Source organism: Struthio camelus, chromosome Z, assembly GCF_040807025.1.
Source record: "Struthio camelus isolate bStrCam1 chromosome Z, bStrCam1.hap1, whole genome shotgun sequence".
In the NCBI taxonomy this organism is placed as follows: Eukaryota; Metazoa; Chordata; class Aves; order Struthioniformes; family Struthionidae; genus Struthio; species Struthio camelus.
Genome location: NC_090982.1, coordinates 64,261,731 through 64,405,909, shown reverse-complemented (window position 1 = coordinate 64,405,909; position 144,179 = coordinate 64,261,731). Strand labels below are relative to the sequence as shown.

The window sequence follows — 144,179 nt, the reverse complement described above, 5'->3', positions numbered from 1 at the left end:
GTAATTGTCGCTTCTTAATAACCTGGAAAATGACTCAGTAGATAAAAGGTGACAGTCACCAAGGAGCGCCTTGTAAAAACCTGCCTTGTCTATCATTGGTTGAAAGCCCTTTCAAATTCATGTCAGGGTGGTAATTGCAGTGCTGCTGCAGCTGTGATGGTCTGAGGACATAGATGAAGAAAAGTCTGTGGGAAGAGAGAGAGTATCTCTTAACAAACCAACTAGAACAGCTGGAAAAAGTAGATCAAGCTTTCAAGACATATCTTTTTCTTCAGGTCAGAAATACTAGCAACAAAATTAACAGCTAAATACAAATCAAATCAAAGGAAATTGATACCTATGGAGTAGCAAGGAATAAGATTCTCATTGGTTTTTTTCTTACATTTAATGGAGGTAAAAAGAAGTAGCTCCAACACTAGGAGCATCTTCCTGACTTCTTCCTCCTGTCTGTCATACAAACCTCTTCCGTAGGATCTATCTCTTCGAATTCAGCAGATGGGCACTGTACAGTCTCTAAAGCTGCACTGGTATCTGGACATGCCCTGGCTGCATCTCCTCACCCTCCAGCAGAAGAACATTTTTTATTAGTATTGGCATTCCAATTAGTTTTATGTAACCTTTTCTTGAGCCTTGCTGCTAACTTGCAAGGCATTTTTAATACCCGCACAATAGGGAGTTTGCACCACAAGGGATCACTTGAAAAATCACAAGCAATGCCCAAATGGGAAATGCACATTTAAGGGTATTGCATGCATTGAAGTTTTGGCAGTTGACTTGAAAAGAGAACAGAAAGAACATTAAGCACGAAATAGTAAAAAGAGTGCTCAGTTTGAAGGAAGGTTGATGGTCATGTCAAGTATTATGAAAGGAGAAACAGACTTCTTTGTACTTCCTTTTCATTCTGTCCCTTCATAGACTTTGCTGCTTTGCCTTTTATATTTATGTCAACAGTCTGTTGCTTGTTTTAATAGTCTGTTTATTTTTGTGACCTATAGGCTCATACAATAGAAAAAACCCTTCAGATCTTCTTGAAGAACTGTAAGCTGGGGAAGCCGAGGGGTTTACCATGCCAGGGTGGAGGCAGCCTGGGGGCTGAGCCATCACAGTTGTTGGACCTTTTGGAACTGACTTTTACAGGAGGGACGATGAATGTGGAACTATTTTCAGAACAAAATACAAAACTCATCTTCAGCTTAGCTTTTCATGAGCTCAGAACCAAGCAACACAGCTACCTCCTCACAAATAGAGGCTACACAGCAACTAAAAATGTACTAATTGAACTCTGCAACCTAACCAAACTATTTTTCAAGAAGTTGTGAAGGCGACCAGGAGGGAAGACAGACAGACAATATTAAGGTGATAGGGTGAGATGCAGACCTTGACAGACTAAATAGATGGTCCAGACCTAAGAAAAGCTTATGAAGAAATCCCATCTGCACACTGCATATGGAAATACCCAGGTTGCACACCTCCATGCTCCATGACAAAATAGTAGGTTCAATGGCTTTTTGGGTGGTCCTGGCATACTCTTTCCCCTCAGTTTTCTGTGCCAGCTCACCTGCTGGTCGAGGTCTCTACAGTGGGGACAAAGTGGTTCATTTGTCTTGGATCCATTAGCTCTTCATATTCATTATTTTCAGAAATACAGAAAGAGTCAGAGATCCTTTCTGAAAATCTCCAAAACTTTCCTGAGCATTCAGAGTCATTTCAGTCAATGATGAGAACTCCTTGGCCTAAGGACAAGGGTGTTTGCTCAGATACACAAGATTCTACCAGCCCCACAGAAATGAATGTAGCCAGTGCTGGAGTGCTTTAGCAGTGCTTTAGCAAAAGAAAGTCTCAGTGAAAAGATATCTTTAATCTCAGCATATATCCACCAGGTTCTTTGTTTCTGTTTCTGCTGCTGATGTGAAGATGGTAAGCACATAACAAGCAAGCACAATTGCCTTTTCAAATTCTCATGTTGTGAGGACATAAAAATCCTTCCTGGATTGTAAAACTAATTTGGAAATTGCTGTTGTTGGTAGGTAAGAGAAAAGGTGGCATGAGTTCCGATTACCTTGCAAAGGAGCCTATGAAATATGTAGGTTTAAAATTAAGACTTTTAGTTTCAAAGAGAGACTTTTTAAAGGAATGATGACATAGTTTAGTTGTTAAGAGAAATTAAAATTTGACATTTCATGACTGATACTCAAGTCTGTCTTTGGTCCCCAAATCTAATATGTACACCATACGGTTGCAGCAAATACCTTGGAACAATATTTATTGGAAGTGAAATCTCATTGAAATGACAGGCATACCTGGCCAATGAGTCCTGTGAGCAGAGTTACAGACTTCTTCCCTTTCAAGGGATTTGTGGAGACTGTGCCAGTGCTTTGGTGAGAGCTTCTGGTGGACTTTGGGCCAGGTATTCAACAAGTGCAAAGTACCGTAACTTTTTGCCAGTGTGAGAGGTACTTGCAGCATGGCTGGCAACAGCATGTCCATAAAAAAATGCTTTTCACTTCACTAAAAACAGCAGAGAAAAAAGATGCTACTCTGTATTAAGTAGTGAGCGCTGGAAAGCACAGCATTCTGGGGGAATAATTTGACGATGTGAAATTTCACAACAGGCACATATCTAATTTAAAAGTGATCATCCACTGAAATGAAACAAAGTCAATTTGACATTTACCACCTGTCCACTAAAATTGACTGTTACTGAGGAAAGTTTATTTTCACAAAGTTAACCATCAACTGATTCCTATATCTAACAGCAGTACTGTACAGATAACAATGTACTTTTGTTATATTTTTCACTTGTGAATTAAGTAGATACAAGAACTATGTGTTTTGAATGAAAGTTACAGCAGAGCAAAGTGGATGACTTTTTTTTTTTTAAAGAAAAGTTATTCTATAGCTAAATGTCATTTTTAATTGAATATTATTTTCTCCTTTTAAAAAATATGTCTGGCTAAAATTCAACATGAAATTATGACAATCTGTATGAAAGCTGAAATATATTGTGACTTAATAAAATGCTTTATACCGAGGAAAAAAAGATAAGATTCAAGCAGTGCATATTTACTGCCAGTATTTTAAAGAAAGTCAGAAAATCAAAAAGAGAAAAGGTCACTGGACTTTGAACTAGAGTTTGGTGAAGTGATAATCCAACTTTGGACAGCTTCAGCCTCCTCAGCAAGTACAGAAAGACCATTTTCTTCACTTTATCTTATTCAGTTCAGGTCAATAAGGTATTTTCTCAAAGTTGAGAAACCTGGGATGTTAAAAGGAAATTATGCTTTCCCAGAAACCAAATGTTAGGGTCAGGAATCTATTAGTTTTATAATCTGAACAAACATGGGACTTAAGTCTACAAACATCCACATTAAGAAAGTAGGGCTTTCAGTAAGAAGTTAAAAATCTAAATAGGAGTTAAAGACTGCATATTTAATTGATTTAGTTTTATCATGCTTCCTTTATTTATAGAATTGTTGTGCGTCAAATGCAGAAATTAAATAGGCTTCACCATGAAAACACAATTTGCAAAGAAAAGTTGAACAGCTCAAATAATGTATCATGAACAGAAATTCTTCAGAGCAGTCAGAAGAGAGTGGAAGGGCCACAGTTCTGAAATGCTAAATGGTAGTTTAACATCTTTGTTCCTAACAGAGAGCTATTTCTAGGAAGAACAGGGTTAAGTACACTGAGATACCATGTGGAAGGGCAGGCATACTAGGTGAAAGGTAAAGGGGAGGATAAAAGGCCAACATCCCTACTTCCCAATTATAACCATTTGAGATGGCATATGGGAACCTGTGCTCTGCAGCAAGGCCTTGGCTGCATGGCTGTGCCGAGACATCCCCCCACCGGCCCCCAAATACTTAGCTAACATTAAAGACACCACCTTTCTTGTTAGTAATCCAGCTGAGAGACAATGAGTTTTCCTTTGCCTTCTCCCTAGACCAAGTCTAATATTACTTTGTAGCAAAAAGCTGCGTGATAGTGTACTGTAATTTTGATGCAGTGAAATCAGCCACAGGAAAGGAGGTTTTAAGAAATATCTTGTGGGTCTTCCTGCCCCACTTACAGGTTATAATTCAGAACCTTTAGAGACATTCAAGAACCAGGTCAGTGGTGATCTAGACTGCCTTCCATCATTTTTCTCTTAGGCTTGGACTCCATTCTTCCATCTCTCAGATGAGATATCAGTTTGACTTGCCTCAGGTACTTTGTTTACGGCTTTACTTATCTTTCAGGGTTATCAGGAAGCTCCAGCTTGGGTGAAATGCCAATACCTAAAATTAGAGCTGAGCAGGTTGCCACACATGCGCTTAGAACTAATTAACACTCTTCTGGATGCCACAAGGTCCTTGTGGTGCTGGAGACTGCCAAGGAGAAGGTGTCTTTTCCCTTGTACTCACTCACTTGTACTACTGGATTTCACTTGTGTGCTCTTGTGTGGAGCTGCCACAGCTTGAACTAAAGCGCAAAGTCCAGTCCAAGCAGAAGGTCTTCCAGTCTCAGGTTCACTTCAGTCATGAGTATACTTGACTTTTTACAGCAGATATCAAATTGCATCTTCCATGACCCAGGCTGCAAGCCTGAGTATTTTAAGCTCATCGCCCTTAATTAGCTAATTATATAATCATCTCACCCATCAGAGGGGGAAAGATAGATGGAATGAACTTAACTGATGCCCATTTGGCAATAGTTACTATTTTTAATGTATAAAATATTCAAATGACATTATGATGAATGCAGGCAAGTGGCTAATGAATACTCCATATTTTATAACTTTAAATAATACATATAGTATAACACTGCTTCCATGTATAAAAATAACCATTACGACTATTATTATTATGAATACGTGTTATCTGGCATGAAACTATTTAAATGCTGCACTTATTTCCACTTTTATCTCAATATTTTTAAAGGCGTGCTTGTATTTTGTGGATTTTTTTAAACTACCAGACTTATTTACTATTATGAGGATGTAGCAACATCTGACTTTCAAAACTGAAAGTCTAAACTGTATGAATGCTTCCCAAGACTCCAGTGTCAACATACCATAGAAAAACAAAGCTAAGAGCAAACACACGTATGGCTTGCATAAGGAAATTCCAGTTTTGTTCGCTTTAATAGAATAGAAAGTCTAATCAAATAGATTTTTAAAGACTGAAACAGATCACATATGTACAATTTCTGTTCCTTGTGAAGCTGAATATGTTTTCATAGCTACATTCAGATGACAAGGGGCTTAGATTTTCCACTAATAAGCAAATGACCATCTCTTGAAGAAGAAAAAAGTTTTGTGCGATGAATAGCTCATGTGCATATCTTATCTGCTTTGAATTCATTCAGTGTGGTGTCTTCAAAGCAGATTTAAAGCTGAGGAAATGTTAAGCTGACCTAGTTGTATAAGCCAGAAGTAATTAATTTTGATCAGCATAGCTTTAGCAAAGTAGAGATGTTAAATGAAATAGAATGAAGAGGCTCAAAGTATTTTGAAAGTGAACTGAGTCACCCTGATAGAAGCAGAGTATTTTCAACACTGTTGAAACAGAGTTGGTTGAACACCCCTGTGTTTTGAATGTGGGTGGAGCTATCCTCAATCTGTATCAAGCTGTAATCCATTAAGATGATCTTTCATTCATAATCATCAACAAAAGCAATGTAGCTATCGATCAGAAATCCCCAGCAGAAGAGGGGAAAAGCTGAACAAAACCAGACCTATTAATTTTCCTTAAAACTGAGCAAGGAACAATGGTAACCCACTCAGAATGGCTCTGGGAGGATGACGCATACAACAAAAATTCCAATTTTTGTCCAAATAAACAGTGTTCACAGGGCATAAAGTATTAAGTTATATTAAGCAGTGACTTAATACAAATAAAACTGATCTGTGGAGCGTTATGTAGACATCATACTACAATTAGCCAACATTATTTTCCATTGTAAGTGTTCATAAGAATATTCTTACCGCAGTGGCTGGGGGTCAGGTACCAAGAGTTATACAAGTGTGTCCAAGTCAAGGAAATCCTAAGTTATTCTCGGTGCTGCCCATCCCCATCTAACTCAATTACACCAGGTCTTTGGCTCCATAGCAATGAGGTCACGTACATAATGATCACCACCAGCCTTCATTTGCTTAGAAAAGGCTGCTTCCTACATTTCTGCTGACAGTAGCACAGGGTAAGCACATCAGGGCAGTTTGGACTCTGCAAACTTCCTATTAGCCACGCTTTTCTTACAGGCACATGAGAAGACAATAGAGACTGTTTAGGAAAGAAGAACAGATTCTTTCCAGACAATTTTTCTCACACATCCTCCATCCCTTCTCTGTTTCATCAGGTTGTAGAGACACATTTGACACCCTCTTCTTTTGTTTGCTTTGCCCGAGTAGACAGTGCTGCATGTCATACGGCCCTCTGACCAACCCTTGTCTACAAGGATGTCCAGGCTCTATCAGCTCTGCAGTCTCGACTATATTTAAGTCCAGGACATTATTTCTGTGGCAATGCTGGATTTGAACCAGATGTCTGCTGCCAAGATTAGAAACAAAGGAGTCTTATCTTCCCTCTCTTGCTCTTCTCTCCTTGAGCTTGTCTCAGTGTTGCTACCTTTCAATTTCCCATGCCACTGAATACGTTCTTTAATTTCTGCAGTGGCTCTCCTTTTTCCCCCCCCCTTTTCTATACATTTGAAGCATCATCTCCACCTGCAGAATTCTCTGTCTCTTCATGTCCTATTTCCCTTCATGGTTAGTAGAGTCTTTTATCTGTACAAAGCACCACAAACACTCAAACTGCCATATAAATTACATGGTGTGCCAACAAAAATAAAAGAAAATACTGCAGCCCAAATATCCACTGCTGAGCTGCCAGGGCTCTCCTTGTTCATTTATAGCTGTTTTACACACTGATTCTCATTTACACCCAATAAATGAGACCTGTTGACACTGCTGAAATGGTGTAATGTGTGCTTAGACATAAACCTGAGCCGGGCTATAATTCTGCAGTGTGATGCTCTACTCTGTTCAGAGTCCTATTCACTTCAGGGCATTTGGGATAAGCAAAAAGGTCATCCACAGAAATGGCTGTGCCACAACAGGCCCTTGCTATCACAGCTGCTGTTACACTCACTGCATGGTTGGGCCTATTCTAGGCCAGTAGCTATTCCACCATGCATAAGAGAGCCATAACCTCTCCTCCCCTTTTTGGTAAGGGCAGAATTGTATTTTAGCTACCACAAAGCAGCATACAGCAATAACAAGCAGCAGCTCCTCAAAATACATGCGTCTTTTTTGTTTTCTGTCTTTGAGCTTGCTACCATAATCATTGCTGACCCTGTCTCCCCATCTCTACTCTTAAAATTTCCTTAGACAAAAGCAGTCATGCTTCCATCCTCCCAGCATCCTGCAGCAGCACATTCCAGCACCATAGCAACACAGGGCACTTATATAACAAGTTAAAACACTCAAGCAGACAGACCTAACAAACCCCCCAAACCTGACAAACAGAACCCCAAGGAAACAGCACATGCTTCTGATCAATACAAATATACTTGTAAATTGAAAGGTATACAGACAACTCACAAAAGCAAAAATGCTATACAAAAATGGTAAAATGTACTTCCCAGTTTATTGCTATTGAAAATCATCCTAGATTAACAACCCATCTCACACGGCAGAGATAGCAAAGCAAAGATCTTTGCCATGGGGTTGCTTCAGAGGCCAGTTTTGTAAGCTTCAGAAAAGGATTAAACATTTGTAGGGGAAATAAGGGCCTCCACAGCTAAGATACCAAGGAATTGAGATTAACGATCCCCTAGACCTACGAATCCCATGGGGTCCAGGAATGGAAGATTTCTCTAAGCCTTGGTTTGGCCTTTTTCATGCGACATGCAATGCCATTCCTTATCCTTTCCTAACTCAAGCTCCTCTTCCAGACCTATCTTCTATGCAGCCACTTATTATTTACCTGACCTAGAGACTCATTTAATTGGTTCCATAATAAAACAAACCAATCATTTATTGAAGTGTGTGTTGCATTTTAAACACACGGAGAATTGCCACAGTTTTGCCATCATGTGCAAAATCCTTATTTTACAAGCACTGCTTTGTCTTCCCCCCCCCCCTCCTTTGTGCTGTCCACAAATATCTTGCTGTTCCTTTTCATGGCCATTCAGAGTATTTAGATTTACAGGATGTGCATCATATATTTTTATCTTTTGAGACATCTAGAGAGCTCCTGTGTCCCCATGATTACTAATAACTAAAGGTCATATAGCCCATCTTCCTGCAAATGAATCTCTTCCACACCTACTGTTGTCTTGTCCATTTCAGAACACATGGTGAATCCTAAAAATAACCAGACATAAATGTCACCAGAACAGAGGCTTTTACCACAACTGTATGGAACCTATCTATCAGGGCAGTAAACCTCGCTGTTAGTTTTTTACTGCAACTTTACCCCGCATTTTATTGTGTTATTCCCTTCATTATTCCAAGATTGCTAAAAAACAAAAACAAAACAACAAAACAACAACAACAAAATCTATGCTACATGATTCTTATGGCAATTGCATAGTATTGAGTATATAGCTTCATAAGAATGGCTGATCTCAACTAATTACTGAGATTTTCCCTGCAGAAGTTGTTCCTTCTGTTCTAAGGCAAAAACTGCAGTTGCAACTATACCAGAATTGGCTGGACCTGGGTTACTCCTTGAACTCTCAGCTGGTAATTATCACCTCTCAGCTGACGCACTTATCATAAGCACTTCTTCTCCGTTCCAGTCCAAAGTCAAAGAGATTAGCTTACCCATAACTGGGAGGCGGTGTGAATTAACCTGACTGCCTTTACACTAAAAGGGATTAGGTGCTCTCACGAGATCAGCTGTGGAGACTAGGCAGCTTAAGAAGATGGTCTCTCCCCTTCTGCTCTCTGCCTCTTAGCTGTTAGTTGCCACATCTTAGCTTGAGTCTCAGTGCGATTTGCATATACTCCATCTGCTGTCTAGACAGCACCCAGGAACTCACACTTGCCCAGCAGGGTGGTCTCTCTCCTAGCCCTTGGCTCCAAGAAAGTCTCAGTGATCTGAAGGGGTGAATGTCAGAGGAGCTTCAAAGCTGTGCATGGCTGATGAGTTAGAAATCCAGGTTGCATGCAAGCTGTGCTTAACTAACAAGGTGAATAAACTTGATAGGGAATATTGTCGCTTATGCATACTGGGCTCTTTTAATCTTTCTTTGTGAAAGCTCTGGAAAAAGAGAAAAAAAATCACTGAAGTTTATAATTTCAGTATTTATCAAGCAAAGATTTCCAGAGGGTTCACGACAGCTCACCAGTACTAGAGTAGAAATATTTCAGCACTCAGACTAAATAGTTACATGCGACTAAATAGTTACATGCAAACAGCACTGTGGTGAAAAGTGCCACCACTTATATACATACTTCAGTCAAGGGGGAAACCTGCTATCTATGAGCCTGTCTACATTGCACAATGGAAAATGGTGCAGGATTCTCAAATTAACATCAAACAAGATAACTAAGAGCAAAAGCAGTAGAATCACTTCAACGTGTTAGGCCATGCACAGAAAATATAGCTATTTCCAGCAGTGCTTTTAGAAACTGAACCAGTATCTTTTCCTGGTACTGAACTACCATGTACATTTAGAAGCTCAGTCTGGGCTCACTGAGTGACTGGTTGCACAGCTTCCATTGTGCTGGGCAGACATGCCTCAAACATCTCCTGCAGTAACTGCTGGTAAGTGTTCACTTTTTAGTGAAGATTGGTGCACCATTTTGCATCCAAGCAGAAGAGAGCTTACCTCAATAGCAGATACATGAACAAAAATGACATCAAACTGTGTGTCAGATCCCATGAGATTGTCAACACAGTGTAGCATCCATCATTATCACATCTCTGTTCCCCATGATGTCACCAGCACTCTTCCAGTGATACCACACCTTGGCTGAATGCTATACCTGCTGGGTAAGTGACAAAACTTCCATTCATTTCAATGGATTCAAAATTAGATCTGTGCTGAGCACTAATCCAAATTCACAAGCCCTTAAGTTCTACCTGCCACTGTTAAAATAAAGGGCTCTCCTGGAGTCAGAAGTAGGAGAACTACTGCTCTTACCCTGAGTGGGTCTGCTTGCCCTTGGCTTTCTAGGGGAGCAGGGGAAAGGACCAGCCACATAATTACTTAAGAGAGTTCAGCTGTGCTGCAGAGGTTAATTATCCGTCTGAGATAACAGGTTTAGCTAGGTTCTGAGAGCTACCTCACCGATACCAGGGTTACTCAATGCAGTTCCAGTATTCACTCTAGTGAGAAAGCAGTAAGTGTCACAGTAATGTCAGCCATCTACATGTGAATAATGCAGAGATTTTAGTCGCAGCAAACATACCCTCAACTTCCTGAGCTAAGACATTTTATAACAGCTGTTTAAAAATAATTTTAAAAAGTGATGGTTTATTCTCTGTTATCTATAGAGATGTTAGTTCTTGCTAAGGGTTCCTGGACCTTGCTAGAGAGACCCAGGGCCTGCTGCCCAGTACTAGACAGAATGAGTCACCTAGGAAGGACAAATCTCCGAGTCTGCTTCTGCCTTGGTGACTGAGGAAGGGGAGGGACATCAGTTTATCGCTGTGGGGCACTTAGCAGGACTTAGCCTTATCGCCTTTCAGGTGGAATAGCCTGGCAACATCAGGTACTAAGGAAAGGATTGTTTCTCCTCAAAGAAAAATCGTTGCCTGATTCCTCATGAGTAAGTACCATCTGCCCTTTCCCCCTCTGATGCCGCAGCTCCATGTTGTGTCAAGCAGAGTAACGTGCCTTTTTACAGTGAGAGCATCAATATCATTTGAAAAGTCTGCAATGGCCTTTTAAGCTCAACACCAGACTGATAAACTATATTACAGATTAAAAACATGCACAGCCTTCACCGTATATCAACAGGTGAAAGATTTTACTGTTTCCAGACCTTCCTCATGATGGAGAGTAATTATTATGATTACATGGCAAAGATACAGCAGCACAGAGAGATACTGTATCTGTGAGTCATTCACAGCAGTAGAGTTAGCAGAGGCACAGCCTGAATAAAAGGATTAGCAAGGCAAGACAGACAGACACATGCCTTGGGAGTGTATACTTGTGTGTGTGCTCATTAGGTGTCAAAATAGATAATTAAGGATTACACTGGATTAAGAAGATCAAGAAGGACTTGGGGCACATGCGCAAGCCAGCTGCATTGGTAAATTGATCACAGCACCTACAGGGTACTTTTGTGTCCTCAACCACTCCCCCCCCCCATTTCCCTAGTGTTTAGTAACACTGAAAAGTCACAATGCTAAAAATAGAAACTTGGGCAAAAGAATTTGTCTAAGTAGGTTTCTAAATATTACAGAAGTATTTCAAGACTATTACAATGTATTAATACAGAACCAGATACGACAGTGCTATGCATTTCCTCTCTTCCACTTCCTAAATAGCCAGCATGATAAAACTTTCTTTCCTTTTTTTCTTCCATCCTATAACACATTTTTCTATTAATAATTTTATGCCTGGGGGGGGTGGGTGGGAATCAATATCACTGTGGGGTCACATATCCCTTATGACAACTGCAGACTGCGATCACTAACCGTGCAAAGCAAATTCTTGAGAAAGGGAAAGGAATATGCATCAGAACGCTCATTTTTTGGACACATACACCAAACGGCATCCACTACAGGACATCACTCAAAAATCTTTGTTCTGTTTCATTTCCACTGTTCTTTGCGTATGCCTGCCCATTGCATAGATTGTGTATGGGAATGGAATAATAGTTCCCCTCAGGTTTTTCTCCATTCTGTTTTATAAAAGTCTCCTTTATGATAAACACTATTGTGCCACCCTTATTGTATTTTCCTCTTATAATTAGGGTGATAGAACTAAGCCTGTCTCTATAAGGATATTAACATTATGCAACAAAATAACTGTTGTACAGTGGTCAGTCAAAAATATTTGAAAAGTAACATTGATTTCAGTCAAATTAAAATATAACTTTTCCAGAGTGGCTAAACAGAAACAAAAAAAAAAATCTAATCTTGAATATTTTTGTTTGATCAGCCTAAAATATGCTATCCAGCTTGAAAACAGTCTGTTTCATTTTGACTTTTTTGACTTATTTTGTGTTAACTGATACAACTTTATGAACAGAAATGCCATTCAGAAGAGTTGAAATCGTTGTCAAAAAATGTTATGGAAAAACACCAGCATTTTAAAATAAATATTTTACTTAAATAGCAACTACCTTAATCTATTCAGTTTCTTTTTTAAATGTTTTGTAAATAATTTGCATCTCCAAAATTTCAGTGTATTTCTAATTACTGTGTTCAGCTCTAGTTCAGTGAGCTTGTGACGGAAGCAGCAACATTCATAGACGCTGCCTGTGGGGAGAAAGAACAGGGAGTTTGAATAAGATTAAGAGAGATCTGGATCCAGTAATCCTCTGAAGTGAATTTCCAAACATGACTCTATGTGCTCTCTCCTACCAGTTTTAAGAATGCAAGATGGTGTTACTTGGTGTATATATTGTGTGCTCTCAAATAAACGCCCAAAAAGCTTTCACATCACCATCATTCATTCTTTATGTGCTCTGTCTTTGACTGAGGAGTGTGCGGTGTCAGTACCAGTTGGGAGTGCATGGCTGTTGGTGCCTCTAGCACAAAACAATCAACTCATTAACTTTTCATGCTCGTAGAAAGCTGCTCTACGCCCGCATATTTTCCTTAACATGAGCAAATCTAGCATTTCTGATTCTAATCAGAAACATAACAAGAAGAGACAAGTTTTTTCCTCCTGAAGCAGGAGGCAAGCAAATACAGCCTCTCAAGACTCTGTGGAGATGTGCAAAAAAGTTATTACTCCTCCATCAGCCCATCTTATGCCTGATATGTTGTAGTTCATAGAGCTGAACCTATGAGATTAATTGTTTGTATTCTCTTCCATTTATACAGATAAAAACTGGGAAGGACTCCACTGAAGAAATGTAGTTACAATGGTGTAATTGAGAGAATTATGCCCTTGACCTCCAGGTTGATCCATATTTCCCAGTGTGAAAAACTGGTGGACTGAAGTATTATACCATACATTTACCACTGTTTCTAATTTGCTCCCATCATACCACTGAAAAAGGCAAAGCTGGTCAACTGAAAGCTTTCACACTGCTAGTGCAAGGCTACATCCACAAATGCAAATGTTACATACTTCCTTTTCCTCGTGGGAAATGTGGAGCAGTATCCCAGCAAAGGCAAAACTGAATGCAAACCTGCCCAACAGCAGAAAAAGGTTTCATCGTTTGCCCGTGGCAGAGATTATGTGCTGATAGTCTGCAATATGGGGGAGGAACCCGCTACATACCCCATCACGACAGCTTAACGTGGTTGTGGCAGATGAGGGAGGGAGGCAGAGCCCTTGAAAGCAGCCTTTTTAAAATGTCACTGAGTAGGTTTCAACTGAAGTGCACAAAAATAATTTAATTCCACTCCTACTCTAAGAGGATAGCATATATTGTTCTTTCTCTTCATCTATTTCCCCTGAAAGCTTTCTGCACCCAATTGTATTAATGAATGTTGAACTGATGATGACGCATATTAGATCAATATGGATGCATGTAGAATTAGGTCATTCTAATGGAGAGCAGCCCCAGCCATTCAAAAAGCACTCTGCCAAATGAGAGGCAGTGAGCCGAGCACTTGTCCCTTGCTTTCATTTTTCTTACACGATATGCATGAGGATGAAATCCAACATGCTAACAATGCATTTTGCAGAGCCAGAAACTTGCTCTGAATGTGAGTTTAAAATATGGGGACCTTGTGCACTGAAGTGCAAGTACTTGGTGCCTATCTGCAATAATCAGCATACCTCTAACAGCTACATAAGCCATTCTGCCCAAGCAAGGAAGAGGGACAGTTTGGGAAAATGAGACAAAGATATGGTCATACCCTCTCTGTTAAAAAAAAAAAAAAATCTTCAACACTGGCAGAAGGGAAAGAGTGAAGCCAAAGCGGTCTGTCCACATACAGGTTTACTGTTACATCCAGTCCACTGCCCATCAGAGAGGTGGACAGGACAAGCTAGAAATCGCAGAGTAGTTTCATGGTATCTCCTAGACCCTCAGAGAAAATTCTTCTGTTTCTTACTGCCATGAGGCTGTGCCCAGGTGCTGCTAACGGTCTAGGAATTTATTGCATCATGAATCCAGGACAGTATACTACTAGGGTATTTGCATAAGTGTCAACCTATCTGTTCAGGATAATCAGTTTTGTAAGCAGTATATGTTGGGCAGCAATAGAGATTGTTCAGATGAATGGGTACAAAAATTGGATCTCAAAGCTGAATATTCTTGCACTGTTTCACCAACGTTTTTGTTTTCTATTAAGTCATACAGCTCATGCTTTTCTCTAAATGAAGTACAGAGGATTAGCTATTGAAGAAAGAGATACTCTAGACAGCCATCTTGAAGATGTTGAAGACTAGGTCTGAGGTGAACCTAGTTACCCAATGGTATTTCTATGTCAGTAAACCAACCTCCCAGGCAGCAGGCCAAGTTTTGATATTAAAGACTATGAACTTCATTTCTGCAAGTTGGAAAAGGCATGTTCCTGGACTTTGCCTCCAAGTGACACCAAAAACCCCGGTAGGAGCAAGAAGAAATCTTGTGCTGAGGTTATGATAAACTTTATTAACAATAAAATACAATACAATACAATACAAAGTCTGCAGCCCTGTTACCAAGCAACACCACAAATGCATCAGGTATTATGGCATGCAAAGCTACTGTTACGTTGGCACAGCTACCTCCTCATATCCTCGCATCCAGTAACATTACTGAGGAAAAGTAGGTAAATTAGAGCAGTACAGACACCCACGAGCAAAGGGATCTTAGCGGCCTGTGGAAATAATGCATTTCTATTGCCCTGAACGTGGTCCCATCAGAAACTGCACAGATGATGAGTGGCAAATGTGCGAGTGTTTGGGACCTCCACCACGTCTAAGTTGTCAGCAGCACAGAACAAACATGAAGTTGATATGAACTACAGGGCTACCAGGAATTCACCACCTATTCAGGCCCTGAAGTATGGTCTTATGAAACTAAATAACCAAATTTGAAAGTCATGCTTACTCTGCTGAAGTGTCAATTGCCATGATAATATTTAAACTACTGTATGATCTATTATTTAAAGCAAAGACAATTTTCTTGATGCTAAGAATGAGAATATGAACTGGATCTTGGTGTACGATGAGTAGATGCTCTCAGCAGAGGCATGCAAGCCATCAGGACACACACCAAACATTCCTGCCTGTCTGGAGTGAAAGACACAGCCCATGGCTGTATTAAGTGGTTAGTACAAAACTGAAATTTGGTTCTAAAAAAGCCTGTGCTAAGGAAGAATGAGGAGGCTGGGATTTTTCATTTAAAAATAGATCTTTTCCCCATTTGTAGGTTGGTCTCATTTTGCAGCAGCTATATTCTGCACCAACATGTGGTTGACCAAAGATTAAGTCTCAAATTCCCAGACACTGGGTTAGAAGAGGCCAAGAATGTCACAGAAGTGACAAGCTTAGTGTCAGGAGATGGGGATTTGGTTGCCATACTTTTCAGCACCTCTTGTTACTCGAGTCTTCCAACAACCTTGACACTCATAACAGAAGTGGCCAATTCCCACCTCTCTCTTTCCTAGTAATCAGCTCTCAGTAGGCAGCATAGCTAAAAAGAGCCAGGTAGTTTTTTTTCAAATGGCTGTGGCTCACACCCTCCCACTGGCAATGTTAATCTCACCCTTTGCTTTTTATAAAGTGGTCAGGACTTCATCAGAGTGCACAGACTTAGAAGCAGCAGAGTATCAAAATAAATGCTACAATTATCAGCCAGAATTCAAATATGTGCCAGGAAGTTAGCTTTATGAAATGAACACTTATTTTTAAATTCTCTCCCAGTATATTTGTCTGAACTCCTTTTGACTGCAGAGAAAATGATACGTAAGTTTTTGAGGCCAGAATCTTGCCTGAGGTTAGCAAATACAACCTAGGTGCATAGAAATATAAGAAAGATCAAAAGGATACAGCTACACCACGGTGTGAAGGGCATTTCTAGGACACCCTGCAGCCCACATACCCTGTCTGGACATCTGATCAGAATCACAGCCTAGAGTATGGCAACATACTGGTCTCACATGGATGTGGCACAGCCGATGCCTGAGCTCACCTTAGTACATTGTAATTACACTGGCAGGTGCTTATGCAAAGTTCCTGTTGCCTGCAAGATATCAAAGTGTATAAGATACGTGTGGACCTGGGAATCATGCTGTTCTCCTGGGTGTTCCCGGTAGCATTCCATAATGGCAGGGAAGGCATAGCCCTCTGGAATTGTTTGAAGCCTCTACTCCACTTCTTTGAAATTCCATTAAAACAAGAGTCTATTTCTTCCGTTCCGTCTTATTCCATCCACATGCTTCATCCTTGGAGAGCTTAAAGAATTTAAACTTCAAGTTTTTGCTGTTCATTATGGAGCCAGGAAACTCCGAACTCACACATTTTTATCTGCCACTGCGGCAGGATGGAATGTTATCTGAGTTCAGTTCAGGGGTTTCTGATTTTGTTCGTTATGTTCAGAAGCAAAGGGCTGAGATATGTACTGGCCAAGCGCCTACTTCAAACCACTTCAGCTGCAAACCAATTTCAATTCTGGAAAAGGAATGCAGGATAGTTTTCAAGTATTTTTTTACTGGATTGATGTACTCTACAGTGACTGGGTAACCGAAAGCCAGCTTCAAATCTCATGGGAACTGACAGAAGCATGAGCCCAGAGCATTTCGGCTTTGCCAGATTTTCATACCTTTTCCTTTTACCATCCAAATATGACAGCAGAAAATTACATTTAATTTCACTCATATCTCTGAATGGGAATTTCTTTTTTTCAAAAGAAATGCTTGTCTATCACCTCAATAAGTGAACTCCAGTGCCTTGGAAAGTCAAACCTGCAGAAGCTGTAGTAATCTGCACTCACCTCTGAGACCAGTGAATTTTTCCCAGATCCTTGTACAGACATAAGTACTGATGTATCAGGCTTTTGCTATTGATACGCCTCTATACAGCAGCCACTGCAGCCTTTACCATTTATCCTAGTGCTAAGCTCCAGATCTCACCTCTGTGCTCAGCAGCACACTGGGCTGTTGGTTTCCAACAAGGATCTGTGTATTGCAGCTAAGAATTCAGACTACTGTCAGCGTTGAACTTGCACAGGCTATCATATGCCAGCATTTGGGATGCTCTGACTTTTACTGAAGACTACAGAAAGCAAAGGGCAGTAAAGCAGCTCTGATATTTCCCTCTAACAAGTTGTAGCATTGCACTGGCTAGATTTGAACCTCCACCTTTGTCAGCAGAAGTTAAATTTCCAAGGTGCTACAGCTGCTCCCTTAAGGCCTGCTCTAAAGACCAGTGCAGGTAGTGGGAAACTTCTCATTAATCTTAGCATTAACTTCCTCCAAATCTAAGGAATCACTTTCTTTAACTACAGCATAGTCTATCACTGTTCTTGTATTGACTATGCACCAATTGCCATAAAAGTGACCATTACACCTCAGTGTATCTCCACTATATGTTATATTCCATCTGTGAATTGTCTGTGAACAAACTTATATTTCCCTAAATTCATTCTTTTGTTCAGAATTCTTCACTGATTGTTCCCATGGCCATTACCTTAGTGTACAGACATTTGTATGTTGCGTGTACATTTGTGTGATAGTTGCCATTAAAGTCTCAGGCTGTTTTGATTTCACATGTAGGTCATGCTCATTGGTGGGATAATAATAATAATAACAACAATAATAATATCGATAATGATGATGATGATGATGCAGCATTAGGATTTCAGTGCAAATTCTCATGATTATGAATCTGAAATTTACTCTCTCTGAATGTTCTCAACAATCACTTAAATTTTACTGCTTTCATGAATATTCCTCTGAATAAATTTGCTTGTTAGAACATTAATGGAAAGTGAATAGAAAAGGAATATAAACTAATTTGAAGCACACATTAACCATTTGAAAGATTATCTATGAACATGTTTTTGCTGTATTTATTGGCCTATGTGTATATTCAAACGTGTATTTGATCCAAACTTCCATCTAACTTCTTCAGCGAATATGGTAGTTTTTTACTTTTTTAATGAGTTACTAATATAAATCTCTAGCTGCAAATATGAAGGAAATATAAAAATGATGACACATTTATTTTATATCATGTGTGACTTCTTGTTCTAACAACATTTATTTTTTTCCCATTCCAAGGTCACAACTGACTTCTGAGCATATGGAGAAGCAGAGGTATCAGAAGTATTTCAGGGTGTATAAAAGAAAGGGAAAAAAATTATGCAGTCCTGCATGGTTTAATAAGGTTGATGTGAACACGAATATCCACTGGCTTAATAGCTTTAACTAAAAGCTGAGCATCATAGTTCCTTTTGTATCCTGTGCTGACTTGCCCTTTTGCATAGTTTTACTGAAGTTGCATTAAGTTTTCTATTTCAGCACATTCCCACTGAGTATTAAAAAAGTGTAGAGGTGCCACGTGAAGATATCTGATATATAGCTAGAGCTAGGCAAAACGTTTTTGGCCCAATGGTTTTGATGAATAACACTGATTCAATGATGTTCATTCTTCTGAGCTGTTTAAGAAAAAAATATTTTAACTGGAAAAAAAAAGTTAACATTTTAGTTTGGAAATATTTTGATTTTTAATTCAAAGCAGTATATCATTTGGGACTCAATTTCAGTTTTATGAAAGAATAAGGCAGGAAACAAACAACCTTTCCCAAAACCCCAAACTTGTTTTCGATCAAAAATTATTATTTTTCAAAATTTTTATTTGGCTGAACATTTCATTTCAAGTTGATAAAAAAATGAATTCTCATTTTCTCCTTGTAGAATCCCCAGTGAACTCCCAAAATCAATTATTTGCTCTGCTCTGGATACAATAGTCATGAGGATTGCAGTGAGGAGTATTTCTTTGGCAAAAGCACCAGCTGTAATATTTGTGTGAGGGTCAAACTCCTACATTATTTTCAGATAGATGAATGGTATGCTTTCAAGTGACTACTCTTCCAAGCACTCTCTCTGTTTGCTTGTGCTTATTATGCATTAGTAGTTATGCTTTCATATTGAAAATTTGCAAAGATAAAACTCATACTCATGGAACTGTGCAAGAACGATGCTCATATGAGGCCAAAAAGAATTTGGATAGCAGGTTTTGAATCTACAGCAATGCAAATATGAAGACCCCCGTGGCTTAATGGGGATGACCGAACCTTTCTCTTTTATTTTGCTATTTTGAATTCTAGATGCAGCTCTGCACAACATAAAGGGTAAATGCAAGAATCTACAAATAAAATTTGTGGGAACGATAATTATAGTATCAGTTGAAATAAAAATCATAGACATCTGAGTGCCTGAAGCAAGATATGTAACATTTCAGTCACACAAAATCCTTGCTCCCCTGTCAGATGGTAGCGAGAGATATGAGCACTTTCCTCCTCTGAGAATCAGGATAAATCCCTGTACAATTATACCTATCAATCATGCCATGGGCCTACACAAGGCCCTTCCATTTTTCTGGGGCAGTGCAGGGAGTTCATGAATAGTCAAGGGAGAAATACCACCTATATATGCCAGCCACAAAGTCAGCATTTGTGAGAAGTGAGTCACTTTGTGAGAAGTGAGAAGAGGTGAACATTTGTAAGAGGTGAGAAGGGTCTGGACAATTTCCAAAGTCATATTTTCATGAAAGAGTGTTGCTGATAATGCTTTGAGTGTTGCTCCCTTCGTAGGGCAATCCTGAATATACTGTTCTTTGTCTAGCTAGAGAACATTGCAGAACTGGATGAGATATTAAGGCCAGAAGGAAAAAGAGAAGTTCGGATGGATGTTCAGCTATTCAGTGCAATTGATGGCAAAAATCCAGTCCTGCTGAATTCAAAGCCAAATGACTTTCCCAGTCAGATAGAAAAGAAAGCACTGCACACAGCCATGGACTGTAACACAATATTCTGAGCAAAACTGTCTTTGTGTCCCCAAAATACACTACTCTTTCGCCAAGCACAGGACAATCAGTTAATCATTTTTAATGAAACTGTAGAAATTCATTCTCACTGCATAGTAAGTGTTTTGCACCCATACCGAGTAAATAATGTGCAGCCAATCAAGTGCCATGCCTCCCCAGGACCTCCCTGAATCATCTCTCAAAGGTCTAACAGAGTGCAGAAGCTACTTAAAGAATACTTATTTTCTCTGCTAAGCTCAGGGGAAGAAAGATTAGATTTATTGTTTCTGGTGATGGGGTTGACTTTGTCTATAAACCTACAAAGATGCCAGTTTTACCCATGAATTGTGTTTGACTCATTGTTTGAAGCTACCAAAATGTTTTTGATTCCCTTAAGCCCAGGCAATACCTGCCAGGCACTGCCAAGAAAATAACTGCTCCTTTTTTATTTTTTCCTCTTCTTCAAAGGTACGTGAATTCTAGCCAACTGTTTTTTAAAAAAAGTTCATGAAAGTAAACAGAATAAAATGTACAAACAACATGAATCCCACTTTGTAAAGAGGTGTAGTTACAAAACCTGAGAAAGGTAGTTCAAAGGTATATATGGCTACTGCCCCTTGGGAAGCAATACTGTCTTCAGCACAGTGGATCACAGAACCACAGAATGGTTGAGATTGGAAGGGACCTCTAGAGATCATCCAGTCCGACCTCCCTGCTCCAGCAGGGTCATCTAGAGCACATTGCCCAGGACCCTGTCTAGAAGGCTTCTGAATATCTCCAGCGAAGGAGACTCCACAACCCCTCTGGACAACCTGTTCCAGTGCTCTCTCACCCTCACCGTAAAGAAGTTTTTCCTCATGTTCAGGTGGCACTTCCTGTGTTTCAGTGTGTGCTCGTTGCCTCTCATCCTATTACTGGGCACCACGGAGAAGAGTCTGGCCCCATCCTCTTGACACCCTCCCTTCAGATACTTACCCACATTGATCAGATCTCCCCTCAGGCTTCTCTTCTCCAGGCTGAACAGGCCCAGCTCCCTCAGCCTTTTCTCACAGGAGAGATGTTCCAGTCTCTTAATCGTCTTAGTGGCCCTTCATTGGACTCGCTCCAGGAGCTCCTTGTCTCTCTTGTATTGCGGAGCCCAGAACTGGGCACACTACTCCAGGAAAGGCCTCACCAGGGCTGAGTAGAGGGGGAAGACAGATCACCTCCCTCGACCTGCTGGCAACACTCTTCCTAATGCAGCCCGGGATACCACTGGCCTTCTTGGCCACAAGGGCACACTGCTGGCTCATGGTCAACTTGTTGTCCACCAGGACTCCCACGTCCTTCTCTGCAGAGCTGCTCTCCAGCTGATGGGTCCCCAGCCTGTAGTGGTGCATGGGGTTATTCCTCCCCAGGTGCAGGACCCTGCTCTTGCCTTTGTTGTACTTCAGGAGGTTCCTCTCTCCCCATATCTCCAGCCTCTCCAGGTCCTTCTGAATGGCAGCACAGCCCTCTGGGGTATCAGCCGCTCCTCCCAGTTTTGTATCATCAGCAAACTTGCTGAGGAGGCACTCTGTCCCTTCATCCAGGTCACTGATGAACAAGTTAAACAATACTGGACCCAGTACTGACCCCTGAGGGACACCACTAGCTACAGGCCTCCAACTAGACTCTGTGCCACTGATCACAACCCTCTGAGCTCTGCCATCCAGCCGCTTCTCAATCCACCTCACCGTCCACTCACCCAGCCCACACTTCCTGAGCTTGCCTATAAGGACGCTATCAGAGACAGTGTCAAAAGCCTTGCTGAAGTCCAGGTAGACAACATCCACTGTTCTCCCCTCATCTACCCAGCCAGTCATTGCATCATAGGAGGCTATCAGGTTGGCTATCATGTCTTCCCTTTGGTGAATCCGTGCTGACTACTCCTGATCCCCTTCTTGTCCTGCACATGCTTAGAGATGACATCCAGGATGAGCTGCTCCATCACCTTTCCAGGGATTGAGGTGAGGCTGACTGGCCTGTAGATCCCTGGCTCCTCCATCTCGCTGTTTTTGAAGACTGGAATGGCATTGGCTTTCTTCCAGTCCTCGGGCACCTCCCCTGATGGCCATGACCTTTCAAAGATGATTGAGAGTGACCTAGCAGTGGTGTCTGCCAGCTCCCTCAGCACTCGTGAGTGCCTCCCATCAGGGCCCATGGACTTCTGGGTGTCAAATTTGCCTAAATGATCTCTAATCCACTACAAGGTCTGAGCTCTGGCATCTTTTGTCCACCTGACAAGTGCACGGCTCTGCCACCAGGATAATTCACTGAAAGGGCACCTGCATCTTTGCATCTTTCTGTGTCTTCAGTGGGATATACAATGTTTCACAGAAGAATCTTAAAATTCTCTGGGGTTCATGTCTCTAATGAAAAAAAATCATCTTTATAGCTATTGCTTCATAATTCCGTATATTTAGTGTACATAAAATGAGGAGGATATCAAGTCCTACATGAAATGTTAACAACCTAAGACTGAAGTGACAAACACCGTTTAAGTGGTGGTGTACATGTTTGCTATGCTCTCCCCAGTATGAGGAAAGTTCATAGCTAGGTGGTATCTCTGTGCTAGCAAAGCAGCAGCATCATGGAAATAGTTCAAAGACAAGCACTCATAGTAATTATCAGAGGGTTAAAAAGGATGATGTTTGAGGTGAACTGAAAATAACTGGATGCGGGTATGTCAGGCAAATGATAGTAAAGTGCCTCAGAGACAATAGGCCAGAGTAGCCCTTGCTTCACTGTGGGAAAGGGTGAAGCATGTGCTCCCCCAAGCCTCTCCCCCAGCTCCACTGCCCAGTGACTTGGGCTCTTTCCCAAGTTCTTCTCCCAGGGCACTGGAAGATTAAACTAGGAACTGTCCTTGCACAAACATTGTTGAAGCAGGGTGATACCAACAGTCTCTTCAAATGGTGACTAGGGAAAGGATCTTCGCTCTTTTGGCTTCCATGCACAGGCTTGTGCAGAGGAGTAAGTGTCCAATGCCAGCCTACATGTACTGGCCAGAAAGACCTCACATAGCAATACATAATTACAATCCTTTTTTTGATAAAGGAACTTGAGTCACTGAATGTTTCTTCTTCCCATTCTCTTCCTACTTTTTTGTTTGCTTTTCTTTTTGTGAATTAATGCTAGATTTATTGCCTTAGGTGAGATTTTCAAAGCACTCATGGCTGGCCTAATCCTGCTCCTGTTGAACCACTGGGAGTTTTGCCAGTGCTTTTAATGAGAACAGAGTTAGGCCAGCTTTGAAGCCCCTGCTTTGTGTGTACTCATGTGAAGGTGGGGAACAGGGTGCAGATAAAATGAGAACCAGTCTAAACCTGGATCCAGCAAAGCAAAATAATGCAAACAATACCTTTCTTGTGGTTCCAAGGAATCTCTTCAGCCATTTTTTGTTCCATTCCCCAAAAGCCTGATTTTGTAATCAGCACCCTGTTCTATGGGGATGCTCCATTCTGTGGGGCTATTGCTTGCTTTAACGCTGATTTTATTTACCTTTTGAGGATAGCTGCTTTTCATTTAGGAGAAATATGCAGAGACTATTTTTTATGCAAGTGTGCTAATGAACATTTTGCTGGTAATCCAGCACTAATCAGGAATTTTAAGACCAGAAGGGACTGTCATAGTCATACAGTTATATGACTTCAGCACGATGCAGTTTGTAGCCTGTAAGCCAGTACTTTCTATATTCACCCACAACTTCTTTGAGTTGTGATAACATACAGAATGTGTGCATGTGTGTGTGTGTGTGTGTGTGTGTTCAACGCTATGCCTATGTATTAGGGAAATACACATGTAATCTACATGGGCTGAGTGTGCCACAGAGAGAAAGCATTACCCAGACTAAAGCAGGCAAATGGTTGGGAAAGACAAACTAAAACAAAATAGAGTTTTTCTGTTGCTGTTATTCCTCAATTGCAGTAATATTTTCTTGTTGCCTTAAGCATACAAAATGTATTGATTTCAATTGACATTACCTATTGAGATTGCTAGATTAAGCAAAGATTATACTCATTAGCACAAAATGCTTTCATAAGTTCAATTTCCTCATCTGTATCCAAGACCAACACTAAGACCAGCATTTCTCCAGAACAGATTACTACATTGTCCTGATGTAAGCATTGCCAAGAAAGACGATAAACAGGCTTCAACTTGCTTAAAACACTCTTGCCAGTGTTAGTATTTCAAGTAAGAGAGCAGTGACAGATTTTACAGATTATACTGTTTTTCGTAAGATATCAAAGGCAGTTAGTTGATTATAAGATCTTATTGTTTTAAAAGCCCGTAAGTCTTAGAGAATCTTTGCTAAAAAACAGCAGAAAACCTACGGTGCTGGAATAAGAAACCTCTGAGTTCTGATCTTGGTCCTACTGTCAGATGCTCTGTGGCCTGCTCAGAGTAGCCAAGTCTCATTATATTTCAGCTAACTTCCTAAAGCCTTTGCTGCTAGAGTCAAATGACTGTATAAGAAATACAGCTTTTAGGCTAACAAAATAAAAAGCATTGCCCTTACAGTTGTGGAGGATATCTTCAAAACAAACTCTCAAGGCTCAATATTGTATAAGGAGTTATAAACTCCCTATTTTTTTCAAATCGCAGTAAGGGTGTACAGTACGGCTAGAGTATCATTTGCATGTATTTAGGCAAATCACAATTCATACTCAGTTTCTTGCACTTATAGACAAGTATTCACCTTGTAGAAGTTATTAAACAATAAAAACCAATCGCTGCCTCAGAGAATCCTTAAGTGCAAAGCACTGAGGTGTAAGAAGGGATGTATCACTCTCTGTTTGATCAGTTTATATCTTCTTATACTACTACTCATTTTTTTCTGGGCCAAAGGAGTTGGGTACAATGGTACTGTCGGATATTGGGCTGTGTGAACCTTCACCTAGCCCAGCTAGTTCATCTGTGCAACTAAATGCAAGAGGTCCAGGGAAAAATGACCAAGAGGAGTCAAAAAAAGAGGGTCAGAGATTGTGTAAAATAATGTAAAGAATGTGCTATGCTAGAGAGGCTTTTTACAGACTGAAATTCAGGGTAACTGCAGCATTCCCTGACATCTAAAAAGGAGGTATGAAAGGACATTAGAGGGTGCAAAGCCTGAGGGAGCCTGTGTTGGAGGACTGTTTAGTCTGGTGCAATGTCTATATTGCCTCTTTTGGGAATGGTTTCAAAGTGACCTGTCCCGAGAACCAAGACTAGCTTCACCTTGGAGAGCACTAGTTGGAGTGGCTCACACAGAGCAAAGCAACCAAGTAAATAATCAATCTGTGTGAGCAATCAAAAGTCCAACACTCTTGCCTGCTTTCTGGACCCCTTTAGCAGTGTACATGTAGTTAATGTGGCTATTATAAGTTTCGGGAAGAACACTTAAATAGGAATTACATTGTGCTCTGGTACTGTATAGAATTACTTAGCGTTATGCAAAATTAGGGAAAAAAACAGTTTCTAAAAATGTTTCTCAGAATTATTCTTAAAAAACGTTTGATTGTCAGGACCATTCTCAACTCTAATTTGCAGATATCTTCCCTAGCTTCATTCAAGAGGCTAGAAGGCTGTCTCTTCTCATTTGGAATGCGTTTCCTACTCTATTTTAGATCATGTTTTCATTTCGGCTTTAAACGTAATATTTGGCTGTATTCCTTTAAAGGTTTTTTATGTACTGTTACTGCAAGGGCTTTGAATGAGCCTCTGAAAACCACTGAACAACAAAGTTGTTGTTGCCATTGCTGCTTGATCTTTCTGGGAGGCCGGTCCCACACAAACCTCCTTCTCTCTCCAGAATACTGCATATTGTAAATACAACAACAACTTTCAGTTTAGTCAGAGGAGAAAAACGCAGTAGCTTTCTCTTCTTTCAGATTGTGAATTCATTTTTTGTTTTGTGAATACCAATTTCAATAGCTCCACAGCCACTTATATTAGCCGAAAGGCCTCAGATATAAAAAACAGCATGAGTGATGTGGCGAGATTGTATTTCAAATTCGCCATTCTGGGACTGAACAGAGCAGTATATTCAGACATGTTCCTAGATTTTCCTTTCTTTTTACACTTTTAGAGGTCTTCATGTGCTGTAATCACAAGTATTTACTTGAGAAATTACGTGCAAAGGTGATTCTTATCATGTAGACAGAAGATCTATGCTTTCAATCTGTGTGAGTCGGTGAACTCTGACACTTCATATTGTGATAGCTCTAGGCCTATTCATGTGAATGAAGAAAAAGACAGGGAAAGGAAAATTAAAAGAGGAAAGAACAATATTATTCATATTCTATCTGCTATCCAGATCTATATGGAAAATTATTCTCCCATTCCGTAAGAGTTGTTGAGACTTTGCAACTTTTTCCCATGCTGAATTGGGAAGAGGAGTTGAAAGGTAGAAAAAAGGTCATAAATCGATACATTGGAGGAAAGAAAAATGGACCAGATGAACTGAAGCATTTTATTTAGGCATATTAGAAATCCTTCATCTTGCTGCAGCCTTTTTAATTTGATTTTTTATTATTATAAATTAGTTACATTTTTAAATAAAAACATAAAATGAAGGCACGAGTTGAAACTTGTATATGTTTGAAATGTCCAAGAGTGGTGTTAACAACTTCCAGTAATTTTCTTCAGCATAGTTTTTGAATCAGAAGCCTTGCTGAAATGGGTCCTTTCTCAATGACAGCTTCATTTTGACTGGTTGAGATGAAAAATATTAACTAGAAAGTTCTTAAACAGCTCTACCTATATCCTCTCCTTTCTCTCCACTTTTCTGCCATTTGCCATCCCTGGTCATCTTGGCTGAAGAAAAGGTGTTTCATTTTGAAATTGTTTTAAGCCTTAGGGCAGTGCTGCTCCTTTGCATATTATTCTGATTGCCCACTGTTGCATAGCCATTCCTCTGCTTTAGGCTCAGGTAACACTTCAGGTGCAGAAAAGGCACATGAGCACAATGCTGAAACAAGGCCTGCAGGCAAACATGGATGGACCCAGCAAGGAGAAAGGTGTAGGAACATTCATTTGATTTCACTGTTGGTTATTTTGACAGTACATCCATGCTGTAGCTAGGGGAATGGAAAATACAGGGGAAGACTAAAGCAGGATCAAGGAAGGGTGGCAAGGAGTCTCAGACAGTGAACGAAAATGCAGAAAGCTCGATTAGACGTTTCAAACAGTTTGCAGAAGAGAGCCAAGAATGAGTTCAGATCTGGAACCAGAAAAAGGCAAAGAATTCTAATCGTATATCATCTTCCAATCTAATTTTACTGCACATTTCTGCTCAGCTAACTCCTGCCGTCTTTCCTAAGATGTTTCAGGACAAAAGATGGATAACAGAGCTATTAGTGCTGTTATTTCAGTTTTTCTTGCTCCAACTCAATTACACAATCAAGCACCTTTTCAATACATTTAAGTTATCTGTACAAACCAGAAAGGGCTGCAGACCTTAGACCAGAACTGCCCCATCAACTTCACCAAGCTACATCAGTGAAAATATCTTGTTCTTACACCAGCGTAAAAGCTTGGATTCTGAAGGAGGCAGAAAAACATCTATTCAGATTCTATGTTGTGGGTGCAATGGGTAGCTGTCTATGAAGAGGGAAGGAAGGAAGGAGGGAAAGAAGGCAGGAGGAAGAAAGAAAAGAGGCCAGTCTGAAAGAGGTAAAGAAAACTACAGAGTTCTCTCCTTTGCGTAACGTTTTCTTGCTTTAGGCTGTACATTAGGGTTTCCTGATGTCCTTCCACTCTCCAGTCAGGTGGAGAACTGTCTGATGAACTATGCCATTGTCAGGAAAACCCCCAAACCAAAATATTTCGCAGAAAAAGATACATAGCATTTTCAAAGAATTCAGATTTTCAAACAATTTTCTTCCAGCTCATTCAGTCAGCTTCTGAAGACCTACGTCTCTGTGTTGACAGCAGCATCATGCCCATTCTGCCAGGTATCTGCCGGGTACACATCCATTACCCAGCATGTGCCTGGGAATGGAAGCTCCAGAGCAGCTGGGCAGCCCTGCCATGGGGCTGCCTTGGGAACTTCAGGACTTAAGAGTCTCTGACTCAGAGCTGAGAACTCAGGAAACCAGGGTTTCTAGGGTCAGCAGCTGTAGGGCATTTACCATTATTGGAAAAACTCTTTCCAATAAAAATGGAAAAAGCCAAATGGCTTTTAAAACAAATAAGGAAAGGAATCAGAACACTTGATTTAAAATGTACTTTTCACCTCCTCGAAAATGGCCTTTAGTGATAACACTTTCAGTATTATTTCCTTCTTGAATGAGGGACAGTCTTTCCTAATGTAGGAAAGTTTCTACTCTAAGCCTGTTGCCTTTCTTACACTGGAATTTTCAGGTGGATTTCTAAACCTGTTAGGTCTGTCTGCTACTGTGGTTCTGGGTTTAGTTATTTTCTGAAGGCTGAGTACTGATTATCAACCCTGATCAAATCCCTATAACATAAAGATGCTTGTGTCATCTGATTTTGCCACATGTTTTAGTTTAGAGTCAGAGGTATATTTACTGTTACAGAGGATATGCACAACTTTGTTCTACTTACTGGGAAGCAGAATCTTTTAGAACAAATCTTTTAGAACAAATGAAACCATGGCTTTAATGAGTACATCTCCATACAGTTAGGCAATATGAAAGTATGGCTGCTAACAAATCCCAAAATGAAACAGTTTCCCTTTCTCACAAGAAAATACCTATCCCCAATCAGGGCAAAGAATGAAATTGTGGGGGGAAAAATTGAATGGAAAATTTCAAAGCAAAAGGAAATTCCAATTTAGACAGGAATTTTTTTTTGTTCGTTTGATAAATTGGAATTTCCCAACAGAAACAGATTTCACAGAAGCAAAAAAAAAAAAAAAAACTTCCCCAAAACAGATCAGCTCTTGTTTCCCTGTCTGGTCTTCATAGCAGAATATGATGGGTTTGAGTGCTGAAGCCCAGATGCCTGCTATCACATGCATTAATAATGTGGCATGTAGCACGTAGCATATAATCCCTCCTAGAGATTGACTGATCACCAATTTAATGATTACTTAGGTGCCCCTTAAGTCTAATGGTTAGGAGCAATCTTGTAATTTCCCAGCTATATTTATTCATGGCCACACTTGTGGTTGTGCTGACATAATCTACTATTATCTGTAGCTCTTCTTCTTCCCTGGTATTTACAGAAAACCATACAGAAAATAAATTTCCTAAAAGAAACCATATTCCTTCATAGTCTGCATTTTACTATATGAAGCAAGCTAGGCTGTTCTAGCGTCTTGTAGCCTCCTCTAATCTTCCCTCTCCTCTCCGTTCCTCCCTCATTATAATTTGAATTAATCTTTCTCAAACATAACACACCACGTTTGTATGTAATTGTTGCACAGAGAACACGAGTTCTTGCTACACTATCTGTTGCAGTTCTCTATCTCCCTTGGAGGTACTTCTCCTAATACACTCCAGTATCATGTTTGCCTTTTTTTTTTGACTGCATCATATTGGCAGCTTATAGCTCGTCTTTAATCAGCTTCACACCAGGCTCTTATTCCTCTCCAGCATTTCCAGTTGATGTTTTTGTTATGAGTCACCATAGGGTCAAATTCTAGGACCTCTTCATAATCCAAGTACCAAGAATATTCATTGGGCAAAAAAAAATGTTTTTTTCTCCTAAAAATGTGGAGTAGTTGCATTCCAGTGTTCATGACAGCATAAGATGCAAGGAAGTTTTAGCTTGGACTGATTTACAATGTCCTCAGTCCTACTCTTTGGCTTCGCCATGCATAGAAAACACTTAACATCTGTGCCCAGAAAAACTCTATTACATATCACATCATTGGTATTACTAATTACATATCATTCATTTGGTTCTTTGCACATCTGAGTCAGCACCAAAAATAGAAATGATGTGCTGAAAAACATCTATTTTAAAGTAACAATGAATTTAAGGAATTTCAGAAGTCCATTATAAAGTTGAGCTCTCTAAATGTAAAAACTTTTAAGAAATTACCAGAAATAATATTCACTGCTATTTTTTGCCCTTATTCTGTTTCTTTCATCCTATCTTATCCTTTCTGATGATTGACAGGAGACATGCTAACGACTGCATAGAAATGCCTTTGCCATAAGAGTTTTGCAAAATCCTTTACTCTAATGCATAGAAAATATCATTTATTACTTCCTCAACATCAAGGAACATCCTCTTAGAAAAATCTGCATTTGTATTTTTCATGCCATAGCACTGAAAGGTCTCTTTGCCAAAGGAGAGTGATCAGAGTATTTCGCTAGTTTTCACAATTGCCCAGAGTAAAAAATCTTACTTTAAACTAACAATCCCACATCAGTGAAAATGGCAGTATCTCATGTTATGTATATAAGAACATTTCAAACATAGGTGTTTATTTTTGTAAATATAAACAGAAGTTTGCATATTGTAGCTTTTTGCTTGAAAAAGTTTTCACCTTGAAAATGAAAACTGCTCTTATTTTAAGTATATATTTGGTGTCGTCTGTTGTAGGGTCATGTATCCCTATATATTTGCTTCCCAAAATCCATCTGTACTCATCAGCATCCATCTCTCCATCAATTACAAACTAAAGATAATGATTCTTAAGCAGTAAAATACTATCAGTTCTAAAAACATGCTCACATGCAAGTTAGAAGGGCACCTAAATCTTATTACTGGATGACATTTTTGCTGTGATCAATCTAGAGAGTTACAATGTTTTTAGAATTTCTTTCCAAGGGACAGCATGCTGTGTTTGCCAGCCTCAACTGTTCAAAAAAAAAAAATGCAGTTCACAAAAAAATCATGAGGTTGGCTAAAAAATAATGAGATTCTAAATAAAAATACATGCTGGGGCCTGTTTATTTACCGAAGGATGTTTGAACTGTTCCTTTTTCATGTGTTGCTCAAGAGGACAATTTTGTGCAGTTATTTATTTTATGCAGGTTTTTTTTTTAGTGAAAGCTGAGATTCTGATATGTTCCTTAGTTCCTTCAGAGAGACTTTAAACTGTGACAGCTGTCAAAATGGTGTGTAATTCTCACTGACTTGGGAATATTTTATCCAGTTTTGAGGGAATTCTGTCATTTAGAGTAGAATTTTGAAAATACAGTAACAACTCTCGTTGTTTCTTTAGGTGCCAGAATTAGAAGGACAGGTAAACAAACATACCCACTAAGTAGCACATTGACATTTTTGTGGAATGTAAGGCTGCTAGAGACATATATATAGTGGTTTATACAATATACAATGCTTGTCTTCTTAATAAAGGTATGGTTATAGCATATAGGGGTAACTAGCTCAGCGCTAGCATAGATAGCCTCAGCTACTGACACAGAAGAATTACTTAGGGAGATTAAAAAGCAAACTCTTCAAGAAAGCGGAGCAGTTAAGTCTCAGATAAACAGAGTGCTCTAACATGATCCAAAGGTATGAGTCTTGCTGATAGACAAGCTAATCAACACAACTGTTACCAAGAGCAGTGAAGGAAAGCAAAAGAAATATGTTGAAGTTTGGCTTCTCCAAGACAGTCAGGAGTCAGGTAGCTGTTTGTCAAGAATCCCTTGCATTATTTGTAGCAGTTAACAAGTTTGCTGGTTTCTCCTTGAGATGCAGGCCTCTTCATATCTGGACATGCCTTTGTCACAGGTAGACACAGGATCCTAAATGCTGGCACATAAGCTTGCAAGAGGCTCCCAGACAGCAGGACAAAGTGCAGGGACATGCCAGGAACTCATACTTGGTGGCGGAAGCTTATGCTAACCCTGATTGTAACAGTAGAGTATAAGCCATGTTAGCCCATTAAATTTAAGCAGTTATTTAAAGTATTAATTGGTGTATGGTCTTTAAATGGTTTGTATCTTTGCTATCTGAGAAATTCCTCCTAGCTCAGTTGAATTCATGTTGATTAATGTCTGCTTGTCTGACAGTTTTGTTTAGTTTCAGTCTTCCTTCCCTCCCTCTCTTTGTACTGTAATTTAACAATTTTGAAATGAAAAGCAATTCTAAACCAAAACCCACTTTTTTTTTAAGTTCCTTCTGACAACCTGGGATGTTTCGGCCAATTTTTGAGCTGGGAGATTTTGTTAAAATACAGTTCCTCTACAGTCACTTTCAGTTTGAACGAATAGGTATTTTGACGTGAGGGAATCAGGAATTTCCCAACTGGCAACTTTCTGTGAAATTTGCATTTTTATATTTAAAGCTACTGGACTGCAATGTTGCTGTAAGTGTAGATAAACTGTAATAATTTTGAGCAATTATGACCAATGATGACTAATCAGTGATGGGAGGGCTTTAGAACTGGGCCCCTTGTGAGACTCAAGAAAGAGAATGTTTTGTATTTTGTTATATTGGACAGTGATACCATAAAACGCACACAATCTCTGGGCATGTTTTAGCAATACAAGACAATAAAGAGGGAGGCATAGTTCAGCTTTTTTCTTCTATGACAGCATGTTTCTAATTTTAAGATGCGTTTCAAGTGATTCAGAGGCAACACCAAGAAATGAGAGCAACTGTCTTCCTGATATTTATCACTCATTCTGAAATTGTTAGATAAACTACATTCAACTAGATCTACTCTACTGCTTAGAACAGAGGCATATAGTTTTAAAAATATTGTGATAAGAACTACTTAAGAACATCTAGCAAAATTAGTCTGCTCCAACCACAAGCTACTGTATATTACTGATAGTTTAGGATATTCATATCAGACTGGGTAGTGGTGCTGTGCCAATATAATAATTGTGTCAGTTGCATACACAAACACACATATATTTTGTGTATGTGTATTGCCCACGGACAGCTGGTTATGCTAGTCTCACATGCAAAAAGATTAAAAATAAAAAAGATTCACTGCCTGTGTGTCTCTGAATCCTGCCCTAGGGACAGAACAAGGAGGGGTGCATAGGCAAGCCTTTTTCAACTCCTTCTCCCAAGCTCATTGACACTAATCAAGGAAGGGCACCAAGGAGATAGATGATAAAAGCTGTGCCCAGGCTCTTTCAAGCTGATTTGGTTCAAAAACCGCTTCAAAGCATGTGGTCAGGTGCACACCTCTTGGCTTTACATGTATGGAGCTCTGTTTACAAAGACTCTCCTCCTCACCTTCTCAAAACACTGTATATTTGGCCGGTGTAGACTGGCATGCTGTATCCTGGCTGCATGGCTTTTCACATTTGAATCTTTCACAGAAAAGATTCAATTATACCATAGCTTTTTCTGAGTACCAACTTTAGAATATTCTAACCAGCATTACATACAGCATCCAAAATATTGAGCCAGCTAATCAGAGTAAATCATCTAAAACTCTGAGCACTAGTCTTTTAAAAGGGAATTCCCATCTATTACAGCTGAGCTACTGAAAGGTACGTGTTGCTCTATTCAATGAACTTCCAGTTGTCTAAAGGCTTCTCCAAATTCATATCTATCTTCTGCATCTGGAACAAAAAGCCAAGGATCAATCTGAACATGTTAGACAGCCTTCAGTACATGTGGGACAGAATAAATCATCTATTACAGCTTCATTCTGTTTCCTGCATGTTGCACACACTCTGGATTTCCATAGTGTCTGAAAGACCTAGAGGCTTGAGGGTGGCTACTATTTCAAGTTTAGCTGGAGCCTGATATAGCTCTGCAGTTAAATTCTAAGCATTTTTGCCAGGCTATGGGAGGAGTGGGGCTGAGAGTATTGACAGAGATGAGAAAGGATAAACTGTGGTATATGTACAGACTTCTGTTTATATGAAAGGTCTTAAGGATCTCATATTTCACCTAGCTTATATTAGTTCATTTCTAGGGCATGGATAGTAAAAGGTAAGGCCTGGGCCAGAGAACATGGGATCAAGCTCCATCTTCAGTCATTGGGACTTTCGCTTGAGCAAGAACTGCACGGCTTGGTACTCAACAACAACAGATAAATCTGTGAGACTTTGATCCATTTTCTGCATATATAGACTTTAAATAGGATTACACACACAGAGTGTTAACCGTTGCTTTGGCCCTGCTAACAGCTGATACCACTCAGCCCTTCCTCTCTATAGCACTCTTCTCTTGGACATTTCCTTTGAGTGCATGGTGTCTATTGCAATTGCCAAATATGGTTTAACTGTGTCTAACTCTGGTGTTGGTTGGTGACAATAATATTCGGGATATAAATAACCTAATTCTGGCTTAACCTTGGGCCACCAGACAGCATGACAAATATGCAGAGGACAAAATATGCGCTTAGGGAACTATAACTTATGGCTGTGGCAGTTGACAGGCATTCCTGTTCAGATGGCTCCTCAAGATTCATGCATAGTTAATTGGTTGTCCCCTATAATCTGGCTAGCAGGGACTAGGCAATTTTAGGACGACTGATGTTTCTCAGGACAGTTTTGCTCTGGTTTTCTCATCAGTAGTTGCCTTTTTATTGTGTAGTACTTACAAATGTCACTATCAACAGCCCTTTAAAATTCACTTATGATTTGTAACAGAACAGAGGTGCTTTGCATAGGATTAATGAACTGATAATTGTTACTCAATCTCATTAATAATGATCTCAAAAGTAACCCTTATGTCACAGGTTGCTTCCAGAAGAAAAGAGAAATGATAGTTTGCTTCTTAGTTAGGAAGCTAGTTAGAAATAGCTAGAAGAGTTAGCTAGCTAGTTAAAATAGGAAACTACTCGACTCAATAAATATGCACAATATCATCTCAGCAGAAATATCAAAAGCACCTAAATATCAATGAAAGAACCTAAAGTGTCAGAACAGGATTTTAGAAAATAGATCACTTCTTTTACTTTACCCGTTTTAGGCCTGCTAATAGCTAGCTAAGCTCTCACTACATCTGCAGCTCATAAAACGTATCAAGGAGGAATATCCTGTGATTTCTGGAGAGCATAAATTTTTAGCAGTAGGAAAAGCACCAGCTGAGATGCATTGCATCGATACGCCTAACATATGCAAACCAAACATTACAAATCACACTAAATACAAATGGTGCTTAAGAAATGACACACACAAAGACTCTTCGCAAGTACTCCTCTAACACAGGAACCCCTAACTGACTTGCACAAAACACACACACTGAATGATTAATAAGAAAAACTCATCCGTCAATGGATTTATTTGCAAACATCATGCTTCATTGTCTCTGTCTTACAAATCTAAACATTACTTCATCCCACTAATATCATTATAAGGTTGCACTGTATTGACCAAGGTTAAATATAATTTTTTATTTCAATCTATAAACTGAAGCCAATCAACATGACTTGATATCACTAGTCAAAATTCTCAATAGGATTGAATAATAGAGAAGAGGTAAATCAAAGCTAACCACTTTAGCTCCAGCCAGTCTGTCTCCACTGAAAGCATCCATTCAGCCGGGAAGCACATCAAAATTTATAGCATAGACATTTACTGTGAAAGGCTTTAACACTATGAGGAATCCTACACTTGTGCCATGAAAGCCAATAATATGACGCAGAGCCTATATTTGCCATGTCCTACAGGAGCGCTCAGCGGCTGAGAGCAACAGTGAACAAAAGCATTTATGAGTCTGTGAATCTTGTTCCATCGAGGTATACTAACACTGGATGTGTTGTCCCTGAAACTGAAAGCAATAAAAGATTAGAAATGGTTACAGCTCCCATCTTTTTCTTCTCCTTCCAACTGAGAGTCCAGAATCACAGAAGAATGATGCGATTCCCTGTCAAAAGACTGGGCAATATCTGTATTGCTTATACTCTGTGTGAGAAAGCCTGAACGGTAGTAGAAGATTCCTCTTTCCTTCACGAATAGATCAAGGTACTGTTTGACAAACAGGAAGGATAGGCTGATATTGAATGGCTCTTGATTTAATTGTTGGCCTATGATTTCTTTTACTTTGAAAAAGGAAGAATTTCTTTTTAATCTTTGATCTTCAGTCTGTGGTTCTAATGTTCTTTGCAGCCAGACCATCACAGCTGTGATCTACTTTTTATATAACAGTGAAATGCATGGCTTCCTGCAGAACATTACTTGCTTAATAACTGCAACCTAGAAACCAACAAAGATCTGGGATGCACGCCCTTACACATCGTTGAGTAAAACTTGTACCAGATGTGTCAAGTCAGAAGTCTAATTAACCGGAGGGATGTTCAAATGATAGGTACTTTCCCAGATCCTCAGTGGAAAAACAAACAGGAAAACAACCTTGTGTTAATGTGGCAGGAACCTTCATGCATTTAAGAGTAATCATTTCACTGTGTTCATCGCACTGTGTTATGATACAGATTGTATACTTGAAAACACAGAAGTATGGCAGTTTTCAAAGTTTTCTGCTGTCCTAGGGAAAATAGGCTAGTGTAATTAATTGAGTTGCCGCTTAGGGGGGACTAACAGCTATAACAACGTTTACCTAGCATTTCACTTGTTTTCTTATTTAAAGGCTCACTATTTGCATCTGTGAAAGTCTTCTGTTTTTTGTTTCGTATTGATTCGGCAGTGATATTTCCCACTTTCCTCTTCCACACTTCCCCTCCAGAACAGTTCAGTTATTCAACCTCCCCTTACTTTTTGCTAAATTTGCTTAAACACATCTAGGAAAGGAAGCTGTCAAGCTCAGGGTAAGAAGTTTCAGTCTGATAAACCATCACAGCACCCTTTCAAAAGTAATTTTTTTCCCGATCTACATTTACCCTGAATGATTCACCTTTTCCCCATTTTGGTGCCTTTGTCTTTTATTTTGTTTGCTAATTGTTTGCCAATGGTTACGCATTCACATTCAGGAAGAAGGTTTTTAATCTGACACAACTAATGCATGTTAAGTAAAAAACAGTGGAAACAAAATACCATAAGGCAAGCTATGTGCAGTCAAGCATGGCCTGTAGTCTAGTGCTAACCTTGCCAAGTCTATCTTGTGATAAAACTCCACTTTATTTCTAAAGCAAGTGAGTGGAGGAGTGTTGGCTGTTCTGTTGTAAAAAAGGTAGAGCTGATGAAAATAAGAATTTCCTTTCCATGATATATTCCAAAATGTGCATCCCAAAACATCTTCAGAAAATGTCAAAGCTTCTTGGAAAGGGGAAACGCCAGTGATTTTCATTTTGAAATCATGACAGCATTTCATTTCAGATATTTGAGATCAAACTTTTACCAAGAGCACAAGCAACCACAGCTCTTATGTGTCACTCAGCAAATCTGAAAACCCCTGGACTGCTCATCTCTAGGGCAGAGGACAGGATGGGCTCTTCCAGGGGTGCCAGCCTGAGGCTGCATTGCAGGGGGGTGGCCAAGCATACAAGTGAGCAAACCGGCAAACTTCTGATAGAAATCTGTCTGGTAGGTAAGTTTTGCAGCCCTCCTAGTAAGAAAACTCCCCCATCTGACTCCTCAGAAGATTCCCAGATCTGCACTTTCCTGTGAGTTGATTTCATACTGTTGATTTCAAGTTTTCCAACAGAAAAAAGAACAGTTTGGAAATTTCTGAAAAGTTCTAGTAAAAATGGTAACATAAGGCCAGGCATTATTCGGATTTATTTTTGTTACTCCACATCCCTTGCTTTTCTTTTGTGTGATTTCATTTTCCTTGCGGACAACCTATTAGATCCTGTTACCCCTCATTTCCCTTAGCTAGCAGCTGCTATTGATCTTGAGTTCTGAATTAGGTCCTTCATATCTCATTCCTTTGCTCGATCTTTACTGGCTAATGCTTTTTGCCTCTCTAACTTTCCAAACTAATTCAGCTGTTTCTTCAAAATACATAGCTTCCCTTAATGCTGTGAAGAAGCTTTTGATATTCGCTAGGAAAGAAGCATTCACTTCACAGTGGTACGTTAGAGCAGCTAGTTTTGTAACCATCTTGTTCAAGCTATGCTAAAAATATTCAGACACCTAACTGGGGAAGATGTTCTTAGCTAACTACTGTGCACTGTGCTATAAGGGGACCATGCTCTGAACTGACTAGTATTACTAAAAGGCTAAGACCTCCTTGGAGTCCTTATAAACCATTTCTGGTTATCAACAGGTTGTCAGTGACTGATGATGGTGTGTATTGGCTTTCTATGCTAATACAGCTTTTCTAGTAATTCTCACCTTACATTAGAAATCTCACATTTGAGTCAAATTTTCTATCATGTCTCCCAAAGCATCTCATACTGAATACATGTGAAACACCAAGCACATATTGCACATATTGCTGTCAAATAGGCAGTTTTTCATGTGTTGAATATTGTGAGCTGAAATTTTTACCTCAAGCTTGTTGAAACTCTTTCCTACTCTGAAATATACTTAATTTCACATGTGTGTACCTCCTATCATTTGCCTCTGAAAGGCTGTAAGATGTGATCAAACACATGCTTCCTCAGAGGGTGCTTCTCTTATCCCACTTCTGATTTCTAAAAATATTAACTGGAGATACTTTCAAGACTACATACTGTTCTGCAGGTAGTGCTTTCATTCAAGAAATGTGTCAACCTTCACTCTCTGTGAAGGAAGATGGCTGGCTATATGTATCCATAGCATGTATGCATCACAGCTCAAGCACCTGCAACTCTGATACTTATGGGTTTTGGATAATCCCTTAATGAATTTGATTCCATAGGGTAAATCTGAGCTACACATAGTCTAACTTCCATATGCTGTCCAACAATATCACTTAAAGAGAAACTCTGCTCACGTGTCTCAAATCAACATTTGAGAAGCAGCTCCACAGGAATTCACATCACAAGAATAATTTGGTGTCACCTTGAGAGCTGTCAAGCACAAAGGATGACCAAAATAGATACAGCTCTCTTCCAGAACATTATGGTTACCATATGTGATATAAGAAGTATATTATAATATTCCATGACAATGCCTAGTGTAGCACAAACAACAGGAACCTTTCCCATCGATATATTTTTACAACCCATGAACTAATTTCTCAGCTGTGTTTGCAACCCTTCACGTTCTCATTCTATGAATATAGAGATATTAATTAAAAGTGAATCTATCGATCATTTGCTGAAAGTATTTGTTGGTGGTGTTGTTTTTAATGCTGTCATCTCATGATAGGATTTCAAATATGGTGTAGGGTCCATGAGTTAACTACATGTGACAAGGTCTATTGCAAGGGCATGACTAGGGGAAAAGGTCTTAGGGCTACTGGCAGAAGAGCCGAAGGTCAATTGGGAAAGGTCGTAGTCAGCTGGGGTTCATTAGCCTCCTAGGAACCAGCCTGGAGCAGCAAGAAAGGAGAGAAAGGGGAAGGCAGTTTCTGGTAAGAGAAGATCCAGTAATGCATTTTTTGGAGCACAACAAAATTCAAAAAACAGGGTTTGATCTTATGCTGTAATAATGGGGTAACTATAGGTTTTTCTTTTATCCTTCTTCTAGAACCAACATATCCTTAAGATTGTTTTCATCTTAATGGGGCTTCCTGAGAACTCGGCGGTGAGGAACACAGACCACTGAATTTTCTGTATAGACAGGCAAATATAAATGCTGTTAAAGTTTTTGTATCGTTACTCTGGAATGTTGTTACTTTTTCCCGATTGGAGGGAAGACAATATAGCGATGTTCACAATGAGACAGATAGGAGATGTAGCATATAGTATTCATACCTTCAAGTGTATTTTGTTATAAGGGGGATTCTGTGGGTCTTTCAAGACTCAGGCACTTTATTTACCCCAGAGAGTGAAGGCTGCTAGTGGGCTGTAACTGGATTTGGTGGACAGGATGACTTTTGGGAATGATTTCTTAAGGGGAGTGTGGAAGAAGACGTTTCCTAAAAACAGGAGAAGAGTGAGCCTGCATTCTCCCTGAACTATGGATAAAATAAGTAAAGATCAGAGATCTTAACTTCCTGAAGGGATTTGACTAATTAGCTGCAACTTGCTCTTAGCCAGCATGTAGCACTGGTCTGTGGCAAGTCGTGTCATGCTATCATTGCAAGCAGTAACCTGATAAAATCCTTAGCATGATGGTCCTATTATATCTATGGGCTTAGCAGCCTGCTTGAGCAAGCTTTGTACCTGCCTGGAGGAGAGGCATGCCATGCTTGTCATTCAACTGTATCATGACACAAAGTAATTTATATGGGAATGCTAACTTTGATAAATGCCACGGGCTGGCACCTACCTGGAGCATGGTCTAACTCCTGTCTGAGGTGTGTTGTAAAAACTGGAGGGAGGAGGGAAATGAGTTGTGCCCATGAAAGTCTGGCTCTTGCTTTGATATGGGACTAAAGCAGCACTGAGGGGTGTGGCCTGAACTGGAAATTGTTCTCAAGTATGTGAATACAGATGCAGTTATTGACAAATATCTATAACTATTCCTGTAAAATGTATTATAATATTGCCAGGGCTATGACCTTACTGCAGTTCTGTCCAGAATGATCATAGCAGAGCTAGTGTGTAACCTCCTCATGAAAGATAAAAAATCTGATATACGTGGCCTCTATATACCTCCACAAATACAGGTCCTTCTTACCCACTCCCTACCTAGGTGGGATTTCAGGCTTTATAGTTACTGTGGCTAAACAAAGACCCCATCAAAAATTTCAACAGCCTCCTGGAGTCCTCAGCAAGTGCTTCTGCAGAAACATGAAACAAGATCAGAGCCTACTCCACAGAGCAAACTGGGGGAGCTAGGTAAAAGTTGAAAAATAAGAACCAAAACTTTGTATTATCTTGCTGGATGACTAGGAAGGACCATGAATTGTTTGAGGCCCTGCTGCAAGGCCTCAGCCAATGGCTCAGACGATACAGATGTCTGCCTGTGTATTGCAATCCTAGACAGAAGGGCAGCAGAGAAAGGCGCTGTTATTTTTGTGAAACCAAAAGTAAAAAACAAATCTCACCCAGGTGAGAAATCTGATCCCTGCATCTGACTTTAGAGACATGCGGTGTTCCTTATTTAAAGATTGGATTGTTTTGGGAACTACTTACTCCTCTTACAGGACAGACTAAGATAAATCCTAGAGGAAGCTTTCAAAGAACAAGGACAGCTGAGGGAAGAGAGTCAAGCGATACTCTTACTAGTGTGGAATAAGAGCAAAGGTAGGCAGGGGAAGAAGGATGATTCAGAGGGCAGGTGCTGGGCTCCACGGTGAACGCCTGGGCAAGCAGCAAGAAGCGTGGAAAGAAGGATGGAGCTGGAGGCTGGGGTTAGCAGTGTTTGGGCAGCAGTCATCTTGCCCTATGTCACAGCTACCAAAGGAAGAAAAAGGCAGCAGCATCTGTCAACCATTAACTGCTGTATTTGTGATTATACTACCTGATCAACGACCCATTTGATTGCAGCTGGATTGGGAAACCAGTTGCCGTTGCTGTCAGTGAAGATAAGCAGCAGTGTTAGACTGGAGATGTGCGGCTGACTGCTAGCGAGGTGTGTGCTGAGGCCAGTGGGCAACTGCTGGCTGTTGATAGGGAACCCACAAGATGAGAAATGTCACTGCTCAGATGCCATCATGGCTGGCACACGAGGAGTTCCCTTCTGGGCTGCAGAGCAATGCGAACCACGACCACAGCGGTGTCAGCACCGAGGGAAGAGGGTGCTGCTTCAGACCCTGTGCAGTAAGGTGTCAAACAGCAAATGGAAGCTTAGCAGAAGTGATTAAATCCAGAACTGCATTAACTTTGGGGGATATACTTGAGGCCAGTTCTAGTTGGGAGCTCTCTGCAGAAATTTTCATCCTATACGTCAAAGTACCTGATAAAGGAACTTGGTGTAAATCATACACTTACGAGCTGTAGAGTAGGGAGTGACTGCCTGAAATAATTCAATGGAAGCTGACTACTAGCTCTGTAAGTCACAGCTCAAACTGTTTGCTGAACTACACTGTCTCCCTAAAGAATGGCACATTTTACCTCTTGTAAGTCACGTGCGATTAGCATTATCAGCTCAATAGTACTGAGGAAACTTCCTGATAAAGGGAGGAGCTGAACTGAACATAATCATTAACCTGAGCATGGAAGAGTTTCTAATCAATATGTTCAGGACAAAAGCCCTTACTCTGTGCAATGTCAAAATGGTTTTGACACTAGATGAGCCTTCCAGTGGATGTTTTGCCGCTCTGCTTTGCAAGTACTGCTGGAAACACTGCCAGATTTAAAAGCATCACCCCACAGCAGGCTTCTGTTCAATTGCATGGATCTGTCACTTCGGTTACTGAAGTAACTTAACTGATAGCCATACTGGGTTAGCACTCGTCCATGCGTGGGATGACAAGGAGTAATGATGTGCTTTTTGCCAGTGTTTGTCACAAGTGTCTGCTGATAGCAAAGAAATAGCAATAAACCTTTCCCGTTGAGGTTTTCTTCTTGTGAAGGGAAGGTTAGTTCATAACTTACTTGAAAGTTCAGGATTAGGGCATGGTTTTTACTTTCTGAATTGTGTCCTAAGCTATGTACTGGAGTCAACATTATGCAATACAGAATAGGCTGAGGAACTTAAATCACTCTCCAAAGCAAGAAACCTTCTTGTGCTTGCAATTAACTGCTGGCACGATCCTTTCCTTTTGTCATCTAAGTCCCTTACCGTGGACTGCATAAAATGAAGGCATCAGAAAAAAAAAAATCAGTCTTCTTGCATTAACACAAGATGACTGAGGAAGAGATAAATTTTTAGGAATGTTAATAATTTATGTATGACATGAGGTGAGGAAGAATACTTTATATTCCATCCGTTTCTGCCTGAATAATTCTCACATTGTCATCCTGTTCCCAGCTAAAACAAATGTTAAGCATTTCTAAAGGCCAATAACCCTCATTACACTGTTCAGAGCATTTCCAAAATCCAGTTTCCACTTACGTTAAGTAGTTGGATGTTGTACTTCTTTCCCCCTAAAAATCCCAATGAGTTTTACTGAGAGAACACCCCAAATCCTGCTTAACTACTGCTATTACAATGAAAATAAAACTAAGGAATACATGTTGATGATGAATTACATTAATAAATCACCAAGATGTCATAGGGATGTGACTGGCTGATGTGATGTATCATTCATGCTGCTTTTGTAATTCTGAGTTAAGAACTACACTGAGCAGACAAGCAATGGTGAGAAGCTGACAGTATTGGGTTACTAGAGATCTATTAACTTTTTCAACATAAATCAAAATGACTGAAAGATCTGGAAGTAGGACTAGAAAGTGCTATGTTGGCTTAGAAACATAATAAACATTTTATTTTGGTGCTGGTCTCATTTTATAATTGAAGATCAGTTTGAAAAGTCAGAGAGGGTGAAAGACAAAGCATTTGAGGGTCTATCATAGTTCTAAGTATACTTTCTATTAACAGCTTTGGGAAGTTTCTTCAAGAAAAGCTGAGTGAATGGTATTTGCCAAAAACATCATTTAAGTGACAGATGGCAAGCAGAGCAGGTGAAAGCAATATGAAAAAGAAACTTCAAATATGAAAAAGAAACTTCAAACTAGGTCTTCTTGTGGTTAGTATCTTTGGATTTTGAAAACTTAGGACCCTGTTCTCTTTCAGGTAATGATCACCTTTAGGTCTTGGTTCGAGGGGAAGATCTGAAGGAGTTTCAAAGTACTTTAGAGCAGTAATATGTGTGTACCTCACACTAATATAAATGGCAGCAAGTTATGTAAAGGTCTGCAGCCCGGGGTTTCTGTCACAAAGTACAGCTAGATTCATCCATTTAGCCAGGTAGGTTATGTAGATTCAATGCCCAAAGAGTTGTTCATTGAAACTGAATTTGATGTAATTGTTCTTTAATTATATATGGACAGGCATGAGGAGCAGGCTAATTTTGGACATTACCTCAGAACTGATTAAACCAGGGACTCAAGCCATTCACTGTTACTCATTCAATTGGTAAAGTTAAATACGATGCAAAGTGTTCTGGATGGTATCTGGTTGTACTCTCTCCAACATCAATGGGACACTTGCCAATGACGTTAGCCAGTGGGGTCTGGACCCTGAACCTCCATTCTCCAGCTCCAGTTTCTTTATTTGCATCTGTGAGCTCTACCTACAAATTAACAAGTCATGTTCTTCGTGACTATTTTTTTTTCCCAAGCAACAGAGCTTATATTACTTTCTACACATCATTCCCATTAATTTCAGAAGTAAGAGAGAGAAACGCATGATGCCTTGCAGATAAGGGGAGTTCTCTTGCCTTTATAAACTGGGTTTCACCTGTTTATACCTTTATAAACAGGTTTTACTGGAATGACCCAGAACTGGTGAGGGATAACTAGATGTTAGTTGCAGAACAGCTAAACCATTCTGGAAGCAATTGCTTTTGATAGCTGGTGCTACACAGTTCAATTCACTGTTACAAAAATCGTTGTGGGGGGAAGCCCAGCGCTTGATATTGTTGAAGCAACTCCTCTTCCTCTGCATCAATTTGTTATTGTGTTAGAGATACTGGTAATAGTTTTGTGATGGATGACCTTGTAGAAGTTTAGACAGATTGACTTACAATAGTTACCAAACTAATATAGAAATCAATTGATGAGATGAAGTGAAAGAGGTTCTGCTTTTGTAGCTTGTTTATAATTTACTGATGCAAAAACTTCCAAGTTGCCTGATCCAGAAAAAAGGAGAAATGTTAAACAGGAAGCCATACTATGCCTTCTGGCTTTTACGGTATGGAAGAGAAAATGATTACCAGTAAAGTGGCTATTAGAGAAGATGGGGAATTTTCTAACTGAACATTTCTCTGTCAAAACATGCTAATTCAATGAAAGCCAAAAGCTTCATTTGGAGTTCATTGTTTTTGGAGTTTTCTACTATAATAACTGGATTTCTCATTAAGCATCTTATTTTCTATTTAAAAAAAATCCAGGTTGTAATGAAGCATTTTGATAACACTGAAATTAACATAGTAATTAAAAAACCCTTTGGAGTTTAATAATTCACTCCACAAGAAATCGTACATTTTTTTCTGTTGTATTTCATGCTATAGTCTCATTCCCACCCCTCTTGATTAGCCGTGCTTCTGGCCTCTGGCCATCATATTTGCATTGGGAATGTTTCCAAACTCAATTGGAGAGTTAAGTTGTAAAAAGCCATCTTCTAGTTGGTTGGTTAGTACATCTTGTTTTGTCATATGTTTCTTTAGTGGAGAAAACCCCATAAACTTAAAGTTGCTCTGTTGTGAAAAAGAACAGGCATTAGTCCACTTAGCTTTCAAATTTTAATTCTAGATTAATTCTACTTTTTAGTGCCAGCAAAGCATAGGCATTTTTCAAATCAACTTTTAAAATATAAGCAGCCTTTTTGTAAGTAGTATTTATAGCATCTATTTAAACCTATTGAATCCCTATTGTCCCACCTGACAAGCCTGATGGATTCACACATGCTACGTGTCCTGAAAGCTGAACATATTTTGTGGCAGTCTTCTGCTACAGACTGAAAATGGGACTCCTGGTGATGGGATCAAGGCCAAAGAAAAAAATCTGAACAGAGAATTATCTACTTAAGAAACAGTAGCAAATCTGAGGCAGAAATATTGGCAGCAACAGATTACATTGTACAATATCCTCTAGTGGGAGTCGAGATTCAGTGAAGTTACATTTCTCCTGAAACATAATGCAGGCCCCACGTTCTTTCAAAGTACAATAAGGTGCTTGAAACAATTCAGATTATAGCGAATGCCTGCTTCTAATAAAAAATCCCTCTCCTGTGCACAAAGCCTGAGTAAACAGGCACAGAATTTACATCTTTCTGTACCCTAAAACCTGTCCGGCATTGTAACCTATACACTGGGACAGGTGTCCAGATCATCCTCAGAGATCCAGTGGCTTCATTCTGGCTTACCTATGCCCTGCATAGGTATCCCTGTATCATCACCAGGACCTTATATAGCAGAATCTATAATCATGTTCAGAAAACAAAATAGGTCACTCAATGTTTCTGACTTAAAACAACTGATTTTAAAAAAGAAACAGCTTTTGTCACTAGTTTAGGATGAACAAGTACCCTCTCATCAGAAAGACAGAGCCTGTCTATTTATACCACCTATAATGTATTAAAAATCAGCTTATCATTCAGCTTATTATTGTATCTGCAGTTTAAACTTTTTTCCATTTCCAATACCATAAACTGACTTACAAGGCTGAAGTGCCTGTGAGATTGCACCTAGAAAATAAGCAATAGCAGTCCTGTTCCACTATTGCAAGATCTGCATAGATTTAGGTGAGGATGCTTGATAGGAATTGGATTAGTTCTTTTTCACTAAAATACTTTTAAAGCTGGACATAGGGCAGTGAAAGTAACACTCTTTGGGAGTGTTACTCTTTGGGAAAAGCTGAAGTCTGCTGTAGGCATTTTCTCACCCGCATAGTTCCACCCAGCACCTGATTCCAAATGGTGTTTACTAAAATGCAGAACAATGCATGCTGTGAATAGAAAAAGTTTCATAGTAGTGGTGTTTGCATGTATTCTAGGAAGGGACAGACTATTTAAAGAAGTTACAATGCCATGAAGAGATGGTGAGTGGTATATAATCTGTGCATGCTTTTGGTTCATGTGGGCAAATATCAAGTCCTTGTAAGTATTTCAGATGACAGAATTTTAATTTATTTATAAACTCCACATACTCTGGAATTTTATTAGTCTGCATTCCACTCCCAGGACCAAGTTCCAAAGAGCTGCAGGAGTACAGAAAAATATAAAGGGGACTGCTGTTTTGGGACTGAATACAGGGCCTATAAAGTCATGCCACTGAACGAGGTGTGATACCCTTGTAAAGAAAAAACAGTATTAGGTACAGGAGTGCACTGTTTGCTTTATAACTGGAGGCATGATGCAGCAATATGTACACGAACGAGAGAAAGGTAAAGGATTAGACAAGTTTGCAGTTGCTTTTAGTAGAGAGTAAGGCCAATACCAGTAGGAACCTAAACATTTTGGCTCAGTTTCCTCTCTCATCTCAGTCGTGAAATCCCTCTAACGCTTCAAGAACCAACCTGAGTACAAAGTTTTTGTACTTTTAAGTCAATGTGGAAATATAACAAAAGAGAATGATGTATAGTCTAAATTTCAGCCCCACATTTCCATGCCCGAGTTTCTCTTAGCATCAACTGTAAAACTCCCATATCTGCATTTGCCTCTCAGTTTATAGCCCAAAGATCAGAATGGTAGAAATCCTTACTCAGCAAAAGAAAAATAACCTCTTTAAGCTGCTCATTTTGCTCAGCTCAAACTTTCAGGCATCAACATTATTTTCTTTTTCATATTTGAAGAGTTGTGACAGGGATGTTATATCTGCTGTTTCAAAGAATAGCCTATAGATCCATATATTCCATATCTACTTTCCGTCAGGAGGTATGTCATGTTTATCTCAGAATGCCATTCTTCTATACCTTGCTACAAGTGCTTCACTGTGAAACTGTCCTGATGCCATTTATAGCTACCTGTGAGTCAAAGAACTTGAATTCAAGAAATCTGGATGGTAACAGTTTAGCTAGGACACCTGTCACTTCAAGATCTGTCTGTAAGGAACCTGACACTCAGCAGGACATGGGAAGGCTATGCACACTGAAATGCCACTGAGACTCCAGTGTTCCTGTAGCTGCGATACTGGAGCAACGCCATGGGAAAGGAGAGCGGCAACCTTTGCTCTCTAAGAACACGTCTGTCCACAGAGTGCTGCCTGATTTATGTCTACCGCATATCTTAAATATCTAGTCGATCTGATCTGATTTTAGCATTTGACATTTTGGCATCTGATTTTGGCATTTAGTGACTTCAAGATCAATTTACCTTGGTTTGCTGTCCCTTCTGAATAGCTGTCAGTTCTTGGATACAGTTACATCTTTTGCAGAAACTCTGCAAGAGGATACTTGTATTCTATAAATGAAAGGTAGACTAAAATACTAAAATGAGTTTTATCTTGGAAATTATATGCCCGGCACAGAATTCAGACCTGCTGCATAATTCCACATTACAATAAGAACATGTCTTGCATTTACTTAGTTGCAAATATAAAACAATTATCAATTCATCAATCACCTATGACTGGCAAGGCAGAGTAAAAGAGAACTAAACTAGGATCTGTGCTGCAGAAAGAGAAAACAGCATCTCCACATCAAGAAATGACTTCTTTGGCAAGGGAGTGATACTAATCAGAGACAGGGACCATTTACTTTCCAACGGCATTTGCCCTTCTGAGCAATTTCTGAATAAAAAACAGATAGGACTTGAATTTTAATTAATTGCATTGTTGCCTTTCCATCACTCAAAGAACAGTGTAAGATCAGAACAATATAATCACTGAAAATGAGCTTGCAAAGGGATCTTGAGAGATTGTCTTGTTCAATACTTTGCTTTAAAGCAGGAGAAATATGCCTTCATTGTTCATGCCAGAGGTTTGTCTTGCACGTTCAGTAAAACATGTGTTGGAAAGACCTTAGGGAGAATGGCAGAAAAGGAATGTTATTATCAGATGCGAAGAACTGAGTTACACGATGCACTCTGCCGCAAATCCCAATCTTTGGAGGTGACTATGTAGTAAAACAGGAGGTTCACCTCTTAACACTGACTGTTCTGCAGTACTTTTTTGGTCCCTGTCTTTCACACTTAAAATTATTTATTACTAAAGATAAGGCCCAGTTTCTCCACTTCTTTGCATGTTTTTGAGCAAGGATTTTGTGATGGCTACAAAATGCACTGTGCATCAATGCATCATATGGATGGCCACAAAACTTGAATGACAGGATAAACAATCTTTGAGGATTTAAGTTCAAAGGGGAAGAAGCCTAAGTCAGTTTTGTCCTTCCTGTCCTGCTCCCCACAAACAGATTCAAGACATGTTCATCTCATTCCTTTCATTCAGAAACACCTGTTTTAGCTGTTGCTACATCCAGCTTGATAGTAGTACGCTTGGTTGGTTGGCCTGTTACCTCTAAGAAACTTTGATCAGAGTCTACAATTTTGGTCCTTCTCCTTTGGCCCAGAAGTAGATTTTCACTAAAAAAAAAAAAGAATGCTCCAAGCCTTTTGAAACTCAGCTCTGTGAAGTTAGCCACACAAACACACAAATCTAAAGCTGGTAAAAATGACTGCACTGCATTTAATCAGAACACTAATACTAATCTGAGTTGTGCTCCTACATAGTCCTATTTCTTCATGGGTGATTTTATATGTTCTTAATTATTTGTATATCTGAACACTAGCCCCAACAAACTAATGTGTTTATGGCCCATTAGCCAAAATGCAATACTATCATACTTGGATAGCTCACCTCTTACTACAAATTCTACCTCTAATTAGAAAACCAAGTGTGTCATTACAAGTTCCTCAATGTCATGTGACTGGACTGGCAGAAAACTTGCTAAGCTGTTTTTTCAAAAATACAATACTTTCCATGAACTTTATTTCACCTGTGTTAATATTACTGGTATCAAACAGCTGATAAATGAACTGCCAAGGCACAATTAATTGAGTACCTAAAAAGGACCAAAAACATTAAAGCAGGGCTAACAATAAATATCTGTAAAGACTAAAAATGATACATTCTGTGCCTTCCATTGAGAAATTGAATCAAATTCAGAAAGAAGGCATGGAAATAGATGTGCTTGGGCAGAGGAAAGGTTGTGACATTTTGCATTGAAATATAAACACTAAGTAAAATCAGTCAGGCAAAAGCGTCAATGACACTATTTGAAGAACTGCTGCTACTGCTGATAAGTAAGAGTGAAACCTCACTGCTTCTCTCCTATTCGGTGAAGCAGTAATAAAACTTACAGCTGTGATATTTGATGCATGTCCAGTTAACACATTTGTAGTTGCATGTCTACATATAGTAGCCTGTTAGCAGTTTGACACTATATCAAATCACTATGAGTCTCAGTGAAGCTGTTTATTTTCAGTCTGATATGACTGAACACTCTGTGTAGAAGTCAATGGAGCCAGTTTAGACTTGCTGAGGATCTGGCCCAAAATTCTTAGTCTTAGCTATTCTGATGAGAAATCTATTTTCAGCAGTATGTAGACTGAAAAAAAACTTGCATCACATAGTAACTATATTTAATCAGAAACACAAATAAGGTAACTTCCCAGCCAAACAAAGATGCATCATTAATGACAGATACAAAGATAAAGATAACTCAGAATGTTTTTAAATAAGCCAGTCTCCTAATATAGACTCAGCGTATTTTCCTCCTGCAAAGCTTTTTGCAGAGGTAACTCACTGGTTATTGACAGCCCATTTTGATATTAATTGAAAAAAAATGTCTCGGTTTCTGCAATGCAAAGGTTCAGCAAAGGGTACCAAATCTGTGGTAAACAGGGTAATAAGAACAAACCCTGAAGATGAAAAAACTCTTTACAGAAAGGTGTAGGTGTAACTCTGTTTACCTCAGCAGCCCTATGTTGCTGTCGGTAGACAGTCAAACCCAGAGACCACCTTTTTAAAGGGATCTGTAGCTGTTTTTCCCTTGAACATATGCAATTCACACCACATGTGTCCATCTGTAGGATAATGCCCAAAGTTAATCTGCTCTTGATGTACAAATGCTAGGTCTAGCATTTGCATGCACCAGTCATATGCAGGGACCCATTTGCACTTACATATGTAGAAGATGACATTTTGAAAAACTGGCTCCTAGAAGCATTCCTTCTGTGAATGTTATGCAGCCATCTGTACAAAAGTAGCAACCAAATACTTTGCCATCAGCAGTGTGCTAGCCTTTCAGATGTGACTGGTAGGAAGGGTTTTTTCCCTTTGTCCAAACTTAATTCAACAGAAAACGGGGTTTTCAACTAATAAAATTTTTCAACATAATGTTAGAAATGTTAGTTTTCAGTAGAATCCTTCCTTTTCTCACCTCTGCCAAATTTGATTGATCTGATAGATGCCATGCATGTTCATGCCCTGTGACTTCAGTTTTCTCTGCGGTACTGTGATCAGGGATTCTTGTGACACATCCTAACAGCTCAGCAAGACAAGTGTGATCTCAGGAGTGACTATAGCTTACAAAAAGAAGCATTACCTCAGATAGCACAACAGCATTTTGGGTGAAAAAAAATCAGGGTTCTCTTTCTTCCCCCACTTCCAAAAGCACAAAAGAAATCCGATGAGGAGAAAGAATTTTATTTTGAATTCATTTTCAGCAACTCTGAAAATCCAAACCTGTCACATGAAAGTGCATCATTCTTCCCGGTAGGAACTGTTCCAGAAGAAAGAAGGTTTTTTTCGGAGAAAATTACTGTGACAGATTGTCAAAGGGATTTCTTTACATTAAGATCAATGTAAAGTCAGCTGCTTAAACCAGGTACAAATTGGTCAGCGCTCAGCTCTCAATGAAATATGTTGTGACTTGATCAATGGTGTGGATGGACAAAGTTTGCAATGAGAGAGGCATGAAGGGCAGGACCTTGGATGATGAGAACCACATGTGGAATCCACAGGTCATGCACCATGCAAAATGCTCAATATGTTAAACCTATCAGAGCCCACACTGTTCAGACTCTGCAGTAAGCCTAGTTACAAATATTAAACATGCATGGTGCATGTTAGATTATATCTGACTCAAATAACGCAGACAGGGGTGATGGCCAATGAGAGAAGCCATCACAGAGTCATGAAAACAACAGTGCGGCAATTTTCCAAAATATGCTAAAATAGCACACATGGCAGGACAGGTGTCCTCTACCTCCACAAACTGTGCCAGAGAAGTTAATTAGAAAGGTGGAACAGTGACTTCTATTTGTCATATTAATCTTTGTAAATATTCATTCCATTTTGTCCTTCCTCAGTATTTTATGAGAGTAAGGTCATGTGTGTACACACATACACAAAACAGCAAAAAATAGGATTCTTTCAAAGAAGCACAATCACTTTTATATTCTTTCAATCTTCTGCTGGCTATACTCTAGGACTGAGTAAAAAACAATTAAACTGTTACATAAAGAGAGCTTGAGTCACAGAGAACAAAAAAATAGAATGAAAAGGCCTTCTTCACTTTAGCTATGTGTTTGGGATAAATTTTGTTCTCAGTTACATAATTACTGGTATCTGTTGAATCAAAGGGAGTTTCACCCATGAAGCTGAAAAAAAAAATACTCCTCCTAAGGAAATATTGCTGCAAACCAACACCTTTATAGGGAAGAAATGTTGCGTTAGACTTTACAGCCAAGATGCCTGACAAAATCTATGTTCCCTTTAAGAGGAGATATTTAACGTTTGACATTTTTTCTTCCCTCTTTCCTTCACATCTTGCCTTTACAAGAATACTGAATGCAGGAGAAAAGCAACACAGGGTTGCACTACACTGCCGTAGTGCTTTTTTCTCCCATCCCACTTTCACAGCATTTTATGCACACGTTTTGATACGCTGAATTATTGCAACACAGGATGCAAGACAATGACAAAACACGATCTAGAAGCCAGTGGACTTGGAATTTTGTTTTGTATATGTTTGAAAAGTGCATTTTAGCTCCCAGTCCTCAACTAACAGCTGAAACCCATCAGCTGTGCTCTGTTGTTGCTACCAGAAACCTTTCTGAGTCAGGTTTTAGAGAAAGACGACATCAGGTAGGTGACAGCTTTTATGAAGTATATATTTTAAACCACTTCCCCCTCTCTAGGCTGTCACCCATTTCCATAGAAACAGAGGGGGAAACGGACCATTAGCATCCAGGATTCAATTTAAGCTACAATCGGTTAATTCCTGTCACTGAAAAAGACCTCAAATTAGTGAAAATGGCAGCTTTAAAATGACCCTTTAAAAAATCTTTTAATGTATTTTTCTGTACTAGCTAAGCTCGGTCTCGGTGGAACAAAGTCACAAATGCCACTTAGAGCCAGCAGGGAAGCAGAAGGTGAGGATAAGAACTCTAGGTCGTATGCAACAGCTGGAAGTAAAAAGCAAAACAAAAGGCAGCTGAAACTTCAGGTTTCTAAAGCCCCAAAATTAAAAATGTCAGTTTAAAACAGCACAGACTTGCTTTAATATAGTGACTTTTTAGTATCTTTATTTGAAAACCAAATTCTAAAATCCCTTTAACAACTGCAACTATACTCTTCAAGAGTTAACTTTCTTTGGATAGGTGCACTTACAGGAGAGAAGCAAGCATCTAGGTCACAGAGATATTTGGTTAATAATCATATACATATTGTGATACGTTGTTTTATCAATGCAGTCTACCCACAAAGATGTAACAGATGCAATTCCAAAGTATCCTTTGCTATGTAACTGTAGAATGATGAGCTACAAGAATGCTAGACTCAAGGTCTCCTGAGACTACGGATTAGCAGCACAGTACGGACATGAACCTTACATTTCTTTTATTGTGGTGTAGCTCCATTGCCATTAATGATATTACTCCTGCTTTCTAAGCATGAGAAGCTTCCTTTGTGGGAAATCAAGGCAATCAAAACCAGTTTTGTAGTGGTTGCTTTCAAGCCTAAGCGCGCATGTGTTGTGCCCTATTTGCACATTATATCAACCACAGCATTCTATTGCCTTTTTTGCCCTACGTCTTTTGTAGGCAGTTTATAGTCTACATATTCTTTATGGAGTGTGTGCCTACTGTGCAAGGCTTTAAAACCACCAACTAGAAATCCATGCTGCAAAATCATACTTAGAGACAGAGCAGTAACATTTCTGTATAGCATTTTGGATGCCTAGGGCTCAGTGGTTTCTCCTTTCTTTGGATGAGTTTGATTCCCTCCACACATGGTTAAAGGATGAAAATCACGTACTTAGTGCGGTTTTTTTTCAGGAATTCTGCCTGATTTCTACAGTCCATTGATATAAAGGTCAAATTCCATCATCTTCTGCCAGAGAATTCTCTGAATTTTGTTACTTTTTTTTTCCAAGACACACAGTAACCCAGAACGCTTGCCTTAAAAATTGTTTCAACTTTGGGGACGTTTCTTAATTTATTTGCTTCCAAACTAAGCATTACCTTTGTATAGTATTTGTCGATTTCTGTACTTAGCTCCTTTATTTCGCGTTTAGTCTTCAACATTGGGCTGAGTCCTTTTTTTCAGTCTCCAAAGCGCTCAGAAGCGAAAAAGAACATCGTGTTCCTGCAGACTGCCCAGGACACATGCTTCACAGCTGTGCCAAGTTTGCAGCTGACCAATTGGCCTACATCGCAAGAAGACTCATTTTCAAAATTTACAATCGTTTTTTTTAATGTGTGCCAGATAGGCCGACTCACTGTGAGGCTTCTTTGATTTTTATTGACGTTTAGAGCCTTACCCAGTTCCCAGTGAAGTCAATGGACGCCTTTCCAATCCATGTAGCGGGACTTGGATGAATCTGCAAGTGGGCAGATCTTTTTCCTGTCACCTATTTTACCCACTGAGACATTCAAAAGATCACCAGTCCTTCGTTTTGTGATGTTGGATAATGGCATTAGTCCTGGAATTTACAGGATGTGAGGTTACCAAATTAGAAGATGCAGCTAACTTAAACTAACAAATTCCACACATTATGCCTCTCTTGGAAATGGCAATGCTAATGCTAACTATGTTATTCTGTTTGATTTGCTCCAGAAATAATGTGTGCCTTTTAAGATTCTTAAGTCCTGCTCCCTGAACATGGTTGGTTTGTCTGGATGAAGGGAATACATGAACAAGCAAAATTCAGGTATCTGGTCTAAAATACTAAGATGTGATTTCATTAGTAGAATTTTTGTAACAGTGGAAGCAGGCTTAATTCAACCATAAAATGTTTTAATTAGAGTTTAATGTCTGAAACTATTTCAGACTGAGCATTTCAGTGTACAGAGCATATTAACAGACTTCTGAAACTCAGTATTTGCAAAGATGAAATCATAAGCTGGAAGAGTCCAAACCCAGATGACATTTGAATCTGTAGCCAACAACAGCATCCACTCTGCAAAGTAAAACCAACAGGGGAGCAGCAGTGTTAGTATACGTACTTTAAGCACAAGAAACCTGTATACTGTGGATGCCCTGAAGCCACTTTTCAGGCAAATACAAAAAAAGTAAAAATAATCATAAACAAGGAACTGAGAAGTTCAGGGCTTTCCATTCCAATCGATCACTGAAATATCAGTAGGAAATGAAAGGAAACAAAATGGGATAATGCCTCTCCCCATTTGCTAGGGAAATTCTTTTAGCAAGCTGAAATACCCTCTTACTGGTACAGTATACATAAAGAGGAAGGAGGTAGCAAGATATCTTACTCACTGAAAGGACTGGACTTTTTGCTGCCCTACTTTCTTCTCCCCATCTAGGTCACATCTTCCTTTATCCTTGAGCCATTACAAGGAAACATGCCGAAGAGACAGAAACTACAAAGATCAATTCTTAGAAGACAAGAAAGGAGTATCTGACCCGTAGAAGAGTCAGCACACACCACTCCGCCTCCTACACTTCTGGTGAAAGATCACCAACTTCTAATGATTCCAAAAGAGTTGAAATTGTCACTCTAGGGAATTTCTGGTGTCTGAATTCAGGGTTGCTCTGGGAGCACTGGACCTAAAAACAAGCAAGTATGGAAGAAGTGATGTTAGACTGCAGGAAGAAAGGAAGAATAGATCTTTCCTAAAAAACAAGCAAGGATAGGATAAAAATCTATGACATTGCTATCACTTATATGTGATAGTTTTCTTTCTAAAATGTCTTTCACTCTCAGTTGTTAGTATTGCTAGTATTAGCGTTAATATTGTTAGTATTGTTAGTATTTCTCTCTCCCAAAGAGAAAAAAAAAAAAAGGCCAGTCACAGAAGGCCAACAGGATTGTCCTATCTCAAATAAAATTAAAAGAGAAGGCCAAAACCAGGAAAAGCAATAGACCAAAAATGCCTGGATAAGTTTATTCCACAAGAGATTATACTTTTCCATTTACCAGCTACACCTATGAAAAGGGAGGCTGCATAAAATATCCTCAGAACAATGCACTGGTGAGGCCAGTGCATTGATTTGCCCCTACAGTCACCAGGACTGCAGTTAACAGTCACACTGCTGATCTTTAAATGGAAACATGAATTGAACGGCAAGGCAAATGGAAATGGCCTTAGAATGTGACAACATAACTGAGGTCACAGTGACACTTGTTTTGATCATAAAATCCCCTCTTTAGGAATATTTATGAAAAAATGAGCCAAGTTCTCCTTTTAGCTTATTTGTAGCAATGGTGTTTTCATTCCCATAACAGAAGCAGATAAATGCTCAACTAATAAATGAATAGTTATGTTTTCTGAAATACTATCAGGTTCCATACGGTCTAATAATTTGTTTGAAAAGTTGCTGATAAAGGTCCTGGACATAGAAGAAGAACATGTAACTACTTCCTTGCTCAGTTACTTTTACTTTCAACAGTGCCTCAGATAATATTCATACATTGCCCACTGAAGAATTCTAGCTCACTTTGAAGAGGTAAGCATACCCACTGCCAAGATGTTCTCATAAAAGATTAAAGCTCCCTTTCGTATCAACAACGAATTAGTCATTCCTTTTCACACTGTTGCACTCTGGAATCAGAAAAATATAAATTATTAAATATACTACATTTACAAAAGCAACTATTTTAGTTAATTGCTAATTTGAGTGTGGCTTAAAAATAAATGAGAAAATGTACTGTAAATGTTAGCACTCAAATACATAAAGTGGATTCTATCAGGAACAATATTAGTACTTAACGGTATTGGGAGAATAACTCATGATAGGAATAAGTCTTACTACAAAAAGAGTTGCTGCAAACTTCATTTTCTTACATAGTAGTATAAAAATGGATCAAGATATTTAAGATACTGTTTCTGCATTACAGATGGCTTTATAACTAAGATTGTATTTTCTTTCCTCCTGTAGTGGAAGGTATTTTTACTGGCAGGCACAAGAGTATGGTTATATGCATTTGTGACTATTAAGAAATCTGTGTGGTAACCCAATGACAAAATTCAGTGAAATCTTATCTATTGACAAGATGAATAATTATGACATGAATATTTAACGCTTTAACTTCATAACATTCCAGAAAGGGAATCCTTTAAACAGATCTGTCTGCGTTACACCCTTTTACCAGCAATGAACCGAGATACATATATAACCCAGTGGCATAAATAAATGCATGCTGGTTCACTTCAGGTGAGGATTGACAAGCAGGCTTCAGTAGGGCTCAGCACAAAGACATGGGACTGTGATTTGGTTCCTTTGTGGGACAGAATATTACAATAGTTTTCTATAGAATAAAATGTCCTTTCATACAGGAAGGGTAGGTCCTGATATTATAAGGAATGTTTAATGGAACGTATTCTACCTAGAGTTAGGATCAAAAGCAGCAGACACATTTAAAACAAACATCAGTCAGCAACTTTGTGGCACGACATAGAGGACTGTGCCTGCCTCTTAAAGCAGTTAGTTCTATGAATTAAAAATTTTATTCAAACACTAAAGCCACCACACAGAATGTTCTTTTTTTTTCTTATTCATGAATCAAACTCCCACTAGACTGAGTTGATGATCCATCACAGTGCCACATCAGGGTCTTGTCCAGCTCTTCTGTAGATAAGAAGGCTCTAGCACACAGGCAGTGGCCAGATGAGGTGGGCAGAACCGAATGCAAGCACAGTCCTTTATACTTTCCACTCAGACTAACAATGTAAACAAAGGCTGGCGTGCAGCCAGGATTGTTGGACTGGCAAAGATGTAGATCCACCACACCTGACCTATGTTCCACGGGTACATATGGGAAAAAAAGAAGTTGTAAGCTAATTCTGCTGTTATCATGGGTCAGGTGCAGGATGAAGTTCATAAGCAAAGTGCGAGCACACCTACCACAGACTGGCCATGTAGCCTCCTAGCAAGTCTCTTAGCTTCGCTCTGCTCTCCCCCAGCAGATCTGTGTGTGTTTTTTGATGAGAAGTCACTGCCACTAGCCAGTCTAACGGCAGGGCAAGCGCCAAGACTCATGCTCCTCATCCGGGAAGTCCACAGTTTGATCCCAAACCTGACTCTTAGTAAACACCTCTTACTAACAACCCTGAGGACTACACTTCCCTACTCTACCAAACTGCATCAGTGAATCAAAGTCAAGTTGCAAGTAAATCCCAATAATGCCTACCAGAAAGCATTAAGTCTCCAAAAGAAATAGCACTGCAATAGTTTCCATGACTGAGTGTGAGCAGCGTAGAAGCAGTATGGGGCACAGAGGAGGAACCACATTATGCACATTGAAATCATGACTAAGTATGAAAATCAATGGAATCACTCCTGTACAAACCAGAGCAGAATCTGGTCCAAGCCCTCTGCGTACCTTTCACCATGCTGCTCTGCAGAGCGGGCCTGTTTTTGCAATGCCTGCTCCCAGCTCCCAGAGCTGGAGCTGGGATCCCAGCGTCATATCTCTCCATAGGGCAAATGCCAACAAAAAACGAGAGCAGTGGATCATGCCTGTTGCTCCAGCACTGACAACAACCCTGCAGCCAAACAACTGAACACATCTGCTTTTCTCCTGAAAATGGTTATAGAAGAGATTTTGTCTCTGTCTTCTATAATTACACTGGCCCCATCATCCAGCATAGGCATGCTGCCATACATAAGCAGTCAAGGAGGTCTCATTTGACTGAAACAGCCAGGGAAACAGACTGAAAACCCTACTGTTTTCATGGAGGGAGAGAGGGCTGATGGAGGACTCTTCAAGAAATACTGAGGCTTCAGGGCAAATACTGGCATGGGAAATAAAGTCTTTATTTCAGAATGTCTCCAAAAACGAACTCCCTGCTTGCCAAGGCTCACTAAGATTCCATAAAGTGCTGATACTATATGAAATACAGCACTGTGCAGGAAATAAACTCACCAGGCTTACTGGAATTATATAGTTCCCATTTTAGCCGTTACATTACCATATGGGGCCCAGATACACAGATCAGGCATCCATCCAGCTTGTTCCTGTTCCCACTATAAGTGGCGGAAGAAAATCAAGTCTTAAAGACTGGGTTATATGACCACAGTCATGACAGAGAAATGTTATGCTTTATTAAAAGATCCAGAATATACTATACCCTCCAGCACACAATAAGGTAGGATTTCCAGCCCACAGTACAAAATATCTGCAGACTATAGGCTCCTTGACTTTTCTTTTAAACAAGTGTTTTTTTCAATTCACTCTTCCACAGCCCAAGAATTGAAACGCTGTTCTAAATAACCTCTGCGCTGTTTTGTAGATCAACGGCAATCGAATTAAATCTCAGTTAAAGACAAAGAGGGAATGTCCAGTGTTTAAAAGTGGGCTATCTGGGTTGCGAATTAAACAGGCCCTGTCTTCTCCCAGCTCTCCTGAGTGCAGTACCCTGGTGCAGCATGTACAACACAACACGCGTCGCTCACCCAGACCTCTCTCTGCCTGCTTCTTCTGAAAGCAGAATCACTCTCTAAGGACAGCTGCTTACAACTTCTTTCAAACGCGAGTGTACCACACATACTCCTATAACTCAATTTCCATGTGGTTTATATTAGCCATATTTTCGCTCTTCAGCTTCTACTTTGCTGTTATTACAGGCAACTGAGAGCCAGCTGTAACTAGATTGAGGCACATAATGCAGGTAAGGCATATCATAGGCTCACCCAAATTAGAGCTTCTCTGGGTGATACTGAAGTCCTGAATACTTAAATTACTGTGGGATCTAAAGGTCTCTGCACTGAACAATGTATAGACACTGAAGAGAAGCCACCCTTGCAGGGATACTGGCCCTCCCTGGACCACCATTTTCTGCCTTCTGGCCTTCCAGAGAAAAAGGATCATGATCCTCACGTGCTGCATGACAATCTGAGAAGGGAGATTTGCTTCCCGCAGTCCAGCCCTTTGGCAGTTTTGAGTTCAGGAACATACAATAGCAGCAACAGCTTCAGACCGTGTCACACTGCTTTAACAGCACGTCCTCTCATGAGCTCCTGAGAAAAGGTTTGCTGTACTAGCAATTCTTCTGCATTGCTTTTAACTATTATGGCTCTTGTGGTGCACTTCATATCAGTCTGTTCTCACACTCTCTATATGTTTTCCTAAGAGTTGCTCCAATAGGTGTTCAATTCTCCAGTGGTCTTTTTCTTACACCCAAGCCATCAGCGTCTTCTCTTTCTTTCATGAGTCAGACTATTTTTCCCGTGTCACACCTAAGACTTTTTTTTTAATATGTTGACTGTTGCCTCAATCCATTTCTGTACTGAGTTCAGCCTATTTCTTACATCTTCAAGGCTGTCATGAGACATTCTGCGTGATCTGACTTACGATATGGCACCACTGGTGAACTACAACTTCCTCAAATTCTTTACTTTAACAAGTACGCTTAACAAGTGATGCTTTAGGAAACAGGCCAGAGGGCAATGCCGTCTCTTAAAGAGCTGGTGAGCCTATCATAAACCACAGCTGCATCACATCAAGGGATCTCTTTTCAGCAACCATTTGCAGGTAGAAACTGCACTTCATAACATACCTTCTGCTTCAGGCCGCCTGCACAATCAAACAAGGGCAGTGACAAAGCAAACCCTGCTCTGCACAATGTAACTCGCTTGCATCGTGATCTGAGGGGATCACGGTATCTTTGCACCAGCCACTGATTTTTGCTTGCCATCCAAACCCATGCCCATCAAAAAAAAAAAAAAAAAAAACTCCAACCCCCTAAACAAGTACTAAATACTGCCTGAGACTATGTGGCTCTGTTCTAGGACCCTTTCCCTCTATTGTAAAAATTGTAAAAAAATACTCCTGTTTCAAAGTGCATTTCATAGCAGAAGTTATACAGAAGTATTTGTTCTCATATGAAACGTGCAACAACAACATACAAATTGGTGGGTAAAGGGCAGAGACTATCAGCCTTATCTTTGAATTTCCATGCTTTTCCTCAGACCCTAAAACCTTACTTTAAAGAAGTGGTTTTCTTTTTTTCCCCTTTTCTTTGTGGTTTAATAGATAAAGTCATAATGGGAGGAGGTTTGACCGCTTCTGCTGCATGTAAAAACATTAAATTATTCTGTTATTCTGAGGCTCACTGATAGGATAAAAATGCCAACTGAACACTAAGGATAGCATTTTCTTGTTCTACTAGTAACAGAGGGCTTCTTTGGTTTGGTTTTTCAGTTTAGCAAATTCCTCATGCAATGGCCTTGATATGAGCTCTTCAAATTTTTACCTCCTTTTTTCCCCAAAATAATACTTTTTCCTACTATTTTATTTTTGCAAAGAAAGTAATTTCAAAACCACTATTCAATTTATACTAAAATATACTAACTCAAGCACATTTCTCAGATTACTTCATGTTATTAAAAAGGTGTCCTAATAGCATATACCAAATAAATATTCTTATAAAAATATCACACACAAAATATTGGCTCTACTAGAATCAAAGTGAAAATAAAATGAATTCAGATTTCATAGAATCACAGAATTGCAATTTAATTTAGCTTGGAAAGGCTCTCTGAGGGTCATCTAGTCCAGCGTCTTCATCTTGCTCCAAACAGAGCTGGCTTCGAAATTAGATCATTTAAATGAAAAGGAGTCCAAAGACTAATTGCTCATATAACTAAGTGTTTGTTTTATACTGACATTCATTTAATAGTTTTGTAATATTTTTATGACAAGGCATACCTTCTTGTAGTACAGAAACTCCAGTGTTGCTATAAAACAAAACAAGCACTCTACTGAAATAACAGGCACAGTGAAAAAAACTAGAAGGTTCCCCCTAAAAGGAGGAGTACTGTGCCTAGTTCTGGGCTGCGCAATGCAAGAGAGACATGGAGCTCCTGGAGTGAGTCCAATGAAGGGCCACTAAGATGATTAAGAGACTGGAACATCTCTCCTGTGAGAAAAGGCTGAGGGAGCTGGGCCTGTTCAGCCTGGAGAAGAGAAGCCTGAGGGGAGATCTGATCAATGTGGGTAAGTATCTGAAGGGAGGATGTCAAGAGGATGGGGCCAGACTCTTCTCCGTGGTGCCCAGTAATAGGATGAGAGGCAACGAGCACACACTGAAACACAGGAAGTGCCACCTGAGCATGAGGAAAAACTTCTTTACGGTGAGGGTGAGAGAGCACTGGAACAGGTTGTCCAGAGGGGTTGTGGAGTCTCCTTCGCTGGAGATATTCAGAAGCCATCTAGACAGGGTCCTGGGCAACGTGCTCTAGATGACCCTGCTGGAGCAGGGAGATTGGACTGGATGATCTCCAGAGGTCCCTTCCCACCTCAACCTTTCTGTAATTCTGAGAAAAACAATTACACGTGCACATGTGGGTATGTATGCATATGCATGGAAGAGACCCATGCTGAATTACCCTGTGATTCCATTGCAAGGTAGAACTGACATAACCCCTGCTGGTTTCACTTTGCTGTTCCCACCAGAGGAATAGATTGGAACAATAAAGACAATTTGTTGCCCTGCACTGGCACTTGAAAAAGCGAAGCAAGTGTTTTCGGCCTTCATCTTGCATTCTTTCAATTAACTGAGGTTTAAGGGAGCCTGCCTTTGTTGGGTACACCTCACAGCATCCACATGATCATTTCAGGCTTGCTAGAATGACAGCTGTTATGTCATGTGATAATATCTGCCAACAAGACAGGATGACGCTTTGGTGCTGTGTGGTTAGATTTTAGCAGACTACCAGGATAAAGCTAATTAATCATATTGCAAATTTGTTCCAAAGTTAAAAAACATGAAAGCTCTGGCCCATCAGATTAAATAGCAACAATTCATTCTTGTTTGTTGCTTCAACTAAAAAAAAAAAAAATCCCTAGACCAAGCAGCAAAAGGAAACTAAATATGCTTTTCTTCTGGCCCTAAACTCCTACTGGCTTCATAGGATGGGTCATAGTACTGTAATTGTTAGAAATGTCACTCAAGATGCATTTTATGTAAGAGCAACAGTACATGTTCCTGCCTGGTAGAATTTAGATTATTCATGCCCATTTTGTAGTGTATTTCTGAGGCTTGACAAAAAACACAACTAAATTGGCACGCTTTCCAAGGCTTGGTCTTGCATCTTATGCCCTTTGCAAAAGAAGGGAAGGTGCCGCCTGTCTAATAGCCATATTGGTAACTCTCATGAATAATTGATTTAAGGGGCCATGGTATCTCAGACAATGGGTAATACAGTATGACGCTTTCCATCTTGACATTTACTGGAAGAAACTAGACAACTTTTATTCTCTATAAACTGGTCTCAACCTAATTTAAACTTCATCTGTCCGCTACTCAGAATGAGCTCATTACTGCAGGATGCAGATTTCCATGTGATCAGCTGTCAATACTGAAACCTACAAATGACATCTTTAGGCAAACAGTCCTAACAGAAAATACATCTACAGATGGCCTGCGAAATTTAGATACATTATTACTCCTGGGGTTCTTATTCAGATAGTGCTGATAGACGTCAGGTGCACAAGTGACACAACGCATGTGAAAACTTGCAAGCTTACTGTATATGCTGCACCACTTGTCTACACAGAAAACCTGTGAATCTTGAATGGCTGTCAAGCCTAGACTTTTCTATTAGTGAGTGCACAAGCACTGAAAGAGCAGAGGAGGAATTACTCATAGATTTCATAAAAAGTAGAATCTATGTTTATGTAATTTTACTTGGTTGAAACATAAACACAGATGTTGCACTTGCAAATATATTTATAACATTATTTTATCAATTATGCTGTGCTTCAGATATGGAAAAACATTTTCTATTTATTTGTCTTAATCTGTAGATCTGAGAAAAAGTTATTTTTCTTTTAAATTTAAAATTTTTTTTGACACAATGTAAATTTTCATAAAAATGTTTAGTTTGTTGAAAATTATAAGACTAGAGAAAAAGATTGCATAAAAATCAACTTTCAGATGACTAAAAATAGTTTTGGTTTTTTACTATAAATAAAACATTTTGAAGGCTTTTCCTAAACACAAAATAATTTCTGGTTGTGATTTGTGCACAGAACACTTGTTTTCCATTAGTTCTAGCCTTTTAGAAATTTGCTCTAAAGCAAATGGGAGAAACTCCTTTCTAATAGACTGTATTGTGGAAGTATGGTCCTCTGCTTTTATGACTATAGAAACCCGTTTTTGGATACAGTGGGGGGGGGAGGGGGAAGGGGGAAAGGAAGTGATTCTGGACCACTTAGGTCCTGACGGGAAAGTTTAACTATGAGAAAGTATGATATGTCAGGATTTGTTTCTTCTTCAGATAATTAATATACACATGCTTTTAGAGATCCATAAAAAGATTCCAGTGATCATTCAATCCATCTCTCTGCCCAAGGCAGGACAACCTTTATCTGTGCCAGACAGCTGTTTGACTAGCCTGCTCCTAAAAATCTTCCATCACCTCCTCTAGGAAAATGAAAAAAAGTCATAGATGTCCACCATAACATGAAATGAGTCATACACTAGAAATGTCTATAAAGGGAAACTTGGCTGATTAGCTCAGATATAGATATTTACTGCTGATATCAACTTTTTGGCCAAATAGATCCCATTCTATCCCTCTGACAGACTTAACATAAAATACAAATCAAATTGCTCTGTTATGCCCAGCATGACTGGCACACTGCTAATCAGCCTCCTTCCACTTTTAGTATGAAAGCCGTCAGGCTTACTTCCCTGATTCTTAATACAATAGGAAGGTTGGCTAATTTCTTTCCTGCATTCCTCTATCTTATTTTTAGCTCACTCTTTTCCTTTATATGCTAGAATACTTCTAAGCAATGATGGAACTTGCTTTTCATGCTACTGTTTTGTCTTCTGAAACACATTTAAACCACATTTTTTGGGCAGTAATATTCTCTTTGTCCTAGCTATGACAGAAAACATCACCATTCACAGTCTTTGATGCTTTTCCTTCTTGTGATCCACTTTATTTATTTTCTATTTAATTCATGTTTACAACAATTATGAACAGTTTTTCCTGTTGTTTTCCTGACTCCCTACTATGGTCATTCCTTCAGGAATTTTACATGAGTCATTTAGCAATGTGTGCTAGAGCAGCTATAGTTATACTGTGCAAATTCATTTTCAGCTTTGGGAGTAAGAAAGAATATAAACATTTATTCTCCTTCAGTTTCAACCTTTAAATCATCTGACTGAAACCCTACTGCTGCAGGATAGTACGATGTTGTATCAGGAGTCACAGCACTGTGTTCTGAACTTAGCAAATGACATGTGCCTTTAGCATTTATCACACCTAAAGTGTATTCCAGTAGAATTCCCTTATGCTGTCTCCTCTACCCTTGCCCACACTATCCCAGGAGATCACGTTCAGTGCTGACGAAATCCACTAAGCTAGATAACTTACCCTAGGAATGGATTTGCCTCGATATCGCAAAAGAAAGAGAAAGAAACCTCCCTGCTTAAAATGTGTCAGTAAGGAACACAAATGTAGTTTGCCAGTTGTAGTGACAGAGATCTGATGCTCTGGGAACTCTGCTTTCCCCACAGATCCTCTTTGATTCCCCACAGATGCTCTTTGATGACGTTTTGTTTTCTTTCCTCTCTTACCAATTTCCATACTTTAAAATGCCCTTTCTAAAATCAAGCTGAGCTTTTTTTGCTAAAGGAAAGGGAACTTCCAGGGTAAATTCTCTCCAGTATTGCATGACCTTTATTAAAGAAAGTCTGCCCAGAGGTTAGATGTGAAGGCTAAAATCACCTTACTGCTACTAGTACAGAACAAAACACCTCATCATTTTTCATGGTATTCCCTTAAGCAGCCTCTGGCAGGAATGCTCCTCAAGAGATCCCCTGATGGATGGAGATTAAAGTTGTCTTCCTTAAAAAACACTTTGAGTGTGTATGGCTTGCACTGGATAATCCAGCTGCTGTAAGCTGAGCCCTCTACCTTTATTTCACCCTTACTCCTGTCTTTTCTTCTTTCCTCTGACTGTCGGGCTTGACAGTCACTCCTGTTTATATGTTCCCTCAATGATTTAACCTTTCCACTGGTCAAAAACATTCTTCTCAAGAAATTCTGACCTGAACAAGCATGCCTACGTGCATTACTCACATTGTAACCTTCGTATGTAAAAGCTTTATGTGATCCATAAGTAGCTAACTGAAGAAGGACCCAAGTTTACAACTCCTCTATCATCCTCCCTTTAGTATCAAGCCCTACACCAGAGCAGTGCTTCCTAATCTTCTCAGAGCAAACCTCATGGCCTTCTCCCATGGCCATGGGAAATCAGACATGGGCAATGATCCCTGGAGACACTGGGATAATGCCTGGGAGGGGGATAGGTCAGGGCAATGAACAATCTGGGGTGTGAGGGAGCTGGAGTGACCTTGGGAGAGGAGTTACAACAGGCCTGACCAAAAGGCTGCAAGGGCTGCTACAGAACAACGTGCTGCCATTGCCTACCTTCCCCTTCTTGGGTACTTCTCTTTCTTTGCAGTGGGTGAGTTCACGGAGGAAAATTCATAAAGAAAGGAGACTCAGATGCTTGGCTGCTACAGAGGGGACGGAGGAAGAAGGTCTATTCTTCCCTGCCTTAGAGACTTTCCCCTCCAGTGAGGGACAGAGCACCAGCAGGGAGGGAGCAGAACCACTGACTCTAGCCTTGCATTTCACCCGTGGGACAAGTCTAGTCTTGCCAGCTGGGAACCATTACTCCAGAGGTTTTGAGTTCCCTTAAATCCTCCATTGTCAGGCCAGTGCCCAGGACTGGCATTCCAACCAGCCAGTCTGTCTAATCCCCTTCAAAATCCATGCTGTTTTTGCCCTCAGCAACAGCGAATGCCAGAGACAGCAGTCTGGACAGAAGAAATGGAACATTCTTTCTTAACTCTGCTTCGGCCTGCATTTTCAATAACACAAAAAACGCATGAGATGAAGGCTGGCATTTCTCTCAATAACCTTCAACGTTACTATTATTTAGTATTTAAATTACAGCAGCGCCTTTGCTTATGTACATGCACTGGTCTCTGTTCCGAAAGAGCGCTAAATTAAAAAGTCATTCTGTGTGTTTAGATTGCCAGAAATTCTAATAAGGGCATTTTTACCTTTATCTGGTCACTGGATCCTAGGATTCTGTTGCTGCAACCTTGTGGCATTCTGTCACACCTTGCTTTGTCAGATCCATCCTGCCATCCCAAGAGGCCTCTGGAGCTGTCGCTTTCTCTCGTCTGTAGTGCTGGAGTAAGTTGAGACCTAATGAACCAAGGCAGAAATGATTAACAGATGTCAGAAAATATCCTTCTAGTTTCTCTTGGAAGCTTGTAAAGAAAGTCAGGAACTCAATGGAGGGGAAAAAAACCCTTCCAAAGCATAAGGAAGATGCCACAGAGCAGCATCTTAAAAAAAAAAAAAAAGTATAGCTAATAAGAGATTTCTGCTTTTTTCTCCAAGCTCAGTACAACGAAATTCCTCATCTTAGAACGTTTTTGAACATATCTCCGAAAGTGTAAGGATTCCAAAAGCACGTACTTTCTTTCAGGCGCGCTAACCTATTGTAACCTCTTTGTAAAAACTACCCCTCGTCGTAGTAAAACCACTTCACTTTTTTCACTTAGTTGTCTGTGATCAGACCATGAGCTCATTTGCTTTTTAAGAATGCCCAATTGCCAAATTATAGCAAGGTAGACTCTTCCCTTCCTCTCAGCCAACCGGTCCTTCTGTTCTGATCATAAGACTTCAGACCATATGTATTTCTGGATATCTGTGTTACTTCACCAAACGTACAGTTTCTCACACAGTACTTCAAGACCTGATCCTTGTGGTCTGTCTGGATAGGTAAGTCTCTTGTCTGTGCCCTTATGTCCTCTCTTCATAATCAGGAACATCTGTATTTAGACTTCTCTAACACCTAAATCATCTTCCTAAAATCCACAGAGAGCAGAGCTGCAAAAATTTTCGTTGGCCAGTTGACCTAATCCTGCCACATGCCTTTTTGAGTCTCCTACCACAGTGGCACCTATCTGTGCCACTGCCTCAGGCACAAATTCCTTGTCCTTGCTTTCAAAGTTTTGCATATCGCTTGCCCTCATTTAGCCACTTTTCAGACACCCCTTGCAGTGCTGTTCAGCACACCCTGGCCCTGGCCTCGACCAGCCTTCAGCCTGCTCCTTGTGCTGCTGCTGCCCGTGCCTTCTTTCCCTCCTAGTTTGCTGGCCCTATGCTTAAACCACTTTCTCCTCTTTCGCAGCGACACCTACAAGAACTGCGTCTGTGCATCTGAAAGATAAACAGAGACCTGTTCAAACACAGCACACATACCTCAACAGCATGATCCTGTTGCTGCAGCCTCGTGGTGTCCTGTCACACCCTCGTGTTGTCAGATCCACTTTAGATTGTAAACTCCTTGGGGCAGGGAATATGTCATTTTGTTCTGTGCTGCACGGAGCCTCGCAAACTTTGGCACCATCACATGATAATTAACGATATCAACTGAAGATCTTGGCTACTTCAGACAGCTACCAACTCCACCCATTTGCCTGTGCCTGCTATGAACCTCTCACTAGGCCGGGGCTGACACGCGTTTGGAGCGGCACCAGGCTCCTCGTGACTCACGGCACGCACCACCGAGGGGAGACAGCCGAGGACAAGGAGGATACCGCGGGCTCCGCTCTGCAGGACGGAGCTGCGTTGCGAGGAGCTCTGGGGGCCTGCAGAGCCGCGCCGGGCCCTGGCACAGCCACCACACGGTGCCTCCCGCCGCGCCACAGCCACGGGCCAGCCCGGGCGACGCGCCGGCACGTGCTTATACAGACACAGGTGCTGCGGCGGGGCGGCCTCTTCCCTCTGGCCATCCTGCCCCGACGCAGCACCTCTCGCCGGGCGGGGGCACGAGCAGAGGCCCCAGGGCCGAGCTAGGAAGGCGCACACGCTCCTCCCGACCGCCCCGGCCCCGGCCCCGGCCTCAGCCGCCCACTGCGCAGCGCCGGCCCCGCGGCGCCGGCGGCCGCCCCGCGCCCCTGCTCCGGCCCGCGGCGGGGGGGGCTGGACCCCGGCCCGGCCCGGCCCCGCCGCTCGCAGCGCCGCGGACCGCCGGCGGCGGCAGGGAGCCCCGCGGGCCGGCGGGTGGCGGCGAGGGGCGGGCGGCGGCGGGCGCCGCCCCGCGGCCGGCCGGCCGCCAGTCAGCGGCGGGCGGGGGCGCGGCGGAGCCGGTTGGCGGGCGCGGCGGGGAGGCGGGGCGCAGGCAGCGCCGGCGGCCGGCACCGCACCGCGCCGCGCCGCCGGGGCACTGGGGCGGCGAGCGCGGCCGGGGCAAGCCGGGCCCGGGCGCACGGAGGGACGGCGGCCGCCAGCGAGCGGGGACGCGGCGGCGGCGGTGGCTGCCCGGCGGCGCCGCCGCGCTGAGGTAAAAGGGGCGCCGCGGCGGGCGCTCACCTGGCGCTGCCCCGCTGGCGGCGGCCGCCGGGCCGGGCCGGGCCGGGCCGGGCCGGGGGGCAGTGCCGGGCCGGGCCGGGCCGTGCGCCGCCCGGAAGCCGGGCGCTGGCGGCGGCGGGGTGACAGCCGGGCCGAGCGGGAGGCGCCGCCGCCGCGGCTCGCTGCAACTTTTCCTGCCGTGCGAGGCCGGGCCGGGCCGCTGCCGCCGCCGAGCCGTCCCGGCCGAGCCGCTGCGGCCAGCCCGCTGCTTCTGCCGGCGGCCGCGACAGGACGGGGCCGGGGCCTCTCCCGCCGCCGGCCGGGCCGGGCCGGGCCGGGCCAGAGGGCGCTTCCTGGTTGCGCTGTGCGGGGCGGGCGGCCGGGCCGGGCCGCGGCCCCGGAGCCGCCCGGGCTGCGCAGGGCGCGGAGCCGCTGCGGTGCCGGGGCTCGTGGGGCCGGTGCCCCGGTGCCCCGCTGCCGCCCGGGCGCCTCGGGGCCGGCGGCCTCGCAGGGGGCAGAGCGGCGGCGGCGGCGGCGGGAGGTCCCGGCCGCCGGCTGGGCCGAGGCGCTGCCGCGGGGTGCGAGTGCCCCAGCTCCTTCCGCGGCAGCGTCCCCGCGGGCTCCCACCCCCTCTCCCAAAGCCTGGGGCACGGGCCCCACATTAAGTCTTAGCCACGTGCATCGCCTAATACTTCTCTTATGTGATATCGTTACGGACCTCACTTTCTCGAGGGCAGGAAGTAGAGCCGCGGTGTGGTACTCGCCTTGGTGCGTCTCCGTTCGGGAACGGCAGCATCGCGCCCCGCTCTAGAGATAACTGCAGTTTGGAGTTACAGGTGTGTAGACACCTAGTGGGGAGAAGAGTCCGTCTCCGAGCAAAACTCCGGGGTTGGATTTCGGTTCCTGTTATTTCAGTGCACAGCTCTGCTTCCATAAATATGTTAGTCTGATCTTCTATTGACAAAGTTCATAGTAGCTGCGAATGGAGAGTTAATGTCTTGGGCACTTTTTCCCCTAGGAATTTTTGGAATAAATATTAGAGGAATCAATTGTATGCATGATTCAGGTTTCGGGGAAAACAGTACAAGGAGGTATGCTTATCAAATGTGTCTATTTAAAAGTGAGGAAAATTGTTGCCATGTGACATAGTGATGCAGGAGCAGTAGCACACAAGTACCCTTCTGGCTCGGCTGGTGGTAACAGGTACTCGTGAAGTAGAAAACCTTTTTCTCCTCAGTCAAAAAAGGAATGACAGTCAGGGGAAGAAATGCTTAGGTACCAGTGGGGTGGCAGGAGGACGTCATTTTTAATAGGGGGACAAAAGAGGGGCAGAGAGGAAGCTTTCATGTAACCTTAAGTGGAAGAAGAGGAGGATACATAAGAACCTCATGTAACATGCTTTTGAGTCTTATATCTTCTAACTGTTGATATGCTCAACATAAAGCTTTCTGTTGAGAGAACGGAATTCTGCCGGAACTCAGGAATCTTTCAGCAGGGTTGAGCTCTTTAGGCAGTAAATAAAAAACAAATGAGCATTTGACTCTCTCACAATACTTCTTCCTCCTTTTCCATTCCATCTGCCAACTGGAAATCCAGTAATATATCATCTCAAATATAACAATGTTTCTTGCATAAAGTGTTTGGTTTGGGTTTTTTCCTTCTACTTAAGATGGTCTCTGGGCTATTTATATTAAGAGTAATCAGCTTAAATCAGTTTGACTCAAAATGTCTGAGGGTAGAGAGACTGTAACACCACTTGGAATGAAATTCTATTTATATAAAATCTTAACAGGACAAAGAATGAAGAAGTGTCAAAGAAAGTTATTTGGAGACACTACAGTGTTGCCTAGCTGATGAGGAAAGCTAGTGTCTGTTCACTCTTTTTTACCCATTGATAGGCACTAGGGCTGTATGCACGGTTTTGGAGTCTCGGTGTTCCTCCATCCCCAAACTTGACAGATAGTGAGACTATGTCTTTATATATAATATCTTTATATAAAAAGAATTCAAGAAATTCCATGTGGATCACCCACGCAGTGTCTCCAGGTATGCACAGCAGCCATCAGCCAGGTGACAGGGTGCTGGGGCCTGAACCGAGGGCAGTGCTGCACAGTACCTCCCAACCAGTACTGCAGCTCTGAGCCCCAGGGAAGCTGGATTTAGGAAAACTTTGTTGCTGTAACTGTAATGAGCTGTTCTAACATGCAAGTAAGTGAGGCCTTTTGTTCTCTCTGATTCAATTTCTGAGTTTTTAAAATAGGTTTGAAAACTGTCATAAACAATTTTTACATTACTACAGCATTTCCAATTTTGTGTTGTCAGACGAGGTGTAAGACGCACAAATACTCGTTTTAAGTATCTGGCCATAGAGATGATATGATAGATTTGATAAAAGATCAGAGGAGTAGGTCAAGTCAGTTAAATTATGCAGTGTTTAGAAGACTTATTTGGTTAACTGCCAAAATGCCTGCAGGCAGTAGGAGTGAAATGAGTAGTAGTGGAGCGCTTGTTGAACCTTTCTTAACAAGAAAATAATTTTTTCAGAATATTTAATGTAGTAGAAGTGGTAATTTTCTTGCAGGTTTTGCTGTGCATAGTTGGTTTTGATTGGAAACATTTAGATTAGCTCCAACATTTAGAGCTAAGGTGTGTAAGTGCATTTTGTTCCCTTGCTGTATGAAATGGGAGGAACCCCTGCTTTTAAAGAGACTTCTGTACAATTTAATTGATACTTATGCTGCAGATCTTGTTTCTTTTTTTTCCCCCTCCAATTCTTGTCAGGTTCTGTGCATTTGCTTCTGGTAGAAAACACAAAAATATCAATAAAAGTATCTTCCTGTTAATTTCAAAGTCTGTAATGTTTGCTAGTGTCTGCTAAGCAACATAGTTTAGTTTTTCAGAAGCGGCTACAGAAATTTCTCATTAAAATTTCTGTGGGAGCTGGATGGCTAATACACGTGGATATATTCAAACATAAATGCTTCAGTGTAGATTATTTTCTTAATAAGCAGTCTACCTCGGGCTCAGATGATTCTTTCTACAGCAAAAATGGTTGCAGTGGATGATAAGGAAGTTCTTGAAGAACTTGCAAGATTTTCTTCTCTGTTCTCTTACAGGAGATGTTGCACAATAAGCTACAGGGAATTATATTTAGACCTGAAGGACTGAAAAGGAGCCACATAGAAAATAGAGGTCAGGGCCATCCCTTGAAAAGTGAAGTCCACATACGTTCTTAAAAATACTTTTTAGCTTTTCAGTTAGTGGTGTTCCAAGGACTTACCTTCCGAGACGTTAGAGAAAATGAGGTGAAAAAGAGCTGTCAGAGGTTGCCTAATACAGCCCTGCTTGCTGTTCTCCTTTTGCAATGTAAAAGGGATTGTTAATCGAAAAAATTTAGCTTTCTGTTACATTAAGAATAGGGTATGCAGTCAGTGTGTACCTACTGGCACGATATAGCCCCCTCAAGTCTTTTATCCAGCAGCGGTCGTTTAGGTGTTTCTGTGCAAGGCTGAGTAGTTAACACTTTCTAATTTCTAGTGTAGCACTTCACATTACAGTTGGGCTTGACTTTTCAAGTAGATGAAAATGAGTAACAGTTGAAATAATAATGTTTAGAAAACTTGCACTGTTCTGTATGTCTTTAAGCTACTGTTTGCTAAATTTAAAATATTGTTTTTTCAATCATATTTTTCCTTATTACTTTACAGTCAGGCAAAATTGATTCAAATGTTTAGGCCTGTAGTCTCTTGTCTGTAGTGTAATTTAAGCATACACCCTGATACTCTCCTCCTCCTCGTGCTGCTTAGGTGGTCTGGGTGTGCCCGTTTCAGTTGCTGATCGTTTTTCTAACGTTATAGAATAAACACCTTAAACACCATCTGGAAGATGGGAGAGTGGGGAAGCCCATCTATTTAAGAAAAAAAGAAAAAATGCACCTGTTGAGCGTTTATGACTTTTGAGTCATCACTGCAGATTATGAAAAGCTTGCACTTCCAATAGGTTTGGAGATTTTAGGTTTCGGGCTAGAGACTGTTGCACACCTTCATCCTCTGTACAAAGAGCAGGACAAACAAAGAATGCTGAGCATGTCAACACTGATTACACTGAGTTCCTACTCCGTTTTGTAGACCTCGTGGAGAGGAGTTGTGGCCCTGTGTCTTCGGGGAGACACTATGTAAAATCATGCTGCCAGGTTACAGGTAGCACTGACAGGGATACTCGAGGGCTTAGCCCTCTGATTTTCAGAAACTTGAATAGCCACAATGCACAGAGAATGAAGCAGGGAATACATAGCAGTGTGCCTCATGCTGCTGGGATTCAAATTCAGTTCAAGTAATAAATATATCCCTTATGAAAAAGCAAGCATTAGCTGACAGATTTTTTTGTGAGGTTGCTTTTTTATTGCTATTTAGACCCCTTTTGTGCGATACATGACCTCTGCCTGGGTTGCAGAATGTTTAAATCGTATGTGAAATCATAGGTTCACAAGTATCAAGAGTGTGTGAAATGACTCCACCAGTTTTCTTTTCTCTTTCTAGGAAGAGCATGTCTGAAGAGTTGTGTGGCAGAATATTTAAGGTACATGGGCAATCTATGTCAAGTACATCGGAAGAAGGTGTGACCAGCTATAAGAATCAGCTAAACTTGAGTATGGAGACCCAGAAGTACCCGAAAAATCAGAAAAGGAACTAATTGGAAGAATATTGCTAGACATAGAAGAATTGGAACACGTTCTTCTGCAACAATCATTGACTCAGAATAAGTACATGAATAAAATATCAGCAGTAAAATGACAGATCCTGGTGCTTTTTGATTCTCTGGTGGATCTTACTACTTGGACATTGCTGTTGACATTTTTTATTATTCTGTTTAATACATCTTGAATCTGTACATAAAAATATAACTGGACAGTTGCATTTTGGTACTTTTGAATGATAAATCATTTGCCAAGATGAGTGCCGAAGGATATCAATACAGAGCTTTATATGACTACAAAAAAGAGCGAGAAGAAGACATTGACTTGCACTTAGGAGATATATTAACTGTGAATAAAGGTACCTTACTAGCACTTGGATTCAGTGAAGGGGAAGAAGCAAAGCCTGAGGAAATTGGTTGGTTAAACGGCTTTAATGAAACCACAGGGGAGAGGGGGGATTTTCCAGGAACTTATGTAGAGTACATTGGAAGAAAAAAAATCTCTCCCCCAACTCCGAAGCCTCGTCCTCCTCGACCTCTCCCTGTAGCACCAAGTCCTGCAAAAGCTGAAGCAGAGAGTGAGCAACAAGGTTAGTACTGTTCTCAGAAGATGTGTGCGTGCGTGCGTGTTCCTGGGTGTTTCTTCCACGTTTTATCAGATATTTTTGTTTCGTAGACTTAGATGACTGTACATTTACATATATAACACGTGCTTGTCAGCCGCCTTAATGCACACCTCATTTCAGTCAATTAAGAATTATTTACACTTCATGAATATTTATAAGAATTATTTACGCTACATAAAACTTAGATCACATATTTCATGATTTCATGTGTTTTGTGTCACTTGCTGGTCTCTGCGATGCCTGATTGTGAGGTACATCTCACAGGTTGAAAGCTTATAACTCATAACTGTGAAGGCTTAAATGGAGAATGAGCAGGCTAGCATTTATTTTAGGTTTTCGAGAAGCTGATGGAAGAGCTTCCCACAGTGATTTGTCAAACTCAATAGTGAGAAATTTCTTGGTGAATCTAACAGTATGAATTCCAAGCAAACAGTATGTTCCTAGAATAAATTTCTTGTTAACAGCAAAAATTACTACTTTGTCATGGAGGTTTATATGTGGCATTAAAAGTAAGAGTAGATATTTAGAAATAAGCAATGGAATGATGATTTTTAAAAAATCAGATTTAATTTTATGTTTTGTTTGGTTTTGGGTAGGGCATGCGCTAGAAAAAAATAGCTCTTATGTAAACAAAAGGAGATAATTCCTTTGTTTAAACATAATCACTTTCTAACTACATATGCAACAGTATGCTGGGCAGAACTTGGACAGATTTGATCAGAACCTTTCTGCTAATAGAAGAAAGAGTCTTAATTGAAAGAGCTGTAGGTTTAAAAAAAAAAAACAAACTGGAAGTGATTTTTATCTGCTCTACCTACTGGCGTTCAGATACTGGCTTTTATGTTAAGCCAAATAAACAAGCCAGAGCCATCCTAAGATAGATTTTACGTTGGTCTTTCACTTATTGAAAGTCTAGAGTGGCTCATATTACTTTAACATCTAATACTTCTTAAATACTTAATATTTCTACCTGCAGAAAATAGGAGTCGTCATGTGTGATCCTGATTCTCCTAGTGATACTATAGTCATGAACAGTATCATTACCCTCTGCCTCCATAGAAATGGAGTAGAAATGCAGTATCATTCACAAACTTGTAGTATCCGTTTGTCAGCTTCCATCCCACTTTGCCTGCTACAAGTTCATGTTTAACTGTGTTAATAATCAACCAAGATAAAGGAAATGCAGAAAATTGTACACGAAAATTAAGTGGAAACCTGGAAGAAGCATTTCCAGGTTGGTGGAGGCTTAAAGGGTAGACCTGAACTGTTTTTCATAATGATTTCCTTAAGCACTGAAAAATTGCTTATATCTGTATAATATCTTGGTGTACATTGCAGTTAGAATGAGAGAAGGGGTCAGATGGGGATGTAATAGCATTTTAGGTTGTACTGTCCCTAGTTTTTCAGTGCTCAAAACCTCATCTGTAGTCATGTGGGCTCTCATTTTGCTTTTGAAAGAAATCCTTTTTACTACTTTTGATAACTGCTTGATTTAAATGTTAATATGTGCTGCTGGTCAGGTAAAACTTTTTCTTTTGTGTTTTTTTTTTTTCTTCCCTCTCTCTAAATCCACCTGTTGAGGTGGATGTCTCCATCATATTGTAATTGCAAAATAAGCATTGGTGTTTGGATAGACACCTCGGTGCTGGCAGGTCATTTTGAGAGACAGGAGGTGGAATGAAAATCTGATTCTTTACATGTGCACGCTCCAGTGAAATAACCGTCATCTTAGGCTTTGAAACATTTATTGCTTCAAATTTAACACAGTGCTTTGTAACTTGCTTGGTCTCTCTAGTCTTGCTTGCTTGATGCTCTTACTCTTGACTCCATGCTGTGAGCTGGCTACAGCGCTGCGCAGAGAAGTCCTGGTGCTGATCTCGTGGTTTCAGAGCCCGCCATGGGACTGGGTTCACAGCGAGCATTTACGGAAGCTACAGCTGCTGGGAGTTATGCTGTGAAATTCTGCTGTGGTTTTGGAGGGGCTTTACTAAAATATAGTGATTTTGCTTGTTTATTTTCCTTCTGCTTCCTTGGGATGAGACAGCGCCCCAACCATTAGTGACTAGATCTCTCCTAACCTGAAGTTTATTGCCTCTAGACAGAGTACTATTTATGTGTGATACACTTATTTTATATAGCTTGGAACTGTAGGGATTGGAAACAAGGAAATGTGCTAATTTAACTGGGAATCTGACAACCTCAAATGAAACTTGTACACAGGATGTTGCTATGGGCCAAAATGTTTAAGAATCATCTTACAGTCAAGCCATATATTTTTTTGTGGTTAAGAAATCTTTGAGTTCACTGCAACTCCTTTTGACTTAGTGTTTGAATTTCATGTAAAAGGCTAGAGAGCTTCAGTAATGCCCTAGGACCATGGATTAAGCCTACCCTAACAGGACTAGGAGCAAAACTGAACTTTGAACTCCAAATGGCAAAAGGGATAGGTTTAATTATTTTTTAAATCGTGTGTATTTACTTAAGAGAAATCAGGGAAAATTAAAGATAAGAGAGTATCTTCTGGCTTTTAAAATATTATACAGATCTTTTTACCATAAAAAACTAGGACAGAGGGAGTGCATGAGATTTTTAGAAACAAAATATGGGAACTATTGCACTGAAAGAAGATTATAAAAACAAAAACAAAATGAAGATGAATTTTAAGTGAGCAGAATAATACAAAAAAAAAGATACAGTGAAATCAGAGTTATTAGGAGGAAATGCAGTTCAGATAAAGATAAAGAGTAAAGTAGCAGTGTGTATCTGTCTTTGAGGTGGCTTTGCAATTTCTATTTCTGTGTATAAAATTTGGTGTGGAGAATAGCACAGTTAATATTGTCCAGCAGCCAACTTAATGGGCAGTGGGCCAAAAGATTCTTCCCAGGGTGATACTTCTCGCTGCAGCCCTAGAGTATATTTTAAATAAATTAATGCGTAGTATGAAACTTGCTTGACCAAATACAGTCAAGTTTACATTTTCAGTGCTTGATGATTTGAAACTGCTGTGTATCAAAATGACAAATTAATGGGGAACTGGAAACAGGGACTTTTTAAATGTAACTCAGTTATTTGTAATCCATATGCTTCTCTCATCCTGTGAAGAGTCAATTCTGTGTGTACCCATGTGAATGTATTGAATAAGAATATCAGAAAGCTAATTGGAGATTTTTAAGAATGTATATATAGTCATGAGTTCTTTAAATTTTACTATATATAAATTTTAAAATGTCATTACTTCTAAATTATTTCAAGTCTTTAATACTTCATTGTTTGTTCTGAATGTTTTTTCCCCTAGTCTTGCTGAGCTTGGTTACTTGCTAGCCAGTTTTCAAATTCAGATCAAATTTGCAATGTTTAGCCACAACGCTGCCCGTACTCAGTGCTGCAGGTACACACAAATAACTATACGCATTGAATAGATGCATTACAGTCAATGGGGCTAGTAGCATGGGCAGTTATTCATCTGGACAATGTCCTATGCAATCACAGTCCTATTTGTAAATAAACAGGGAGCTCTTTAAACATTAAAAGCTGATTGGAAAACAAATAAAACTACTATTAGTCTTGAATTCTATTTAAAAAATTGATTTATTTGTTACAGCACTTAAGTCATCTCTTTCCTTAGATTTTTTTTATCAATGACCCATTTAAATTTCTAGAACAAATGTGGATATTTAAATGGAATTTTAGTACTGTTGTCTGTCTTCCCCTTACTTTTGTCACTGTAGAGTAGATTTAGACTACATGGGTTTGTTTTTTTTGTTTTTCTAAGTGCATCTGTGAAGATAAGAAATGAAGCAGGTAAGAGCCCTAGGAAGCCTCTAGCACCTTTCAGTTTCAGGCCTGGTGCAAGTCAGGGCTACTGAAAAGCAGATTTAATCCATACTGCTGGTATAAGGCTCTCAGGGCTCCAACCTGCCCTTTATTCCCAGGTTACTCGTCCTACCAAGGAAAGGTGAATGGAGACCATTCCAGAAGTGGAGACCCCACATAGGGTCGTCTTTGTGCCCTCCATTAGATGTCTGAAGTTTGTGTGAAGCAGTAAAGTCTTGAGAAGTAAAATCTATCTCTTGTCTTGAAAGACTTTCTTTTCTAAATTGCAACAACCTAGCCCCATCTCCCCCAACTTTTTTTGAAGATGAAAAGTGAACAAGCTGCTCTGAGTCCAGCTGAGTTTTCTGAACTTTGATTCAGCTCTCATCTGACGTGACTGTATACGTCTAGAGTTGGCTCATGCAGTATAGTTTCTCTACCTGCTTCCTGAAAGCTGATCTTAAACAGAGTTTGGAACATAAAGCTTTAATGATTGATAGAAATATCTTCTGACTTAACTTGGAGTGCTGAATTTGCACTTTTAAATGAAGGTCGGGTTGCACAAGGCAGACTAGAATTTTATATGAAACATTTTTCTGTTTTGATGTTCTGGAGCTTCCTGTAACTTCCTGTGTAACTTAAAATGGTTGTATAGGTTAACATTTCATACCATTTGAGCTGTTTTAGAGCCTGAAATCATTGGAAGCTGTTCCTTCACATGATGAAAGGTATAGCATGGATTTCTTTAATTTAAAAAATGTCTTTACTCTCCTCGTAGAGGAGATACAGATCAGCAAATTAGACCAAGATAATGAGACAGAACGTTTGGAAACCCTTTCCTTTCAGAGACCAGGTTATGCAACGTCTGACAGAGATCCAAACTGACAGAAAGCAGAGGACACTTTGTACATGCTTGAACTGCATATGTTGTAGGATTTGTTTCTTTCTTTATTACAATTTATTTAATCTTGCAGTACAATGACTGTGTTTCTGAAAACTGTTTGCATTTGTGAAGTAGGGGACACAGTAGTGAATGGGGTGGAGAGAGCCTGTAGTCTGAGCTGGGAAGAAAACAGTCATCATCTCTCCTGATTTAGGCAAATGGAAAAAGGAAATAACGGGGTGAAGTGATGAGTCACTATCTCATTTGGTGAATGTACTTGCCGTTCAAGGGGCTTGTTCTAAGAAGCCCGGCGTGAGAATAAGCCGTAGTTGTGCCAGAGGTGCCAGGGCTGCCCTAGAGTCGCGCACCTCAGCGGTAATTGCTTTTTGCTTTTAGTGAGAAATGTGACAGGTTCCTGCCAGAGAACCTCCCCAGCTCCTCCGGGGCCACGTTTCATGGTGTACGAGTCAAACGATTTCTAACTGCGGGATTAGCACATGCATCCGAAAACAAAGCTCTCACCACCTGCTGTATCACCAACGAAAACAAAGTTTGTGCAATCTGTGCTAACGTGAGGCAGAACAGTTTTTTCACAACTCTAGGAGTGGGGGTGATAGTTACTGAGGAAAGTTTGTGTGAGCAGAGAAAGCACAGGACTATGCTTGTAAATACTATTTCAGGCTGCACGTTAGCAGTGAGCGCTGGGCAAGTTCATGGTTGATGCTTGGCCCCATCTGCTGGTCGTGGGGGGAAGAAAGCAAGAGGGAAGAAAACTCCAGAAATGGCATCTTCCAGGTTGTGGTTTAGTTGTGATGGTGGAAGCATAAAAGTTAAAGATGCCTTTTGAGAAAAATATGTTATTTCACTTGACCAACTGATATTTCTACCAAAAAAAATCTTACCTGTGGCGCACAGGACCTCTTTTGGGTCCTCAAGGAAGACTTAAGTCCTGAAAAATGCTTGTGTGGCTGATCAAGGTCTTTTTTTCCCAGGTGTATCAATTAGTCAAAAAAAAAAAAAAAGAAACAAAAAAGACTACCTTTCCTCATACATTTTGCTTTAAGAAACTGAAAGAGTAAGATGCTCCTTCTTTGATTCTGCAAGAAATATTTGTCTGGTTTTTATATTACACTAATCTTAATATGCCTTTTTATAGTTACAGTAGTGGCACTATGTTGAGTGACTTTGCTTACCTTTAGCCTTCTGTAATACTGATTCAATCTTTTAATAACTCCACCTGAGGTGAATGTGCCTGGGGCAGATTTAAAGCATGGGCAAATTTGAAATAACCTGCTCCTCTAATTGGAATCATCTTAGTCTGTTCCTGTAGCTGTGGTCCAGGAACATCTGAAAAAAACACTAGTTAGTAAATAGTTCTTACTTGGGTTCTTGTATGAGAAAATAAACTTATGAGTTTCAGCAACACATGGTGCTAAGTATTTGCCAAGAATGGATCATTCTGCACCCAAGCAAATGACCGTGCCCACTGAAATAGTTGTGTGATGCCATCTAGACATCCACATTTTCTTGTGTGAAAGAACGCAGGTGTTGTAATTACAGCTGGCTGCCCACTCTTTCACATCTGCTTCTTTCTCCAGAGTTGGCTTCCATGATGAACAACCATGAAATCAATCTGAAGGCTACAATACAAAGAACTGTTTTATTTTAATAGCTAAGAATGACAAGCAGAATTACAAGACTGTTTAAAAAAAAAAAAATTCAGTGGGAGGACTTTAAGTCCTGCGGATGCTTTGGTGAGAATCTAGGCACTTACAAGAATTTAAAGGAGAAATCTTTGGCTTTTTTAAAAAGTAAGAACTGCAGTGAATACTTCACTGATTTGTATCCTTTCTCTTTCAGGAAAATATGTATATGTAAATATGTATATATGTATAAAAATATGTATAAAATACAATCCTATTTTGTGTTTTCATTAGTAAAAGAAAGTACTATTTTTTTTTTGTTATGTACGTATTGCATTTTTTCACTGTCATAGAAATACCTGCATTCTTGAACACTGCCTGAAGTCCTTTGATGAAGTGTTAGCAGGTATAACTGTACTAACTTGATTGCTTTTTGTTCAATCTTGCATGAATGCTGTATGCAAAAGTCCAGAAGAATAGCACCCAAATGCTATTCTTTGTTTTCCCATTTTGATCCACTTTATAAAAAAAAGTTTTCATGTAAGACAGCATTTAAAAATAGTATTTAGGCTGCAATTTAGGTAATAAAGATCTATACCCAAAAAGTCTCAGAATAGACCTTCAAAAACATCCTAGTACCCTGAGCTATGGAAAGAAGTGATTGCATACAGGTCACAGAGTTTAAAAATATCTTTAAAACCAATCTTGTTCTTCAGAACTGCTGTGTAGATTATAGTATGAATGACTAAAAGGGTCTTTAACAATTCAGTTAGCTGTTAGACAATTTGCTTGTACAATCCACTGGGTTGGTTCCTGTATGCTTGGCATCATTGGCTGTGCTAGAGTATTTCCCAGGGGTTACAATCTGAGATGGCTTCTTTACTAGAGATTGCAGACATCAAAGGCAGGAAGTGAAATCTACCTTTGGTAGGTTTGATGATACCCATTGCTATCCATACTGGCAGATTGCTTGGTAATGTCTGGGATGGGAAGATGCTCCTGTAGAAGGCAGATATGCAGAAGGAAGGCCAGTAAGTTCCCACTTCTGGTCCCGGCTCCATCTAGGGCTCCAGAAGTTCTTGAGCAGCTATTTTATTTTTCAATAAGTCAGTAAGGCCTAAACTTGGCTTTCCGGGTTTTTTTGTTTTTTCTTTTTTTGTTGTGTTTTTTTTTTTTTAGTCAAATTACTGTATGATGGAAAAATCAGACTTCATTAACTCTGCTTTCCCTTTAAGTTTTGCTACTTCATTCTAAAAAGCATTCACATTTAAAAATGGAAAGATATTGGCTGAAAGTTGGGCTATTCCATTTAAACACATCTGATTGATGTAATTCAAGGATATCTTACTTGCTCTTTCTTTCCTCTGGAATCAGATTCATTTGATGCAGCATATCCATGCACTCCTGCACCATTCTGGCTTCCTTCCCATGAGCTCTGTAGCACAGGTATGGCATGCACCTCTCAGGATGTGTGTCGGTGTGATTTTTGTTTAAAATGACTTGCTTATATCAGTTAAATGTACTTGTTGAGGAAGGAGAGAAAGCTTTAGTGCTTTCATTTCCAAGCGCTCTTCCTAAACTGCTTTTGGCTGGAGGTAGACCAAAGCTCTTAAATTAGGGAATTAATGGAAGAAACCACTAATTATGCACACTGATAGATAAGGCTGTGCAGCTGTGTCTGGTTTCATTATCTTTCCATCCAGAAATATCCCAGGAATAAGCAGTTAAGGGCAAAGGCTCATAATCCTTCTTATGCTTTCACATGATATTTAGCACTGTGACCACACATTCCAGTCCTCTGTTGCTAATTCTTAATTTTTAATGTGCTAGGCTTGGATGGAGAAGTAGAAATGTCTGTTGTGTTTATAAACTTAGACATGAATTGTCTCCTCTCAGAGCCACAGCTGCTTGGCACAGGTGAGGAGCAATGGAGCCGGTGACGGAGCCTTCCTTGCCTCCCTGCTTTCCTTCTCAGAGGCTGGCATGCACCTGGGGGTCTCCCCGCACTGCTGACCTGGAGCGGCAAACCTGTGGGCATGGCCAGGGTGCACCAGGCACTCACTGGCATCCTCTTCCTCTGCATGCTAAGCACAGACCCTAAAGCTGTCTGTGAGGGGTGGCACGCAGGTCTTCTGTGGTGGATCAGTGCCATGTGAGAGCTCCTCTAAAGCAGGAAATTCTTGGCTGACCAGACTTGATTGCTTTGTGCCTCTTACTGTAATACATTCTTCCATTCTTTGATTCAAATTCATAGCATTGTTTGCAATACACCCTTTCTCTTGAGAGAAACATCAGAAAATGTCATCCCCTGACATTTTGAAACAGTTATTTGGGGTACTTTGTAGTCAAATCTGGACAGATGTTTCAATATAATTTAGAATATATCCTTGCCAGTCCAAATCTGTTCAATTGTTCTGAAGCTTGAATAGCATAGTTACTCAGCCTACATAAGCAATTTTGTTATGGAGAGAAAGATTAGGGAGACCTTCTGTTCAGGTGTAAGCTGGTTCTGAAACTAAAGATTTTTTTTAGTGGCTCTCACAATCTGACCTAGTCAACGGAGTAAGTATTTAGGAACTCATTTTCAAAACAGTATGAAGCAAAAGCTTCATATCAAATATCTGGAAATAAAGGACCTCTGTTCACTTACTTTAGGGGTCCTCAAGGGCACAGAGGGATGAATGTTTGAATTCTTCTTGCTCTGCTGTATTTATGATTTATTACTGTTGGTTGAGAGATTAGTGTGCATTCCCTACTGCTTTTATGTTTTGTTTTGCTTTTTTTAACTTCCTCCTGGGCTCAGACTTAGTGCTGACAACTCCAAAACTCTCTTGTTAGTCTGTATAATTTCCAGCCCCATATGAAAATATCTTATTTTAAGTAATCCTATTATTATCGCAACACTTTTTTTGTTACAGTAAGTCAATGGGTTAATAATATTTACTGCAGAACACCTGACAAGAAGTCCTGCTTCTTTCGAGTAGTCTTTTGGCCTTTGAGAAAAGTGCGACTATCTGTTAAAGGAACATATGGCACTTATCTATCGTACGTGATCCTGATCCTTGCTTTGGACTATGCTTGTCTCATCGTGGTAGTTAAGCTTCTTATATTTCCGACAGTAAAACTTGTACTGAAAAGGGTAGTGGGTTGGGGTTGCTTTCCCCAGTGATTTAAGATACAGGACCTTAAGCTGCATGTACAGTTAGCAAAAAGGGGAAGACAGTTACCAACTGGTACGCTTTTGCTCCAGATGTTTCCTCTAAGACAAATAAATATCTAGGGTTTTATTATGACACATTAAGAACACACCAATAAGGTCGTGGGGTTTTTTTTTTGTTTTGTTTTGTTTTTTTTACTTGTCATTGTCTGTCTGATCTAAATAGTTAGTCAAATACTGTGGTAAATTGTCTAGTAGTTTAGAAGGAACTTGCTTTTGCCTGTTAATGTGAGCTGCTCTCTTCTAAAAAGAGAATTAAAATGTTTTATTCAATCCCTTTGGATGCAAAGAAAAAATAAGATTATTTTGAAGTTGTTGTAAATATTAGACATGATTTTGTTTACTGAAAAGACTTGTTCATACAAGAAGCAGCAGGCTCCTGTTCTACTTTTCCTTAACTTGGTGACAAAACTCACTTTGACTTCAGAAGGAAGAGGATCTGACCTATAGTCAAGGATTAGCAACACTGGGACAAGTCCCACAGCTCTTAATCTCATTTCTCTCAGGCAAAATTCCCATTGCCTATAGGGTTTGGCGCGCAAATTCTGTGATTATGCTAGCTCTGTTTTGAAGAGATCCTGCCTTTTCAGTATACCGAATTCCATCTAGTATGGATGTATGTAAAATACTACATGATATGCACTATACAGAAGAACAGTATCTAACTGTCCTTTTATGGATTTCGAAGACAGAAGGGAAACACCTTAACGATCCTCTAGTCTGACCTCCTGTGTTAACACAGGGCATGGAATTTCACTCAATAATTCCTATATCAAGCTCATAATTTCTAGATTATTTGAAGTATGTTTTTAATCAGTTCTGACTCCTCCTTTTACTACATGCTTAATGGATATGACTTAACTTTTAGTTTAGTCCATTACATAGTAGGACTTGCAAATTTAGTAGCAGAAATGTCTTTTAAATTTTTGAGCTACACTTACTTGTACTTGGTGATGGAAAATATAAAGATTATTTTCAAACAGGTTATTTCCTTTTGTTGTATTCAGTCATCTTCACTGATGCAAATAAGAATGCTCCATGTTGCTAGACACTTCGGCAAGGATGGTTGTTTTTTCAGGGCTGCCTGTTATTTGATAACTAGTGTGACAATAAGTAGTCCTCCTCATAAGCGAGGAAATGATATGATGACAGTTTTAATTGGATATTCTGTTATGGTAATGAACTACTATATTAAAATAAATACAGAGTTTTGTTATCTTGATGCATTTGCATATATACAGTGAATTACACACTATATTAGCAGAACATTGTTAAGGTTGCAAAACTGAGCATTTTAAAATTATGTTTGTACATGTAATTACACCTCCTCATAGCATATGCAGTATGATACAGTTTTTAATTATATAGTCACCTGACACCTTTTCCCCCCGCCCCTTATCCTTGCTTTCTTCATTATAGATGTCTTCACTGAATGAGAACTGCTTCATTCTGGTTGTTTAGTTTGTGGTCCTAAGCCACCTTTTTTTTTGCGGTATTCAGACTCCTCTCTGGAAGCAGATTTCTTCATTGTCTCTTGTGCTCTTTCCAGTGACTTTCCTCATAACAGCATCATGGAGCTTCTCAAATATTAAGACATCTTCAAGGTACGGGTGTGAGCAAAGGCAGCATTATGATTCCTGTGAGGTAGCACACAAATAAGATTAAAAAATAACTACAGTCTTAAGCTGCCTGCGTTAACCTCTTTGTAATAGGAGGTCATGTGGGAAAAACGTTTCAAGAAGCTGGATTTGGGGACAGAACTGGAGTAAAATTTCACTTAACTGTTCATTGAGATGAACTAACACCCAGAACCGAAGTAAGCTGGACGCTGTAAGGCTTTATTTGTCCCAAGGAGAGAGTACCATCTGCTTGCTCCACTGTTGGCTTCAGTTACTTAGTACGGAGTGTCCAAGACGATTCCTTGTAGAACAAATCGTACTAGCATACTTCTGCATCATTCCAGCTTCGCTGGCTGGAATCCAAATATAAGCATCAAAAGCAAACAAAATCGTTAGAATGGGAATGCACAGACTGAACAGATGTGATGACATAATTTAGTGTTGTCTCACTTGTTTGCTGATTCTAGGAATTTAAATTTTCAAATTCTCAGGCTTTGTAAAAGTATGTTTCGTATTATAAGTATGCATATCAGGGATGCATGTTTAAAGTACCTTCTGCTTTGCACTTTTTATGATGCATCTCTAATAGTTTTGCTTTTTTTCACTCTTTCACAGTTGTAATGCACAGGAACAGTGCAGGAATTTTCCAAGTGATGGCAAGTTATGTAGTAAATATCAGTTCTTAAAATCTGATTTTAGTTTCCCATACCAATCAGTAACTTGCTTGAAAGATGCTTTTGCTACCATCTTTATTCTGCCGTGCTGCAAACTGCAACCTTATTTAATCAGGAGATGTGACACTGCAACATCATCCTGATGTGACAGACAAAGTTTTTTCCTGTATTAGTCTGTTGCTAGACTTGTACATTAGATTTCTCTTTTGGGAAATACTACTTTAGAAAGTGGAAATCCAGACTGCTTCAGTGCAAATGATAGATGGATAATGAGAGAGGTAGAAAAAAATACTCTTGAGATTTGGAATGGTTGTTCATTAACTCTCCAGCACTTTCTGGACACATTTGAAACATGGGAAGATTGTTCTGCAGTAGAGGAATCTGTGTTGTCTTGCACCAGACCGCTGCACAAAATTGGAGGAATTGAAGGATATGCTTATTCTGTATGTCTGCACAACCTTTGTATCTTTTTAATTTTTTCATAGCTCATGCCTCTTCTAGATACTGGTATGTAAATCGTAGGGGCATTAGGTTTTATCTGTACAACTGGGACACAGGACTCTAAAAAATCATAGCATTGGATCTTTGAAAACCAAGAGTGTATGAATGCATGCTCCTATGAAAACCCCGAATTGCAAAAAGGGTTTGTAGTGGACTATAGAGGCATTTGACAGATTACGTGCAAGTACATACATGTGTGTTTCGTTATTTGATTGCCTTAGGAGACTGGTGTTTAAGTTGGCAGATCTACTTATTAAGAGCAAAGCTTGCTGGCTGGCAGCATTACAGAATGCCAGAAGGAAAGAGAGACCAAATGCTGAGAGAGAAAGAGAGAACATGCAATGTGCATAAAGTATGGAGAAGCTATAAAGTGAGCAGGAAAAAGTAGGCTTACATGTGGTTCCAGTTTGTTCTATTGAGCTCAAGTTGATAGCCGTTCAGAAGTAAAAGCATGATTTTTCTCTAATTTCAAGATGAATTTAATATATTGGAAAATCTAGAGTTTTTTGTCCTGTTAAGTGTGATTTGGTCACCTGTTTGTAGCCTGTCAGAAATCTTTAATCCATGCATATTTTCCTGTCTCAAATAAAAAGCAGCTGGCTTTGAAGCTTTATAAAGCACTGTTCGACCATGGCTTAATTGAACACTGTAACAGCCCCTGTAGCTTTGTTCTTACACTTAACAGCTTGATAAGAGACTACAGTAACTACAGTATTGAGTCCCAGTATGTCTTAAATTTCTGCATGGAATTTCGGGATGGGTAATTTGTAGCTATTTGGGGGGAGGAGGGGAATCCAGTTTTTATACATAATGCTTTAGAACTGAACTGTCCTCCAAGGCTCTCAGAAGCAGAAACCAAACAAGTTGAGTATGGGTGTCTCCAGGTAGTCTGCACCTGTGGCCTCCTACTGCCTCTTTCCAGTCTGGTTCCTTCGCAACATCAGGCAGCATAATTACAATATTCTCTTACTCCTTTGCATTATTTATTCTTAGCTGAATATCATTTGAATAACCAGTGGCTTTGCTTTGTCTCCTAAGACTTCTCAGTTTGAGAAGAATGTATAAAATGTGGAAAGCTGATAGAGTAAAATACAAGAAAAAGAGAAGCAGAATGGCTGGCTTTCCTGAGAAATCAGTAAATAACCTGTTCTAAAAAACAAACAAAAAAGTTTCGCTTAAAACAAGACCCAGATTTAGATGATCTTTTTTCTACTAATCTCCCTGAAATGGGCTATTAGTGGCACAGTTACTGTGAAATATTAGAACCATTTGGGAGGTGGCAGGCTCCTGTTTATCAATCTCGAGTCCTAAAAGAATTACATACCTGGTGGGTAGCGCAGCAGTGGTTAGGTGAGCTACACCAGCTGTTTGCTGTATCTACCGTTTTTGAAGAGCTTTAACTTTTAAAAGCCTTAGTAAAGTTCTCTGAGGATGCCAGGGATGAGCTAATTAGGATACAAGTTTTTCCAGCTGCATGCATGAATTTGGAAGGGTAAATCTAAAAGGAGACATAGATAGCAAAATGCTTGTTTTGATGTAGCAGGCAGGTCAGTTGAACTACCCTCAAACAGGGAGTCATAAGCCTGTTAGAAAAACCAGATCATTTTAAAACAAATGCATTCCTCTTTCTTCTGTTCTCAACAGGGAATAAGTTTTTTGGAATGATTCTCCATCTGTGAATCAAGTAAGCCATCCTTTCTCTTCTTGGCATGGCCCACATTTAAACAAACAAATAAAAAAAAGTTTTTTAAGAAGGTAGAAGAAAAAGAAAGAGGTGTTCCCATTTGGTAGGGTCAAATAAAGGTAACTCTAGTTCTTTCTTTTGGCAAGATGATGACCAAGGGTTTCCTCTGGAGCGCAATAACAAAAGCAGACATGTAAGAGTTTCTTTTTTTTCTTTTTTTTTTTTCTTCAGTAGGATAGCGGGAAAACCACTAGGATATATCTGGCCTTTTGACAGAATGGCAGCCAATCCAAGTCCTTGCTGGCCAGTGTGAAGGAAGGCATGCTCCTTCTAGCCAGAAGCCTTTTTGCCTCACAAGCCTCCACCCATTTCTTAGTGAGTTACAGCTGGAAGACCTTTTCATGTGTTTTCCTATGTTTTCACATCTTGTGCAAGTAGGGGATTTTTTTTTTCACTCCTTTATCGTATCCTATAATCGACATTCTAAAACAGCTAAGTGGTTGTAACTCCAAGCTCTCTCTTTCAGTGTGTGTACATATGTGGAAATGCAGATAGATGGACAGATAGATAATGCTATTATATTTTAAGATGTGGATGGGTAGGTTAGAATACTGGCTAACTTTCTTGGCAGGAGCAGGAAGGTGGTGAAAAAGCTATATGTTTGTGTATGCGTATGACCTGTGGAAACTACACTTGCAACACTTCAATACACAACAGATGAGTATTTCTTAGCATGCTTATTTATATACTCCGTACTCCCCTAAGTTCAGAGACAGTCAACTTAAATACTGATCTTGCTCCCCATGAAGTTTCTACAGGGAAACAGGAGAACCTCCTCAGCAGTTCTTACTCTTTTTGGGGTAAAATAGGCCACTGCGGAGGAGCTGCCCAGCAGCAGTAGCGAGGAAGGGGAGAGGCTGGTCGGAGTGCTCCTTGTAAAGGACATAAAAGGAGCTTCTGCCTCCCAGCTTCTTCCTTGGAACAGCAGCTTTTATTTGACCACCTGAATTACAAATCACAGGGAACGCATCTTTGGTTCTTAACCAGCTGCGTCTTTTTTTTCTTTGCCCAGCCACTCTCTGGTTTAGGGCTTTCCAAGAACATTTACAAAATACTTCTGCAATTATTTCAACCTCTCCATTCTTCCTCACTCCTTCACAAAATGTTGCTTGTTTTCAAGAGGTCTAAAACTGTGTCCCGTTTGGAGAGGAACACATTTTTCTTAGAGTTTCTTAGGGTCTGAATCAGTTTAACACTGTATGTTTGCACTGAAGTTGCAAAAGAATTTCTCTCAGAGTTCAAGTACTTATAATTAAGCTTGGATTCTCTCAAAGAGAAAGCCTTTTGCTGTTGCTTTTATTCTCTTTGCAAATGAGTACTGCCAAAGCAGACTGAAATCCTGTTCTATACTCGTTACCCTGACTTCAGTCAGGACTTGGCTTGCAGATGGCGATATAAAAACGTAGCCAATTTTTCATGCTAGCTTTTCATTACACCATCTTTGTTCTTTTCTATTCAATTTTTTTAACACTTTCCATAAACAGATTTTTGTGCTGTATGAGTTTCTACAATGCAGTGTGCTAGACAATACAGAAAGCAGGTTCTTTGTCCAGTTCAAGTTAAATGGCCTGTTGAGACCCTTACTGCTTTCAGCATGTAGAGCTCTATGAAACCAATTCATTGCTTTAACTGCTAAGATCTGATCTAGTTAATTCGATAGCACAATGTGAACAAACTTAACAGAGGTTTATGGAATAGATAACTTTTAAGTTCATTTATTAAATGCTGGACTTCATATTCCATAAGGCCCTTTTGGTATTGTATCTGGATAGTGTTAAACGTTGCAGTGAGAAATCAACGCTGACACCACTGTGTAGAGAAATCTAGGCAGCTGTGTGATCAGGATTAGAAAACTTACTACCTACAAACTGAGAGTTTTCTTCTTTATCTGAAATTAAAGAAGGCGATGACATTAACTCTCTGTAGATCCAGTTCAGGAATTTGTTAATAATGTTGCTGTTTCTGTATCTATGTCAGATCAGCCCATGGTTTAATGGCTGTAAGGATTAACCCATTTTTACTTTCTGTAAGATTGCCTTTCAGCGTTGCCCTATTTCCGTATATCTGTTGCTACGGCTAGAGCCCCAAGCTGCTTTTTTTTTTTTTTTCCCAAACGCCAAAGACTAATTTTGAAATATATCAGCTTGCAGAATAAAAAAAGCCCTTCTGATGCTGGATTGCTGTTACCATTGCATTTTTTTTTCTAGGTGACTGCTGCACTCATTATTTTTAAGTTTCTATGTGCTTATAAATGTTTCTCATGATTCCCAAAAGATGAAGGAGCTGTTTTGGCTTTTATCTGTCAGCCCCTTCTGCCAGTATTTTAATGTAAATCTTCCAGATCTAAACAACTTAACTTCTCAAACACAATAATATACACTATCTTTTTCTTGCAGTAGTGAAGAGCTTATTCTTCTCCTCTAGATTGCTTGCTTGTGGATACTTTGAGAGCCATGGGATTCCCCTCCCCCCTTAGCAAAAAAGTAACAAAATAAAGTACTCCTGCAGAGCAAAGCAACTCACTATCCCAAAGTTGTATGTGTTAAGATTATTGAATAAAAAGAGAACAGTTTGAAAGCTACTTTTCAAGCAGAGTCAACATCAGAAACTAGCGATGGCTTTGCATAAGAACGAACTTCATGCTAGTAAGAGAAGGAAACAGCAATAAGGAATGAAGATCCTCTTCAGGTGGGGCAGGTCAGTAAGGAGAGAGTTCCAGAGTCCCCAGTCTCTTCCAGTGAGTGTCCATCCAGCAGTCCTATTTCTGTTATAAAGAGTGGATGCTACTGGAGCACCGTTACTAACCATCATTTTGGCTATGTGGAATGGGGAGTGAGATTAGTCATCTTGGTAGGTGAGTGCCAGACCATACAGAAGAGAATATATATCAGTATTTTTTAGATCAAGTAGCACCCTCTCCCACCGAAACACAGCATGTGATAATTGAGCCTTTGCACCCTGTGCCAGTTTCAGTTTATTGCTCATTTTGTAGAGGAAACTGCGCTATTCTGATCTTGAGCTGACAAAGCTACAGCCATCAGTTGCAAGGTCCACATAAGGAGGCAAGGTCTGGAACTTCTACTGAAATGCAGATAGTCAAAAGTTGACTGAGTGGGTGTCTTAAAAAAAGCTGTTTGTCTAACACCCGGTACCAAATGGTTACCTAGTAGCAAGGGTATGTATTCAGTAAAAGAACTGCTTATCCTAACGTATGTTCATTAGTAGCCATCTACTGAGCTGAGCCAGCAAAGCTTTGGGTCAGAGGTCTGAAAACAGCGTAGGAACTTGTTTCATCTGTGAACTGATGGAGTTCACAGACGGCCGTCTGACCATGGCATTCTCCACAGCTTTGCCCAGAAAAGGTAGAAGACGCTAATGGCTGGCCAGATCCAAAATTTTCAAGTCCTTATCGAGATGGACCTCAGCGTTGCTTCCTTTACAAGTCAGGCAGCTGTCACTCTCTCTTCAGTGATGGAGGTTTCCAGAAACAAAAGACTATATATTTTCCCATTTGCTAGAAAAACTAGAGAACAAGTTATGGAACAAAGTACTCTTGCATGAGAAGCTGGGCTGGAGAAGAGATAATACAGGGATAGGTTGGAGGACTTTCGGCATCCATGTTTGAAGAGGCAAGTGAACAGAGGAATATGAATTTACTAGAAGACCATACGTCCTTTCACAAACTGAGTAAAGCTGAAGTTAATAAATACCTCAACTACTTAACTGTCCCCTGAGAGTGCTGGACTTTCTGCCTGTTGATTGAAGCAGAGTAATTTGGTGGGGAAAATGCTAAATCATAGTATGGAAAGAGGTAAAAGAACTGATGTTACACATGCAATCTTAGTTGTCCTAAGCTTTAGGTAGTTGATTGTGATCTTGATGTTCCTTTAATGTTTCTTTGTCTGTGTAGTATTTCACGTGTCAGACAGAGGGAGCTTTGCTGCTTATTTCTTGAAGAGTGACTGTAATAAAATCTCGTGTAAATGAATTAACAGTTTACGTAATCTATTTAAAATAAAGTACATTTATACTAGAGTTTTACTATTCATTCTTTAAAAAGGAATCTAGAGTGCAGAAGAAGTATTAGAGTATCATGGCTTTAATATTTTAGGGAAAGATGAGGTAAAGTTTGTGGAAAGGTTGATAGAGCAACTGGTATCAATTTTAAGAGATTGCTTAGTTAATCATAAGACCAATAAGGGAGGCGTTGTTTGTACAGAACCTATTGCAAGTTTGTTTGAGTCTGATAAGGTTTCTAGGTACTGCTACTGCAATCTGGGTGTTTAATGGCAATAGTAACCCTGAAAGTTGCACAGGGAACCTGTTAAGTAGGTCACAAGATGCAGCCGTCAGTAGAACATGCCTTTTGCCCTCACATCTATGCTATCCACAGTGCCCTTGTATATTCAGTGTAATATGTTTTTCCTTCTTCACATCATTCGTGGTTTCATACAAAACTGCTGCCAGAAGCTGGAACGTTAAGTCAGAGCCTTTGTTCTGCAGCAACGTTTTTCATTGCCAGTTAGCATGTAAAGTGAATTAGCAGAATTACTCAAACCCTTTCGGAGCTCAGCTCGCTTCTAACTGTGGAGCTGCCATCCTGGAGGAGGAGGAGGAGGAAGGAATATGCACAAGCTTCATTTGGCAAAAAAGGCAATGTTTTGCAGTTTACTGGGCCCAACACCTTGGTTGTCCCTGTCCCTCTCCCCCTTACTGCCACCTCTGTGATGCTACCTTGGCTCGTGGGGCATGCTGTAACTGGGTACCTATACCACATTTTTACAGTAATCTGCTAATATCTCTCTAGTTGAAAAGCGCTAGCTGGGAACCTGCACACATCAGCCGGATCCGAAGAGTAGATGTCAGCTTTCAAAATGTTTTCTTTCTCTGCCCTCGGAATCACACTCTGAGGACCACACCTGATTGTTCAGTTTAAATACGTTAACCTGATTTTCTGTTTAAACAAATGCTAATCAGGGGTTGTGAGAACCTTGCTATCCACTGTGCTCCTGCAGAGTCACTTAGGGTGAGCTGTGAGAAATGAAGGACAGAACTGAAATTTGTATCGGCCTCCAAGCCCCTGAGACGCGTGGGAGCTCTGTAAGCCCTGCAGGGTTGCAGCCCACGGATGGAGGTACCCAGGGGCACCTCCTACGCAGAGCCCTGCTGGTGAAATGCTCATGCCTGCCTGCTCCAGCTCCGCATCCAACTGTGTCTGTCCTGTGCATGCTCTGGTCCCCTCAGCTCGGCTTCCTGGATGCTCTCCTCTACTTAGAAGCAGAAAGGCAGCTTTCAGTTTCTTCTTTTCTTTTTCTTCTACTATTTTGGCTTATTTCACAACACTTCAACAGAACAGTTGAATAAACACGTGTTTTTCCCCTTCTCTTCCTTGATTTTGCGTGTGTTTTTTTTGTTTGTTCGTTTTGCAGAATTGCTGAAGTTAAACACTGTGTGGCATTAGAATGCAGTGTACTGCATGCAGGAATATATTGTACTTAGTTAATATTTATTTCATAAACCTTGCAGTTTTTCAGCGGAACAGAGAGGCTTCTTTCTCTGATCGTGTTGATTGCCTGTGTTCTATAAGAGTTAGTAATAGCTGCAGCCATTTCAAATCCTAAATTCAGTTACAGTTTCAAAAAGGAGTATTACAGAAGCTCACCCATAGAGGGAAGCAGAATACTGTCATTACAACAGTCTTAACTGCAGCTTTTTAAAAATTATCTGTGCTTCAGCTGAAGCCAACACAAAACATCTGTTGTCTTATTTATAGCTCCTGTTTCTAAGAAGTATATTCTGTAGCAGATGAGAAAAGTGCCTGACAGCTCATAATTCATAAAGTTACTGAGGTTTAATCTGTTAGAATATTATGTACAGAATTCCACCTCAGTAAGGGAAGTGATAGTGCCTGTTCACAGATGATAGAAACAGGGCTTTATGAAACGTTAAATTAGTAAGTGTGAAACGTGATTAGAAGCCACTGTTAGAAGAATTAAACTGTAATGAAAGAATACATCTACAATGCTACTGTTGATTGATTGGTGGTTTCTTACCAAATAAATCTGTCTTATTGTGCTGCACATTCGTGCGGCTAAACTTTCCTCAAGTCAGGTACATTCCTTTTTTTTCCCCCCTTCTTTTCCCCCTTCCTTCCTTCTTTTCCCCCAAACTTTCATTTTGTTTTGTTTTAGAGTAATTTGTTTGATGATTAGTGCAGCAGGTCTGTGACAAGCATTCATTTTTGTGTCAGAGAAGGGTAAAGAGAACCCAGCTTTCTCTTTGAAGAATCAATACATTATAAAATGCAACTTTCAATATCAGATCAGAGCTTTCTGCTATCTATTGTTTATAGATTATTTTCTCATATTAATCTATATTTGCCTTGGATTTTGTTTCCCCTTCATTCCTATAGTTGCCCCTTACTCTCTTTAGCCCTGAGAATGGAGCTGGTGCAAGGTTATTCATGGGGATGAGAGAGGGATTCTTTCTCACTCCCCATCTTCCTGCGTAATAACCGCACACATGATATTTTATCAATCAGATCATTCCTTGCATATTTGTGCTGATAACCCTGGAAAGTATCTAGGCAAAATATTTGACTTGTCTCACTTACAGCATTAATTTATACAGGTAACTATGTCTTTTTCTACATGTTATGTGTAGCCAAGATAAAATGAAGTAACATTCCAACTTTTAAACGTTCTGTGGGTTGGACTATAAATGGCCCAATCATAACATTACATATATTTGTCCTCTGGGAAAAATGACTGCATAGCCATATTCTGTTGAGTATCATGTATATTATAACAATTTGCATATACTTTTTCATTTTTCTACAAAAATCAGTTTGAAATGCCTTTTTTCAACCTTATAATTGATGTTGTAAGTACCTTCCTCACAATACAAGATTCTACAAATGTTCACTGGCGTTTTACCAGTATATTGTGAATTGACTGAAGTTCAGGAGGTTATGTTAGCAAGGATTCCCCTCTTCCTATGGTCATGATAGTTCAGAATAAGCTCCTTTGAAAAATTCTTATCATTCTGCATTACTGATACAGGACCACAGCAGAAATATGAAGGCTTTAAAAAGCTATTTGAAGTCCAGAAACACATTAACAGAGTAGTTTTTATTCATAAGAGTTAATTAATATCACTGAGATTCCGTAAGTAGGGTGTTGTGTGCTTTATTCACATGCTTCTCCATTGCAGATGGAGGAAGAGGACTGACAATCTGATATGATAAATTATTTTTCCAGTGCAGAGCTATATTTCCCGCTGTGACTAAAATCCTCAGTGTACCGTTAAAACTGAACATCTGAATGAGGTTGTCGCTTTGTCAATAGAAGAAATAAACTGGGCTTGCTGCATATTATTGAAGAATTTTCTGATGGGAATTTAGAATTAGCTATATTTCTGTCATGCCTCCCAATTCTACTGTAGTCATGTAAGGTCACCAGCAGATGTTATTTCTCCATTCCTTTTCATAGCTTTGGGATCATTCTTATCCCAATAAATCTTGACTTGCAGACGTTTTTCTGCCTAAATAGAAAGTGGGCTTCTTGTGAGCCCAAAGGCTGATAGTCTTGGTGGGCCAGACCATTTCTCTATCTAGTGCTGGGATATTCTTCATCTCTCTTCATTTCTCCCTGATCTAGTCGTCTTTTGCTGCCAAGGCTTCTGTGGTATTCTGAGTCCACGGTCTGTCTGATTGACGACATCTGATAAAAATAAAAGACAAGTAATAGTAGACGGGCCTATTAAGCTGTTCCTAATGAATGTGTCAAATTCACTGAAGCTTAAGCCTCCCTTTCATATTTTTCCATGAATAGTGTTACCTTTTGCGTATTGCTCAGGAAACAAATACTGGAGGAGGTGATTAAACTCTGAACAGCTCTTCTTGCCAGTCCAGTGATGGATTCTGCCTCTAGGAGAACTTAACTGTAGCCAAAACCAGATCTTCTGGGTGCAGAGAGGCATAAGGAGAAGTCTCTCTCTCCTTCAACAGTTGCAGATAATTTTACTGGATATTTCAGTGCTTGATAGATCTGTGATAGACAGTGACATTAACTTCTTTGTCTTCACTCTCACCTTTTTGTCTTTCATCTTTTCCCAGTTAAAACCTGTTCCTAATAGCAGCTCAGCAGTTCTAAATACTCCATTTGTTTATTCTTTTGGTAAATGTCATTAAGCGCTCTAAAATTACAAAAGGCAAGGCACAGTTATGGCTCTTGAATCTCAGAGGGAACTTCTCTCTGGTGTTAGTTGTAAAATCCGACCCATCTTTTTTCTGTCTTAGTCTGGCATTGAGCCCAAAGCTTAGATCTCTATGAAGACTTTCTCTTGAATCCTGATAAAATGTATCAGGATTGTATCTATAAGTTTGTATCTAGTCTATAAGAACTAAGGAAGGCTACAGTTCGCTACTAGTGACAATGCTAGCTGATTTTTTACAAATACCGAGATAATTTGAGCTGTTTGTTTAGGGTTGGGGTTTTTTTTCTGTTTTATGGTATTTTATTGAAAGTTTCTGCAGAAAATTGATCCTTCCTAAGAATATAAAGAAATATACAATGGACCATGAAACGCTCTCTCAGTAAAAGTTATAAACTTTGTGTCAGTAAGCGTCTTTTCATTCTTTTACTATGGGCTATGAAGTTCCTGTGACCCTTCTTCCCCAGCTGATGAAAGCAGATGTGAGGGGGCAGTGAAGGTTTGGGCTCTGCATCTGGAGCAGTCACCACATGACAGTCTCTGATAAGCGTTGAGCCTCCTCCCTCATGCTTCCCAGGAGGGACCTCCTGGTGATTTCCCATGTTAAGAAATCTGAACTCTTGTTTGCACAGACACAGCTTTTGATGTGTTCTCAGTGTAGTCTTCCTAAATGCTTCTGTCTCGCTGTTTTGTGGATTCCTAGCAGTAAACCACTATGAGTGCACTGATTGCCTCGACTCCAACCACTGCCTGAAAGGCTTTGCAGGAATGCAAAACTGCCCTTATTTCCAATGTGTATCTTCGTTTGAACTGGACATTTTATGCTGACAAGCAATTAAATTCAGCCATTATGAATTTCATTTAAATTCAGAATCTACTTCAGGGAAGATGGGTGATAATAGTGAAACATTTTTGAATTATTTTTCCCCTACCCAATACAACGTGTAACTGCTTATTTCCTGAAATAACTGCATTTGAAGCAAGAAGGGAAGGTCCTGTTTCCCAGGGTTTTCAACAGTAAGCATGGAGGTTGAATTCTATGGAGAACCTGCCACTATCCACACCTTGTCTTTCGTTATGGTACTGATGATGCCACAGCAAAAGTACCATAGGCTTGTTTCTTTACAGTCTTGTTAGCTGAACTTGTTGGAGGCATTATCACAACTTGCTTGACAATGACACTTACTGTTGCCTTTGTTCTTCTGTGTTAATTAATATGTTTATGTGTGTTATACAGTTAATTTCAGTGCTGGTCAAACCATTCGTGTTTGAACATGTTGTATGACTTTCATGCAAGGATATGTGCAAATCTATGAAGGCATGAAGCACTATGTTAGTGGATACAGTTGCAGGTATAAAGAGCATATCTGCATGTGCACATAAGCAAATTATAAGCATCGTTAAGACCTGACCTTTCAAATATTAGACTTCTGTGCACAGCTGTGTTGTCATTGATTGCAGTACGTATGCATAACCTTAAATGACCATTTCTTAAAAAACATGAACAACATGCATGGAGATCTTGATCCAGAGCTAAATTCAAGTAATGTTAGTATATAGTTGCTGTAAAAATATTTAGAAATTGAACTTCTTTCTATGGTGTATGTTGTTACATTTTAAATTATATCCTTTTATATATATATATATATATAATATATATATATATATTTTTTTTTTTTTATATATATATATATATAAATCTTCATTTTCGTTCTTCTTCCAGCAGTAATGAAAGATTTGGCTCAGAAACTTTGGAAGCCAAATTCCAGCTTTAAATTTCCACTTGTCATTGCCAGGTACTAACTCTAAAATATCTCTTTTTACTGAGAACCCTTCCAAAAGGTGCAGCTGTGTGCTGGTTTCATCTTGCACTTTGTAGCTGTTTTGGCAACCCTTAAACGTAAGGTATGCTCTCATCTCCCACACATTGCCGTTGCCTTAGTGCTGTTCAGGCCTGTCTGTATGAGGGAAAGTGAAGAGCTTGCAGATTGGAGGAACCCTGACTTGTGGTTCTTCTCATTGGTTCTCACTGTGGCAAGGTAAAAATAGAGCCAGTGGAAAATGCAGCTTTTACGATGTGTCATCAGAGGCTTCCTTGCTGTCTGGAGACCTATTCCCAGACTTGTGACTCGAAAGAAGACACGGAAACTGTATGACAGCTTTTCAGACCCTTAATCTTTTAGAGACGGTGGGATTTCCAAAAAATTACAGGATTTCTTTGGGGGGAAAAAATGATTACTCTAAGTGAAAAACTGATACTGGATTGTAGCAAAGGGATCTCGAAAGTTGCTCAGATTCTTAAAAGTGGATTTGGTTCTCCAAACCTCTGTGCTGTGCTACAGCATGCTTCAAAGCAAAAGATACTTTTGAAATCAGGTACTAAATGTAGCCTGCATGTGGGATTTTATTCTCTTTCCTTTTACTAAAGGTGACATATATGAAAGGTTTTCCTTTCCATCTGTTAATCTCTTAGTATGCATGCTGTATTTTCCTTTCAGAACATCTAATCTAGAATCTAGACTTTCTTTAAGGATATCTTGTATTCTGGCTCCAGAAGTCAAATTGTTTTTTTTCCTAACTTAGCTATAGTTTTCTTCAGTTTAGCCTCTGCCGTTTCCTGTCAGCATTTTGAAAATGAAGGGCACTGTGCCCAAATTTAGCTGACGTCTGTGTAAACGTTATAAAATGGCTTCAGTTCCACGAGTGCTCTTGAGGTTTTCTTTTGACAGATACGTGCTTTCTGAGGCCTTTCAACTTTAAATGTCCATCATTTGCTATTTTGTGCAAAAGGTGGAAAGTTTATACAAATGGCACTGTGATGCTATGGATATTTTATATGGGTAATGACAGTAATGAATAGGAAATCCTAGAATGGTGGGAGGCTAAATAATTTTAATTTGTTAATAGCATCTCCTAAGTGCTTTTAAAGTGAACATTTTTTTTTCAAAATTATTGAGCACTGTAATTAGATTTCTTAATTGTATTCTTCTTTGGTTACTGTGTTGAAGGTAAGTATAGGTTTTGTTATTGCTACTGTATGTGTGTGTCTGTGTGTATCTTTTTGCTATAGAACTGTTACTCACTAGTGTATGCTTAGTATTAAAAGGGAGGTGAGTATCCTGAGGTTTTAGTCAAATTCATAAGTATTTTATGTTGAAGTATTTACAGAATAGATTGTCATTATTTCAAAGGCTCTATTCATATCTAAAAGTTCACTAGTTTCTCTGGTAGATGGAAACTGCCTGTTTTGGGGAAGAGGAATGGGATACAGGGAGGAAGAGAAGAAATCAGAACTCCTCTGAACTCCCAGAATGTTAATGTTTTTTCAGTTACATATTTTAGGGCAGGAGAGAAGTGAAATCTTTCATTTTAACCAGTCTGAGGTTTGCTCTACATCCGCATGGTCTGTTGACTTCCCTCCTCTGTCTGTTTCTCCTTCCTCTCTCCCTTCTTTCCTCAGTTTCAGTTTAGACTATTAGTTACAGGTTGCCTCCCTCAGCAATTATGAGATGAACGTCTTTGTTCAGAGATGATGCGGTTTCATTGCTGCTATTTAAGGGGAGAAGGGCGCTTCATGTAACTTGCTACCTAAGGAGCAGAAGGTCGTTTTCATAAGTAAAATATGTAAACTCTGTTCTTAAAACCTGCTCTTCCTTTGCTACCATGTAGGGGATACAATTTATGCCTTTATTATTCTGTGAGTCTATTAGTATCATAATATGAATATTTTCATAGCATACCCTTTGTTATGACTCTCATTCGATCCTCTAATTTGATTCTTTCAGTGGATTTGACATTATTCCAAGAGTGATTCATAGTTTGATGTCAAAAGGGACTATTTGACCTGACTATTACAGATCAAATAGTCTGTTTTTCAGCATGTCTCATCAAGGGCTGGACTACGGAGTCTTGCATTTGAGCTCAACTTGTGTTTGGTAAAGCAGAAATGGATTTGAAGAGATTAAAAAAAAAATCTTCCATAGGTAGTTTGTTCTGCATTAGTAACTGTTGTAGAGATTGGCTGGTTGGCTAGATCTTTATCTATTTAACACGTGCTTTTAAGCATGTGTTTAAGTTTCAATCAAAATGTTACACTGAGTCAAATATCTGTCAAAACTTCAGAGTTATTATGATTACTCATTTGCATTTTTCAGCTAACTATGATCCACTTAAGCCATCAAGGAAGGAAGTAGTGTGGTTTTTAACAGGACCCATCCTCCATGAACCTATGCAGGCAATCCCTAGTTACAGTGCTGTCTTTTACTGCTTTATCATATGAGTCTAGTATCAGGTTTTCCATTATTTTGTCCAGGATTGATATTATAACTAGGATGTAGTCATCAGGGTCATCTTACTTGTCTTTCGGAGTGCCGATAGAACATTAGACCTCTTTTGTTCCCCTGGAATTGCCCTGATTTTCCATGATTCATTAAAAAGTAACAGCAGTAGGCCAGAAATCTCCATAGGCAACTCTTTGGGACTCCTGAATGCTCATTTTCTGGGCCTCCTAAGTTAAGCTGTTATGATTAACAGATGTTTTTCTAATGTCCTTCTCAGTTATGAATGGACTGGAAAGTATTTAATCATTATCACACCATCTTTCCATCATTCTGCTTCTTTTTGCAAGGGACATGTCTCAATGTCCAGTATGTTCCACTTCCATTATTAGTTCAAAAATATTCATTATTTATTATCTTTAACTTCTTTCCTCAGTTTTCTGCACTTCCAAACCTCTTCTGTATATTCCTTGCTATCTTTCCCATTTTTAAATTATTTGCATTTTTAAAAAGGTATCTAATTTCTGCCTTCAAAATAGTGTGAATTCTCAGCCAAAATTGTTTTCTCACTTGTAGTATATTTATTTTTTTGACCATCTAAATTTTTTTCATTAAAAGCTCTCTTATCTCTATTCATATTTTGCTCTTTTTCCTCCTAATTAGTTATGCTCATGATTTTGTTCAGTTTCAGCTTCTAGAAGTACAGTGTGTGCAATATGTATGTATGTTTGTATACATATGCATGCATGCACATATATGCATGCATGTTTAAGAATGCTCTCTATTTGTGTATGATGAATTTAATCGGGCAAAGATCGCCATCCCCCAGGCAACTGGCAACTTTTGCTTCAATGATTAAGCTATGTTTATCAATCATAATCCATCAAAGTATGCCAGATGTTTCTGGCAGCAGTTTAATGAGAGTATGTAAATGCTCTTGCTTTCCAAGAATTAAATAGGACTGATATAAAACTTTGAAATAATTATTTTGGCAAAATTAGTAATGTTTAGAGATATATCATCCCTCATATCACAGAGCCAGAATGCTCCTTTATACAGTGTGTTCTTTCAGTGAAGAAATTGCATCATGTAAAAACTGACTTTGTACAAAATCAGTATGCAGGTTTGAAGCTGCAGGATGTTCCTTTCAGATCATCCCGCTATTTATTCTTCATCGATCATTGTACAAAACAAAATTCTTGCTTCAAGAAAACTGTGTTGTTAATACTATTAAGCTTGAAAATTGAAAACAAACTGGAATTGTCACTGAGCTTTTGTATGAGTATTAATACTTGTTTTGACTGCTATTTCAGGCAGGGGGAGCAGCAGCTCCCAGATGGTGATGTGTTTAGCTCCCTCTTCTGGTGCACACTGGATATAAATGTTTCAGGACCAAAAAACTATTTTTCTCTTCTTTGCATTGTTTTTTCTACAGATTGCAAACTTTTGTTATATTATCTTTTCTCTGTTAATATTAAGGGTGATTCTAAGAGTGATCTAGCTCTCTAAAAGAAGATGCCATAAAAATGCAATTGTCATAATTTTTATTCAGCTTTTGGACAGCTATGTGGTGTTCTCATTTAGGCCTGAGAAGTAGGATGTTTGCACTGTCTTTCACAGCTGATAAAATGAATTTGTTCAGTGTTTAAAAATTAACTGGTTGCATTATGTGTCATGACTTTCATAAAAGGAAATCACATTCAAGTGCAGCTTGGCTTATTTTTCTTATTTTTCTTTTACAGCTTTTTCACTTCCAGATCTTACGGAGCAGTTTTCACCTCCTGATGTTGCTCCACCAATCCTTATCAAGATAGTGGAGACAATTGAAAAGAAAGGTAGGCTGATGAACGGCCTAAGAAGGTTTTTGTTACTTGTGTTAGCCAAGACGGCAATCAGATTCAGAGCTGGCATCTCCCATTCCTTGAGCTGCTAATGCATCACGTTACTCAACTGATATGAAAATAATCTAATTTAAGGTTTACTGTGTTGGTTTCTGCTGAACAGAGGCTGCTTGTATTATAGCAGCAATAACAAGCTTACCCCAAATGACCTTTAGTAACTCAACTAATGTAAGTTTTACTGAAAGTGATGGGAGAGTTGGTTTTGGTTTTTTTTTTTTCTGATAGATGAACACCTCAAGTTGCTCATGGAAACAGCATCGTAACGTTGAAATGGATACAAGGCTGAACAAGTGATGTGTTACCCCAAAGCAGGAAAAAACATTAAGTATGGAAGAGTTACAAGGACTGTTTTTATACTTCAGGAGTAAATTCTTTATTGCTGTTGTCTGCTGAGCCAGTTAGTGTTAGCTGCACGGTTTTTGACTCTCCTGCTTTCCCGTGGTCATGCCTCTCGATGCTTTTGAGACTCTCCCCTTTCTTCTAGTGTGCCCTGTCCCTTTTGCTCTTTATCTTTTATCACAGAATCACAGAAAGGTTGAGGTTGGAGGAGACCTCTGGTGATCATGTAGTCCAACTACCCTGCTCAAGCAGAGTCACCTAGAGCACGTTGCCCAGGATTCTGTCCAGACAGCTTTTGAATATTTCCAGGGATGGAGAGCTACAACCTCTCTGGGCAACCTATTCCAGTGCTCTCTCACCCTTCCAGTAAAGACATTTTTCCTCATGTTCAGGTGGCACTTCCTGTGTTTCAGTGTGTGCCCGTTGCCTCTCATCCTATTACTGGGCACCACGGAGAAGAGTCTGGCCTCTCTGTCTTGACACCCTCCCTTCAGATACTTACCCACATTGATCAGATCCCCCCTCAGTCTTCTCTTCAGGCTGAACAGGCCCAGCTCTCTCGGCCTTTCCTCAAAGGAGAGATGTTCTAGTCCCTTAATCATCTTAGTGGCCCTTCGTTGGACTCACTCCAGGAGCTCCATGTCTCTCTGGCATTGGGGAGCCCAGAACTAGACACAGCACTCCAGGTGAGGCCTCACCAGGGCTGAGTAGAGGAGGGGGAAGACAGATCCACCTCCCTTGACCTGCTGGCAACACTATTGGCCTTCTTGGCCACAAGGGCACACTGCTGGCTCCTGGTTAACTTGTCCACCAGGACTCCCAGGTCCCAGGTACTGGACCCAGTATTGACCCCTGAGGGACACCACTAGCTACAGGCCTCCAACTAGACTCTGTGCCACTGATCACAACCCTCTGAGCTCTGCCATCCAGCCGCTTCTCAATCCACCTCACCGTCCACTCACCCAGCCCACACTTCCTGAGCTTGCCTATAAGGACGCTATCAGAGACAGTGTCAAAAGCCTTGCTGAAGTCCAGGTAGACAACATCCACTGTTCTCCCCTCATCTACCCAGCCAGTCATTGCATCATAGGAGGCTATCAGGTTGGCTATCATGTCTTCCCTTTGGTGAATCCATGCTGACTACTCCTGATCCCCTTCTTGTCCTGCACATGCTTAGAGATGACATCCAGGATGAGCTGCTCCATCACCTTTCCAGGGATTGAGGTGAGGCTGACTGGCCTGTAGATCCCTGGCTCCTCCATCTCGCTGTTTTTGAAGACTGGAATGGCATTGGCTTTCTTCCAGTCCTCGGGCACCTCCCCTGATGGCCATGACCTTTCAAAGATGATTGAGAGTGACCTAGCAGTGGTGTCTGCCAGCTCCCTCAGCACTCGTGAGTGCCTCCCATCAGGGCCCATGGACTTCTGGGTGTCAAATTTGCCTAAATGATCTCTAACCCAATCCTCCTCTGCCAAGGGAGAGTCTTCCTTTCTCCAGACTTTGTCTTGTGTCCAGGGTCTGGGATTCCTGAGAGCTGGCCTTAGCATTAAAGACTGAAGCAAACAAGGCATTCAGTGTCTCTGTCTTTTCTATATCCTTTGTCACCAGGGCACCTGCTCCACTTAGTAGCGGGCCCACATTTTCCATAGTCTTCCTTTTGCTAATGATGTATTTGAAGAAGCCCTTCTTGTGTTCCTTGATATCCCTAACCAGATTCAATTCCAAATCGGCCTTGGCCTTCCTCGTTGCCTCCCTACATACTCTGCCAACGTTCCTATACTCCTCCCAAGTGGCCTCTCCCTGCTTCCACCTCCTGTGCACCTCCTGCTTATGTTTGAGTTTTGCCAGGAGCGTCTTGTTCATCCATGCAGGTCTCCTGCCCTTTTACTCGACTTGTTGCTCATTGGGATGAACGATTCTTCAGCTTGGAGGAAGTGATCCTTGAACGTTAACAAGCTCTCTTGGGCGCCTCTTCCTTCTAGGGCCCTATCCCATGAGATTCTTCCAAGAAGGTCCCTGAAGAGGCCAAAATCTGCTCTCCTGAAGTCCAGGGTTGTGATCCTACTTATTGCCCTTCTTCCTCCTTGCGGAAACTCGACTGTCTCATGATCACTGCAGCCAGGGCTGCCCCCAACATTCACATCTCCACCAGCACTTCCTTGTTTGTTAGTACAAGGTCCAGCAGCACACCTCTCCTTGTTGGCTCCTCTTTCAGAAAGTTATCCTCAATGCTTTCCAGGAACCTCCTGGATTGTCTCCTGGATTGTGTGCGCCTTGCTGTGTTGTTCTTCCAGCAGATATCAGGGTGGTTAAAGGCCCCCATGTGATCATGAGGGTCTGTGATCATGAGGCTACTTTCAGCTGTCTGTAGAAGGCCTCATCTGCTTCCTCTTCCTGATCAGGTGGCCTGTAGCAAACACCCACAACAGTGTCACCCATGTTAGTCTGCCCTATAATCCTTACACATAAGCTCTTGACCTGCTCATCATCCACCCCTAGGCAGAGCTCAATATATTCCAGTGGCTCTCTCACATAAATGGCATCTCCCCCACCTCGCAGCTAACAGAGGCAATGAACAGATGCAGCAGTTTGTGCAGCAGTGACAGGGATCTGCTTAGAACTTCTGAGAACCTTATTGGAAGTTGTGGGAGGGCTTTCTGGGGACCCTCTGAGTAACTAGAGGGTGATTGCTGCAGATAGGTAAGGAGAGCTAGGCAAGGACAGCTACAGGAGGCCTTAACTTCTCCTGGGAAGCTCTAGCTAGGCGTAGCTGCTGCTAAGGAGCTCTGTTGGTTGCCCGATCAGAGGGAGTTGGGGCCTTTGTTCCAGCTGGCCCTCGACTGGGGTGGGTCAAGCACCCTGAGTCGGTGCTAGGGAGAGGCCTATATAAGAGTCTCGGCTTCTCTGACAGGCAGTCCTCGTACAGCAAGGAGCTGCCCACATGGTCCTGCTCTTTCAGTGGCCTTACAGCCTGGGAGTGAGTGGGAAAGTGGTACTCTAATCTGATTCAAACTGCTGTTCTTGGGACAGCAGGACCTCACATAGTGCTGTGACTCTTCAAGAGAGTGCATACTCTTATCAAATGAGTAGGAGCTTGCTAATGTCAATGAGAGAGGCCAGTGTTCAGTGACAGCTTGCATAAGCAACCACAGCTTCCAGGAAGGCCCACTGGCACTGTTAAAGCATCAGTGTTCTGGATTCCTGGCTGTGCTCCCTTTCCACCTGCCTTGTGTATTTTTTCTGAAGCAGGGAAACAACTCTGAAGTTGTAAACGATACCTCTCACATAGGACATAAAAAAATTGTATTGATGTCTTTTTTTCAGGTGGATTCTTAGACATATTATGTGACATAAACAGACACAATGATGTGACACACACCCTGCATACACTGTGAGGTTTGGGGCTCTCTTGATAGTCAAAGGCAACGTAAGAGTTAACCATCCTGTAGGAGGGCCTTTCTGTCTCTATTGACTACATAAGGTGCCAAAGACTAGACATGCTTGTAACTTACAGGTCTCAGTTAAGTCTTCAGGCTAAGTAGGATGTGTCAGAATGTGTGCATTGTCCCTGTCTCATTCCTGTAGTGGTGCAACTCAAACTTCTCACCTCTTATGCAGCAGAGGTGAAACAGCTGCCGTTTCTACGTTTCCCCATCACCTTTTCTTATCCCATTTGAAGACAATTGTGAGAGACCGACGCTGTGACATCCACTTAAAAGACCTGCTGTTTCCAGCTAGCATGTAGAGTGTAAAGAAAGATCTGGGTGCTCCCATATTGCTCCTGCAAGCTGTCTTCTTCCCTGGGATATGTGTATCTGTTTCCTAGTTCTGGCCTTCTACAGTTAGCCCATGGAGAGTTGTAAGGAACATGTGGGTCTACCAGGATCACTGATCCTTCTTTTCTGCAGACCCAGCAGTTTGCATGTACAAAGAGGTATTTGACTGCCCTGAAATACAATCACATTCAGTATTTCAATATGTTGTAGGAGAATGGTGGTGGGAGAATGATAATAAATTATACTGTTTTTGAAGAAAACAGAAGTATGGTGTTTCATGGCAACAATCACAGGAATATTAATATATCCCCTTGATTTGTTTTGAAGGTCTGGAGTGTTCGACTTTGTATGGAACACAAGGCTCAAGCAGCACAGCAGAATTAAGACAAATTCTTGAATGTGGTAGGTACAGCTCTTCCTTGAAGCATTAGATAGATTTTGTGGTCAGATTGATCATGTTTTCTCTGCTCTTCTACTCAGCTTATGTATGGTCTGGTTCTGAATGATATAGTATTATAAAGCTCAATTTAAGGGAAAAAGCTTTGTAACTTTTACACTTAACATGAAAGGTATTTTTCACTTGTTCAGTTTGCATATTTTTTTCAGGGCTCCACTACCTAGTTGTTTTTCCAGGAATAATTATTTTAACAATTTTTTGGTCACTTGTTCAAGGACTAAAAATCTAGCTGTACCAAAAAAAAGTTGTTTTGCTGAGAAGCAAGATAAAGATACACTATTCTTGTAAGGCTGCAGGTTAATATTTTGTAAACGAATGGACAGTTTGTGTATGTACAGACATGCAGTTCTGTGCATGCATTTGTTTGTGCACCCTTTCTGATTCCTTTCATCCAGTGACTGGGGAGGCAATAACTGAACACTCCCTCCCCGGCACGGAGATGATGGTGGAAGGGAAAGAAAAAGAACTGATATTGCTGCAGTAGGCAGGGTTCTCGGGTTTTGGACAGTAACATGCAGCTACACCACTAACACCACATACCTGTTCAACTTTTCTGATACTTCTTTTTCTTTTGGTACACTTTTTTTTCTCCAATGCCAGAGTAAAGTGGCATGACAGCACTCAGCTGCACTGTGAGAGATCAGGAGCTTTGCTGTTGTAGTGAGAGTGCTTGACCGCGCCTTTGCAAGCCGAGGTGGGGTGCGGGTGTGAGCTTCCGGTTGCATAGAAGAGCGTGAAAATACAAGGGCCAGGAGATGAAACTGGTTACATGCAGTCTTGCCAAAGGGGCAAAGGAAGCAAACTCAAACCATGAATTCAGCACTCTTCATTTTTAGTAATTGGCGAGTGTTAACAAAATGAACTAGAGATGATATTTTGAGCTGACTGTTCTTTCAACTCAAAAGAGCATCCTGTCCTCTGCTGATTTTGGTGGGAGGGAAGAAGTGTATGTGTGCAAGCAGGGAGAGGAGCTAGGCATGCGGTGCTAGCAGTCAAAGCATTATTTTTAGTATTGTAATTTTATTTTTCAGTACAGGTAAATCCAGACTTTCCAAGGCACCAATGCAAAAGTATCTCTTAGTTTATCTGAATCCCTTGTTAAGTGTCTAAACTGAAGTGTACTTTTATGAAAGGTTCATTTATCTCCTGAGATCAAGAATTTGTGGTTTACATGTGTTCTTATTTAAAATGCAATTATGTTTGAGAAAACGAAAATAGGACTTTACCCTTTAGTAACAGAGTATCTTTCTCTCTTCTTCTTAAGATAGGATCCAAATCTTCCAGGACAAAGCCGATATAGTGGGTCTCCAGACAGATGGATATAAACAGCTCTGATGTCCTCTGCCTACTCTCTGAGTTAACAGAGCGCAAGTCAGTTTTGTTCTCAAAAGTTGTGAGCTGTATTAGTGTGCTGTTGTGCTTATGGTTAAAATGCTCTGTGTATTAATTGGATAACTGCCTTTTAGCTTCCATACAGTGCTATCTGGCTCTGAAATCAAAGCTGACTTGCATCTGGCCATCTCAGCAGACACAAGACTTCAGATCTGTTTATGACGTTACATCCAAGGAGTTGTGAAGTACCAGGAGTTTATTCTTACTAAAGCTTTGATTGTAATAATTTGTGATATACTTCAGAGAATGGTTCAACGCCAAGAGAACCAGAATTTAACTCAATTTAGGAAATAAAAAAGTGTGTGAGCTGGAGAACTAATGAAAACTATTTCCTGTAAATTTGTGGTTGGATTCTCTCATGCCTAGTTACACTTGCATCATTCGTACCCAGGCTACAGCTTTTTATTCATAATGTCCTTGTTCCTGTGTGGATTCTTTGGTGTCTAATAAGGACTGCAAGCTTTCCTTTGGGCAAAACAGGAAAGAAGAGGAGGAGCAGTACTAAGTGTCTCACTGTCCTCACTTTGCTGCCTTTTTTCATGGACACGCCATATATCTGAGTCCTCTGTTGAGTTTGCTTCAAAATGGCCAAATGGGTTCAAGAGTTACTTTACTGGGGACCTGATTAGCCTAAAAAGTCAGTCAGCATTAATAACTCTAAATTCTTACATAGATCTTTCTGTAATCCTTTGGGTCTTTTCTGGACCAGTTTCATGTTTAAGAGGAAACCCAATCTTGCTTGCACTAAGCAAGCATTTCTGAATTTACCTACTTATATTTTTGCTGCTTGATATTCAGCTGGTCCTGTATGTGACAGGCTGAAACCTTAGCTCGAGTCGTAAATATACTGGAAGGACGCCAGGCTTTACAAGAGAAATCCTAACTGCTGCATAAAACACCAAGCACCCAATTCTGCAAGTGCATATTTGTTTCCACTTACTATCATAAATATTTACAGATTTGGGGCCTCAAGTTGTTAATGTAGCTTCTAGTCATAATAGAAGTAGCTACTAGTAGAAAAGCTACTAGTTTGACCAAACCCTTGATTAATACTTCTTAGGCAAAATATTTACAGGTAAAACACAAACCTGTTAAAAATATTCTGATGTTCCATAACATTGCCGACATAGTGCAAGTCACTACCACCATTATGAGTTCAGCCCTGCAAAGCATATGGCTGGAGGCCACATGTGGCTCTGGAAGCCATTTCGTCCATCAGATACCAAGAGCCTGTGCATTGTGTTGAGCAGTGTATATTCTTGATCTTAAAGATGTGTCTTGGTATCTTAAAATATTTATTACGAGTTGTTCCCTGTAAACCAGATTCAGATTAGCAGTTTTGGCTTGGTATAAAGTGCTAATATCATGAGCCTCTATATTTTTCCGGTTTCTAATATCTGAAAAATATGTTGTTCTTTCCCTTTAGATGCCTCTTCGTTGGATTTAGAAACATTTGATGTGCATACTTTATCAGACGCTCTCAAGAGGTATCTCCTGGACTTGCCAAATCCCATCATTCCAGCAGCTGTTCACAGTGACATGATTTCTGCAGCTCAGGGTATGAATATCAAATATTTCAAACATCAAACAAAAAAGCTTTTGTTAGAATTCTGAGTATCCAGTGATTCAGCTGAATCTTTGTCTCCCAAAAAATATAAAGATTCTGCATACCCTGGCAGAATCTCAGAAAAAATATATACATTCACTGATTTTGATGAAAGTTACTTCAATTCAAATCTGGAGATGTATTATTTACTTCTCTATTTATGCAAAAATAATGGAAAATATAAGGGTTAACACAGTTCTCTGCCTTTTAATAAGTAGAATAGCTATAGAAGAAACGAGGAGGAAAAAATCAAGGACTTATCTGTATGCAGAAAGCTAATTTTTAACTTTTTATCAGTGCTGACAAAGTAAATGTATTAGAGGTCATGATGTTCTGCAGTATGTTGGGAGTTACGGATTATGAAGTGACAAATGCATTCATATAAGATTCATCATCTACACAGTGGTCATTTCAAACAAGTGCAGCTTACAGGCTTTCAGCACGTGGGCCAAGTACTCTGTTGTATGTCTCAGGACAGGATATTGTTACTGGTAACCTTCAAAGTTAGAACAGCACCTGTGAGACTTATCTAGTGCATCTCAGAATTACCCAATCATGTGTGACGCTAAACACAAGACAGACTTCTGCCAGTACACTCTGAACACATTGTGGTTTTTACCAAAATGCATATCTGTTTCCATTTGACTTTTAAATACTTATTCTTTACTTTTCCCTGAGCATTTCACTTTTTTCAGAAGAAGAAGTGAATCTTACAGCCCTAATGAAGGACAAAATTTATAACTTTTTTCTGTAAAATTGATGCTTCCAAAGGAGTTATATACAGTTTCATTTTACTTGTTAAATGTTCCTGTGCTGATATCAAGAGCCTTTTATCTGTTTGCTTGCAGAAGTGCAGAGCTCAGAGGAATATGCTCAGTTGCTGAAGAAACTCATCAGAGCTCCAAATATACCTCCCCAGTATTGGCTCACACTCCAATATTTGCTCAAACATTTCCTCAGACTTTGTCAAGCCTCCAGCAAAAATCTCTTGAATGCAAGGTCTCTAGCTGAAATTTTCGGCCCTCTGCTTTTCAAATTCCAGATAGCAAGGTAGGTGGGACATCTTTATTATATTCTATATTGTAAACACGAGTTAGCTACATAGGAAAGTAAGTTGAATAAATTACTTCTCTGACTTTACTTTTGCTGTGCTTTCTGGAGGGCATTGTAAATTTTTGCAATGCTTTTTGAATGATACTAATGCAAACTTTTGTACTTTTGCTGGTTCTTATTGTCTGATCCATCTCTTGCAGCTCTGATAATACTGAACACCACATAAAAATCTTAGAGGTTTTAATCACAAGTGAATGGAATGAGAGACAGCCTGTACCAGGTAAAAATTGTTTGTACTTTAAAAAGCTATATACTCTTGTTTTATTAAATATTGAAATTCAAATAAGGACACTAAATGCTCTTTTTTTAAAATTAAACAAACTTAATGCAGAACTGCATAATTACAGAACTGTGTAGAAATGGTTTATATGTGTACAGTATTTGTTTTATAAGAAATTTTGCAGTTAAAATCATTTCAGAATCCTGCATAGTATAGAATGCACAGTATTAAGGAGGGGGATGTAGGAGGGGGCAAATTTTGACGATCTTACTTATCTCTCACTCTGTAGCCCCAGTAAAATTTTCTTTAAAGTACTATACCCCACAGGGATCATCTGAAGAAATTAGGATTTGAGCCTGTGTTTACCTATATGCATTTTTTAATCCAGAGTCTTGGGAGAATTATTTTTCAATATCAATAAACAGTGCAGAAAATATTAACACCCTATTCAGGAAAGTTATACTACACTTTTTCTGGCTCTGTGAGTGTGCATTTAGTTTAGTCAACAAAAAGTAAGACCCACCTCTAATTTATGCAAACCCCACTGTTTTTAAATCAAATATTTGGTATGAGCAAGGCAGAGTTGCCAACTCTGTGCAAAGGAAATTGTTAATGCAGGGGACTTTAGGTGGTAGCTTAAAGTAATCCTTTTTACAGCTTATTAACAAAGAATATCCTAACAAAGGGTAGGGCCTGGTGAACAGAGCATTAGGCATGTTGTAGCTCTCCTGCCTCTCTATTAAAAGTACAAGGTAAAGTTCATGTCAGTAGGATTTGCAGGGCTGTTTAAGATATGAAGAGCTGGAGCACAGCAGTAGCAGAACAGTAGCAGAAGAATGCATTGTTTCTCTTATTTTAAGTAGGTACACTGTATAATTCCAACCATAAACTAAAGAAGATCAGTTTTAAACGGCTGTGTTTTTTGCTCCTGCTGCTTTGGAAGGATGTTCTAACATCACAGGCTATTGTAATTAGGAACCTTTTCCAAATAGTTCCAATCAGCGTACATGTATTCTCAACTAGATTATACCTGTATGGTTTTGTTCAGATTTCTTAACAAATTTCTTTATTTCTTTAAAATAGTTAAAGCAGACATTTCCAGCACAACTGTATATTTTTGCTTCCTAATGTTTCATAAAAACCAAGAGAGTCCAAACTTTTAGTGCCTGCTTGTCTTATTTTACGAAGAGTCAGCAAATAACTGCTTATTGTTAAAGAATGATTTTACCCTTGCCGCATGTTATAAGCCTTAAAAAAGTAAAATACATTACTGAATCCCCTAATATTCTAAAGACTTTGATAATAGCACTTTCTGAAGTGATATGTTTGCAAACACTTTTGGATATGTAAACTGACATGGCCTGAGGCGTTGGTAGAGTGAGAAGCTACAGAGGTAGGGTCGAGAAGTGACAATTTCTCAAGTTGCACTTAGGAGATCAGTTAATTGCATTTAGTCTTGAGTTGCTTTATACTAGTGAAATATATAAGTGAAAGGTGTTGATGTTCGAACTGCCAATGAGGACAAGGAGTCTAGTCATCCTGAGAGTATCTTAATATCTGTTTCACTAGAGCCCTTGAAGAAATGCAGCTATATCCATCAAACTTATGAATGAATTAATGTTTTGCAGTTGGTTACTTTGAGTTCCCTCTGAGATTTTTCATGTGATCCATTACCAAAAAAAAAAAAAAAACTCCTTCCCTTTGTATTTCAGGGTCTGTTCTGGAGAATGTATTTTAGTAGAATATTTGCACATTTATTAATATACTGAAAAAATTTAGATACAGATTTTCAAACTTTGTAGCCTGTGGTTATCTAGATTCTGCTCTAAGGACTGTAAAGCACTTGAATAATTTTCAGAAGTTGAGTATTTATAAAATCTCAAATGATTCTTTACAGGATTGGGACACAAATCTGTTTTTTGGCTCCAAAATCAGTCACGTGATTGTCTTAACCACTGAGTTTTTATAGTTCTTGTAGAAGATTGAGAGACATATTTTTCAAAATTATCAGCTCCAAGGTTATTGTTTGTAGTGGCTTGACCTTCCCTCAAAAATGTTTTGATACATTACAATAAAGGAAGAATCCTAGAAAAGATAACTTATTTCTCATATAAGTGTTCTGAACAGAGCATGAAAACCTGTAATAGAATTGTTAAAAGTTCAGAACTTAAGACGTTTTAAACAGAAAATCATATTTGTTGAAAATAATTTAATGACAACTAAGTGATAACAGGCAAGCCAGTGCTGCCAGGGTTCTTTTCTTCTGATTATTTTCTCATCACATCACCCAATAATTATCCTTCTTACTTCCAAACAATAGAAAGTATGCAAATAGGGCTAACATCTTAAATTGGACATTTTATAGCTACAGTGATGCTATGCGCTCCATAGTGCAAAACCAGGAGTTATTGTTAGGCCCTTACTTGATTTTTTTATTGCACAACTCTGGACTGATTTTTCTCCTTGTCACAGTGTTCAGTGGGGAACTATGCATTTTTATATGTGAATTAGAGTATAGTCTAGCCCTGCACAAGAAGTTAAAGTACTGAAGTTAAAATGTTTAATATGTGAGGATAGTATAATGTTGCAAGAGAAGTAGGATTATGAATTTGGTTGATGTTTTGAATAATTGGTGATGAAATCCATTTTTTGATTCCTACCTTATTCTTTGTAGCTAATCAGCCAAAGACCCAATGGATGATTGGGATGAGTGGACAAATTAGATGATATAGCATCCTTTTTTAACACCCCAACTTGATGAAAAGCCACAGAAACATTAAAGAGTAATGCTGATTTTTACAGAGTCAGAAACAAAGCGCATGTCTTCAAATATGCCATTTGAAACAGTAGTATTAGAAGAAAAAAAGACTATGCCTAAGTATTGGTTATTACCTAACAGAATCTGACAGAACAGGTTGAAGGTATGACGGTGTGTGTGCTTTTAGAAGTATACATTGAAAAATAGGCTATGAATTCTTTGTAGGGTTACAAGGTTGGAAGCTTTGAGTTCATTTTTGATGATTGTGAAGCAGCAGCAGGTCCCAGAGCCATTCGTGGGACTGTTCGGGGCACAGCCCACCAGCAAACCAGTGCCCAGGGCCCCTGCTGGGCGGCTGTCATGCCACGCCGGCACTAGCTCACAGCCAGCTGGCAGGTCGCCCAGGGAGAGGTGGGGAGACAGAGGGTTCGAGGTTGGTTTGGGGGAGAACGCAGGGAAATCAGGGTCCTTTTGGGGGAGCACTGAAGAGCACGGAGCGGCCCATGGCTGTGTAAGATGAAGGTGTGTCATTGCAGGGAGGTAGAGAAGGAAGGGGGAAGCGGTGGGTGTGGTGTGGGACAGCTGTGGCAACGCGGAGCCCCTGGGACGGTGGGAAGGGAGAGCCACGGGGGCCAGGACGAGCTCCTGCAGCCGCTGGGGCCACTTCCTGTCCTGTGGTGACAAACTGAAGCCTCGATGGCCCGAACACTAACTCAGGCTGAGCTGCTTCTACTACTACTAGGCTGTGTATCCCAGCTTATTCCTCTTTCCCAGGCGTATAAATAATATTGTAAATAATGGCTCCAGCTGTAAAATACCACAGGATATAAGCATGAAGAGGTGGGTTTTAGTATTCACGGGATCCTAGCTAAAATAAATGAAGTCATGAGCCTGCCTTATGCTTAACTGGTCAGTTGCTAGGGGTTTGGGTGAGAGTCCTAGCAGTACAGCCAAAATGCAGACGCTTTGCTTTAAGCTGAACAAAATATAGCAAGCTTGATAGAGTAATAGCCAGAGTACAGGAATGTAAAGGCCAGTGCTGTTCCTCCTGAAATCTGCCCCAAAGCTCCCCTTGACGGCACTGGTCTGGATCAGCCGCGGTCCTGGCTTGCAGTGTCTCAGGGGTGCAACAGAATAAGCAAGAATGTTGTGCCTTATCAGAACTTTTTTGCATAATTTTGTAAGTCTGGCTGGATCATCAGCCAGCCCTAAGAATATTTTTGCATGTGCAGAGAACGATCTGTCAAGGAAGAATTGATTTTGTACGGTGTAGTGCGTGTCTGCTTCTCACCCGGCAGAGGGCCCCCCTTCTAAGCTAATAAAAATCATGTGCTTTATACCTGCTTTAACAGGGAGCAAAATACATTGTTAATAATTTCCAGCCCTAGCAATACTGAATTCTTGATTTAGATTTTGACAGTAGTGTATACCTTACATTTCTTAATACCTAATTAAAAGTATTTAGTGAAACTGAAGCAACATGTATGGCATTGTTAGTTTTTACAGATTATATGTGTGTGTGAGTGTATGTATGTACATATATATATATATACACATTTACATGCGCACACACACAAACCTCTCCATGCCGATCAGTTCCTTGTCCTGCTTCATGCAGCGTTTTTAGAAAAAAAATTCCTTTATAGACCAGAAGAGCACTTTGAGTATGGTGCAAAAAAGTAGTAGGCCCCTGAGTTTCTGCAAATACAAATCTATAGATTTGATGAGCACCACTCAAGGTGGTGGACTCTTAGTTTTGAATAAAAGTTAAGATGGGGCAATTGTGTGAAAAGGTAGGTGTTTGCCTGTCAGTACCTTTTTTTGGCCAGACATGTGATCCCACTCGTTTTTGCCCAGGGCGCTGAAATCAGAAGAACCCCCTGGTCTTAGGAACACCCTCAGTAGTTTCAAAAGCTTATCTTTTATCTCTGTGTAGGTAGCAGTGCTTTTTAAAATAATAAACAATTAAATGAACCAGAGTTTGTTTGTCATCAGTAGCTGATTTCCCTACAGAATGCGCTTGTATACTGTGGTCCTATAAACCAAAAGTGTTATCACCCTTTTCTGTAAATTTTTAGCAGTAAATAGGAGGCATATAAGTTATTATCAAAAGTTGGATTTTTCTCTTCTCCTCCTGGGTACTGTCATTAGTTATGAAACAAGGATTACCAACTCTGAAGTAGGCTGTACTTTTATGATTATGCTACTTTGAATTATATATAGAACTGACAATTGTTTTAGTAGGCAAAGGCTAAAACTAGAAAAGCAAGGAATCATTATAGGCGAAACTGTTTAATCAGCTATAAAACACTGAAAATATACTGCAGATATTTGGGATTTTGTTGTGAGGCACGAGTGGTTTTTTAGTAGGTTTGGTAGTTTGTAGCACAGGACAATTTTGGTAAGTGGAGTGTATGGGGAGGGAGATGAAAACTTTTCATTACCATTTGAGTTTCATAAGGGAGCCGCAGCTGATCTCAAGGAAGACAGCTGCTAGAGGTTCTCACTGCTTCCAACAGCAAGTTGGAGGAAAGTATTAAACCCCTTCCTTCCATTCTTTGAAAGGAATCCTTTGGTCTATTTCTCCTTTCACTTTGAATTTTTCCATGTAAAAGTATAGCTGGTAAGGAAGTTAGCTGGTGCAGGCAGAGGGGAGCAGGCTCTTCAGTTGCTGCTCCATTTCTTCAGCAAGTGTGATACTCTACCAAACACTAGGGCAAGGTTAATACATATGAGCTAAAGTGCTCCCTCTCCGTACAGCCCCTTTTCCCACCCGCCTGACTAAGAAATGAAAAGAAGAACCCTGAGGTCCTGGAAAACACCATGGATATGGACAGGTGTTTTTTCTAGCGTTTTCGGTTCATCTGAAATGGGTGAAATGCCTCACCACTTCGTTCTAAGGGTCTTCAAGCAACACGTGTGTTTGTGGTCCCGCACGAGTGCGTAGGAGGTGCTGCTGTGCTTGCAAGCAAGCTGCTTTGCACAGGGCTGTTCTGAGAGGTACAGCTCTTTTCAAGGAAGATTTTGATTCTTTTTTTTTTTCTGAACTAAGTTAGCCACTTCCTTTATTTGGCTGTTCACAGTGCTTTTCTCGACTTCAACACTGCACTCAGCAGCTAGTTACAGAGACTATTTTAAGACCTCTTGCAATGGTCTTCTCATTTACTTAGTTAAGATGAGAAAGTTAGTCTTGCATTGGCCACTTGTTCGCTGATTGACAACTTTTCCTTTGAATCTGGCTCCCCCTCCCCCACCTGAAATCCCTGGCTCAGCAAATATTTGAACCTGCCCAAGTTAATCATGAAACTGAGATCATTATCTGAAAGAGACGTGCAAGCTACTGAGGGTGGTTTCTTTCCTTCCTTTTTTTTTTTTTTTTTAACAGTACTAAAGTCAGGTTCACTTTTTAATGATGAACCAGAGTAAGTGGATACCTTCTGCACAGCACAGAGCTTTACCCAGTCAAGAAGAGAGAGAAGGCTTGGATTTTCTGGCTGCATGTTACAGCTTTTCTAGTGATTTTTATGAAGCATTGTTTGGAAAGCATAGCCTTTTTTTTTGAATTATTTTTTGCTTAGTTGCTTCAGAGAAACTTCCTAATAAAAAGATTTTTTTTCTTCTAGAAAGGTTTCTATAAGAGGAAACCACTTAATTTTTCAGGTTATTGGATTGTATTTTCAGGCTGTATTACAAGGGCGAGCAGTTGTGATGCATAATTTACAAAGTAAGTGATTTTGAATTTCTGTGTGCTTTCTTCATCACCTTGTGGAAGTACTTTACTGTAACTGATTACCAGGCAGAGATTTCATGGTCTTTAGATACGTGAAAGAAAGTCAAGTGCCTCAGTACCTCTCCAGGTTATACAGAGGCAATGGAAAATCACCTATCCGTCTCCTGCCTTTTCCTGCCCGCAAGCTGGGCTAGTTTGAGCTGAGCAGTAACCTAATTATACAAGTGTGGGCAGTTCAGAATTTGGCCACCAGTGAAACCCTGGAGACTTATTTTTTCCTGAAAGCCTTTATTCGATGGAATAAATAAATCTTACTGATCCCCCGTTAAACTTAAATGCAGCAATATAGTCTTTGTCAGAAATCTTTAATAACCTAATTTAAGTAATTAACCATGGCAACTCAAGTGTTTGGGTAGCAGGTGGGCTAAACCTTCAAGTTCAGTGTTTGGACTTGTGTCTGGAGTGATCCTAAGTATCTTATTACTCTTTGGAAATGGAAGGAATCTTTGGAACATGTCTACCTAAACAGGGAGGGGAAAATGAATTTAGGCTTAACATATAGGCAAACTAGCATGTATGTTTTTGTTGCTGTTGGTACTCCAGCCATGATCTTACATGTCAATGCTTGTCTAAAGTGGATGAGCTAGTGAGGGACACAGAGGGAGGATAGATAATGTGTGAAATATTTTGAAAGGGTATAAATTGTGTTAATTTCTTAATAAGTATTTGTATGATAGAGCACATTTCAGCTGCACCAAGATTTCTTATGATGTAGGCTCTGAGAGCTGCTACAGTTACTTTTTGTTGTGGTTACTTTTGGCATTGGTTTTCTGCCCCCATAGATTATAGTGAATATAACGCGTTCAGATTGCTCTGGAATTAATAGTATATTCTGCGCATGTTTCTTCCAAGAGGTCTGAGGGTTACAGCCAGTGATGGGGGGTGATTGAGAAGGAATATTTCTAAACAGTAGGAGGATACTGATGACATAAACTCAAGTTAGGAAGAAGACATTGACAAGGACTCTTGCTTTTAAAAACAATTAACATGATAAATATCTCAAAGAGAATAGGGTAGAGAAACAGTGTGAAAAGGCAGACTAAATCTTGTATCCTGACAGTCTGGCTTTTTATGTTCACCAAAATCATTTTTCAAGGTCTTTCTCAGTTCTGATTTTCTTCCATGCTTTAGGAAAGTCTCAGTAACATCCTGAATGCAAGATTACAATATTTGATTTTTAGATTTCAAAACTAGTTAATACAGATGATTACTATTGTATTGCATTACAGAATGATACAGAGAGAAAAGACATCTCTGCAATAAGTATGTTTTATATGATAATATCAAATGCATCAGACCTTTGTGTCTGTAAAACTAAAGAAATTTGTGAAGTTTAAAAACAATATTTCATTATGTGGCTATATGTGTGTATGTACGTGTAAAACAGATATATACACACACACGGAGTCAAGCTCTTATTCCCTTTCCCATTTTTTTATATATCCAGTGGGTGCACATGCTTATTAAAGCTTTTTGCATGGGATAAGCTTCAGGCATCTGAGCAGCATAATGAAACTGAGAAGTGACCTACCTAGCTATAAGCGGAGCTCCACTGTGTGTGAGTGTGCATGTGTTGCGTGCGTGTGTGTGCGAAAGCTACGTGCTGCAGCATATCAGCCTTTTGTCATCCTGCCAGGACTGGACTGTACCATGCAGCAGAGAGTCAGGAAAATGAAACGGAGATGTGTGTAAGGGGAGCCCGCTCAGCCTTTCTGCTTGTAATACCAGGTTTATATTGCAGTTCGGCTACATGTAGATTCTTTCTGAAACCGAAATTGTTTTAAGATTAATGTAGAACAAAATGATGAAACAGGAGTGGTCTGGTGACATTATTTTGACATGATTGGCTGAGGATTATGATGTAATAGGTTACAGTGCAGCCCCTTATAGGTTTTAAAATGAATTCCAAGACACCATTACAAAGGGAGCCTGACTCTTTTCTTATATCTGAGCTTACTCAGTGAAACTCATACAAATGTACAATACTGTTTGGAATATGGAAGAACTGGATATAGACTATCCTAAGACAGATATAAATTGTGGCACAGACTTGATGTTTTACATAGAAATGGATCCACCAGGTAAAACTGCAGTCTTATTATGGAAGGCTAATTCATTTTGGTCTTTATGATAGCTGCTGAAAAATCCTTAGTGGATATTTAAGATATATTTACTATGTAATTGATACAAATAGTTTTCCTTTTTCTTTTTTTTCCTTCATAGATTAGAATTAAATTGTGATTTCGTGCATGGTTATAGTAATTAGAATCGTAACCTGTAGAAATACCTGTCTGCTTACTTAATTGAATTTTTCCTGAATTGACCTGTTTCTGTTTTGATTTTTTTCTGTCATATGTAGCTCTAGCTCTGCTATCATATTCTAAGAATGTTGCGTTTCTTTTATTATTATTTTTGCTATGTCTGCTCCACATTGTGGCTAAAAAGAGATGCTGTAATGACATTTGTATTTCCTCAAACAGTGATTACAAATCATTGTTTTGGATTGTTTTAGGAAAAACGGATTTTAAAATCTAGCAATATTAATTGAATTCCTGATATCGCATCATTTTATCATGTGGTATTACAAATATTAAGCTGTCTTGTCATTCATTGCAATTCTGTCTTTTGTAGCTGGTCATATTATACATAGAGGCACGTTCGTAACAAATGTTGTACTAACTAGAGAACTAAAAGAGCTGGATTGGTTTTTAATCCTGATTCCAATGTAGTCCCCCTTGCTAGTAAGCCAGGAGTGCTGCAGTATCTTCTCTGGCACCCACTGGTATCTGTATGCAGCTTTGACATTGAGAAAAGGGGATGTGGTTTTTAATCAGTACTGGCATTTGGAACACAATTTATTCTGTAGAATACTAAGATTAACACAATGGATATATGGGTCACAGATGGGTTTCTTAAAGTGGTTTGCAGCAAATCATTGCACAAAATGCTGAGGATCAGAGAAACCCAATTCTTCTAAAATGTACAGTATTGCTGTGGGTTTGCGTTTTTTATTACCTAGCTCCTAGATGAGAAAATAGCAACATTCCTCTAAGATCGTTACAGAGGAGGAAAAAAAGAAACTTTACCTGTTTTACTATTTATATTCACTTCAGTGGAAGCAGGTAAAAACAAACTTCGGATTTTTTTTTCCAAATGCTTTCTTGACTGGTGGGGGAAGGTATAGTGTTAGTTTGCTTAAAATATGTTATTGCAAGAGTAACATACTTTCTGAAACAGTACATTTTTCTTGTTGAATGATATTATTTCCAGTAAAATATCTTGATTCTCCTAGCACTTTTAAAGACTGTTAGTGATAGAAAGCTGAATTTCATAACCATTCATTTTTTCTCATTCATGTACTAGTGTATAGTTCCAAGGTATATACAGGCAGGTTTTCAATGAGTTATAATCAACTTTTTTGTCCTTTCATCTGCAGCACTGCCGCCTAAGCCACCAAAACCTAATACTGTAACTAACAACGGTATGAATAACAACATGTCATTACAAGATGCTGAATGGTACTGGGGAGATATTTCAAGGTAAATCAGCTCAAGATGTGTATTTCTTATATTTGCTTTATATTCTTGCTATGTTATTTTTTATATATGTATTCCGTTTAAGTATGGAAAAATCGTAGTTCTAAGAGCCAATTTTAGGATATTTTCCAACACAAACATATCACAGCTGGTTTTGTTCCAAACATGACTAAAAAGTTACTGGCAGTCAATTAGAATGTAATATGTAAAATGATTTGGTGCTTGTTGTATTATTTTAAGACAACTGTGTGAAATGCTAGCATGAAAGGACAATACCAAGAAATAAGTATTTTCTTCTTTTCTTTCATCGCGAACCTCAGCTCCAGCCACAATAGTTAATAAGCCAGACTAACAAGTGCCATATATTAGCAACATTTTTAACTGTACTATATATAGGTACATTAGACCAGCACTTGCTTCTCCAATTGCTCAGGCTTGTATGAACAAGCAGAAGGACTTTTGCATGAATATTGTTTTGTTCCAGCAGTAAGAGGATATTGAAGATACCATTTTTTAATTCCATTTGTTCCCTAGTAATATTAAATAGGCTATTAATCAACAGCTTTTGTTCATATGGAGATCAAGAAGGCTCTTAAAAAAAAAGCAGTTATTTTAAAAGAGAAGAAATTAGAGCACAGTATGAGAAGAAATGAGTGAGAAGTAGCTGAAATGGTTACTTTTGCTTTCATTTTAGAGAAGAAGTAAATGAGAAGCTTCGAGACACTGCTGATGGTACCTTTTTGGTACGAGATGCTTCAACCAAAATGCATGGGGACTACACACTTACACTAAGGTAAGATAGTTACATTAGGTCTGTAATACTTGACAGTATACATGCAGTACTGAATCTCCAGTACCACGTTCTTTATGCAATAGTATTTGAAGTATGCCTAACTTTTCAACAAACTTAATTTGCAGGAAAGGAGGAAATAACAAATTAATCAAAATATTTCACCGAGATGGGAAATACGGCTTTTCTGACCCATTAACTTTCAACTCTGTGGTTGAGCTAATAAACCACTACCGGAATGAATCTCTAGCCCAGTACAATCCTAAACTGGATGTAAAATTACTCTATCCAGTATCTAAGTACCAGCAGGTAATTTGGTTTATTTTCTTTGTGTTCCACTTAAATACAGAGAAATTATTACAGCCTGAGGAGTCATTGATTATAAAGAAACTCACATCTGTTAGTATTAGAAAGAATAAAGTGGATATAAAGCTAGATTTAAAAAAAAAAAAACCACAAATTGCAAATAAATAATTACAACTTTAAATATTGCAGACACATCATTAAGAAATAAACTTATTATATTAATAAATTTCCCACTCATTGGCAATGAAATATATAATTTTCAGTACAAAGCTGCATGTTTGCAATGCAAAATTGTTTTTATTATTCATTTTGTTTTTGATTTGCATATTATATGCATATAGTATGTAATAGCTCCATATTGATAGGACAGATAACACATTTCCCATGTAAAATATCTGGGAATTTTTAAGCAGTTTTATCCAGAAAATCTTTGCAGTGTAATTGCTTCTCTATTGAATATATTTCCTTTTTCTCATCCTCCCAGGATCAAGTGGTGAAAGAGGACAGTATTGAAGCAGTGGGGAAGAAATTACATGAATATAATACCCAGTTCCAAGAAAAAAGCCGAGAATATGACAGACTCTATGAAGACTATACAAGAACATCTCAGGTGAGCTATGTTTGAAACCAGACAGAGAGTGGAGGTTATCTTCTGTGGATTTAGAAGAATATTACTGTAAATTCATACTGCCATCTTTGATAGCTGCCTTCTCCTCCTCCCTTCCTCTGCCGCTACAACCACCCAAAAGAGGAAAAGTGCTTGATGTGCTTGCTCAGTATAATGGAATTGCTTACTCATGTTTTAACCGTCACCACCTGCAACCTAACCCCATGCTTAAGTCTGACACCTGCGTCCAAAGCAAGCTCAGAACTCCCTTGATTTAGCAACACTTCTGCACACTGACCTCATCGAATCAAGCTCAGGTCTTCGAGACGTATCTGCAAGGGATCATTGTATTTTATTCTTAGTTTTTGAAGGGACTGATTTCGTCTACACAGAGTGGAGAGATGACGTGTAGATACAGTGCAGGACTGAAAAGCTGCCTTTATGCTTCTTTCATCTTAACCAATAATTAACCGGGTCTTGAAGTGCCAGCCAGTGGAATTAGTGCTGTTTTACAGCCCCACGATCAAGATGGCTTCCTACAATGTACAGGAAATATGCCTGAAAATGCTGAAGCAAGGTGCAGGCAACCTGAAAGTTGCCTTAAAGACTTAGGTTACATCTAGCTATGTAGGGGCAGGAGGACAGACTAGATGAATTCTTGAGGTCTGTCCAGCCCTATATCTTATAATTCTATTTTAGAAATGCAGCTATACTTTTAAGGACATTAGTTAGTACAAAGGGCAAAGTGCAGTGCCATAAGCCTCCAGTCATCACAAATAAAACTTATGTATATAAAACAAGTTTTGAAACTAGGCCTTTGTCTAGCAGTTTGCCTTTCTTGGAAAGCCTCATCAGTTAGCAGTTTGTACAGGCCTCTTTTCTGTGTTTTGTGAGGCTCTGCAGACAGAATGCATTCTTGGTAAAGAGATTTAAGCCATTCTGTTACAATATACTGAAGTCTTTCTGTGATAGAGGCCAATAAATCATCCTCTCTGTTTGATAGGAACTGTAATAACAGTTATTTTATTTGCAGGAAATTCAAATGAAAAGAACAGCTATTGAAGCATTTAATGAAACGATAAAAATATTTGAAGAGCAGTGCCAGACACAAGAAAGATACAGTAAGGAATACATTGAAAAATTTAAACGTGAAGGAAATGAGAAGGAAATACAAAGGTCAGTATTTGTATTTGCACTTCAGATTGTGTGTTTTTGAGGAAAGAAAGAATGCCAAGTATAGATCTACCTAAAACTAAAGCACGTTGGCAAGTTTACAGTTATTCAGGTGTAAGCTAAGCAAGCCTTAACTAGGGTAGATGTGAGCTTGCAAAACGTGTACCTACATCTAGAGAAATAATCCGTTCTCTTAAATATCTATATGAGAAAACAGCAGATAAATTTGTGAATAAGACCTCATGAGAGTATAACCTACCAAATTATTTCATTCAGAATTATGCACAACTATGAAAAATTGAAGTCTCGAATAAGTGAAATTGTGGACAGCCGACGAAGATTAGAAGAGGATTTAAAGAAGCAGGCAGCTGAATATAGAGAAATAGACAAGCGTATGAACAGCATTAAGCCAGACCTCATACAGCTGAGGAAGACAAGAGACCAGTATTTGATGTAAGTACCATTATGAATTAATAAAAATATTTTTTTAAGTTTGTTTTTATTGACATCTAACTTCTGTGAATAACAATTATTTTTATTTGTAATTACTGTGCAGGTGGCTGACTCAAAAAGGTGTTCGGCAAAAGAAGCTAAATGAATGGCTGGGCAATGAAAATACGGAAGAGTGAGTATTAAAAGATTTAAATATTCCTGGTATTTTGATTCATCTTACACAATAATGAGATAAAGCATATTTAATTCCAGGACCACATAGAGGAAATCTCAAGCCAAGTTAACAGTGAACATTGTTAACACATGGCAGCCTACGTAACGCAAGTATTAGAAAGGACTTTATCTCACCCCCTACTCTGCTATCGTTCAGAGAGGTACATAATCAGGTGACTATAGCAAAGCCCTGGAGCCTAACCAGAGTCTTTATTCTTACCAGTAAAGTAAAGATCATAAGCTGTTAGTATCTTGGAGGGGTGTTACATGGATGAATAAATGTTCGGAAGGCCTCAGGCACAGGCAGGCTCTTTCCAAAGTTCAAGTGTTGGTATCATGGAGCGGTATAGTGGTACCAGATTATTATATCACAGTGGTATCAGAGATGATAAAATTTTTATGTTGAGGAGCGGTCCTTCTCTGGTTTGTGATCTGATTAATTTTCTGGGAAGTAGCAGGATAGTATTCTGTCATTTGAGCAGTTCAGTTTCATTTATGTTTTTGACTTGGGCTTGGCCACTGAATATTTATCACCTAATTCCTGGACAAAAAGCAAAAGGCATCCAGTTGGTGAGAATGTAGGCCAAATGTAACCAAATGCAAACCATAAAATAATATCAAAAGTGACTTGAATTCACAATTTAAAATACTAAACAGAGAAGAAATGAAATAATATAAAAAACACAATGATCTGAGTGAAAATCCATATCAACATTGTCACCTGTACAGCTTCCTCTGCATGCTTTTTACACTGCCTGGCTCAGTGACATTTAGCAAAAAAACCAGATTGACAATGACTGTTTTGTGAGTTTGCATTCTAGCCTTGTCCATGTTAGTGGTCTATTTTAATTTGGTTTGCTTGCTGAGTCTCCTACTGTTATCCTGGAAATTGTGCGTCTCTGCTGTGGCTGCATTGGTAGAAGCAAGGGATAAAAATGGCACAGACGTTTTGAAGCCATGTTATTCAGCCAGTGCTAGCACAGATCAAAGATGATACAATGGAGAATATGTAGGCACCTGTTTCCACTTGGTATTCCTATCACCGAACAACTGAACAGAAAGAGTAATGCCAGGCCATTGTTTTAACATTGCATCAAACTAGTAAGTGAATCTGTTTAAAGAAAATCATTCTTTTCTTTAACTCTGTGACTGTCCTTGCCAGTGAATCTGATATGTATTCAGGTTTCTGCTAACAAATTAAACTTTTGGAACGTGACTGTTTTCTAACGTTATAAAGCAGATAAAATCAGTATAGGGAGCAGTAGAAGAAAATAGGAATCCTTTTCTTTAGGTGCTGGTTGAAGACAGTCACTACTGAACACATTTGATTATCTTGCAGGACAAAGGGGTATGATGGGATAAAGGAGCTAGATGGAGTGTCACATGAAACAAAAGAACACTCTCCTCTTTCTGAAAAATTGAATTCCGTGTGAGATTGCTGATTTGTGTAGACTATTTTGAGAATCTTCAGAAAGACAGAGCTGTGTATGAGTGGGAAGTCATGTTTTCTTAGAGGAACAAAGACTGATTAAATACCTATCAAAAAGAGAAATGAATATATTTGCCAAACACACATCGGTTACAAGCTGAGCTGGAGAGGAAGAGTGCACCAGTATAGGCTACTGGACAAGTAGAGAGTTCTGGAGCTGCAGAATGTCACTGCTGTCCACACAATCAATCTGGAGACGTCTTTTTTCATGACAATCTGTAGCTTGTCCATATAGCTCTGAATATTCTTTATAGTCAGTGGCTGCTTTGGAAGAGAAAACTCTTCATTATATGCTCTTCTCATAATTTGGTTATAAGGAGAGATACCACTCTATTATTTCACCCTTTCCACACAGCCATCTCCTCTATGAGTAGCTAATCTGTCTACCTGTACGACTGCTCATAGCATTCCCAAGCAGCAGCTGTAGTCGATATACTGCATTATTTTTCACTGCTGACCAAGTATTCTGATCTTTGGAAATGAAGCTGACTCAGAAGGTATTGATTTCACTGGGCTTGCTATTTACCAAAACAGCGAGCAACAGTAGAAGTACTAAAGTTCTCACAGTAGATTCTGAAAGATAACACAGCATCCTTTTATTTCCTTCTTCAGATTTACATGAGTATTTTTAAAAGAAACAAGGACCAGAACTTATATTTTATTTTTACTCAGCAGTTGAAGTGTTGCAGTATTACATGGTTTACATCCATGGTTTTACCAGGGAAGCATCCTACTAGCCATTCACTTACTTCTTTTTCAAGTAGTGTGAAGGGGGAAGTAGTTTGCTCTTGGTTTTTGCTCTGTAATATGTTTCATAAATGTATTTTGTCATATTTCAACAGCCAATACTCTATGGTAGAAGATGATGAGGACTTACCCCATCATGATGAGAGAACATGGAATGTGGGAAATATCAATAGAAGCCAAGCTGAAAATCTGCTGCGAGGAAAGCGAGATGGAACGTTCCTTGTTCGAGAGAGCAGCAAACAAGGCTGCTATGCTTGCTCTGTTGTGTACGTACCCTAATTTGTGAATGGTGCAATCATCGTTTGAGGCCTACCTTGAGCAAGGGGCAGATGTGTACTTGCATATGCATGGATCCCATTGGATCTTTGGGCTTAGAAACAGACTACCAAGCCCTGAGGCCACCTACTTTTGTTGCTACTCTTCCCTTTCCTACATAGATGAAACCTGTGGCACTCCCACAGATAAGCCTCATGGAGAGGAAGGGAAATTAGAGCATGGAATATCTCCTTTATGTGCAGCTGCAGCGTCCTGCCTGTCTACTGCCTTCCAAAGCTAACACAACATCTGGGAATTTTGGTTAAACCTAAGCTTTTACCACTATCCCAGTACAGAAGACAGGAATTCTATGTAGTGACTAGCATTGGAAGATTTTTTGCTAATACCTTATCTTCTAGCTAAACTTTGCTGTCAAACTAAAAATTGCTTTTCGTTTTCCTTTTTAGGGTGGATGGAGAGGTAAAGCACTGTGTGATAAACAAAACACCTACTGGGTATGGATTTGCAGAGCCATATAACTTGTACAACTCACTCAAAGAACTGGTGCTACATTATCAACATACATCACTTGTGCAGCACAATGACTCTCTCAATGTCACACTAGCCTACCCAGTATATGCACAGCAGAGGCGATGAAGATCTTAATACTCTGGGTTGTTTGGTTTTTTTTCTAAAGAAAAGATTTGACAACACTGAGGCCTCTGGAGAGAGAAGGCTCCTTTCAGCCTTACTCAAGAATTTGAGCTGCAGTATCAAAGCTATCTGTCTTCAGATGGGACTAGAGCTTTTCTTCACAACTGCAGTGGGAGAGATCACAGTATTAAGCTGTGAACGTATGTTTCTAATCTGAAGTGCTTTTTTTTAATTAAGAAAAGAAAAACACAAGAGAGAGAAATCCTAACCTGATCTCCCTGCAGGGACATAGAGGCCTTTAACCATGGTGCTTGTTTACGACCACTTCTGAAGCTTTACCAGCTAGAACGTTGGATTCTGCGGACCTCAGGTGTAAGAGGTCTTTGTGATCTGATTATCGGAATGTCTTGGTCGCGACCTGGTTTGGATTTGGTGTTGCTGCACTCAGTGGATCCAGACACAACGCATTGTGGATTTTTTGGATTCTGGTGAAAGATATGTAGCAGAACGGCACTTTCATTTATAAGGGACACTTTAAAAGGACTTCAGTTACAGTATGTTGTTCAGAGGAATCGTAATAGCGAAGTGCCAGGAAGTGTTTTGTTTAGACATTTAAAAACCCTGTTTTAAGAATATATTTAAGACTGAAGAAAACAGGACTTTCAATGGCATACAGTATATAATAATGTAAATAGTATTGGATGACTAACTATCATTGATGGAAACTATCAATACCAAACTGCTTCTCTTTTCCCTTTTCTGTTTGCTGAAAGCTGAATCCTTAGACCGTGCTATGCAATACTAAATTTTCTTTAGGCTTTAGTCCTGTCTCAAGCATATCTACAGGTTAAGCTTGTTTTTCTTTCTTCTTTCCTTGCTTTCTTTTTCTTTCTTTCTTTCTTTTGCCTGAGAATATTTTTCCTGATGATAATTTTTTGTTATTCATTTTGTTGTTTGTTTTTTTAAAAAGAAATGTACAGGAAGCCAGCAAGAGTTGGCTTCAGAATTAAAACTATGAAATATTTTACAATTTTCTTTGTATAGAATATTGAGCTACTAGCTCCAAGTTTAAAAAGTTCATAATTTTTTTTTGACTAAATATTTTGTTGGGCAGTGCCTGATAAGCTTCAAAGCTGCTTTATTCAATAAAAATATATGAACATTACAAAATATCATTGAGTCCAACAATATTGTTTCAGAGATATCCTTAGAATACGGTACCGTGCTATGTTTGCTTCATGAAGCATTTTGAACTTCTGTCTTGATTGTCTTTGTATTTGGAAGAGGAAAAGTTGTATATCCTTTTCTGATAGTGACTGCAGAAAAAACAAAGGAAAATTTGGCTATGAGGAGAGAGAGTTTGAATTTCAGAGTGAATCTGCTCTTCATAGTAAATAAATCACATCTTGACCTACTGTGGCAGAATTTTTGTTAGCATGTCAAGATATTTTCATTTCATATGAAGGAAGTTTCTCTAAACTGTTGCCTAGGATTTTTTTTTTTTTTTGTATTAGTGTTGTGAAAAAAGCGCTTTCCTTTGCTCAGAACAATTAGATACAACATAGAGCTAATTACAATTGGAAAACCTTTGTTTTAAAAATATCATCAGGCTGTCAAAGTTAACATTCTGGATTTATTTTCTTAAGCTTATGGACTGAGGCAATATCAAAGTGAACACTTTTACCATTCAGGCACCAAAGACTTACAGAATTGTGGTTCTGTTAAAGGAAACAAATATATGAATCCCACTAACACAAACTTATTAGGAATTCTGGGGCTATTCACTGTGGGTGGCTTGAAATGGTTATTAATTTCCTTAACCATACTGAGTAAATTCACACATTACAAACTAATAAAGTAATGATATTCAGAGAAATCTTGGAAAAGTTTTGACTAAATGAAGATAAGAGTTTATTCTTCCCTTGAGATGCAAAGGGAAAACCCATTACTATTAAAGGCAGTTGCATACACAATCAAAGGAGTAAGACCCACGGAGTTCTCTCATAATAGCTCCGTTTTAGAAATATATGTTTTAAGACAAAGTATGCAGTACTTATTAAGCTATTGGAAATAATAGGAAATTTGCCAGTCACCAATAGTTTTTATGTTATCTCTTAATTTTTACGTTATCCCTTCATTTCTGATGCTGTAAGGCTTTTGTTTTTATTTGGATTTTGTGCTATTTTTGGTGGATTGTTCTTGCTTTCCTGTAGATGTATTTTCTTACTGAAACTTATATCAGGAAACAAGATTCAATCAACATTAAAGTATCAAGATAAGTCATCACTTTAAAAATTATTGTGAATTTTTTTGGATAGAATTTTGGTCTTCATCCCTTCCCTTTCTCATTCTCCCCCAGTCAGGTGTCTCAGGATAGGAGCATGTGAATTTGGTTTTCTAGTAACTTTCTTCTACTATTACAGGCACCAACAGTTATTCTAGTGTGACGGTCATACTGCTGGGCTTAAAGTTACAAATTAGTTCAATATACAACAATTTAACACCTGTAGCAATCCAAAGTATTCCTCTGATGTATATTAATTTTTGAAATTTTAAGCATAAAATTGTACTTTTTTCTCTATAGGAAAATTGTACGCAATTGGAATTGATGTTTCACTTAATATTTCTCAAGAAATTTTATGGTAGTTTTGGATCTAAGTTTGGATCTAAATTTTTAGCATGCCCAGCCTATTATGGGATACCGTTTGTTCTTCTGTCATGCCATACTGCTTCACTTCATCTGTGGTTGTAGCGAAGAAAAACTAGTGTTTTTGCAAATTTGGCACTTGCTTTTCTTCCATAAGAAACAGTGAGTCAAGCACTGCGTTGCAAGGATTAGTGTTTAGAGAGTCTCAAGTCCTGCCTGTGCAGGGTCCGTGCAATGCACAAGGATCACTTAAACCCTCAGAGTGGGCATGCGAGGGACTTGTGTGGTACCCAGGCATTGGGTGGCCTCTGCATTTCCCTTCTTCCACAACGCACAGCACCGCATCCTGCCAAAGGCCCTGTCCACTGCGGAGCTGTTTTTCCTTAATATACCATATTGCTCACTTCAGTTTTGATTTGATCTAAAACAGACTATTTATCAGGGAAAAAAAAAAAACAGGTGAATATCACTGAAGAAACGTGGTGCTTTTCTGTATTTCTATTGATATATAGTGTTTCCATCTAATGTGGTTCAGGAGTGGGATTTGGTTTAGTTTGGTTTTTTGGTCTGGGGATTTTTTTATTTTATTCTAAATCCCTGAGTTATGCTGTCCTGCAGCAGCACTTTCACAAGGCTTTTGAAAGGTATGACACACAGCACAGAGAACCTAGCACTCCCAAGCAATATGAGGAAAAATCATGCGAGTTTTTGATTTCTTTTTAATTTGAAATTTGAACGTGAAGGTTTGGGGGTGTGCGTGTTTGTGTGCGTAAGCACACACACATGCCATGTGTATGTATTAATAGATCCTAATATAGGCCCATTTGCACCAAACATAATCTTTTTGCTGACTTCAGTAAGTGACATCATTAGCTTTGGTTGCACACATGCACATACACACTAGATCTTGGTGTGTGCAGCATGTTTCCAAAAGCAACTAAAAGGCTAAGTTTCTGTGCTTTTTTTTTTCTTTTTAAAGCTTGACTGTATGGTTCACTTATCTAAGAAATCTTGTCAAACAATCTGTAAAACCAAATCTTCAAATTTTCTATTTGGTGTCAACTGTTCTGTAGTAAAGAAATGGCTTTGTCTTGTAATTGGCAATGAAATAATAATGCTTGGGAAAACCTTCAGATGCTTCTAATGGGGAAAACTTCTGCCGATTTTCACACAGTGCTTTTGCTATGCATGTTATTAAGTTGGGAAAGTGAAACCTGATATTATTTTTTTCAGGGTCACTTTAGAAATGGGCAGCTCAAAGCACAATGCCTCCCATGGGACAAGGTTCCAAAATGCAACATTTTATGTAGAATAATCATGTATTTACTGCAGTAGAAGACTAAACTGGACTGTGTGAGTTGGTAACGTTACGTTGCACTTGTCCTAATGAGACTGCATTAGCTGCCCAAGATGCTGCTATTTTTTTTTTTATTCTTGTTTTAAAAATAAAGCTGTTCTGTTAAATGTGTTTAAAACATTGAGATTACTTTGTTTCAAAATGGTCTTTGAGGAGGTGGAGGGTAAGGTGGGTTGTAAATTGCCTTTACAAGGCAACAATGAAAACTTGCCTCCTTGAAATTTTGTTCAAGCTATAGAGTTGATGGAGCTGTGTCTTGTTTTTAAGTTGCTTTAAAAATTGTACTAAGTCTTCAAGCAGAATAAAGGTTGTTTTGAAACTGCATTTCAGTTGTTGGGGCTTCAGTAAGGACTGATATGTTTATTCAACAGACTCCTTTGCTGACTCTTCCTGCTTAAAAAAGAGTGTCTTGCTTTAAAAATGAGACCCAAATGCCCGTTTAGAGGGAACTAGAAAGCAAACAATTTCAGCTGAGTCACAGCCCTCCTGTATATTGAACTGAATGGAGTAGCTGAGTAGCTCCAAAATAAGCTCATGCCGAATAGGGCCAAAATGACAGTTCTCATACTCCTGCAAAAGCAGTACAATATTAATGATCTATAAATCTACCCTTTTACATTGCAGATAAAATGCTGGCTCTCCTGAAATCAGTGCGAGTTCTGTCACTGATTTCCATGAAGCCAGCCTGTGCATCTTTGTATCCAAACATCATTTACCAGCTCCATGAATGTACCTGGTTGTGAAAAACAATGTGAGAATGAAGAAGAGGGAGGAAGTGAGGGGGAACGGGGCAAGACAGAGTCTAAGCACTGTTTTCTTCCACTCATCGTTAGAAAGCAGTATCTTAGTTTCTTCATGCCCATTTGTATTTTGCCTCAGGAGAGGTTCTCCAGGGATGTCAGGCAGGCAGTCTAGAAACGGAAAGAGATCTCTATTCCTGTTCTATCCAAGTTTCCATTCCAAAATCTGCCTGTATTTTGCTCACTCCAATGACGTAATACCCATGACTGGTATCTGGGCACCACAGAATTGTAGTAGTTATTAATAATTACTAATAACTAATAATTAATAATGACAGCATTGTCACTAGGCCTTAGAGGTTCTTAATAAGAAATACTGATTAAAGGCTACTGTTACAGTTTTGTTCTATTTAATATAGAGTCATGTTAGATCTCAGATGAACGTATTTGTTACAATTTTTCTCAGTTAGTAAACTGATTGTTTTAAGTAGGCATTATTATTTTAAACAGTTGAGCTCTTTTCTGCTCCCAGAATCTATGTTTAGCAAGACAAACTCCTCTGTAGCCGCAGAGCTCAAGCATCTAAAAATAAGGTTAGTTAGGTCATGAATCACACATCTTCCATCATCAGCTATTGGGAGAAAATATGACTGGTTGATCATAATCTGCAGAAGTCTGCAGACCAGCAGATTTCTGGCCTGTAGCGTACATTGTATAGAAATCATACTTGGCAGACAGTGGAAAAAATAGTTTGCAAAAATGTCATTCTATTTTTGTTTGCAGACAAACACACTCCCACTTTCCTTCCCTGCTTTCTTGCTGAGATTCGATGGTCACTTTTCACTGGCTATATGAAAAGCCACGCTCAATTAAATTTATCTTTGTGCAGTTACAAGTGGGTGTGATTTTTTTAAAGGCTTAGGAATGCTTTTTGTATTGTTTTCGCCCCAAGTCGTTTGACTTGTGCTAAGCCATGCGTGCAAATAATTTCTCCACGCAGGTCCCTTTGCCTGAGCTGCGAAGCCAAGAAGGAAAGAGGTGGCATTCGGCTGCTCGCTCTTGGCTTCTGCAGGCTTCATTGGAAGACCAGGTGAAGGCTGTTCCTGCCTAGGGCTGCACAGCCAGTGATAAGGCAGCAGCCCCTCGGGGGCCTTGGGTCCTATCCATGTGTAAGCGTTTAGCGCTGGGGCGAGAACGTACGCGTGGCTGCCCTCCGGTGCCGGCGCACAGCCAGGCGCGGAGCCGACGGCCCGACCGTGGCTGGCAGGCGGTTTCCTTTCCTGCACCTTCACCCAAGCCAGCAAACCAGGCCCGCAGCAAGCCACACATCAGCCTGAACCAACTGGCCGGGGAGCAGGCACCGCTGTTTGCGCGGGCAGAGGTCTCCGCGGGGCAAACAGGGCAGCAGCAGACGCACGGCGCCTGCCAGGCAAAGCAGGCAGCCGGCCGAGGCCGAGGTGGCGCACGGACCAGCACCACAGGCGGGCCTCCCCCACCCGCTGCCTGCCTCCCGACACCCCGCACGGCTGCTCAGCGCCGCGTGGCGGCAGGCGGGCGGAGGACGAGGAAGAGGAGGAGGAGGAGGAGAAGGAAGGCCCAGTGACACAGCCCTCCTGTGAGACCGGACTGAGCAAGGCTAGAGCAGCAGCGGGACCAGGCCCAGAGTGGCTCTTCAGCCTCCCCACGTTGCTTGCGGCATGCCCCAGCCACAGGACCACTGTCCAGAAATGATCCATATGTAGAGTTTGGTAGCTAAGGGACCGATAAACAGAATGAAATCCTGTCTGCTTCCCTGGCTGGAAATATGGGAATAAATAACCAGTTCTGCTTTTCCTGCAGGATGGACACTCGGGAAAGCAGGATCAGACATGATTTCGGCCAGACTTTGGTTGCACAAAGGATATCAGGCTTTTCATAACGCCTCTGACACAACCGAAAGCATTAATTGTGGGAGCTCCACTGAGGACACAGTTCTGGTAAATCCTTTTTTCTAATCTCTTTGAGGACCTGTGTCTTCAAATACATAGACTGCCAGAAATAGAAACTCTGTGGAGACTTTCTGGATTCTGGGTAAACAGGTATCATTCAATCAACCACTATTCAAACTTTGCCTAGTCTTTGTGGAGACCAGAACTTTAACCTCTGAACAACAATCAGATAACCAGAAAAGTCCTGACAATTCTTTGAAAAAATCAGAGTTTTTACCCTCTGCTGTGTCCAGACCATACTTCCTGCCAGAGCTGTAGTACGAAAATGCTTCATGCCTTCTTTCTCCGTCCTTTCTAGCATGAAGAAATTACCTTTGCCTAAAAAAAAAAAGGAGTTTAGGCCACTGATTTAAATGTACAAATATTTCCAAAAGAAAGATTTAACAGGTAGCACACAAAAGCATTTAAACCTGCCATCCTCAGGTGTTCGAACAAACAATATTGACAGAAATAGACATGAATATAGTTTATTCAGATGATGGTTTCAGTATCATATGTCTGGTATTGCTGAATACTAAGAAAACTGTTTCTTCAGAAGAAAAATAATGAATCCATAACTGAGGACGTTTCTCCCTCTACAGATGTTTGTTTATTTTTTTTACTTTCTTTTCTCCATAAACTTTGTGCTTTGTGTAAAAGAAATGTTCCATGAGGGTTGCTGGATTATTTCCTCCTAATTTTTTTCTTCATATTACAAGTCACCCGAAGTACTTCTGCAGAACTGTCTACCTGGAATTAGGTAAAATAGACACACTGAGGCAACGTTTTTTGTGCTATGCCTGAAGGGAAATCCATGGTTGCTTTACGTGACAGGGTGGTACATCACATTTGCCTTTCCAGTACCCAAGCACTACTTCATGCTGATACTGGCTTTCTCTCTGTTCCCCAACCTGTCACCCCACTCAAGGAAATAAGACTTAACCTTTACCTACCCAAAAGCTTGCTATAGCAATTCTTAGCAGCTTTATGTTGTGAGGCTGATTGGGAGTAAAGACCTGAGAGAGCCTGAAATGAAAATATTACAGGAATGCAAATCCAACAGCTGTCAGAGCTGGAGCCAGCCATAACAAACCAGGGGCCAGAGGTGAAGGGGACAGCCTTGCATCTCTCACCACAGCCTCTGGGCAGGACACACACGGCAACACGCTGAAGCTGGGGTCACAGGCGCCTTTCTCCTTCCCTGTGAAATCCATGCTGGATTGATATTCTGTTGGGTAACGGCTGCCACTTAGAAACAGCAGCAATTTACATGCACATAACTTGCAACACTCTCAACTCAAGCCTCCCCTTTGGCTCTTCCTTCTTTCAGGGAGACTGAAATTGGACATTTTGAAGTGGGATTCATCTAACCTAATTTCAAGCACCTAGAAGGAAGGCTTATCATGTAAGACAGCTGGCAAAGCTCTCTTCATAGAGAGAGACAGGCAATTCCTCAGGGTGATTCACCCCACCTACCTTAGGCACTATTCTTAGGACAGAGTGACTCATGCTCTGGAATCACTCCATTGACTGTAGAGGGAGCCCAGACAAGAGGCTTATACCAGACAAGTAACTTTAAGGTGGCTAAGTCAGACGAACTCAATCTCTCTTTTGCTGATAGACAGTTCAGTTTTAATCCCTCCGATATTAGCTGTGATATCCTCTGCTCTTAGCCATAATGAGAAGGGACAATTAATTTGTGTTAGGAAGTTCAGCTGGTTTCTAAAATTTGGTTCTTTCATAATTCCTCTGAAGATGGTAGAAAGGTTGTAAAATACGCTGGATTTTATTCCTCTCGGAGCTGTAACGCTACGACTCCGTGCAAAGGAAGGAGAATGAGTAGTAATACAGGGATACTGATAGCTTCTGTGCCTTCTGTTCTCTTCCATTGGCCTTGCAGGAGCCTAACCAACTACCTATCTATGTGGAAACTGGAGAGCTAGCTTTTGAGGAATAATCTGGCCTCTTGCCAGCCATGTGATCAGCTGAAGAGACATGGCTAAAGAAGATGTTGCTGGTCTTTCCAAGTGAGATCAGTTTGTTAATCACCACATCTATATTTTCTTTCTTATGCAGGGGATACTTATGGAACTTGATTTTCTTTCGTTCCAGACCATCCCTAGCCAAGAACACAAGCTACAATAGTAATGATAATAAAACAAAGAAAGGAATGACTTCAGTCATATTACCTCCCAGCCAGACTGAGCTCTATCTCAGAGTGGGAGTACTGTGTGAGATTCCCCATGCATCTACCTACTACTTCAACAATTCACAAAGGTGGCAGGCTCTACAATATCTCCTGGGTGCAACACTGCATGTATAGTACAGTTCAAATGAGCATTTTAGTGGAAAATGCTCCGCCATGAAAGGTCTGCAGACTGCCCTGGGCGTTTCCCTGTGCGGTGAGGCAGAAGGTGTGACCTTGCAGAGCCCCAGGGTCTTCAGCAGGTACAGTGACTTGTAGGATCAGGGTCTAAGGCAGTAACAAAATTCTGGGGAGAAGCTTTGGAAGACTTAGGATGAAAGAGAAGAAGCTGCTACACAAGTATCTGTTGCGCTACTTATAGCAGGCCATGTAAACAAGAAAACTGTGGACTGTCTAACAACCAACAAGCACTGGGAGTCCTTGAGCTATGTAAAAAACATCCTCAGGATGGCTTCACAGTATCCCACCATTCTTTTCCTAGACAGTGTAAGCATTTGGACAGCAGAACAATCCTCCCAGTCTTCAAGATCAGTTGAGCTTCTTGTATTTGAACTTTGAAAATGTGATTCACTAACATAAAATGCATAGAAATGGGATGTCTCCTTCTGGGTGCATGCTAAAAGCTCAGTTTTATGAATTTTATCACAAGCAGCCTGCCATATGTGCAAAAGTGTGTCCTCTAGACAGCAGGTGAATAAACGTGCACAACCACCCCCTTGCATGGCTGAGTATTTCAAAGAGGAAGAGAGGATAAGCTGAGAAAAAAAGCACCTATTGGCGTACAAAGTTGCACAACTAAATGATGCTGATGTTTCAAAATCTTTTGATCTTCATTACTAATGATAATATTATTAAAACTGAAATCTTGTCATGATCTGTCTATTTCCCACAGTAATCTTGTCATCGACAGTAGAGCAAGGCCTCATTCCCAGTTCTCCAGTGGAGAAAATGCTTCTTATCTGGCTGGGGCCACATGAACTTCCAGCAGGGTGCAGCCAGAGGCTGGACTCAGCTTGTCTTTCATCACTGTAAGTCATGTCGGGATTCATGTGCACTCTCTCGGCTTGCTCTATGTAGCAGCTCCTGCGTAATGCTGTTTTAGAGCAGCCATTTTCAGAGAAAGGAAGGGAAGGGAAGGGGAAGGAAGGATTGCTATTAATTTCATCTTGGTGTAATGTACAGAAGAATACATCCTCTAACCGGATATGCCACCTTCCCCCCTACTTTTTAAACTAATTTGTCCTGTGAAAATGCTGTGAAAATTGCGAAAAGTAACAACTGCCACAGGCTTCTTGAGAAATGCTGAGAAATTCATATCACCCCTTAAGAAAGACGTAACCATATTCCACAAGTGAAACAGGCTGCTGTAGGTTTTTTCCAGAAAAGTTATTCTGGAGCTTGGGAAGTGAGTCTATCACAGCTCTATCACTGTGTCCAATCCTTATTGAATGTGCCTGTGATTTCTAGATCAGATTTGCATGGTTCATTCCCCATTCAGAAAGAAAGACTGGGGTCTTTTTGACTATATTCTAGTCTTAATACTCCTGTCGCTCACAGGAGGACCAGCTGAAGTGGGCCAAAGCTGCCCTCATCCACACTCCTGGTTCTTTTCTGTGGCAACTGGGTTGCAGGGAAAGATGGCAGCTGAGCTATGCCCTGATGTGAACTCAAGATGCAGCTGAGGAATATGCCTGAACTCAAAAACTCAGAGAAAGTGTTCCCATATTTGGTAGTAAATATGTAGCCTTTGCTACATACGCGTGTCCAGGCCAAATTCAATATGTTGTCTTCTTTGAGCTGCCATCTTCAAAGCTTTTTAGCTTACCAGAACATCAGCAGCAGTTAGGCAGCTGGTTTCTCCTGATTTGTTTGAAAATTTGAGTTCTATTCTCTACAGTCTTGAAGCTGAATTAGGTGGGTGTCTGTGGGCTCCCCAGCATAAAAATAACGGGTACCTGTGGCTATCAGTCCCACCAGACACTTCTCATCTTAAGTCCCTCAATAAGGTTTCACCTTTTTTTTCTTCTGAAGTGAACTTGGCTCTGGCGCTTTGGGAATTGGCTCCCGCTGAGAGAGAGGGACCATGAGACCTGCGGGAAAATAACTTTGTTTCTAATGTTTTGCTTGCTCGTCATTTTCAGTGGATCACATTCATGGGGGATCTACTTGAATGCAAGGGGATGGGGACAAGGCACAGAAATATGACAGCATTGTTAACGAGTAGCTTTTCTATCCACAGTCTTCTAAAACTGTGGTTTTATTTATCTTTTGGCTGAGCATACAAGTAATGGAGTTGGTCAAGAATAGTTCAGCAAATAAAATTCTCATTTAAAAAAAATCATTTATTTGATATGAAACCCCCACATGGGTAAAACTTTTTCACTGTTCAAAATGAAAAGAAGGACTCCACCTTCCATCTAAAATAGTTCATTGGCTAACAGTGACCATACTAGCAATCACTTAGCATGTCTAGAAGGGCCAAAGTCTCTGGTGGGCAGCGGTTGAAATCAGGGATCTGGCATCCTGAGTGAGTTTTTCTCCCCTCACACTAAAGAATTAGCTTCAATCCACTGGTGGTGTTTTACACTGTATAAATAAAAATATTCATTGGGCTAAAGAAAACTGATTACAGTAACCAGTCATTATGGTACTCACCAGAGACAAGAGAAGACTGAATTCACATCCCTCCTTCATTGGTTATTCAATCTATATAGCATCAGGCCTCAAGCTTCCTGAAAACTAAGCACACCGTGTTGCTATAAAGATGCTGTTGTTTTCCTCTAGTCAGTTTGATTTCTTGGTTCTTTACTGAGTACTACAGCTCAAGAAGTGGTGTCTAGATCAGAATTACTTTTAGATCAGTAGTCACATTTCAAGGCCTAGTTGGTCTGTGATGTGAGTCTGGCTTTGGATTTTAAAGGACCAAAATCTGGGAGGTTTTTCTGCCGTGAGAAACCATCTCATACATTTGCAGAAGCTGCAAGGGCTCTACTTTGAACAGAGCGAACTCAAAAATAGAACAGGAAACCAAGCCTAGCCACATCTGACTGAGACCCAGAAACCAGAGTGGACTGGTGTTCTCCTAACTGTGCTTTATCCACCCAAAAATCAAAGGTATTTTAGATCCTCATTTTTTGTTTGGCTCATTTTTACTGAAAAGCTCAATACTGTCTAACATTGTGGATCAGAAACATGAGCACGTGAATGCAGCAGTAACAAAAAGGCTAATTAATGCATTAGAAGCTTATGTGGCTCTAAAATTGCATGACTATTAGTTAACTGTTTAGAAATGACAAATCAAAAAAGAAAGACCCTCACAACTTTAGTTTCAAAAGGAACCCCTCCCTCCAGATTACTCCAACCCTAGCACAAATTCATGTGAGCTAGAAATGGACTAATATACATGGTGGGGCAGAGTCTGCCAAAAATCTCTTTAGGTTCACTGACTTATCCCAGCACAAGAATCTCCCCTGACTTATTTTCAGTCTCTATACATAGATTTGGCTGCAGTCCAGGTTACTATTTTAATTGTTAAATTAAAGTGATCAGCCCTACGTACTTGCTAAGCTAAAATATTTAATATTAGTTTCTGCTTTCTTTACCTACATGTTAAAAAGTGAATGAACAGAAATCACTAGTCTGGCCTCCTAGTCTTAAAGACATACGTCGTCTGGTAAAGGAGCAAATTTTCTCCTATCCTTTCCATGGGAGCAAAATCAAAGTGCAAAATATGCACTGGTAGAATGGGTGATAGAATTAAACCAAGGGTATTCATTAAAGAAGGTTCAGTGGAAGAACAGTCACATTACAGCTTCACTCAAATAATCCCTTTTGGAGGGCATTGGAGAAACAGCTGTCCAAGTGTTCTTCAGCCAGCAAAATGGTGATCTTAGCCACTAGGCAATTTATTTGTCAGCTTCTTCAATAATTTATCTAGCACTGATGATATTGCATTTGTAAGTGAGAAAGTGTGAACTATTATCATTTAATTTTGCTGCCACATACTCCTGTGGAGAGCTTTTGTAGTAGTGTCACAGAAACATGTTCCTCTTGTGTGCCCGACTGTATGCCCCCAGTTGTCTGAATGATATTTGCAATGGAAAATGGAACTTGTAATTCCCAACTAGAGAGCTTGACTATTCTTAGAGACGATTAAGTTTTGTAAGTTCTTTGCCCATCCAATCTGAGCTATAAATTTTGCTTGAAGATTGTTCCCACACTGATGTCCTTGGGTTTTAGCTTTGAGGATTTATTATATTATTTTTTTAGTGTTCTTCTGCATGTTCACCTTTCTACCTAAACAATAAGTTGTGGGAAGAGAGTGAGGGCAGGCAAGTTGGTAGTCTGATCAGATGCTTGGCTTACCTGGCCATCAATAGTCACTTTAAGGATGGGACCAGCAGCTAATCTCAAGGCAAATTCACAGGGGCTTGTGAAGATAATCTTGTGGGGGTCGGCTGGATCAGCAAGGTTCATCTCTTTTGGTTCCTGTTTCATTGTGGGGATAGCAGGGGGTGGGAGAAGGAAGTGGTTTTTCGTTAGTGGTAAGGGCAAAGGGAGGTGTCCGTTTCATCTTACAAAAATGTAGAGTATAAAGGGTTTTTCGGGGGTAGACAGACATATGGGACAAGCCAATGAACAACTGACCCTGCTGCAGCACCAGCTTGCACCGTAAGCACAAGCAGTCAGGCGCTTCATACGTACCTTCTTTCTCACATTCTGCAAGTGGGCAGTGGAAATTCACACCTCAGTCTGTTGCCTTATCAAAGAAAAATCTGTGAGAAAACCCTGATATAGTACTCCACCTGAAGAAGTTCAGTTCAGAAATCAGTAAGCAACCCTACTGTTCTAAGGATAGTGGAAATCTTAGACTACATATGGTTGTAGTCCCACCTATTTGGAAAAGCAGGTAATAAAACAAGCAAAGAGATCAAGTAGGACAGCAAAGATGGCTGCAGATGTGGAGTGGATTCATTGGCAGCAGAGATTAGCAAGACTAGGGTGCTTTAGTTTGGAAAAGGAGCTGATGAGTGGGTGTAATAGAAGTACACCCACTTCTGAAAGGCAGAGAGAAGGCAAATAGGCAAAATTTGATTACTGCCTCTCAGTACACAAAAGCCAAGGGTATCAAAGGAACTTAACTAGTGGTTGATTTAAAACAAATGAATACAAATAATACATAGCTGAACTGTGAAACTCTTTGACCTGGGAAGCTGAAGGCTGAAGAGTGATCAGACAAATTCATGGCAATAAAATTCATCAGGACTGCTAAACAAAAACCTGCAACTACAACTGCCAGGCAATAAAATCCTTAAACTGCAGGTAGCTAGAAGCTGGGGTACAGTCAAGACAAGTGTTAGGGTGCACTATCTCTATACTTATTTTTCAAATAATCTGCTACTGGCCACATTAGAAGACAGAAAATTAAAACACATGGACCACTAATTCAATACATATACAGCCTTCTTTGTGTTTTTATATTGCATTTCTCTGTACTCTTTGAGAACTGAAACCGTAATGAAACAAGAAAATTATTATCGAGGGACTAACCAGATTATCTGAAAAAATGCTGCTGACATAATTCAGACTTGGATGATGAATTTGTTACGGATTTGGGGGTTGGCCTCATTATAACTTCAGCTGCAATATACAGCTTCACATCCTTACTTAGACTTCTATGTTCCAAAGTGTGGTGTGTTTCTCTGCTTTGACTTTTCTTCCAGGATTTGGAGTCACTTATCTCTCATGAATATTACTTTTTCTTTTTTTTTAATCTCCAGGAGCTCATGACTGATCTAATAAAAGATTTTGGAAAATCTGGCAGAACTCCATCCCCAAAGGAGGATGTCAGACTCACATTTATACTCTTGGGTGTACTATACCATAACTACACATACTAAAATTAAACCAAGTATTAGAGAACACAAACAAATAAGGGGTTATTCTTACTGTGTTGTTGTGACCTTTTACTTTGACGGTAAATGCAAGCCTAATTTCTAGTATTTCTCAGCTTTTACAGACACATTCTAGGAGGCTCAGTTTTAAACAAGATTAAACATGTTCACAGCTGAAATCTAAATGGGTTCTGCATCCCTGTTGAAATGTCCTGCTTAAATGTTTGATCCTTAATGCAGTCTATACTTTGCCCACAGCAAATGTTCTTCCCAGCTGCTGTTCTTCCCATTAACAGAAAGGGGAAGAAGAATTAAGGTACTACTCTATCCAAACAAGCTGAAGCCCAGAGTTCAGTAGCTGCCTTTCAGTATGTAGTGGCCTGTAATATCCTGGACTCATGTTGCATGAAAATAGCATTCACTTTGTTAAAAATATTTTCCTGATCAGTTAGTCCCTCTAATTTCCAGGCATTTAGATAAGGCTTTCCCCTCTCTTTCGTTTTAGAAAACTCTCTCCAAAAAGGATGAAAAATGAAGATTCGTTCATTATTACCCAGTATTTAGCCATAAAGGGAAGTTTCATCTTGGAGTGAAAGGAGAGAAAACAAGAGCCCTAGAGTCATGCAAGATTCTGTCCA

General features: G+C 39.9%; 1 protein-coding gene across 1 annotated transcript; it reads left to right on the top strand.

The window, feature by feature from the left end:
- The first annotated feature begins 69,124 nt into the window (after positions 1-69,124).
- On the top strand, positions 69,125-133,058 carry LOC138064403 (phosphatidylinositol 3-kinase regulatory subunit alpha). Its single transcript, XM_068926710.1, has 16 exons — positions 69,125-69,241; positions 73,788-74,534; positions 102,898-102,990; positions 107,499-107,573; positions 110,447-110,578; positions 111,475-111,676; positions 111,880-111,959; positions 121,944-122,046; positions 122,738-122,836; positions 122,962-123,142; positions 123,624-123,749; positions 124,780-124,922; positions 125,196-125,372; positions 125,476-125,544; positions 127,917-128,087; positions 128,544-133,058. Exons 2-16 carry the CDS (start codon positions 74,201-74,203, stop codon positions 128,731-128,733), a joined length of 2,175 nt encoding a protein of 724 aa, XP_068782811.1. The 5' UTR covers positions 69,125-69,241; positions 73,788-74,200; the 3' UTR covers positions 128,734-133,058.
- The last annotated feature ends 11,121 nt before the right edge of the window (positions 133,059-144,179 follow it).

Coding starts and splice junctions, on each gene's coding strand:
- LOC138064403 (XM_068926710.1), top strand. CDS start 74,201: ATGAGTGCCGAAGGATATCAATACAGAGCTTTATATGACTACAAAAAA. Junction 111,677..111,879: donor TTCAAATTCCAGATAGCAAG/GTAGGTGGGACA, acceptor CATCTCTTGCAG/CTCTGATAATACTGAACACC. Junction 125,545..127,916: donor GGCAATGAAAATACGGAAGA/GTGAGTATTAAA, acceptor ATATTTCAACAG/CCAATACTCTATGGTAGAAG.